At 42.5% G+C, this 144,179-nt stretch overlaps 1 protein-coding gene across 1 annotated transcript; it reads right to left on the bottom strand.

Annotated features, from left to right (window-relative positions):
- Nucleotides 1–83,681: 83,681 nt before the first annotated feature.
- Nucleotides 83,682–143,698, bottom strand: LOC117247244 (heparan sulfate glucosamine 3-O-sulfotransferase 3A1). The gene is made up of 2 exons (XM_033611642.2): nt 142,822–143,698; nt 83,682–87,642 (listed from the first exon to the last, which is right to left on the bottom strand). The coding sequence occupies exons 1-2, from the start codon at nt 143,361–143,363 to the stop codon at nt 87,021–87,023; spliced, it is 1,164 nt and encodes a 387-aa protein (XP_033467533.2). The 5' UTR covers nt 143,364–143,698; the 3' UTR covers nt 83,682–87,020.
- Nucleotides 143,699–144,179: the final 481 nt, after the last annotated feature.

The following is a 144,179-nucleotide window of genomic DNA, read 5'->3' as shown; positions in this document are numbered from 1 at the left end:
GGTGAGCACAATGTCATCAACGTTATGGTCCTAACTATAAAAGCAAGTTCTCATAAACCTGAATTCGGCTTTAAGCTTCATGTTTGGAGTTTATGATGTTGAACTGCGAGGTCATGACTCAGCTTGAGAAATCAGCCTGGACAGGCAGAGGCAGGAAGGATAATGGAGAAAAAGTCAGAGCCCTTTATATCACTTGGAGATCTTCTTTTCGCATACCACTTGCCAGCAAATATTCCAGCCTAATTAAAAGGAATTCTGTGTTCAGGTTTGTGTGGGAATAACGCATGAGAGACCCTGACAGGCTGAGAAAGACACTGAAGAGACAGAGAGATTAGAAATTTCCTGGAAACTTAATCTTCGGTAACTCGCATACATCCGTAAACACATCTGCGGACATCACTTTCCTGCTCTGGACTGAGCTGCATGAAAGAAAATACCACATTTGATGGTGATGCAGAATATGGTCGGGCGGGAGTGGTTTCTAGAGGAAATGGCCTCTGATAGCTTGTCCTCATTGACTCCTTTTGTGACTCAGTCCTTTGCTGAATGAGAGCACATTTTTAGGAGTAGACACATCATTAGCCTAAAGCGGGGATGGCTACACGCCACTGCATAGGATGGTAACACGTCAACGTGTGATGGACCACACATGTTGCCCCTGACCCGCAGTGCACAGCATGTAGAGCAGCAGCAACCCTTTTGTCTTCACGTTTTTGCTTCCCTTCTCATCTCCAAATGCCCTTCCCTAGTGCCCTTTGCAGCAGACAAAAACTAATGGGATTCAGGAGGACAACTGCAGCAGCCGTGATAGACAGAGATTTATATAGAGGGATGAGTGGGGAGAGTGATGGAGTTGTCTACTGCGGATCCAGTCCCCACATCTGTCCGGTTCTACTTGGCAGCACTTCTGAGCAATTCAGCTGGGAGAGAGATATGCAGGTGTTTTATTTTTTTTCCCCGCAAACAGATGCATCAAGCTAAGCCGAGCCAGGCAGCAGACGGACGGCAGTGTCAGATGCATGAAAAGAAAAATGTTTTGTTCAGGCCCAAGCTGTGCATTTGGGAGAGACGTGCTTTCAGCAGAGTGTTTAAACAAAGTGGCTGTTTTGCATTTTTTGGCAAAACAGCCCATCCTCTTTGTTTTGCCTTCACAGTGGGGCTGAGTCACCTGGAGCCCTTGGGAACGGAGGGAAAACTTTTCAAATTTGTTATGTTTTGCATGATTGAAAAACATGAACATACTTGGTGAAAATACACTTCAACATGCATGTTTTCATTCAACAGGTGCACCAAATGAAATGACAAAACAGGTTGTCAATGCCTTATAGAATTATACATGTGACTGTTTCCTGATCTGGTGCTCCTATGACTGGGACAACATCATTTGTAAGTGCCAACATATATGACCCTTAAAAAAAGATTCATACCAGTATTTTTTAAATCTGCCACCTCTATAGATAAAACTATTTTGTTAAGGTTAGGGAACAATTAGAGCTGGGTGATATAACGACTATGTACAATGTATCGATATATTTTCAAGGAAGATATAAATTTAGACTACACCGTTTATATCGATATAGGGTCACCTGTGTTACATGACGCATACCGAGTTCTCCAGCGACGCTTTTTAGAGCCTTAGCCTGACGTGCACCTCTTCAGAAATGTAACTACAAGTCGTGGCAACGCAGACCTCCTGTCTATTTCTGTAAGCTGAAACCATTTCCCTCAGTGGAAACAAAGCTTTTATTTATCTTAATTTCACAGATAAGAAACAATAAACTGTGAAGACAGTAAAGCCTCCACAAAATAACATTTCAAGTCTTGTGTGTGATTTATCCTGGCTTCATATGAGCAGAGGAAATCTCCGCTAGTCGATAGGCTAATTTATACAATGTAAAATGCCATAGACTTGTGCTAATACTGTTAGCATGTTATAATTGTTTGGAAAACATGTTCAGTATAAGACGGTTGTTTTGTCGGTGAACCTCGTGAGCTGTAATGGAGCCGAACTTTGTAACGCTACCTTTGTTAAATGTTGCTGTTGTCCAAGCAGAGGAAAAGTACACTAACCGCTAGGCTAATTTCTACAATGTAAAATGCTATAGGCTCGTGCTAATACTATTAGCATGTTGTATTTGTGGGGAAACTGTGTCCAGATAAAGACAAGTGTTTGTCTGTGAATGCTGCGAGTTATAGTGAAGCTGATTTGTGTACTTATGTTTGCAATTTTCGCTATTAAGCCATGTTTAATGTGTGCTTTGAATCTTTACAGCACTTTATAGAAAACCCACTGCTAACTTGTGTTTTGGAGGTGTAACTGTTGTGCAGGTGCATATTTTCTAACACTCTTTGCATTGGCTAATGTAGGCACCATGGGTCTTATTTATAAACATTGGATATGCACAAAACCACTTACACTGCAAAAATTGTGATCTATAAAAACAGACTTGATGGGAGAAACTTTGAACCTTGCTTACAAACATTTTGGAGATGGAAAATTGGGGACAGAGATGGTGAGGTGGAAGCCCAACAGTAGAATTTGTGGAATATTTTTTGGCGCATGCCATTGTTGACTTTTGCCCATATGTAGATTTTTATTATGAATCTTTATAAATGAGACCCCAAGTTTTGATGAGGAAGAAGAATGTGGAAAATAAAAAAGCAACATCTCTGGTTCAGCTGCACCAATTTTGATAAGTCATACTATTCATTCATACCAAAAAAACTGCAGTGGACCCCAGAAAAACATCCCTATGTAAAACATGTTACTTTGTGAGGCCACTGTAGACACAAAGAGACCTGAAAAGACAGAGTCAGACTAGATTTATCTCCCCCAGCACTTCACACCCTCACTGAGTATGCTCCTTGTAGCACTGTATCTCTAAAAGACAGACTGGCTTTGTTCTTTAACAATGCTTCCTGCCCACTAAATCTGGAGGCCACGACCCAGCGAGATGCTCTCCTCCATCCTCTGTTCTCCAGCTGGGTTACAGTGGGAAGTCATGTAACTGCCTCATACATAGACCAGGCTGTGCCGCGGGAGAGGAAGCAGGAAATGTTTGCCATAGCAGGGCTGCTTTGTACCCTATGGGAGATAATGGGCGCCGTGCAGAGAAGCAGGGATGTTCCCCGGGCCATGTTCCACATCAGCACGTTGCACCCCATCCACACTGTCTGGACAGGAAGCAGCCTTTCCTGTCATCGTCCTCATCACACTGTGACCCTGTCCTGATCCTCATACAAATACAGCCATCTGAATCAGTGCTTTCTGTTTTAAATTCAGAGTGAAAATGTTTCAGTTAAAGTTGTTGTGAGAGACGCTGTGTGTGTGAGGTGAAAAAGAATTGAATAATGTTATGCTAATCAGCGGTAGGTGGACGAGACCATAATGAAGCAATAAAAGAGGTCAGGGTTTCATTATCGCTCACCCGTGTCACGGACAAAAACACAGATGTGTAATGAATCATAAATTCAGTTTGTATTCCGCAGATTACACCTTGACCCGATCCCGTTCTCGCAGAGAGCGCCTCGACAGATTTGTCACACGGAGCTGTGAAACGAGTGTAATCCGTGCACCGATCTCATCAGTGTTACAACAACAACAAACAAATCCAACGAAGAAAACAGCTGCATCCCAGACATCCTGTGCGTGTTGCATTTGCAGCAGCCTGACTATGCTGCAGTCTTCCTCTGGGGACAGATTGCATTTTGTGAAACTCTATTAGTGCAGAGTGTAAACAATCACAGGTGATATCAATTTAAATTTCCATCAGACTACAAGATCTGGATCATTTGAAAGATTAATAATAATAATACTAGTAATAATAATGGCTGTCTCACTGTCTCATCTCTGCGGTGGATGTTTGGCGTACACATGATTATCTCTCTAAATCTTTTTTTTTTTCATTGGGAGTAATTTGATTTTTAAACTGTTGACAGTTTAATTCTTCAATGGCTTTATAAATTTACTGTCAGCAACACGCAGGTCTTGTCTAAACAAGGCTGTTGGGTAATTGCTCATTTACTGCTGCTCCTCTGCTCGCTGTCTTTCATGACCCAGGAGTTGGAGATTGAACAGATTAATAGCACATCCTTTTATCTCAAACGGCAGTAAAGATTCAGCCCGAGGCTCTTAACTACATAACCACCGCAGCTTTTAAATCACTGATGTTGTGAAAACCATTCTTTCACATAAACAGATTCGCTACGACTGCATCTTTGGTTTTGGCTTCATTTGGGCCCTGAGTCACTGAGTTCCCTTGATAATCTCAAAATACACTCAAAGCTTTCTGGATGTGTCTCCGTCTAAGTTCAAGTTCTTTATTCTTATCATATGTGCAACAATTACAGAGAAGCAATCCTTGGCAATAAAAATCTGAGACCTCAAAGTCCCTTCAACGATGTTCTTTGAGTTCAACAACAGCTCTTCTTGTGTTGGTAGAAATGCTGCAAATTTACAGAGCTCCACCCTTCAGGCCTGAGAAATTTGGAAGTTTAGGGACATAGTTCAAAAACACAAACTTCCTAATAACACATGGGTTTGCAAGAATATTTGTCTTCTAGGATAGTCATTGTTAGTCATAGTTAAGCTCTCTCCTTGTGTACACATGCTTTTACTTTGGTCAAAGGAATAAGTTCAGTATATTCTAACACAGTCGTTCATATATTATGTTGTCGATTAAGGCAGGGAACCTCAGGTGTACCTTAACTTGTAAATAAAAAATCAACTTGAAATCGCTTAAATAAGACATTAATAAATTAAAAGAAGAAGTACCAGTCACGTGACAATGTCAACACAAAAATAAACATGACTTTTACTGTAATAACTCCAAAAACTAGTCTACTATTAGGCTGATTAACCGGATATGGACTGTGGCTATAAACCTGCCATTGATCGGCTATTCAGGCTGGCATCCTCCCTCCCTCCCACTCTCTGCTTGTTACCATTTCCAAATCCCCTTTGCTACTGGAAACAACGACAAGCTCTGACTTAACAACCAGCACACAGGAAACAGCAAGCTTTGACGAAGATTTGGATCGGGCAATAAGGCTTGCTCTGTTCTTTCTGTAAATTGTAAAGATTTGCAACGAGTAAAACTTGTGAATGCACCCTTGAAAAGCCCAGACTCCATCTTGCAGGACTCTCATGCCAAATGCTAATCAGTTTTTTGACACGGCTAGTCGGAGTTGATCGGCAAGTCACATTGACATCACCAACGTACCGATCCCTTCCACTTCACTTCATGTGCAAATGTTCCACCAAAAAGCATTGTGTTTAAGCCACTTGTCGCACATCTAAAACAATGAATTTGAGGGTGAACAAAACACGCACCAGTATACCCACTATGAGCATCGTCGCTGTATCCTAGGTTTAGCGCTGCCCAAGAAGACTGTTATTGGTTTAAAGTGATACAAACAACCCAGAACATTTTTATGCCGCTGTGCTGGCAACAGTTTGGCCCCATCCATCCGTCCCATTCTCGTGAATATGATATCTCAAGAACGCCTCCAGGGAATTTCTTCAAATTTGGCACAAACGCTATCTTTGACTCAACAATGAACTGTTTATAATTTGGTCAAGGTCACTGTGACCTCACAAAACATGTTTTTGGCCATTACTCAAGACTTCAAATGCTAATTATTACAACATTCTACACAAATGTCTAATAAAATATAAAATGGAGACATTTTATAGCCAAAAGGTCAAAGGTCAACTTCACTGTGACATCACAATGCTCCGCAAAAAACACCTTTCTGGCCATTACTCAATGTCACAATTCAAGAAAAGAACAGGAGACATATATCTGATGCTGAATTGTTGAAACTAATTTCCAGTGGCCATCTTAAAACTGCCCTGATTGTATAGATCTTCTGTGCTGCCAAGTTTAAGTTGTGTGTGAAGCATCCATGTTTTCACAGACGTTGAGGTAAACTGTAAGGGAAACCTGACTGGTATTCGGTGGCAATCAACTGCAAGGCAGTAATCCTAGTTCTTCCCTATAGCAAAATGATAATGTGTGCTCTGGTGCTGACACAGCACTGTGGAAATAGGTCTGGCTGTGTGAGACTATGGCAGTATGAACCTGATCTGCTGAAAAAAATCACTGTGTTCGTGAGTCCAAGTTCAGCAGATGCAGTCAGGACTTGTCCCTTGATGATTCTCCAATTAACTACTGGTTGTGAGAGAGCATTCTGTCTCAAGCATTAAGAATAAATACCTTCATGGTGGCATCACTCAACAGCCTATCTTTGACACCTTATTTGCACTCTCATAGCACGGTAACAAAAACATCTCCTCAGACTATCTATCAAGTGCTGCTACTAGAGAATTGAAAGCTATTGACAGCATTATGTTGATTAATGGAGAAAACAGTCTCTATGCAAGAAGACAAAGAGAGCAGAGATTGTGGTTTATAGGAAAAAAAGGTTGTTGAAGGAACTCAGTTTTAATTAGCACCCCCGAGTCTCTGAGCTGTAATAAAAACTCCCAGGAAGGTGGAAAATGATATTGTGCCATTTACAGAGATAAGTGCTTTTCCAGTCTTTGGCCGAGAACAAAAATAGGTTGTGTTGGAGCACTGGTTAATGTTTACCTGGCTCACAGCCCCTGCTTTACTATTCTGTGTTGTCTAGACGTCGGCATTTCAACACAGATGTTTACAGCCTTTGACCTGAGCCTGCTCTTTCTTGAGGTTAACCTCTAGAGTATAATGGACACCTTCATTTTAAAGTTGTGGAGGTTTTTTTTTACCGGCTCTGACCTCTTTTTGAGCCCAATCTGTGTTGACATGTTGGAACATTAGAGAGGGCAGTGTTGGTGCATCCTGATGCCAAGACTGAGGGTCCTCAAAATGCAAGGCGGTTGTGTTGAACGTGCCTCGCCACGCCGCGGAGGGACGTCGCCCACCGTTGATGTATTGCCCAAGTGTCGCATTGAAATTCTTCTGCCAGCGTTCTCCTGCCACAGACTGAGGAGGAACGTGATGAATGCCCCTTCATGTCACAGACGTAAGTGCTCCCATAGATTACTGCAACACATCGGACACCGCCTGACACAAATGTGTTTCGATGACGGCTCATCTTTCTTCCCTCTCATGTCTCTCTCTCTCTCTTTTTTTCTTTCCTCAATGTGCCAAGGACCTTTGGACAAACAGGTTAAAAATATCATCCAATCACAGTCTTGTTTGGAGAGAGACAAGATTGAGCTGGCGAGGCGGGAGAAGGGGATGAATTCTTCAGCGGTAGGTTTTGTAATTTTGAGCTCGCTGAAGGACAGCCAGAGAGGAAACATCTAACAGGGTACATGAAACACGCCCACCTCGTATTAACAAAGACGTCCCTGCGGCATCAAACGCGCCGGCCCGGGTCTCCTTGTCGTCGTCTCAACAGGATTAGACGATCACAGCTCTTCCTTGCCACATCAAAACAGAAGATGCATATAGAGGACGTCTGACAGCAGCCGTCTATGTCTTGACTTGTCAGCACAGAATCTCTGAGGAACATTTGTTCACATTCATCAGTTGAAAATAAATAGATACACCCCTTCTGATCATTTGGAGAGGATGTGTGAGAGTGGTATGATAAGTATGTGCTGCCTACGCTTATGTCTCGGCTACTTAAATATGTCACAGCCCGTCTTCACTCCAATCAAACCTCCCTGCTGCAAACCCTTTCCCACCACATGACCTGAAGGTACATCTACCCCCTGCAGCTGGAAACCATTTAACCGACATCAGACTTCTGATGGACTAACAAGGGCAGCACTGGATCGTGACATCCGTTGACCTCAGACTGACCCGCTCAGACCTGACCACGACTTTTTAACCATAACCAACTCAGACACAGAGAACACAGGCTTTCAATCAATGTCAAACTTCAGTAGCAGGTACGAACGTTTTAGACTACAGCCTGCAAACTGAGGTGCAAATATTTTGTACATATAGGAATCAATAACACAAATTCTGTTATATACTGATATGTCCAAGAGAATAAAGGAATACAATGAATAAGGGGTTATAAATTTGAGTTTAGGTTTGGGGGAGCATGGAAATGAACAACACTACAACTGAGGTCTTTTTCAGGCCAAGGTCCCCTTAGCTCAAAGACAAATGGAACTCGGACAGCCGTCTGTATATCCTGTATAAAACTGAGTTGCACTTGAGATAATTCTCCAAATATTTGGTTCTGCATTTCACTAAATCCTTATAGTTTAAAACTGAACTGAAACTTCAACTTCATGTGAGCATATGACTGGATAAATGAGACTTGGATTATACTGCGCGAGTTGTGTGAGTAAATGGATGTTTGATTTAGTTACACTGCTGTTAAAAGTGGTCCCCAGTCAATCAATAAATCAATATGTTGCTGTTTTCAGTTTTCTTCACAAATCCAAGATACTGCAGCATGACTAATATACAAATGAGTTAATTTTTTTTTGAATAGGCCAGTTTATCTTTGCTAATAATATGTTGGATTCATGTTAATGTGTATTTTGAGGGCAAGACAACACTTACAATATTACGTTATCCAAAATCTAGCGCATCTCATATAAGGATGTTGATGCACTGTCTGTCGGAGCTACATCAAATAAATGACTCATAACTGCTATATTATCTGAAGCCTAATTTTAAACAAGAAATCTTCCCACTGGTTTAAATAAACAGTTTTTGTATTTTCCCGATCTTTGCTGAGCAAAAGTTTTGTGTCAAAAGAATCAAAGGCCTGTTCCAACTAAAGGCCCATTGATTTCAGTGATTTGAGCAAATAATAGCCTGGGCTATTAACATATTGCCCAGCCCCAATACAAGGGAATAAAGACTACCAAGTTTGTGTTTGAGGGGGCTGGGGTTGGACAGAGAAATCAACAATACTGTACAGTCAGGACTTTTTAAATTACCTGGTCCATAATTACAAGGTACAGAGAGGGGATCAACAGGCTCAGACTGCGTCTTTTCTCAACAGTTAAGACATAAAAAACTCAAATTTCAGCAACAACATAATTGTACTATATATTAAGAACAATAAGTCCTGAAGATCTGAAAAACCTTTTACCTTGTGATGTCTAGGGCCGGGTGGTTTGTGGGAAATTAAATTTTACGATATTTTTCACCAGATACCAGATGATCATATTGTTGAGTATTGGTGCTTTCACAAATATTTACACAATGAAATTTTTGATACAATTATCAGTAATGTGGATTTAATGACTGAGAGGGTAAAATCAAATAACAGTAGTAAACAGTAGTACAGTAGTTTAACAATAGTAAACAAAACAATGTCATGCATTGACGCATATTATAGCTGCATTACGTTAACAGCTACAGATAATAAATTTGCCATTATGTTACTTAAAGCGGAAAGTTATCCATAAAAGATTAGATTATCGTAAAAAGCTTGTTACACAAAACAAAATTCTATGACTTTTCCGAAGCTTTATAAAGGATTTTACTAATTCCAGGGCTTTTTACAGGCCTGGAAAGTCTTTCCCTGACTGTGTGAACCTTGTTTAAAGCGTGACTTTGATGATTTTCAACCAGGTCTGTGCATCGGCGATAGGGCTGTCAAAAAAAATTCGAAGTTCAAAATATATTCGAATATATATATTTTTTATAAGTTCGAACCTGAATTTGATAATTCGAATATCATTAATAATGAATTAATACTATCAATAATGTTGTATATGACGGCGAATCCCATTCGGGTGGAGATGGCTCGTGCACAAGCCGGGCCAGAGAGGGATGCAGCGACGGAGGAGCCCGCTGCGCCAGCACCACCCACTGCGCTGTCCGCGATGTGTGACCTGTTCGGGGAGACATACAGGAGGAGTGTTGCACCTGCTGCCTCCCTGCCTACCCTTTTTGAAGAAGAGATGAAACGTTACCACAATGAGACACCACTACGAGCTGACCAGGATCCACTCTTGTGGTGGAAAACTACGCACTGAAGTATCCAAACATTGCTCAGAGAGCGAGGCAGAAGTTGGTCATACCTGGCACTTCAGTGAGGTCAGAACGGGTGTTTTCATCCGAGTGTCACATTCATATTGCGCCTGCAATAAGCATCTTAATTTTTTTGCAGGTTTTTTTTGTAAAAAAATAAAATAAATAAATAATAATAATAATAATAATAATTCATTCAAAAATATTTGAACTGCGCCTTTTTCGGGGCAATGGGGGGCGTGAGCAAGTAACAAAATGCGTAGCTCAGCGTGTGACGTAAACAGTGATGTGGGAGGGAAGCCGCGTCTGGTCAGTTCTTCGGCGATTCTCTCATAAGTCGGCCTGTTCTTCACCGTTCCCATCATCTGATGGTTAATGGCCTCTTCAAGGAGAGTGCGCAATTCCTTGTCTCCCCAGTTGCTCATCTTTACAGTGTCTGTCAGGTTTGCGTTTTCCTCTTGCTACTAGCTGCTCGCTAATATCTGCTATCAGCTGTTTCCTGTTTATCCACCGCCAGTGGGTCGCACGTGCAGCGTCATCAACAGCTCCTCCCACAAGTCTTCAACAGCCCCTCCTGTGGCGGAAGGCCACCTTGGTCTGTTTAAACTAAAAGGGTTCCGCCAATATGACTACCGAATGAGGTGGAAAATTGGGCACCTCAGATCAACTCGCCAATCAGGCTCTGTGTGTCTAAATGCTCGCAGCTTGCCGGCACAATGGCCCAACATTTGCAGAAAATCTGGCAGTGTAAAAGGGGCTACAGTGTGTGCAGATGAACAGAATTTGGTTTCCCCCCCATGCCGCCAGCACCAGGAGCTCCCCGCTCATCCAGCAGCAGAAGTCTGCTGGTATGACGCAATTCACGTCATTGATGACGATGGTTGAAAATCTGCCCAAGTTTCCCTTTAATTAAAAAAGTCCCTCTTATGAGCAAAGATGTCACCACCTTATTCCATAACTTTGTCTTCCTCCCCCATGCCTGAATATTCGTCCCAGTAAATATTCATTGATACATGTATATACCGAATATTTAGTGAAATTGGCAGACTTTAATCAATATTATCAAATACTTAAAAGATAGCATATGTTAATATCCAAGATCACTGTTACATCTAACATACATGACAAATCTCTCAGATGTGAAGATACTACAGTATTTATATATTTTAAGTTCACACAGGAGTAAAAAAAAAAAAAGAGTTATTGTGTTAAAATCCAACCATATTTTCACACCACAGCAGCTTGAGATGTGGCCCACCCAGCATCAGCGCCGGCACAGAAACATATCAGCATGACAAAGCAGGCTGGCTGAATTACTGCACACATCCTACTGCTGTTAATTACAGTGGGAGGAGGAGGTCTGTTCTAATTACAAAGAAGGGCTGACAAAGCCAACCCAGCCCAGAGAGAGGAGGGAGAAGGAGGCCTCCCTCCTCCTCACTCTGCGGTTTGGCTTTAATGAAGACCCACTGACTTCTCCCCAACCTGCAGGCGTGCACGGTGGCTGCTGGTGCTACCGTTTTCCAGTAAGCCAGGAACACACTGCCCAATTTAAAGCCTGATTATAACCTCAGTTTAGCCATGGCAGCTGTTTTTCAGGGCTGTGGTTTGAACTGTTGTGTGTAAAATACAGACAGGTCTCAGTGGACAATCAGGATTTTTTTATTTAGGATTACATTGAATATATTTAATTTTTTATTCCTAGAATCTGAAGAAATGTAAATGTGAATAAGTATTTTGTTTGTCTCTCCACCACTGCAATTTGTAAAGTAAATCATTAAATGTAAGTGAGTGGCTGGAGAGTTTACGGGTATATTTCCATCTTGAGTTTATATTAGCATGGCAAGAACTACTCCTACTGGGAATGTTACTTGTGTAGGCTTAAGATAGATTTATACTTTATACCACAACACATCCACCTAATGTTGTGATGATGCTGCCTCATTCAATAGGGTGAATCCAATTGTACATTTTTGAGCATTCTTGAGTTTTGCAGACAGTATTAAACAGAAAAATCTAAGCTCAAAGGTCATCATACCAAGGCTGGGTTTTGCCACCGATTTCACAAATTCATTCTGATTCAATATTAAATGGAATTTGTTTGGTTTGGGGAAAGCCACTTTAAAATGTAGCATGGTTCTGTTCTATTAATGAAGCTTCAGAAGCCATCATTTTCAACAAGGCTTTTTATTTATTTCTTTACTTGCTTATTTGACAAGGACAAATGCAAACCACATTGCTTCATATGTAAAATACAAAGCAGATGCAATGCATACAGGTTTCTAACCATGGCTCATTTGCAATCCCTCTCCCTGGTTAGGCTCTTAGAATTAAAACAGTAAGTTTGCCTGGGTCCATCTGGACATATATCCTTGCAAATGAAAGTTGCGACAGCCTCAGTTATTTTTGGGGCACATGGAGAATTGGATACAAATACCGTCTGCAGTGGGGTTGGTTTTAGATTGGATATTTTTGGAGATTGTGTATCTGGACGAAGTCATGCTAAATGGGTTCAGAGATTTATGGTGTTTTCACCACAGCTGCAATGATTAGTCTATTAATCAATTATCTGGTTTATTATTTGACTGAAAATTCACTGGCAACTACTTTGATAACTGAATAAGTGTTTTATTCATTTTTAAAGTGAAAAAGTGAACATTTTGCTGGTTTCATCCTGATTCTTAAAACCGAGAATCTGATGCTTTTCTTTTTGTAAGTGATGCACCAAAATTCTGGGCCGATACTAATACCAATGTTTAAAATAAGAATTTGGCCGAAAGCTGATTCCAATGTTTTTCAATTCTTATTTATTTTTTTGCTGTTGTTAATTATGTTTTTGGTGTTATTTATTCCCCCTTTTGTGTCGAGGAAAAAATAAATCATCATAAAGAATAAGTGAATTGGTTAAAATTCATTCATTTATGAAACAACCTTAAAAATTACCTTCTTTCACATGAAAACTTTTTTTTAAGTCTTTATACCATATATATCATAATTCCCTCTCGAATATCTATTTTACAATGCTGTGAAAACAACGACAAAAATTCCTCCTTCAAACAACTATTTATGCAAATTCTGGCTAGAAACTACATTTTACAAGATTATGTTTGAACACATCAAGAGAACATAATAAAATAACTTCAAAGAGAGCTGCAACGCATCATTATGTAACTCAAGGCAATCTCCGTCACCAGTTAGTTCTGGCCACCGGCTGCTACAATCAACAAGGCCAATACTGGGTGATACCGATGTTCAGCCAATATGATATTAAACACTAGCTTTAGATTTTGTACTGCTGGTTGGACAAAACATACTGTTTGAAGACGTCATCCTGGGCTCTGTGAAGTTACAAAAGCATGTTTCACTATTTTCTGACTTGTAATTGACAAAACTATTATTCAGTTAATCAAGAAAATAGCTGTTTACTATTATAACATCTGTTAGTTGCAGCCCTGATTTCCACAAAATCTCACCTCGATGTTGCACATCTTACACACGGCTTTACTTTTGTTTAGCTCCTCTCCGTCTACATAGTTTTTAAATCCAAAATGCAGCCAGACATCTGCCTCTAAGACTGGTGGTGATTCATCTGAGATTCACTAGTGGCCACGCCTCTTTAGGTGAAGAACCAAAGGCTGGCGACACACGACTAACTGGGTTTAAGGTCACGCATCCATGGGAACAAAGGCTGGCCATGCGAGACTAACCACGATAAGCTTCAAGCATCCACAGAAAAGATCCATCTCAGGATTTTATGAATCAATATCGGATCTTTCAAACACAGGTCTCAACAGCACAGTACTACAGCGTCTCTCTAAGCTTTCGTCAGCATGTCACGACAGTTATCAGCAAATGGAGCTGGCTCAGGTGTCATCATGTCATTAAAGTTCTACAGTTATGTCACATGATGGCATCTTGCTAACATGTGGTCATTTATTGGTGTATTTTCATTCATTTTGCAGCAAAATACTTTGTGTTAGAGTGGAGAGTATGATGCTCAAACTTTGGTTTAAATTAGATTAGAGGAGCAGTGCAGCAGAACTTTTTTTGTCATTATGGCAGCTCCATTCTTCACCATCGTCTTCCTCCCCCTCTATTACTCTCCCTTGCTCTGTATGCCTCCCTATCTCTTTTTTCTCCACATACAATCCGAGCGTCTCTGTTTTCCCTCTGTTGTTCCACAGCACCTTTTTTCACCAGCCCTTCCCTCTCTCTGTCTTTCTGTCTATCAGTGGGACATCAACACTTTCCATCTTCAGAGTGGGAGCTCTGTGATAGGGGTTAATGGATCGGGCAGGATGAAGCATTGTGTCCCGCTGTCAGAGATTGCCATTTGTTTTGTGTGGGATCAATGAGGAGATCCAGCGCTGGTGCCTGCTGGAGATGATGGACTAATGTCTCACCACAAAACCATTAGAAACTGTCAGTGGGGAAACACATCACATCGCAGCATCGGCTCTGCCTTAATTTGACATTTTCTTGAGCAAAATATTTACATCCTTTGTGCCCAAAGCGGGCCCTTTGGAATTTTATGACACTTTTATGTATATGGCAAATTGAAGTAAAACAACAACAGATGTTAATTTGATTCTTGGTGGATTTGATGATGGCATGAGTGGGATGGAATCCATATTTCTTAATGGTGTTTGCACCCTTGGGGTCTTAATAAAGAATATTTCTCACAAAAACAGTGCCTATAAGCAGACAACATTCATTTATGGTGGATCTGATGCACTCGATAGCTGCAGTCATCCTGAATTTAATACCCTGGCCTGGAGGTTAGACAGCTGTATGACACAAAACACACTAATTAATTGCTTTTGTTCAAATGTTATATCCAGTTGTTAACATTTCCCTTCAGGGTGCTGGTCTGAATGTTTCACCCAGCTTAAGAGACATTTAGCTGTAAAGAGAAATTCTGGTTTTGTCAGCGTGATGTCCTCGAGGGGAACTGTGGTGTTGGGTGATGATTCTCTGTGGATTTTTCTTGTCCCGCTTGCCGGGCGTTTTTCAACTCGGGCTGCCCCCTAATACTCGACCAAGTCAACCAGAAACGTCATTAGTCGGCAAGATTTCATTGGTCGCTTAGTCGCAGAAGAGAAAAAAAAACAAAACAAAACGTGAAACTCTATTAGGAGCTGCGCCTTGTCAAAATAAATCAAAACCTTAATTTCAAAGGACAGACACAGGAAGTGACCACGCTCAGCAGTCAGACAGGAGTCAGGTTAATTTCCAGGGCTGGTACCTGCGGTTATTCCACAGGCTAGTTAATAACATGTCGGGCAGGAAATCCAAAGTGTGGGATCATTTTGAGAAGGTGAAGGACAAACCCAAGGTGATATGTAAACTCATCTTCATTGGTCAACTACAAACATGACGTATCATCTGAAACATGGAAGTAGCTACATGCCCATTAGCCCACAGCGTCATTAACAGGCGGCTCGCTCAGTGTGTGACGTGCACTTGTAGATAAAATATAGGCCTATATTAATGAAGGTTCATTAGTACGGTTTTGTATTTCTCTGTAATGTAGCACAGTGTTAACAATGTTACTGATACTATTCTTTCTCACACCTTCAACTCAAACCATTGTGCTGCCCCACCCAAAATTCATGATTTAATAACTAAATTAATATCATAAACATGCGACTATTGGCCCTAAATAACGACTTCTGGTCAACCAGGAAAATTCTTAGTTGGGGGCAGCCCTATTTTTCAACACATCTGATTCAACCTCTTATTACACACAACAAAATTCCATGACTTTTCCAAAACTTTCAATGTTATTTTTTTTTTTTTAATTAATTTAATGACTTTTTCAGGCCTGGAAAATGTGATTGTGAAATTCCCTGACTTTTCCAGGTTTTCCATGCCTGTGTGAACCCTGAATGGGAAACTAAACAGAAAGTGAAACGTAACCATGCTCCTTTCAAAGCCAGACTCCATTGACAAAAACTGCAATTTTACCTCACTGAACACAGGAGCTGCTGCTCCCCACTGCCTTGATAAGTTAGTTTGTTTGTGTTTCTGTGTGACTACAGTAAATCCAAACTAACCCTTTAAAACACCAAAGTCACACAATAACACAAACTAACTGACTGATTGAGACAGCAGTAAACCAGCAGCTCCTGTGTTCAGCAATGTAAAATTACTGTTTTTGTCAATGGCTTCGAAGAGAGTATAGGTAAGTTTCACTTTCTGTTCAGCTCCCCGTCGGAAAGGGCATCTGTTTGAGAAGTACTGCATACATGAGACTTGGATTATACTGCATGAGCTGTGTGAGAGTTTGTAAACTGATGTTTTCATATATAGTTTTGCTGTTGGTAAATGCAGACTCCAATCAAAAATCGTTTGGATTCTTTGGTCACCAAAAGCATCCAATTCTTCACAAATTCAATGTAACACAGGGTGAGTAACTGATATACAAATGGTTGCTTTAGGAGTGAAGTCCTCCTTTGATATAATATAGAAAAACCAATTAGTGCAGCTTTATAGACAACAGTTTGAAATGTTTGTATTTAATTTAAATGGTAGTAAAAGAGCACGTTTCTCGACAGCAGAGGTGTCGTCATTCCCATAATGTTAAATTGGTTCCATCCATACAGATGCTCCCTTAATCCCAAGTGTAAATTAAACGATTGGCTCCCCAGCTCTCAAATTTGCCCTGTGCTGCCAACATGTGAACGGCTCCTCTCCAGACCTTCCCCACAGATAGCTACTGGATCCAGACCTCTTCCAATGAGGTGGCCTCCTCCCACCTGTTCCCTCCTCTAGATGGCCCAGGCCTGGCCCAGCTGTCTGACAGAGGGTGCAAAGTTATCAGGTCATGCGAGAACCGTGTCATACGGAGCAAAAATCAAAGAAACTGGGCCTGTGCTCTTCACTCCTCCGGGGTCCTCTGTGTGGGATTTGACACACCCTGGGACAGCCGGATTTCCTAAAGCTGCCGTGCAGAATCAGGATCCGCGTGGGGCATTCAAGTGGGGGATCGGAGCTCCTTCACTTTGTTTATTTTATTTAGTCTTGCATCATTATCTCATGGATGGAAGAGGCTCGAGTTTAATTTGACATTCAGTGATGAGTTGCTGCTTGTCTTCCCTCGCACGCAATCAGCTGTCCATACGATATGACACAAAACATCAGATTTGAACGCCTGGGTGCTCATCTCTGCAGAATTTCAACCTCTGCTGTGCTCCTCACCGCCCATTTCCCATCTAGGGCTTATACAATTAGTCACATTTATCAATTTAGAGCACTTCATACTAGTCATGAAGTTGGGCATGCTGCCATCACCTTGTAGAGCTCTGATTGAGTATAACTGTTCTCTCACCTCAGCCTGCCCCTTGTTAGGTAAAGTGAATTTTACTAATGCCTGGCGTGGGCTAATGCCTTCTTTTACAAGCCTAATAAGAATAATGGCTCGACATAAATTCTGAGTCATCCTGATCTTATGAGACAGGCTGTAAATGAGTTATGAATTATATCTCTGCTTCCTGCGCACTTACTGTATGATGATGGGAGCACACTTTGGAAAGAAGTAAGGACGGCTGCAGGGTTTGAATTTCTCAGCAAAACAGTTTTCCTTTTGTTGCTCACAGTAACACTATCTTGGACACAGATGACACTGGGTTTGATTCAGGCTTGGGGACCACAACCTGGTGGCTCCTATATGACTGGTACTAACATGACTGAATCAAAACACAGATTTTGGTGCTTCATTTTGGTGCCAGATTGTGTCTGTTTTTTTGTGCGTGTGTAGTCAGCAGCCCCTCAATGATGAACAACACAAATATTTTTAATGTGATACTGCTTTATTATGTGTTTTACTGGGTTAAATGACTGGATCCATTTGATTTGGAGAGTAAGAGACCTCTGTGAATAATTCAGCCCCCAGTAAAAAACTTCTGAACATTTGGCATTTAAGTTATCAGAGAAAAAAGGTGAGCTAACATTAGCATCAGAGAAACACTGGCTTGTAAAGTGAAACTGGTTCATTTTTACCAATTTAAATCACTTGGTCTTTTTATTTTGGAGGGTAAGAGACCTCTGACAACAATTTGGCTCATTGTAAAAAAAAAAACCCTGAAGGTCTGGATCAGAAATAAGGTCAGGTTATCAGGGAAAATTGGTGAGCACAGATTGGCAGGTGCGGGGCCAACGACCCATCTGCGATGTGTCAAACAGCATTGGAGACTCAATTGTAACATGAAACTGCTTTATTCAGTGTTTTTACCGGTTTAAATCAGCTGGTCAGTTTGTTTTGGAGAGGAAGAAACGTCTGTGGATAATTTGGCTCCTGGTAAAAACCTCCTGAACAATAAACACTGAAGGAATTCTAACCAGGAGTAGCTTCAGCTGGTTGCAATCTACAATCTTCACCACTAGATGCCACTAAATCTCCCTAAACCTTACACACTGTTGCTTTATATTATTGTAGTTTGGTTAGGTTTCCATTATTATGTACATTTTTATGTCAATTGATAGTTTTGTATTTATTATGTATTTTGTAAAGTATAATTTAAATTGTTACTAGTTAATATAATGCTTAATTTCAGCTTTAAGTTGTTATGTGCTTTATTTTTTTAAGGTATTGGTTCAGGCACCAGTACAATTTTAAAAGTATATTCAAGCACCAGTATCAGAAAAATCCCAAACAGTACCCAACCTTAGTTTGAGTGAAACACACTGCCACACACATACACACACATCCTCTACTAACGCTATTTGATGGATAAATTCTGCCAGGCCGAAATGAGAGGAATTGAAGAAAATAAATATTTTTGGGATTGTGAAGGCGTGCTTGCATTCAGCACAGAGAAATGCCAGGGTAACATGAATTGAGTTTGACTGTGGCTTGGTCAGCGGACCAAAGCCAAGTGGATTAAGGGCTCAGAGAGAACAGATGAATTATCTGATTGTACAGAAGTCATTGAACACAACCCAAGGAGGACATCAATTTCTTTTCAATTAGCTGGCTTGTGCTGATCTATACAATGTGACTGAATACGAGGGCTGTTTGTTTATCTGAACGCAGCTTGTTGGGTTAAAGTGAGTATAAATGAGGAGTTGTTACAGTAATTGAGAAGTCATCTGATTTTTAAACCAAAAACCTTGGAATAATTTGTAACTGCACAGGAGAGAAGGCGTTGTTTGACATTTTCAGTAGTGGCAATTGCAGTGTGGCTAATGCTGAGTGTAGTTTTGTTGTTTGACTTGGCTGTCACTGTCTCCACAGAATGGCAATAGTCCTAGACTTGGGATATTAGGGCTCAACACCTACTCTTTTATTCATTGCTTGGGTGGATTGCTATGCCATCTGTGGCTGGCCAGGGGTGGGATTTGTCAGCGTTGCTTAAAAGGTCTTGGTCTCACGGAGGGCACAACAGTCCAATTCAAATATCACAACCAGCCTGGGTTTACCGTTTACTTTATGTCTGTCACCCGCAATTTAACGTTGGCCCGTGAGTTTAAATGTCGGGCATGAAGATTTCACAGCGAGTACAACATCCCAAAATAATTCCACTGTAATTCCTCCTCTCATCCCCCATTTTGCTGAGAAAACAGGTACATGAGTGATATTCGGAAAGAATAGCAGTGTGAAGCTGTGGGCTTGAAGCTAATGGAGAATGTTGTGTTTGGTGGGCAAGAAGACATATTGGCAGAGCAGAGTGCTGATGATCGACCATGGCACCGCACTCTGGGCAACGGGAGGCGATAATGATTTCCTTGACATTCTCCCCATTCTGAGCTCATTTGAGCAAATCCTGCACTACACAGCCTAATCACTGCCAATGTACGCTGAGTCTCCTTAGTGCACTTCAAAGTAGATACAGTCATTAAAGAGGCTGGGCTATCCAAATTACAAAAGATCATATTTTTTTCACTTACAACTAGTGATGTTTCGCCATGCAGATATCATTTTGACTTTTTTTGGCTGTGTTCTGAGATTTCTGCCTGTGAGATTTATGCTGTGTAATGGTGGTGAACAGAGTTGTGTCACTGGTGCTCACAGCAGTCAAAAATTACATTAGAAAAATTCAATTGCAGGATCTCTGCCCAAAGTCACTGATGATCCACATACCAAGATGTCAGCTGTCTGATGTCAGCGGACTACCTTTGTCCAAACAAATACATCAACTTTACAGCATTTTCCATAAGCGACAGCCGTAGATGGACGGACATTAAAATATTACCAGTCGACCAGAGATGCATGATAATTTTGACAGTTTCAGCTTTAAAATGTCTCAAAAATGTCTAGAATTAGCCAACATGCTATGTCTTATGACAGAAGAGACTTGATGATCACTAAAACTAGGTGGGGGAAAAAGGGAATATATCGACACTGGTATAAATTATTCGTTAAATAAGTTGTTAGATATCAGCATATCGGATATCGGCAAAAAATCCAATATCATGCATCCCTACAGTCGACTACGTTCTTACTGTTTCAGGTCATGTCACCGTCACGTTTGCGATCTTAGTCATTTTAACTAGCCTCTATCTTTTAATGCTAACTGTTCTTTTCAGTGTTTTACTAGTTTAAAACACTGGGTCAGTTTGTTCTGGAGAGGAGGAGACCTCTGTGGGTAACTTGGCTCCCGCTAAAAACTCCTCCTGAACGATGAACACTGAAGGACCTAGAAATAAGCTGAGCTAACGTTAGCTCAGCTAGCAGCTCCTCCTGAGTCCTGGCCGCTGATGAGCACTGGAAAAACACTGATTTTGTAGCGTGAAACTGCTTTATTCATGGTTTTACGTGTTTTAATTATCAGCTCAGATTGGAGGAGGAGATCTCTGTGGATAATTCGGCTCCTGAGGTCTGTATTACGAAGCATGACTTGGGGTTAGCGAGGTAACCGAATACATTACTGTGGTAACTTACGCTGAACAGCCAATCTGCTCCAGAGATGGTTAACCTCAGAGCAGCGAATCACAACTTGTCAACACCCTGACCACTGTCGAATCTGATAACTGGAAAAATATGCAGACATGGACAAAAGTCCTGAGTGACACATAAAAAGAGAATATATTTTTATTGGTCGGTAGAATCATCCTATTGTCCAAGGCTTTTTATTTTCACTGTGGTTATTAAACCAAGCTTCTACCAAACAGAGAGATCGTAGCTGTATTTTAACTGTGCAAAGTTTATTTTATCACCACAGTGATAGCTGACAGTGTGGCTGAGACTAACAGCACAGAATAACATGAAAAAAACAGTGTGATAACTGGAAATAATAACGAAATATTGTCTTTTATTAGAAAAATAACTCACACACTGTTAATAGGCACCTGTGATTATACAGGCAACACTTGGGTCAGATAGACCTCATCAACATTAACTACTTTTCCCCTCTTTGGTAGAAGGAGAAGTCTGGCATTAGTGTTTTTCTGTGACATGTTCAGAGTAGTTTCTTCATCATCAAACTAAACCCTAACTAAACACAGATTAACAAGTATAACAGGGAGACAGAAATGCTGCTGTTGATTATTTTTTAAGCACTTTAATTCCATTTCTTCTCTTTAATTGAAAACTATTTTAAAAACACAGCACTTTGGAATATCCCTTGACCAAAAGATGCAGACTTTATCACTGCAAGTGTAAAGTCTTAAGAGGAAAATGCTGGAAAAATATAACTGCAAATAAAGTAAAAATAATAAAGCGGGGGATGCATATTCATTTAAAAGTGAAACCACTTGTGAAAACACATCTCACTGTTGGGCAATAACCAAACCTCAGCCAATTTAATACTTTCCCTATCATAATTTCAACTCAAAATCCCCAAATTAGCATGGCACTCTAATTTTCCATTGCAGATGAAATTCCACTCACCTCAATTGTATTAGAGTGCTGAACATCTCAGAGACATATATCTCAAATCCTGAGTGTGTAAAACCAAACCTTTCTGCATGGTTACACCACTCGAGGTTAGTGAGAAAATATATATTTGTGTAATTTGGGTGTATTGGCCCCTTGACAACTGGTTTTTCCATCTAATCTGATGAAAAGCATATGTTTGTCAGAGCAGCTTTCAGATATGAGTCTGCACAATATCCAACAAATTAATCTGTCTAAAAACAAGTATGGTGCATAGTTCCTTTGCTGTTGGAGGGGAATTCCCACACAGGAAACAACAGGGACAGCGAGACAACAAAGGCCAACTCCTAACAGGCATGTAATGAAATCACGGATCTCCTGGGTCCGTCCAGCTCCAGTGCTACCCGTCCCTGGAGGTCTTGATAAGAGGCTAAGCTACCCTTCCATCCGTCCTCACAGTTCAGAGGGTAAACTAGCAGAGAAATCGGACACTGGCTCGCTGCGAGTTTCCAGTCTGCTACAGGCTCTTGAGAGGAGAACAGGCGAGGGTTAAATTCAGGCCAATCTCCCCTTATGTTGAAGAGTGGCCTTTGATTGCCCCCATCCATGTGCAGTGTGCTACTGAAGGGGAACCTGACACTGACGTTGTTATTGAAGTGCTGCAGGAGGGGCTGATAACTGGTCTCATCGGCACAGATCCAGTGTACGAGCTGCCTCCCAGCCCCTATAAAAGACAGTGGCAGGTGTGTGACAGATCTGGGCGTTAAAGGACGTTTGGGACCCCCCAGAGATGACAGCCTCTTGGCCCGTCTCAAGAACTGATTAGGGGCCTGGCTGTTGGGGATGGCCGACCACGTCTAAGCCTCTGTCTTCCGCCAGTTTTTCCATATGGCACTGGTGCTCCTGTCAACTTGCGGGAAGAGTTTACAGAGGTTTTCCATTTGCACTTTTGGCCACGCCAACTCAAATTATGCCATGTTGATTTGCGTTTTCATTAAGTTTAAACACGGCGAATTGTGCCAAATCACGCCCAAGATGCAACATCTCCAAAGTTGGGTCAAAATGCACCCAACCGCCTCAAAGCAGGTTGCAGTGACATTAGATAGACTTCGACATCACAATTCAGCGATGGTGACTCAGCGCCAACATTCAGTGAATCTCATTCCTTCCTTCTCCTAGATTCATTCTGTCATCCGTCTCCATTTTACAGACAACAGACGGTAGATGCCACGCAAATTGTAGAAACAGCCTTAAAATCTATGACAGTTAAAGACACAGGCTCAAGTGGCCAGCCCTGTTTCACCGAGTCACACAGAATCAAACCAAGACAGCACATGTGTATGGAAAAGGGCTATAAGATCCTCTGATTTCCCATCAATTGGTAAAGGAAAACTAAGATGGGCATGTGGCAAATTAAAACTACGTAAATCAGCTCCATTAGAGTCTGTATGTAGTGTGTGATCCCCAGGCAGAAGTCCTTCATCTGTTCCAGAGAGAAGTCATGTGAACGATCTTAAAACAAAATCCTTAACTTTGGATATCAAATCCTAAATATCACTGATCAGACCAGAGGCGCTTAGAATAATGGACTGCTTTGGGATTGGGATCCTGCTGGTCCCATGGGACCCAACACAATCCTCACAGGAGCAGGTGGTTTTAACTTTGCTGCGGGTGGCAGCAGGCTGTCAAAAATAAACTGCTTGTCCCGTGATTCGTTGGAATACATGTCTCTTTACCTGCCCTCTTTCTGTGCCTGTCATTCGGGATGCACATGGCTCACTGGCAATCACAAACAAGTTAGTTGAACTTGTCCTTACGTCATTGGCTCCGCTGTAGTCTCCTCTGTCATACTGCTGCTAATTTACAGTTGAAAAAAGGTAATAAATCGCAATATATTTTATCACAATACTCGCAATAATATTGTTATCGTGGATCCTCTGGTGATTGCCACCCCCCTAATCATACTGGAGTGTAATTGACTTAAAAACATGACTCAGAATGCGATAAACACTTACATTTGTGCAGGTTAGTGTTGCAATAAATACATATGTTATTACATTAAACAACAGCCAACCGTAACTGACTGTCATATGTTGTACATATGTAATCAGCCCTTACCGAGCACCCCAGGCTGTGGATGTGGGCAGGAGCAGACATACAAACTGCGGGAGTAGATGGTAATGGTCAGAAGCCCAACAGGAGTGGGTTTAATAAAACAGTCCCTCACTGGGCTCTACACATGAGCTTCCCCTCACTGGTGACTAGGGCTGCCCCCGACTAAGAATATTCCTAGTCGACCAATAGTCGTCATTTAGGTCCATTAGTCCTCTAGTCGCCCGCATGTTTACGATATTAATTTAATTATTAAATGATATATTTTGGGCGGGGCAACACAATGATTTGAGTTGAAGGTGTGAGAAAGAATAGTATCAGTAACATTGTTAACACTGTGCTACATTACAGAGAAATACAAAACTGTACTAATGAACCTTCATTAATATAGGCCTATATTTTATCTACAAGTGCACGTCACACACTGAGTAAGCCGCCTGTTAATGACGCTCTCTCCAAAGCAGTAATGATTGTGCTTAAGTGGCAAATAGGTGACTAAGCCACCGATGAAATCTTGCCGACTAATGACCTTCCTGGTCGACTAATGTTTGGTCGACTATTCGGGGGCAGCACTACTGATAACTGAAAGTTCACTGTCGGTTTAGCTGTGATACAAGAGTAAACTACTGGTTTCTTTAGTTAGATTTTCTTTTATCATACTTCATTTTAATCTGCTCCTTTTTAATGTGTTTTATTTGCCTACACATTTCACCACCTGCTGTTATGAGTGTTATGATTGCCTTGTTTGAAGCACTTGGTTTTTGATTATTATTATTACCAGTAATGTCAAGGAGCGCCAAGGGGAGGCTAAAGAGGGACGGCGAAGATTGGAGGGAGGAGGGCGGGGGGTGAAATATGAGGGGAATGGATCCTTAAGTCTCCAACTCGACCACAAGTGGCATCATTGTCATCACCTTGTTCTGATTTCATTTCATCTCTCGGCGCCACCACTGCAGGCAGTATCTGGGTATTGAGTTACAAGAGGCCCACCTCTTTATTATTTTCATGGGAACTCAAGGACAGGCAGTCTTGTGCGGAGACGGGAGGATATTTATATGAATGCATATAATGTTGTGTTCTCAGTACTCAGGGACATTTAGCGCCTATCTCCGAATAGCATCAGAGGCTTTCAGCTCGACAGAGTCATTAATATCAGAAGGGTTTATGTGTTTCATATTGCCTCCATGCCAGCTGGGACCGCATGCCTGATGAGCTGGCTAGTGTTGTGGAGGATGCACCATTCTTTCTCATGGCCTCATTCACAGTGTGAACTCAGCACGTCCAGAGATCACTTTGTCTCCACAGAGGTCGAGTCAGTGGCCAAAAGCAGCCTTGGTTTGATATTGGGACTCAGATGTTGAGCATAATGAGACAGATGCACTTTATTTTTGAGGAAAACAACTCTTGTTTTTTTGCCATTTCATTTTATTCCATCTGAATCTGCATTTCTCTCTGGCAGGGCAAAGTGCCTGAAATGTGTCTGATCGATTTAATAGCACTGTCTTGTGAATTGCCATGTCTAGCCATGGAGGATTAAGACAGGGCTCAGAACAGAGAGGGAACATTGTTGGAGCAAGTAGTGAAAAGCTGGCAGGTTAGCAGGATTTATAAGCAGAAGACGACGCGGCTAATTTCACCAGCCGAGGCAAGAAAACCTCGTAAAACCCAGGAAAGGCGCCGGAAACAAAAAACTGGCAGCCATGACAATTAGATATACTAATCAACCTGCTAAATGTAAACCATCAACCTTATGAACAAATCTGTGTTGACACTCTGCTTCAAACACATCTCTCCGTGTGTAACGCAACACCTTTCCCCATCATTCCCACAAGTCATTTCACCGATTCTTGGGAAAGCGGAGACATGAGATTGTGTTTGATCCAAATGTTTCTTCATCCTGGAGGGTGAGTGATGTGACAAGCTCAGCATCTGTAATCCTTGGGTGTTTTTGTTTGAAAATCCACACGTAGCATGTCCATCACAGAGAAGGGCTGAAATCCCCAAGTTTCAAAGTCAAACTGATATTTGAATTCTCCTCACTTTCTGTGCAAGGGAACATAAACTATAGTGATACTGCAGCTATTGTGTATGGTGTTAAGTTTTTTGACATATTTTTGGAAACTGTGTCTAAACCTGGAGCCTCTGAGCTGTGCGTTTCCCATTACATCGTTTGACTGGAGGACGCACTGTACAGAGATACAAGAAGGTTTTACCTTTCTATAAATGGTCCAAGCAGCGTTAGCAATTAGCCGTTAGCTATCTAAACTGTCCTTGTCTTTACAATATGTAATATTTGGGTGGACCCATCGTGCTCTATAGACCCTTTTAGGGTGGATGTCACAATTGTATTAGCTGGAGGCAAAACCTGCCTCTCCACCACAGGGCTGTAGGCTCCATAGGAGTCTTAAAATGTCGTCTTGTTGTGTTATTGGGAGCCAGAATAGAAGGAGTTGTGGCTCAAAACCAGCCGCCGCTGCCTGTCAACAAAACAAAGACAACTATGGTTAAATGTGATAAGACCAAAGATATGGATGGAGGTGATCATCAGAAACTGGGGAAGTATTAAGAGGAACACTGGATTTCTCTGTAACGCTAACTCTTTAGCGCTTTAGCTATTGTTAGCTTTGATAGCAAAACAAAATGGAGGAAACTGTTCAAGAGTTGTCCTCCTTTGTAAGATTGGCATAGTAATCAACCACAAAGCTTCCTGTGACATCATCAATCCACTGAGCGAGAGCATACGGGTCGCCAGTCTGGTCCCGTTGGTTAATCAAGTAACACTTGTGGTCCCAGAGAGTGAGTGAGCTGACATGGTGCGTTCATAAATTCAGTCGCTCCACACTAAAGTAAGAGCCCTGTTGGTCTAAGAAACGGAGCGTTATATTTCTGTATGAATTTACGAACTGTTAAGTTAATCACACGTTCACTCTGCTCAGCGCTCTGCTGCTCCAAGAGTGCAGTGCTCTGGATAACTGTACAGACAGGGCTCTGACTTTACAAACGGTCCAGTTTGTACACTCCAGCACTCAGAATGAGTATTTCTGAACGCACCACTCACATCATCTTCTTCCACTGTCTAAAACAAGCCAACAGAACTTGCTAGCTAGCACTGGCTAATGTCTGTGAAAAACTGTTTTAGCTCGAACTAAGCCCCACCTACCAAAAAACACCATACTGTTTACTAATAGTAAAAGGGTCTACAGCTGATGTTACTGCGACCTGCTAACATGCTAACAAAGTGGCTAATTGTCACATTATTTTAGGTGCGCTGACTGAAAACTGGTGTTAAAAAAAAAGCACGACGTATTTCCTCATCCCTCATTAACCTTTCTTAAATAATTAGAACATTTTATATTCCAAAGTCTGTAATCATCTAAGAATGAAACATCTGAATGCTCTTTGAAAGGTGTATTTGCATTATAATGCCATTATATTATCATTATATCAGTGGCATAAAATGGTCTCAAAATGACAATAATATCATTTATTGCAATTGTTTCTGGGACAATCTATCTTTGCAATTATCATGGCAGCCATAATTATGAACGATGAGCGATATAAATAAACAGTTCAAAAAAAATCCATGTCCCTTGTAAAGCACCAATAAAGGGGCTGCTATCACCTGAGAACAGGACATAGAATCAAATTTTCCTGTTTGGCAGTTACATTTCTGCCATAAATACACATTAAGACAAAAACTAAGGAGCAAATATGGATTTAACTTTTAGTTTGACTTTAGAGTTTAAATTCTGAGAGATAAATGACACATTTTACCCTTGGACAGTCCTCCATTTGAATACAGATGAAGAATTAAAATGCAGGTGCTGAATAACATCCTACAGGGGTCTGACCAGAACTAATGCCCCATAGGTCGGTTACCACGCAGCGCTGAAGCAGCTGCCAGCGTGCCCTAGCAACTAGTACCGTCAACCCTCCGCCGGCAGGAGAGTGACTCACAGTCCATGTATCCCAGCATGCTTTGCCACTGCGGTGCCCTTCACCCCCTGCCCTACCATAATGGCAGCATGGAGAGATGAAAAGAGCCATGTGACATGAGTGGACACAGCCTCTCCGGCCTCATGCTGCTCGCTGCCTTTTCAAACACAGCTCACATGGAGAGAGCGAAGACACGGGGCAGCTTGGGCAACAAGAGTCAACACAATCGGCCAGAACAGAAGTCGTGTTCTTTTTTCATCTCCACAGAGGGTTTGTGCATGTCGACGACATACCTGCATTTTTTATACAAGCTCTGTAATGTATTAATTTCAATGCCTGTTTTCATTTTCCACTTCAGTGGTGCAGAATATTGCAGCTTTATTTCTGTTTTCAGAAACAACTCATCAAAACAGATTCTTGGAGAAGTTTACTGACCAGAAGGAGAGTAAATGAGAAAAGCAGAAACACCAATCTGTTGTGGCGCACACTTTAACCTTTATTGTCCAACAGTCTCGGCGCAGTTTACCCAGTAACATTTACTGTGTGAAAAAGCACCATCTGTGCTCGGAGCCAGCAAACCGCCGCACCTCAGCCATCATTCCTACAGTCCCTCTGCATTGTGACGGTAATGGGACTTTAAATCAGTGCCTTGCACCCTCAGGGTTCATTACAAGGTGACAGCCCATTGTGGCTGCTCTGTGATGACAACAAGTGGCAGTGGAAGGGGGGCTGGAGAAAGTAAGGCAGATGGTTCGGAGAGATGACAATGGCGCCATTTCACAGCGTATCCTCCACCTGTGGTGTGACGGAGGCGGCTGTCGGGGGCTTTTGATGCCTGCTGAGATGAATGCAATGGATGAACATATCTCTTACTGACAGCCTCCGTATCATTGCTGATTGAGATGTCTAGACACTCACAACAGAGAGCTTTGAAAACAAACTTTGGCAGGCATTGCTCAACTTTGGGTGAAATATAGAAAAAGTTGTGGTAAGAGATAAAATGAATGTGGGCTGGCATTAAAAATTAAAGTTGGGAAAAAAGACTTTCCTAATGTAGGATGATAACTGTAGGCGATATTTCATTCCTGGTTCTTTCCTTACACAAAAATAACTCAACAATTCTCCCTTAAATACACTTAAGAACACTTAGTGATAGCAATTGCTGCAACACTTCCTGTCACTTGCTTCCCAAAGCGACATTCAAATAAAATGCAACTGCCCTAGATTATCTCGTAAGCACAGAATATACGATGGCACATTTCACATGTCGTAACATCAACAAAATGAAATCCTTTAATGTGGAGCTTCAACGTGGGGGAATATGACGGCATGAAGAAAACATCCACAAAATTCCTCTGTGCAACACATGAAACATTTCCCCATGTGAGCATGTGTTTTAGTGGTGAGCAGAAAAATAATAAAAAGCCAGACAAGTTGTTTTAAGAGAGAGCAGGTGGTTCCTAGTTCAAAGAGTGCAGGGATGAGGTTGTGTTTTCTTTTCTCCAGCAGAGCACTTTTTTTCCTCCTCCCTCCGCTCTTTCTTCCCAAAGGGTCTCGAGTCCTCCTCCCCAGTCTGCCAACTTCAGAGTTGCATTATTATCAGCAAAGTGCTTTTAAATCCGCTCCTGCTCAACACCAGGATGTCTTCTGCATGCTAATCCTCGGGGATACGGATCCGTCACTTCTCCGTCGTTCTCTCATGCCTGGCGTGCCTGAGACAGCTGGGAAAACAGTCTCTGCTCGACGATCTGCACATACAATGGGGATCTCAGGCCACCATAGCGCTGCTCAGCCGCAGAGCACTTTACAGTAGTGCGCTGTCTGTGAGCTGCAAAGGAACAACATGGGCTTTTCTGTGAAGGCTAGGGGGACGCATGCTTGTGCAAAGGGAGGCATCATTGGAGTAAATGTTATTGTTTAGACCACAGTGACTGCCTGGAATAAGAAAAGATGTATGCTTAACTTATGTAGCTCAAGTAAAATAACATCAGGGCCTGAATTTCAGTGTGGGATGGTGGGTACTGCATATAATTTCACCAATTTCTGCAAATCTAGCACTTACGATGTGGGAAATTCCTGCACACACTTACAGCAATGTCTAATAATGTTCAACTAGTCAAAACGCTGCATCAGACAGACTCTTAGAATCATATAATTTCAGTGATGTCAACTTGAAGGCCTGCAAACATGGATCACCAGCTATATTGCACATTTATGCTCAGAAAAAGGCACCAGAACCCGAAAGGACTGGTGCAAATGGCAGTGAAGTGATGTCACCGTTAACAACATTAATCCTCAGGGTCCTCAGGCAGGTAACAGTAACACTGCTAAGAATAAGCAGCAGTCCAAAGACACGTTTCAGGCTAACTGGCTCAGAATATAGCTCAAACTTAGCCTTTTACCAGCCAGTGTCACAAAATGTCAACTTTAAGTCCCCACTCAGATGGCAAGAGAAAGAACAGAGCGTGGAGACAAGTGACAAGAGGGAGCAACCAAAATAAAGACTTAGGACCAGTGGTGAAAGATGTGTTTCGATCTTTAGCTAATGTAAAAGTAGAGTTGTACCGATACCGATACCAATATCGGAAATAGCTCCGATACTGCCTAAAATGCGGTATCGGGTATCGGCGAGTACAGCCTATGACCAATCTGATACCACGTAATGCCTCACGTCATTACGCATACGCACGCTACAGGCAAACGAAATGGAAACGGGTTTAAAAAGCATTCTACTGTAGCCTTTAAAATGTCTTTTTTTTACCAAATTGTGTGGCTGCACTTTAACCTGTGTCTTGATCTGTGTCAACACTGGATAATAATAATTAAAAAAAAGTTTTATGGCATTCATTCTACTATTATGTATTTATTTCTTTCTATTTTACATAGAGTTTTAGGAGTTGAGACATACAACAATTCATATCCCATCCATTTTTATTTTACACTGTATCGGATCGGTACTCGGTATCGGCAGATACATGAGGTTCAGGTATCGGAATCGCTATCGGGAAGGAAAAAGAGGTATCGGTAAAGAGGTACAAGTACAACCCCTGCATTTAAAATCTAACTTAAAGGCGCTGCATGTAAGAATGTGGCCAAAACGGTTACTGCACTCAAATTCAAAATACTGCCGCGAGTCGTGTCCACCCCCCCTCCCCTACAGATTCGAGGTTGCTGGCCAGCGGCACGCTGGAGACTGATTTGTTTGCCCACGGGCAGCTGCTGTGGCAGGGCCGTGTCGCCACGTCCTTGATCTTCGGTTTTCCAGCGGACCATTCGAGCAAGTCCGGCTTCTCTGCTGCTAACGCTGCTGACAGAGAAGGGGAGGGGGCTTTGCTGTACCATAAGTATAAATTAACCATTTCTTGGGTGATCTGTGTCTACACAATGACAAATTAATGAAAAATTAAGGTAGAATGAATGTTAAATTTTAAATTAACTTACTTCCAGGATTGCATCTAAGGAATTTTATAGTAATTTGGCCTTTTTAACAGTAAAAGTAACTGTAATGTGGTGAAACATTAGTACTGCTATCAGTGGATTAATGGTTAAATCATCACATTTAAACTGGTTGAATTATAGGAAATCTGAGTGATATTTTGCAACCATAACTTTATGTAACCCATTATTTATTTCATTTATAGTGGTTTCTACTGAAGAGTGAAGACACTATCTTAGTTGGTTTTGCTTTTCATGTGCTTATTGTTAGAACATAATTACAATTTTTTGATGGCCCCCAAACATTTTGAAAATGCCCCCATTTTTTAGACCATGGGGGCCAAAATTGCCCCCAAAATATTTTGTTAATTTCATACCCTGGTCTCTGTGACATATTAGGATGATTTTACGACTGTTTGCTTTATATTTCTTACATATAGCTCCTTTAAAGCACCAAAAATACTCAAAGAACAATAAAAAGTACACATTATGCAAAATAGCATATTTCAGAATATAATATTGGGTATTTCATTGTAATTATTGATGAGTTAATGTGGACATCACTCATTTTGCAGATAGTAAAAGTGGAGTTATTTTTTACTGTATATACTACTGGGTAGCTTGAGAATTTCACCAAGTGAAGTTCTATCTTTCTTCATGTGATACTTCATAATTTATTTGTTGATTACACTTATATTAATAATCTTATTTACAATATATAATAATCTGCAAAGTGACTAGAAACTAACATTGTGTAATAAATGCAGTTGAGTAAAAACTACAATATTGGCTTCCAAAATGAAATGAAGTAGAAGTTAAAATTAGCAAAATACTGAAATATTCAAAGTACAAGTAACTCAAAATTGTATTCAAGTGCAACAACAACTATTAAATTTATCGCCAACCAATTTGTTATTCGATAAATTGTTTGACCCATTTATTTAAGAAAAAAAAAAAAGTCAATTTTTTTTTTATTCCAGCTTCTTAAATGTGAATATATTGTGTGTTTTTCCTTCCTTTGTAACAGTAAACTGAATATATTTGGGTTATGGACAAAACATGATATCTGAAGACGTCATCTTAGGCTTTGGGAAACACTGACCGACATTTTCCACCATTTTCTGTCATTTTACAGACCAAACAACTAACCAGTTAATCGAGAAAATACTCGACAGATACATCGACAATAAAAATAATTGTAAGTTGCAGCCATACTGCTAATTACAGCAATGTTTTTAGAATCCTGAGGTCAGTGACAAAATGCAATCAGAGGTAATAAGTCCCTCCAAAAATATACAGACATCCCAATGTTAAAGCACTTCAGGGGGAATTCGTCCCCATTTTGAAAAATGAACCTCACAGTGTCTGAACAGTAACCTTTGCCCATTGTAAGGAGGACCTGTGCTGAGTTGCTCACCTTAAGAGAGTGTTGATTTCAGTCTGCAGGTACTTCTCTATTGTATTGTCCTTAATTTTTTGGCACCTATCCCACTGAGGTTTTGTGGATGCGTACTGTTCTAGCCTATTAAAAATGAACCATTGCTGTCTAGACAAATGGAGAGAACCCCATGCCATCCTGTTGAGCAGCTTTTTGTTCCAGGCCTGGATTTTTAGTCATTTGAATAATTACTAAATGTCAATGTGATGTTGAATCACACTGAATAAATGGCTCTCTTTAGCAGCTCACACACACAAGTTTCCCCGCTTGCTGAAGCAAAACTTTTCATGTCATCTGATGTACTTTACCTTTAAAAGTGAAGAAAGTTTAAAGCGAAGCCATGCGAGTTCAAAGTGCTAATCTCTTCAGGACTTTTGAGAAGTGAACAGCATCAGTGAGACTGAGGCTTATTTTCCTGAGTACAGAGAGGATGAGAGAGAGGCAGAGGAGCTACAAGCTGCAGAGAGGAAGAGAGTGGGGGGGATAAATATAGAGAACAGTGATAAAGAGGTAATCATCTCCACTCAAAGCATATTTTATCCAGTGGGGTTATTAGGAGGATGGAGATGAGTCAAATCCGCACAGACGTCTCTCCTCTCCCTCTCCCTCTCTCTCTGTATTTACCCACTCTTGATCCTCTCTCCTCCTCATCTCCACGTCCGACCTGCCTTGGCACGGTGCCCGGCTCGCTCGTTCTCAACCATTCACGGCAATTTCAATGTTTCACTGATTCACGCTAATAGCTGATGAATGGCCCAGTGCAGTATGCAATACATACAAAATGAAGCAATGGTTTTTAATTAAAAGTTTCACTTAAGCTTCCTCCTCTCCTCTGTCATCTATCATATTTGTTCTGGAGCATCACAGCTCTTTGAGGCTTGTGCACAGCAGTGACGGAGGTGCTGTATACTTGTCAAAGATAGGGGGCAGTGTTCTCAAAGGTAAGAGTGCCGTCAGAAACAGCTGAAATACATTACAAGTTGATGTGATACTGTGAACTGAAGATGACTGTTGAAATGAAGGCGGCAGGACTGACATTTCTGCGTGCAATATAAATAACAATGACATTACATTTCATTATAAATACTAATGGGCGGATTATGAGACAAAGGGCCCCTGGGCACGGATACACACAGGGCCCCACCATCTCTACTACACTGGAGCAACACACACACTGGGGTGGGGTTGCGTCTTTTATGGTCATTTTGTGTCGCTTTGCAGTCAATTTGTGTCTCACTGTGATTGTTTTGTCTCTCTTTGCAGTCATTTGGGTCTCTCTGAGGTAATTTTGTTTCTTACTGAGGTAGTTTTGTGTCTGAAGGAAATTTCTTTCTTAATGAGGTAATTTTCTTTCTTAATGAGGTAATTTTGTGTCTCTTTAACATAATTTTGTGTCTCTTTGATGCAATTTTGTTTCTTTTATGGGTGTTTTATGGTCACTTTGCAGTCTATTTGTGTCTCCTTGTTGTTGTTTTCCAAGTCTTTGTAGTGTTTTTGTGGTTGTTTCTCCTATTAGTGTAGTTATGTCGTGTCTCTTTGCAGCTCATTTGCATCTCCTTGTGGTTTTTATGTCTTTTTGTAGTCATTTTGTATTGCTTTGCAGTCAATTTGTATCCCCTTGTGTCATTTAGGTCTCTCGGGTAATTTTCTGTCTTTCAAAGGTAATTTTGCATCTCTTTGATGTAATTTTGTATCTTTTGTGGTCATTTTGTTTCACTTTGCAGTCTATTTTGTGTCTCTTTGCAGTTCCTTTGCATTCTTTGTGGTTTTGTGACTTTTTGTGGTCATTTTCTGTCTCTTTCCAGTTGAATTGTGTCTGTTCGGAAATTTGTGTGTTTTTGGTCCTTTTGTGTCACTTTATAGTCATTTTATATCTCTTTGTGGTTATTTTCTGTATTTTTGTAGCCTTTTTTTGTAGTCTTTTGTTTCCCAATTAGGTTTGTGTCTATTTGGGTTATTTTTGGTCATTTTGTTTCCTAGTGGTTGTCCGTGTCTCTTTGTAGTCTTTTTGTGTCTTCTTACTGTGCGTGCCCACCAAAAGATTCATGAGCGTCATAAGCAGCCAGCAGCCATTCATTTTCAATGAATGGCTGCAGTGAGCGACCGTGAGCAGCGCGATGCCAGTGACCAGAGCGTCAAGCTGAAGTTGAGAGAAGCTGAACTTTATGCAAATGAGCAGCGCCGCCACCGAAGCAGCAGCGAGCAGCAGCCAATTGCAGACCATGAATATTCTCAAGGCGGGACAGTGAAAGAAAGAAAGAAAGAATGAGATCTTCTGTAGCGCAGGTTGAAAGCCCCGCCCCTTGGCAGCCTTCTGCAAGCCCTGCCAGAGCTGCCAGGCAGCGCGATGCCAGTGACCTGAGCGACCGCTGGCGATTTTGAATCTTTTGGTGTGAATGCACAGTTATGGTTATATTGTGTATTTTATAGGTAATGTTGTGTCTCCTTTTGGTTGTTTGGGGTCTTTCTGAAGTCGTTTGGGTCTCTTGGGTAATTTTGTGTGTTATCGATGCATTTTTATGGCTCTTCGTAGTTGTTTTGTGCCTCTTGGTGGCTGTTTTGTCCATTGATGTAGTTAATTTGTGTCTCTTTGAGGTCATTTAGTGTTGTTTTTGGTTATTTTGTGTCTCTTTGTAGTCATTTTGGTTCTCCTCGTGGTTGTTTTCTGTCTTTTTGTAAACGTTTGTTTCTCTTTCAGGTAATTCTGAACTCTTTCAGGCTGTTTGTACCTCTTTGTATTCATTTTATATCTCCTTGTGGTAATTTTGTACCTCTTTGTAGTCATTTTGTGTCTTCTTATGGATGTTTTGTTTCTTTTTGAAGTTTTTGGGTCTCTTTCAAGTAATTTTGTGTGTTACTGAGGTAATTTTGTGTCTTTTTGTGTCCCTGAGTCATTTTTAGTCATTTTATGTAGCTTTGAAGTCATTCTTTATCTCCTTATGGTTGTTTTGCCCAATTTTGTAGTTATTTTGAGTCTTTTTGCAGTTCCTTTGCATCCCTTTGTAGTCTTTTCGTGTCTCTTTATGGTTATTTTGTGTCTCTTCCTGGTCAGTACATGTTAATTTAAGAGACATTGTGCTGATAAAGACCAGGGGGGTTCCTGACACGTTAGGCCCCACGGTATAGCCCCCAACAGCCCACACAGTAATTTATTCATGTAAATACTATGGGCTCAGTGTCAAATATTTAAATATTTTCTTTTTAATCTGTGGCTACCTCTCAATCTCCAGTATGATTTGCATTATTTCTGAGACCACATCGATGTCTGATTGTGCTGGTATATTAGCATTTATGGGAACATACTGACTAAAGCAGCACATTTAATCTACATAAAATTCCACTGCCCACTGTGATCTTAATGATCTGCTTGCAAACCTCCTCCGCTAATTCTTATTTCAATTTAGCTATGCCACTTAACACTCATCCACTTTTGTTTTTTCCTTGTTTTCTTCCTGTTTCGTTAGCGGACAGACCAGTGTCTCCCTCCTAATTCAGCGCCATCCTGAAGATGAATCTGTTTGCCTGCTGCATCAAGACAGAAATAGCTCTTAATAATGAAAGATTGATGCGAAGTAAGCTTGTCATTACATGCTGCAGTAGACAATTAGGTGCCTCCCCAACATACAGCCCTCTCTGATTTTCTCCTCTTTCTCTCTCTCCTCTTCCTGCTACCGAGTTTCTCTCTTTTTCTTCTACACTGGCAAAAGTTGCTGAAGTCATTTGCTTAAATTTGTTTTGTTTGAGTCTAAAGGGACAATGCAAGAAGCCCGCGACTCATTCACTGAGCTGATGACAAATAGCTGATGGCCCCTCTGCAGCAGGTTTCAAATTTTCTTTTCTGCAGGGACCAAAGCTCATTAAAATAAATTACATTTCTGGTCATGTGGGGACACACACAGGCGTAAGCCCAGCTCATAGTTTAACAAACACTTTCAAGTAAAACTTTTACAATAGGGATCCTTAGACAAGCAGCTGAAGGAATAGACTGACATTCTGGGAAATACATTTGCCTTCTTATAGAGAGTTAGATGAGAAGTTTGATACCACTGTTACGTCTGTCAGTTAAATATGGAGCCACAGCTAGGACACTGTTAGCTTAGCATAAAGACTAAAAGAAAGGGAAACAGCTAGCCTGGCTTTGTCTAAAGGTATAACATCAACCTACCAGAATGTCTGTATCTTATTTGTTTAATCCAATCTTCCACCACCGACCACCACCACAACAAATTACGAGGAAGGATGCCGGCAGCAATGGTAGGTTTATGGTAACAATCTACAGCCAGTGAGTCAGACTATCGCTAGCCTACCGACGTTATCTTCACATCATCTGTTCAGCTAACTTTAGCAGATTAGATAACAGACACTCATCTGTCCTGCTGTTATTACAGACTAATCAGCCGCACTCACTTACCACGTTCACAGACTCACGGCAGTGCGCACAGCTGCAGTTCATGGCACACGGTGTGCCATTGCATAATGAATAGAGGGAAACACTGGATTGGATATTTGGCTCATTTATGGCATTTAATAAAATTTAGCTGGTCTGATGGGAGTTCCTGTTGTGTCTGCGCACAATTATAGGGGGAACTCTAAAAGCGAATAAGTGCATATCCCAAAATGTCAAACTATTCCTTTTAAATTGAAAGCATAAACATAGTTTCTCTGAAATCCAGAAACTTGCAAGATATGATTCTTAACAGACACCAGCTGTAACATTGTCCCCCTCCATCTCACACACACTGACAAACCTTTCACTGTTTAACCCAGTCCACTCCTCCAGGTGTTCCTATTGAAATCACAGTTACCTCCCCTCACTCTATCAACCCTCGTGCTGCCGAGGCCGTACCCGTGACAGTGCCTGAATGCATTCATAAACACTGGGAGGACTGACATCTCAATGGGCTGCCTATTCCCCCACTATCAGCTTACAGCCTATAATTACGGCCAATCATCTTGGATCAAGCATGTCTGCGTGAGCAGGCCAACGTAACATCTGCTGCCTCGACCGGCAGGCCAAGAAGAACTTTTATACTGAAAGGTGAGCTAATTGTGGCTGAGGACGGGAGAGGGGAGTCTAACGTTAACAGGTACCAAAGGCTATTCAGAAACCTACACACAGGGGAGTTGTTTTTTTTTCTGTGGGAGCAGGTGCCCAAAGGTATTTCTTATCTTCCTTATGCCAGCGCAGAATTCTTATCTGCATTAGGGAATGCTCAAGGGCATGACGATAAATCTCCAAGGAGTTGTATTTAGAGTGCAATAAAGAAAATACTGGAACTGTGCTGTTTTAAAATCCTCATGGAGATGTAAGTTCACCATTAAGATCTCTATAAATAACATTGTAAGTGAGGCTGTTTGGAAGTTGTTAAAGTGAAGGCGCTAATGTCAACAGAGTGTGCTTGAGGGATTTGGTCTTACAAAAGACAAGGATACTTGACGTCTTCTGTAACTGGAGATCATGTTCCCCTCAGCATGGCAGCGGCTGTATGAGAACGTCAACCAGGGTCTGCTGCTAGCCCTGTTTTAATAAGTTTACTTTGGTTTGCAAATGTTTGAGTTTTTTAATTTTATGTTTAGTTACTCACTGGGGCAATTAATCCTCTAAAAGACACAAGAAGACGAGCTGCGTCACACTGACTGGAAAAGTGTGATTGGCAGCTGCGGTGCCTGTTTTGTGGGCTGTGATGCAGACTTCGGTTTATCTCATTTGCAAACCCCAGACCACAAGGGAACGCTCTGTAAAGAAAGCTTCGGTGTCGGCACACAAGCACCTAACAACAAAAGCTGAACGTCGTCGTTAGAGCTTCATGTTTGACCTCATCTCTCCTCTTCATTGTTTACTTAATTTTGCAGATCCGTCATGGGAGCGGTACTTTGAAAATCCTAGATGCTCCCATGGTCAAAGAAATATGATTTTCCTGCTTTCCTTTCCAACATGTGCTCTGTTACTGTCTCCAAAGGGAGGAGTGATGATTGAGATCCGCACTAATAAAGACACTTTCTGTTCATCTTCTCCTCCATCCAAACTCCATGTCTCTACATCCGCCGACACCCATTCCCACTCTCTGTCTGCGTAAACAAGTTAATCAGACTCAGAAGCCTGTGGGCTGTGAAACAAGCCCCGACCCTACGCTGGGTCTTCGCAGGCATCAATCATTTCATTTGGACTTCTGTGGAAAACCAAGCAAACACATACAAAAAAAAAAAAAATCACACCCAATTCTGAGCCACGCTAGCTCGTCTCCCTGCTGAACTCAGCACCACAGAGCTGGCAGCGATACACCCAGCAGCCATAGAGACCAGACGCAAGACATGAATTGACACTATTGGAGACTGAGTTAGACAGCGGCAACCAAATACATGCCTTCCCACCGCAGGCAACAAGACAGCAGGAGCAACATGAGCACTCATGTCTAGAGTTTATACGGATAATTATTGAGCTCCTAATTGTAGGAGGGCTGATCCAGCGTAAGCGCCCCGGTCACCCTGTCCATCACATTTATCATGATACGAAAGGCAGCACAACATCTTAGTTCAGTCGTCCTTAGAATCACTGAGGATTAATAAATGTTGAAGGCTGGCATTTTCCCTACAGCCATCATTTTTTATTTTTGTTTTTTTTGACTGGATTTGGTTACATGGCTATCACTCTGAATTCAGACAGTAAGCACTAAACAGTCTCTGCAGGAATTCATGAATAAACATTAATTCAGTGATCCTCACGATATTGGAGAGATCTTGCATTTTCTTCGTATCGCAGTGACTTGTGTACAAAGAAATGTTCAAGCTAGAACAATGCACGCCGTTCACCGCAGCTTTGCACATAAAAATAATCCAATACAAAAAACACTTTGTGCCAAAAGTCACAATCAAGTCTCAGTCACAAACAATCTCACAAATAAAATGGAAACTTTGGCAGGGGGACCTTTTGGCTACACATTGGTTGAAATTCAGATGCTTTTATTGCTCACTATTATCATCAGATTCATTCCTATACAAATGCTGTATCAAAATGATGCCTTAAGTGTTCATTTTGGGCCTTTATAAACATGACAACATATGGACAAACATTTTATAAATGAACCATTGCGTTAGTTCATGCAGGAGACAGAAGTCATACACCCCAGCTGAGATCAGCTGACAGCCCGCTGATTGAATCGTTGTTTCTAATCAGTCACACACCAATCACAGCTCATTTTCACAACAAGACGTCCATTTAAATATGACTTCCTAATCACTGATCCCTGCACACCGATGCTGCTGCACTCACTGCTGCTGCTGGCAAAGCTTGTGTCTCACCAACCAAGCCTCCACCTTTCTAATTAAGAGTCCTAACATGGCTCAAAGTTAATGCTCGCTGTTTTGGCTTTGCATGTTGCTTGTCTAATCTAGGGAGCATCTTGAGAGCAGAGCCATCAGCATAACTGTATTTCCATCTGTTGCAATAAATGGATAAATCTATGACAAGTGTGTCCCTGACTGAACTACAGCAATTCTATTTTTTTTTCCACCTAACTCCTTACTCCCATGATGCTTTATTTCGCAGTTACTCATCTGCTTCCAGCTGGCTACCTGAGGTTGGTGCTCTGTGCACATTGAAATCATGACAGGAAAAAGAAAGTAATTTTCTCTCGCTTAAACACACAGTTGCGTCAAAGCTTATGACGAACTGCCAAAAACGAGCCAATGAGATGCAGCAGTGAAACTTGGTGTTCCTCAGGCGACCATACACAGTCGACTCCAACAACAGAAAACAGTCATGGCTGCTGGTGATGGAGACAGAGAACAAATGTGCGCAGGGAGAGCACTTGTTGCTCCTCATTACTTCATATTCAGAAGTCATATTCATTCAACAAATATACAAATGTCAACTAGATGGTTAACTGCATGAGAAATACAGAAAAAGTGTTATAATAGTCATCTGCTTAAAGTGATAAATTTAACCTCTACGGATGTGATCGTAATAAGCAACATGGTCTCACTTTCAATTCGTCAAATACCGACACAAAGTCAGTGGCCCGCTGGTGTCAGACACTGACTAACCAACACATTCTCACTCTGACCTCGTCACATATCCACATTTGTTCCCAGACTTTCCACGTCCTCATACAACGTGAAAGGTACCCTGGGTGCGTTGTTTGTTGACGTTCTGGGATACCGTTGTGTCCCAAGTTCTGCCTGTTACATACATTGTCTTCTTTCAAAATACACTTCTGTTTCCACGGGAAATTCACCCTTTACAAAAAGTCTTTTCCAAAATAAACGTACTGTGTTGTTACAACACTGCAAATTGACATTTTCTTTCCTACAACAAAAGTACATGGTTAGGTTTAGGAAAAAAGAACAGGGTTTGGTTTTAGAATCTTATGGGACGTGAACACTGCTCTCCTGGGTGAAAATCCGTGTTTGTTGGACCCATCCACCACCCTGCCCGCCCACCCTAGTTTCGCCGCCACGTTTCCCCCTGATGCTGCTGGCAACTGGCCACATATCATGCCGATGGCTTTTTTGTCCCTGTGTGACGCCAGAAGTCACTGCCCAAGCACCAGATTTCAACAACTTTGGAATGAGACTGGGTTGGACTAACAGAGGCAGCCTTAAGCTGTGTCATTGTGATGCCCCAGGTGGCGGCATTTATTGAAACTAGGCAACTACTGTAGTGAAAAGAGCAATAAAGTCTGCATAAGGCCGGTGGGAGGGGAGTTGGATGTGTCAAACAATCTCATGACTTTCCCCTGGAAGCCCGCTGTTCATGTCTCGCATGAAACCAAAAGTCAATCGAGTTGTTTTAACAACGAAGTAGTGCGCTAGTATATGTAGCATGCTATGCTAATAACATATGTCATGTGACACTACACTACCTTAGTAACAGACATTTATTTTAAGCCATACCTTGATGTTTTTTTCTCGGCTCAGCACTTGCTTTTTGTTGCCTAAACTTAATGACGTTAACCTAAAACTGAAGTTTTTAAGTTTATTTTAAAAAAAGACTGCATGAATTTAACAAGTGGAGAGTGTCCATTTTCTTGTAAAAATGGAAGTTCATGTTGAGAAGAGACAATGCATGTAACAAGCGTAAATGGACACACTGTCCCTGAGCGTCCAAAACTGATGCAGGACGGGTACCCAGCACGTGATATTTTGACGGGCTGACCGAGTGTCAGTATTTTGACAAGTTGGAAGTGAGAATGTGTTGCAATGAAAGGTTTCCACTGTACAAAAAGAAAGTCTGTGACAGACTAACATTAACACATTGAAGTTATCTTTTCTTTGTCTCAGAACTGAATGTAATTTGCAAGAATATCAGGCTTGTGCTGCTTTTTTTCTGCAGAGAAACTCATCATGTTCAACAGCAGTTACCTGGAGTGGCGGCTGGTAACAGTGAGTGTAAGTGGTACCAAATATGGGTGTTTAGTCTCTTTAGCGCTCGTGTTATTCATTCTTTTACAGAGCTGTAAGTGAAACAGCTTTGGAAGCCTTACAGACAGGGAGAAGCTGTTTATTGTTGAAGGAGGAGGGGAAGGGAGTGTTTCATTTACACAAAAATTCAAATATAGAATTCAAATGTGACCAGTTCAGATACCATATTACTTTAAAAGGAGACATTTATTTAATTTCTCTGCAGCGTGGCAGAATTTGATATCAAGCTAATTTCATTAGAGGCGCAGAGGCGTAAAGACGGGGACTATGAATCAGATCCCTTGTCGCCTCTCCTGCTTTTTGTCCAGGCAACACCCTGTTTGACCTCATGTTTAGTCTTAGAAGGGGGTCATTAAGGGCTTAAGCTGCAATGTAATGAAAATGTTGTGACAACAGCAAAGGGATGAAGTAAAAACAGGCTTTAGGAGACAGCTGAGCCTCCACTCTGGGGAGCAGCAGGAGGGTTTAGAGGGAGGAAAATGATGGTTATCTGCACACCCTTGAGACATTGATATTAGCCTTGAGACTGGTGGATGGACTTGATGATAACCCTGAGCACTGCTGAAAGCCTGTCATAGTCCTGGGTGTTGGCTCTGTCACAGGGAGGAGGTCAAGAAAAGAAGCTGCCTCAAAAGGTCAGCATTCTTAACAGTGGCTTATTAAATATTTGTGTAAAAGTGTAAAATCAAGCATGACGTGCTATCAAAATTGATACTGTCTCACAGACATAAACATGGTAAGAGCAGTGCGAGGAAATCTCAGAGGAAATTTGATTAATTTGGCAGCAGCGGTAATTTAATCTAATACGAGATGCTCCGCTCCCTCGAATGAAACTAAATTTAAGGATCGTATGCATGCAGCTTGTTACGTGTTAGCAGCCGCTTTCCCCTTTTGACTGCATTCATCATAATTCTGCGGCTGGTTGTTTTTCCACCGTATGGTTGCTGGCAAGTTGGATGTGACAAAAATGAAGAGTAATGTGCTTTGTCCCGGCTCCTTTATCCCGTGTGCAGAGGCTGCTTTTGCCACCGTTGGTTTCATTTTCTTTTTTACTGCGAGATCTCCTCCAAGCCAAAAGCACTTCCACATGCTGTACTAGAAATCCAAAGCTTGGTGCCAGAGTGAGAGTTAGCCTCAGTGTTGGACTCCAGCCTGCTCTAACCTCTCTGTTTTGGAGCAGCTGCACCACCCTGTACTTTTCAGTGAGAAGAAACACCACAGGTATGCTGTACGCTGGCCACTCTGCAGCACTACACACACCCAGAGCAAACTTGCATCAGTGCTAAAGAACATGACTGAAACTTAACTGCTGGAGGGAAACTTACTTAAGTCACCTTGAATAGGTTACAGTTGTATTTAAGTCTTTAATGACGAATTGATTGTATGCTATTAAATTACAATATAAAGATGATGCATGGGGATAAGTGGTGCCTTTGGTGGTGACACACCAACTTGTCTAACTTGTGATCCCCGGGCACAGACTACAACATAGTGATGTCAATGGTTAACCATTAATCGGTTAAGTGCTCAGAATATTTTTGGCTGGTTACAGATATCAGTCTATAATTTTGCTGCTCTTCAGTTTACTGCACTTTGCACCACCCATGTTGGGTGAGAGCTACGTAGTAGTGCCCTAAGCCAGCGACTAGCGCCAGGAAAATCGTCCCAACCCAATAGCGTTGCTGTGGAAACTTCATGCCCGCCCTCCGGTTTCCCCCCCAGGTTGCTGCGATGAGTAAGCAGTTCAAGATGAGCCACAAACCACCTGTGTTATTGTGCAGTATAGCATAGTTAAAGAAGGTTAGGGATAGAATGTGGTTTTGGCGCTAACATAGTTTACCTTGATAAAGGGAGTTTTGCGGCTCAAAGTTAAGACTTTTATTTAGCAGGGCTACCTGGGGGATGACCAGAAGGGTGGCCACCATGTTTCCACAGCAAAGTCACGCTCCCGGGACGGTGTTACCTGCGCTAACAGCGAACAAGCAGCACCGCTAGCCAGCTTCCTCCCAACCCCCATTGTGCAGTGCAGAGCGGCCAAGCCTTACCACTGGAGACTGGAGGTTGGACAGTGGGCACTATGATTCTTCATGTTAACACTGCTAGCCAGCTGTCTGTCAGCAAAGCCAACAGAAAATAAAATAAAAGGCAAAGACACCCTTAGCAGTGTCACCACAGCTAGTATGGTTAACATAGGGGTGGCCAGGATGTTTCTGCAACAACACTAGCCATGTCTCAATTCAGGGCCTGCAGTCTTCAAAGGCTGAATTTGTAGACCAATTGTGTCACATTGGCGCAAACTCCTTCAAATGCCGCCAAGGAATGTGGCCTTCTTTCCCAGATTTTGGAGGATGCAACTAATGAATCCCTCAAGGCCGAGCCTATCCCAAAGATGCATTGTGCACCGTTACCATTATATATCAAGTTAAGTGAACTAACAGTTAGTAGTTCCCACCTGATCCAGGTGGTGCACACTGCAGAGCAACCGAGGCTAATGTTAGCTAACCAGTGGAGACTGAAGGGTGGGCAGTGAGGATTATGTTCCTATGTGTGCTAGCCAGCTTTCTGTCAGCAAAGAGAATAAAAAAATAAAAGGCAAGACATTTGCGTCACAAAAAAATTTAATTTCTACATTGAAATGTGGCGTGGTTTTTTAATTAACCAGTTAGTTACAGCTTAATGGCTGTTGGGCTGTCAAAAGCAAAATTCACCCAAATTGACATTCCTATTACAAAGTGGAAAACAAGTTGCTAAATGTGTTCAGAACTTTTCTTGAACCTGTTTGTTTAATACAGAATCAACTCTGTGGGCATTGTTGCTAATTTTGCCCCCATAATTTCTGTTTACAGTCTGTTTTCATCAAATGTCTGTCTAATTATCCCAGCAATGTTCCATCAAGTCATCCCGGTGCATTTTTCCCACACTGAATTACATTAAATCAATATCCCCTAGCCTTATTTATTATCTTAACTACTGAGGTGCAACCACAAGGACGTGAGACTGACAGGCCGAGACGGGAGCCGTGATGAGACAGACATGTTGGTTCATAATTACTACATCCTAACGTAACCTAGACCACTAAGTTGGCAACCGCAGACGCACACATGCATGCACATGAGCAACATACAGGTTGATACAACTTCGACTAGCAACACCACAAAACAAGGCATGAAATACTGCCTCCCAGCTGCCAGCACATGAATCATGGCGGTATGACATTGTTCAGTGCCCGAGGCCAGATTCTCAGCACCCTCTCTCCAATCTTTTCATCCATCCCTCCACCTCGTCAGTCCCCCCCTTCCCACTTTCCTCCTGTCTCATAAATGGGCCAGCCTGCTTTACCAGAAGCAGACAGGGAGCCTGGAGGAGGGACAAAACTATTATCTCTCTCGCAGCAGCAGCTCATGCAGGAGCTCCAACACCAGATAGGATTCTCAAACAAGCTGCTGTCCTCGCTCAGATTGCTACCCAGCCTGTCCTTGCTTCGCCACTCTCTAACATGTCACACTACGGTGGTAGCTTTCAGACTTTTCCCTCCAGGGCACTAGCATACCCAAACTGATTTTCAAGGCTCCTGTGTGAGCATGTCTGACAAAATATATCCTGTTTCAGGCAAACACAGTGTTTGTTTTCTCCAGAATGCAAAATAGTCATTTAATTTATAACAGATCTGCTCATGTGTTTCAGCATGACGCCTTCATACACATTTATGGACTGGAGGAACTTCTTCATACTTCCTAGAACATAGCTCTGAGAACCCCACAAGAAATAGAAATGATTTTAGTTTGTAGAACACCGTTTTGAGTGACTTTATTTAGCTCCTATTTCACGGTAGGTATATTCAAAACACAAGATGAACCTTGAGAGATGTAAGCGTTTGTGTAAGTGCACATTAATTGATTAAACACATAGGCTAATGCAGCACCGGCAACTGGCATCTTATAAAAAGCAGACACAACACGAACAGCTTGTTACATAAAAAAGTGGAAGAACACACAGATAAGTCCAGTTTTACTTAGCTTATATGCAACGAGGAAAATACAACATGATTTTGACTCATCAAAATGAAAGTGACATTGCAAACCAACAGCTGGATTACGTCACTTGAGCATTCTTATTGGTGATGCGAATCAAACAAAAAAAGGGCTGCCCCCTAATAGTCAACCAAACGTGACCAGAAAGGTCATTAGTCTGTAAAATTTCATTGGTCACTTAGTTGCAGGAAAAAAAAAAAACTTAAAATACAAATGTGAAACTCTATTAGGAGCTGCATCTTGTCAATATAAATCTAAATCTATATGACTGGACCATGTGTGAATTTAATTTGAAAGGACAGACACAGGAAGGGGCCACGCTCAGCAGTCAGACAGGAGTCAGGTTAATTTCCAGGGCTGGTACCTGCGGTTATTCCACAGGCTAGTTAATAACATGTCGGGCAGGAAATCCAAAGTGTGGGATCATTTTGAGAAGGTGAAGGACGAACCCAAGGTGATATGTAAACTCATCTTCATTGGTCGACTACAAACATGACGTATCATCTGAAACATGGAATAAGCTACATGCCCATTAGCCCACAGCATCATTAACAGGCTTGTAGATAAAATATAGGCCTATATCAATGAAGGTTCATTAGTACGGTTTTGTATTTCTCTGTAATGTAGCACAGTGTTAACAATGTTACTGATACTATTCTTTCTCACACCTTCAACTCAAACCAACAAAATATATCATTTAATAATTATATTAATATCGTAAACATGCGGGCGACTAGTTGACTAATGGCCCTAAATGACGACTATTGGTCAACTAGGAAAATTCTTAGTCGGGGGGGCAGCCCTACCTCAGGGGTAGTAGAAGTGCCTACATTATCCACAATGCAACCTGACCACCATCAGTAACAGCACTTGACGCAATTTATCAGATTTCACGCAGCTCATTCTGGAACCACAAAGACTTCATAAAACATTTTTCACATAAGCAGTAGTACCGCTAAGACCTGTAAACAGGCTCTGACATGTGAAATCACTATTTGAATATAAACAGGTAGCACTTATATGTGATAAGATATGTAAACCATCACTCCCAGCAGCAGCAGCAGTTTGTACTGTACTGTTGGCACTGGGCAGAATGGCCTCAAGGATTCATTCTGTTTATGCCAACTTGTGACCCTGCCATCAGCAAACTGCAACACAAACTGTGATGTGCTCAGTCTTTTTCCTTCTCTCCAGCCATCCCGTTTTGGTGCTCATACTGTAGCTTCATCCTCTTACTGTTCTCTGACAGATGGTATGGATTCCTGCTGCAGTCGCTTGTCTGCTTCAAGATTTGATGAGTTGTGTGTTCGGAGAAGCACACCTACACATCAGTTTTGCGCTGAATTGTATTTTGCATGGACTATATTTAGCCAGCCAAATTTAATTCAATGTCACTTATTCATACGGTCTTTTAGCTCTGAGGACTGGAGGAGTTTAATCCAGAGTTTAACTACTGTAGTGGCTGAAATCTTACTACACTACTATCAGGCGTATGCTTTCTTTGTGTGATTCACTTGCTGTGGTTACATGGACAATATTTCTTTAATCTGACTGATGGTATTCTGATTAGAGATTCCAAATCAATTGTTTATGAATGCTAAATAAAGTGATCTGATAATATGTGCCTTTATTTGCCCAAAACATTTAATCAAAATATAACTTTTTTAACTTGCAAAATGTGGCCTGCCCTCTGTGAAACGTCTAATCTGCCTGAGATATAACAAAAAAGATTTTTTTTCCCAGTTTAACTGAAAAAAATTCTTTTCATTCAATACATAAAGTATAGAAGGAAAATTGCTTCCACCTGGTAGTAACATAAAGGAGTAACTAACGTAACAAGGTTATCTGCTGTGGTTACAAACTACAGATGTTCCCTAAACACCTCAGATGCAGACTATTAGTAGACATTCTGGGTGGGGACTGAAACAGATGTTTAAGATAATAATCTGGCCGATACAGGTGTTTTCATGTAGTTGTTTATTTTGTTGATATTTATTCCCCCTTTTGTTCGAGAGAAACAAAGAAATCAACATTATAAAAACATAACTGAACTGTTTTAAAGTAATGACACCCTTCAGTACACTACCTTTTAATCTATGAATCAATCATAAACACGCATAAAACAGCCTTTAATATGAAAAACTTTCTTTAAACTGCTTCAAAAGCCTTTTTTACTTTATAAAATATATCAGAATCCCCTCTGTAATATGTTTTATACTGCTGTGAAAACATATCTCCTTCTACAACTGCATTTATTCATGCTTTTAATTATACATCTACACCTTAGCATGTTTATCACCCTGTATTTCTACATTTAGCAATCATTTGTTGCTGTTGTTGTTTGTTGTTTTGTATGATTTCATTTCTGTTTTAACTGATGATGCATGATGGTTCTTCGTTTGCTTATGTCTATGCTCATGCTCGGCATCACTGAAAAGGAGGGCCTCCTTAAATTGACTTCCCGAGTCTTAAAGAAAGGTTTGAATGACTGAATGAATGAAAAAGTTTCTCACCAAAAACTTCATGATTTACCTTCGCCTAATACTCATTTTTACTGAACAGAGCTTGAACGCATCATAATGTAACTCAATGCAATCTCTGTGAGCTGTTAGTTGCTGCCACTGGGTGCTAACAGCTAACATTAACCAGCTCTCCTCCTGCTGATTTTTACACAGATATGTTGTTCACAATGTCGTATTATCAGGTAAACAATAGGGTTCATCCTTTGACACGATAGTAAGTTTACTGCGTCCCAAGGAAGATCACTGGTCCCAAACATGTTTTTCCCTGGACGCCTGCTGCTAGTAGCCAGACACTCGTCAGATATCAGCGAGATCGCAGAGGCCGTTTGCCAGTTACTGTATTCTTCTTGTACCTGCACATTAATTTCATTTAATCTAAGTTTGTGATTGAGCCCTGCTTTTAAGCCTGCACAAAACTGATGTGACACAACAGAAAAACATTGGCCACTGCCATGAATGTGCATGTTATCTTACATACTGATAGGCCAATGACAGATATGACCGATACCCATGTTCAGCCAATAAATTGGTGCATCCCTTATGTGAACACACTTACTGTCTGGAGGAGTAATCTGTATATAAGTAGTCTGCTGATGGCTTCACCTGTCTCTATGGATCAGCAACAGACCGTTCAGAGTCTCCTATAACGACAAGCTTTTGAGTGTGGCCATTGCGACAGGTATTAACACATTTGCATGTGGACGTGATTGGATGCAGCTGCACTGATGTGTTGTGATTGCGTCTGCAGCCACCCTGTTGTTACTTCTACCTGACAGACTCTCAGTTTCTGCCTCATTACCCCCCATTAATGGCCTACAGCCAGCCGAGATGGGGGAGTCAGGGCATGAGGTTGATTCAGGCTTGCTGGGGTCCTCTACAGGGTGTGAGGATTAAACTGGATCAACAACAGCAAACTACAGAAGGAAAAGTGCTACAGAAGTTAATTTAGTCTGTTTTGTCTTTTTTAATGGATGAGGTTTTAATATGAAACAGATCAACACTGTCTCATTTGTAGAAGCACAGGTGGCGAATGTGCAACACATCCATCATCTTTCCGCTCTCAAGCCACACATATCTCCAAAAGAAAAAAAAAGTTCTCCGCAAGGCGCTATCACATAAATAGGATGGCTTTTCCGGCAAGCTCCTAAGAATTGTAAACTAGATGTCTGGATTGTAATTTTCTTTTCACCGGAGAATCAATAGATTCTGCAGCGCTCCTGACTGAACCTGCTGAAGCGTGCCTCTCAGCCTAATGGACCCACAAGTTCCCATCTGTTAGTGAAAGAGATCTCAGCGGGTCCTCTCCCCTTGCCGTGTCCAAACACAGGATAGCGAGCACAGACAAAAATGCGATGACTTTTATTTGAATTCCAAGAGTCGGCTGGAAAACAAGTGCAGGACAAGCGCATGGCCGTTAACCTTCGGCAGTGAGGAGCAGAAAAACAGTTTCACGAGCAAAATGTTACAAGATGTTCTGTCGCTATGTTGGTTTGTTTTCTCTGTCGTGACCTTGCTGTGTCCAATTCAAATACCACGCCTGTCATCACAACAGTTTGAGCATTAGGGTGCCGTCCCTTTCCTCTGTCACATCTTTCTCTTTCGCTGGCAACAAGACACCAGGCCCTTTATCAAGACGCAAGACCAGTGGGTAAGCTGGCCACAGTCGGGCATGACTCAGGTTTCCCAGGACTGAGTCACAGGCTCACTTTTAACCCTGATAGATCAGGGTAACTGTGCTGCACAGCTGACCTGGTCCAAAGCAAATAAGATCACATCAATCAAAGCCTACCAGCTGACCAATCAGATCACAGGAGTCATCACACCTACAGAATCCTGACATGGACTAAAGTATCTCAAGGGCAATTGAGACATCACTTTTCTGACCTTGATAATTACGTCAGAGATAGAAGAAACGTTTTTACTTCAGGTTTGAAGCAGGACTTCTGATACACAGAGCTAGTTTACCACACTGACAGTGGGGCCAAAGAGACCGACTAAGTTGAACTAGCATTGTGATACAGCCTTGTTTGTTTGTGTATTTGTTCTGACATCTTTTTAGGCTCCATCAAACATTTAGGGGAATTACCCCGGAGAAACCTGGGTAATAGAGCACTGCTGTGACAGTATAATTCGACCTATTACAACCTGTGATGCAACTGTGACATAATTCAGTCCTGTCACATTCACAGAGTCCCTGTCAAGGTTTGATTATTTACACAGGAGGCGCAAAACTGAACCTGTCCATCAGCAGAGAGGAGCTGCTTTACTTCAGGTGGGTCTCCTTCATACAATCCATAAATTATTATGGTAACTCTGGCTGCCAGCGGTTTAGTAGAAATTCTTTGATGGTCTGCAGCGTTTATTTCCCCTTCACCTTTGTTCATCATGGCCCGCCCAACACGTAAACCATTCCCGATACATTTTCCTCTGAGCTGCATTAAAACATCCCACGATGGCGCATTATGAAACACTCCTCTCAAGGAGATGGAATATCCCTCTGTGATCAGGCTAATGTGTTGTTGTCTGCAGCTCCCTCTCTCCTCTCCGTCTCCTCCCAAGCCTCTTCTCTCTGTAAATTATGAATGCCTCCCTTCTCCCGGAGAGCAACGGCTTTAACCAGAGTACGGGTATTTAACTGAACATTTAAAACATTAGCCAGATACTTGGAGCGTTATGCCATCAGTGACAGAGGAGGATAGACTGAAGAAGGGAAACAGGAAAAAGGAGGCAGAGATGAGAGACATGGGAAATACGTTGCGGTCGCTCATAAAATGGTGAAAGCAGGAAAGAAAACATGCTCCCCCTGACCGCACAAGGCTTTGATGGCACTTGATGAACTCTTGTGTGTGGGCGTGGGATGGAGACAGAAACAGGGAGGGAGAGAGAGGTAGGCACCACAAGGACATTGGCGAAAATTCATCACCCACATGGTTGAATTCAGTGTGTTGTTTGGCAGCAGCTTTCATTCATCAGTCTGCTCATAGCTGTGCTGACTAACACCACCCATCAACAGCAGTAGTCAGCGGGGAAATAATCTCTGCACTAATTAGTTGAAATTTTCTTTTCACTCTTTTTCAGATTTCATTAGCGACCATTCACTGTCAGAGCTGTCTTACAGTATTTGTGCTCATTTATTGCAATATATTTAACGGTGAAATGGCAGTTAAAGCTTCCCTAACATGGCATATTTTGATCAAAAGTGATAACACATCAAGCATCGAGTCCCTGGAGAGCCAAAGTGATGTGGAGCCATAGAGGGCCCACATCTCTCACCTGTATTATTAGATGAGGAGATGGAGGACAAACCAGAAATGAGCATATTAGCCCAAAACTGATCATCATAATATAATTAATGGGAATCCTGTAGTGTATAATCACCCAAACTTAAGAATCATGTTCTGGTTACCTTAAAATGACCAGTATTTATCTACACAGGGAGCAAGTCCTCATCGACAGAGATCGCCATGTTGCACCGCCACGTTTCTACAGTAGCCAGGAACATTCAGACTAAACATTGGCTCTAGACAGGGCCATTTCTGAGAGTAGTTAGCAGCCTGTCTTTGGCGAGAGCATTGGAAAAATGCAGATTTTTTAATATGAAACTGCTTTATTCTGTGTTTTTGCCAGTTGAAATAACCAGGTCAGTTGTTAAGGAGAGAAAGAGAGCTCTGCAGATAATTCCTCTCCCAGTAAAAACCTGAACATCTGAATCTTTAGATATCAGAGAAAAAAAGGTGAGAACACATTAGCAGGTGCTACGCCAGCAGCCTGTCTCCGACATGCCAAACACTGATTTGTAACATAAAACTGCTTTTATTTAGTGTTTATACCAGATTATATCACCGGATCTGTTTGTTTTGGAGAGGAAGAGACCTCTGCAGATAATTTGGCTCCTGAAGTCCCTTATAAAAATATACTTTTATCAGAGAGCCTTTTCTGATTTTACTTGAGTTTTAAGTTCATTTAGACTGTCTTTTATTTTCTGTTTTATATAGGCCACTAAAGTGTTTTTATCAGTTCTTTTAAAAGTTGTTTTCATATCTTGTCTGTTTTAATCACTGACAACACTTTGTAACTGTTTTGAAAAGTGCTTTATAAATAAAGATTATTATTATTATTATTATTATTATAAAATAGCATGGTTCCAATTAGCAGGTGATAAGCTAGCAGCTCATCTCTGACATGTCAAACAGCATTGGAGAAACACTGATTTGTAATGTGCAATGCCTTTATTCAATGTCTTTACCTGTTTTAATCACCTGGTCTGTTTGTTTTGGAGAGGAAAAGATCTCTGTGGATAATTCAGCTCCCAGTACAAACCTCCTTAACAATTAACACTGAAGGAATTCTAACTGGGAGAAGCTTCAGCTGGTTGCAATCTGCAATCCTCACCGCTAGATGCCACTAAATCCCCCCGAGCCATACACGATGGATGAAAAAATGGATAGGCCTAGGTTTTGTTTTTCAAAATCTACAAATCTACATAAATAAACTTAAATATATCTCTTCTATTTAGCATTATTACTACTAGATTATGAGTACAGGCTTGACTTGCCTTGACATAGTAGTCTAATCAAACGTGCACTTGACAACTGTGATAAGCCCACAGGAAAACAGCTGAAAGGTAAGGTCCTGAACAACAAAGCCAAAGAAACCAGACCTAAACAAACTATACACAAAAAATGTCCTTGTACAACCAGAAAATTATTAACTTAACCGCTCTCAATGCAAAACCAACACTGATATCTCAAGTCCCCTGTGCACCATAAGTGACCGCTAGCATTCATTCATGGTATAACTTACAGTCTTTTAAAAGCCACAGCGGGCACTAACGTAGCATATTAGCTTACCGTTGGTGGTTGTTCACCTCTAGGTGCAGGCTTCGTGTTGAACATGGAGATGATGTCATCATAATCCAAAACAGTTACTTCATCTTCTGTCGTTGACGTGCTGGCGGTAAATCAGAGTTTGAGTGACTTGTTGTGGGCGGTAGCAGTCAAATCGGCTGCTAGCTTAATTTAAGCTAACATTAGCTAGTTAGCCAAATACTCACTTGTTCCCTGTTCTTCCTCCTCCAGCCGTGGTTTCTTTAAATATCTTGCTAGAGGTATTTGTTTTGACATGTTAATTATAAAACTAAGTAGCTGCCACTTTTTATGTCACCGCAAAGTCGAAATATTTTCTAACCGTTGCTAACTGGGGTTCTTGAAGCAGTTGACAACAGCAAGTGCAGAGTGCAAAGAAACTAACGCAACTGTCAAAGTTAGCCCCGCCCACACTCCCATTCCAGACTCTTGATTGGTCAGAATATTTGAATGACATCTCCTGAAACAAATTAACAACCATTACATTTACAGGGAAGGTTTGGACCAATCAGAGGTGAGAGAGAAATAAAAGGGACCATTTTTATTAATTCAACATATTTATATTGACTCTAATGATATATGCAGAGATGGGGACTCGAGTCATTGTGACTTGGACTCGAATCGACTCGAGTCGTTGTTTTGATGACTTGTGACTTGACTTGACAAAAAATAAAAGACTTGAGACTTGACTCGGACTTGGAAGTTAAAGACTCAGGACTTGACTTGACTTGAGACACGATGACTTGAATAACTTGAGTGTTATTCACATCATGTTTTCGGTTAGAATATAAAATTAATAAATCAATTTTAAAAATAATGTCGATTACCCGGTAGGAGCGCAGGCGAGAATGGCGTTGTCATGACTGGATCACTACCCTGTCAATCAGTCATGCCCTCTCTACGTACCTTATGTGTTTATTGGAGAAACAGGCCCTCTTATATCAGATAGGCATCAACATGTCAGCGGGAGGGGTACCGAGAGTCATCGTCTTCGTCTTTTGGAATTACCATTATTACGGCAAAAGACGAACAGCACAGTGCAAGACATGTGGCATAAACATCTCGGACAGCCAGGCGACAACTTCAAACTTTGTTCGTCATTTGAAGAGTCATTCTGCCCATTAAGTGCTTGTCAATTAGCTAATATTATCTGGTTAGTCGGTAGTTAGCTAACGTTAGCTTGATACGATACGGTGGTGGGGTGGGGAGGTGGGTCGGTTTGGTGGAACTTGTTTGAACGAGCAACACAGTGTTAAATGAGCTAAATGGGTGATTTTGGCCGCTGCCTTGGTTAGTGTGTGTGTGTGTGTGTGTGTGTGTGTGTGTGAGTGTGTGTGTGCGCGCGTGCACGCATGGGGGTCGTCCCTGCAAAGTAACATTGCAGCGATGAAGTCAATGTTTACTGACAGTTACTTATATCTTGTCTTTTCATTTTATTAAGATCAGATTCTGCAGGTAAAATTACAATATTATGGTGACTTGACTTGGACTTGACTTGACCTATTACAGGACTTGATTTGACTTGACATAACCTGTGACTTGACTTGACTTGCCCAAGAAAAAATGACTAGGAACTTACTTGAGACTTGAAGGTTAAGACTTGAGACTTTCTTGAGACTTGCACATGTGTGACTTGGTCCCATCTCTGGATATATGATGATATATATATACATATATATTAAGTTGTTTTTTTTGCCACATCTGTACCCACCTATCTGACAACATTTTCTGATAAAAAACATGCGTGTTTTGCAGTTGTTTTTATATTTAAGAGTACACTGATGAAAAACTATTTTGGTGAAAACTGTAATTGTGGTTTTAGCAGCCTAATTTAGGAGGAAGACAGTTGACCATCAAATCTGGCAGACTAGCAGATAACTGCGAGATTAAGGATGACCCATGAGGTCAGGGGTTAAAGGTGCAGCACAAATAATTATGGGAGCTATCCTAGCATTTTCAATCAGTAATGTAAGGCTGTTGATCAAGTGGCTTAATGTAAAAGGAAATCAACTGATGTCCCAAGCGAGGGAGTTCAAGTATGTCGAGGTCTTGTTCAGGGTAGAATGGATGGATTGGACGTTTGGCGCAGTGTCTGCAGTGATGCGTGCCCTGTGCCGGACCATCATGGTGAAGAGAGAACTGAGCTCGAAGGCAACGCTTTCAATTTACTGGTCCATCTACGTCCCAACCCTCACCTATGGTCATGAGCTCTGGCTAATGAGGGAAAGAATGAGGTCGCGGACACAAGCGGCCGAAATTAGTTTTCTAAGAAGGGTGGCTGGGCTCAGCCTTAGAGATAGGGTAAGGAGCTCAGGCATCTGGAGGGAGCTCTGAGTAGAGCTGCTGCTCCTTCTTGCCATGTCAATTGAGGTGGTTCGGGCATCTGATCAGGATCCTCCTGGGCGCCTGCTGTTAGAGGTGTTCCAGGCACATCCCACTAGTAGGAGGCCCCGGGGCAGACCCAGAACACGCTGCGGGATTACATATCTCGTCTGGCCTGGGAACGCCTCAGGGTTTCCTAGGAGGAGCTGGAAAGCGTTGCTAAGGAGAGGGACGTCTGGAATGCTTTGCTCAGTCTGCTGCCCCCATGACCTGACTTCAGTTAAGCGGTTGAAAATGGATGGATGGATGAAAAAATAAAGATATGTCCACCTTAGAGTCAGAAGAAAGACAAGTTGTACGAGGACGGAACGTAAACACAATAAAAGTCCAAGCTAGCATTAGCCCTGGCACTGTCATAAGTTCATGGACTACACCTTTAGACTCCAGATGATCTTGGAAAAGAGAAAAAAAATCTCACTCAGTATTGAGAAATGTCATCATTGACTACCATCAGTGCACGGCCCTATCAAGAGCCAATGTTTGGTTCGTCCATTCAGGATAACTGTAGAAACTTGGCGGTGCAACGTCGCGATCTGTGTTGAAGAAGACCTGCTTCCAATGTAGATATAAACATAACACTTCTTATTTTCAGGTGATTATACACAAAAAATGTAATTATTATATTTAATTTCTACCAAATTAACTCTTACTGGGCCTTTAAAACTTGGACATATATTTTTTAGGTCACTGTATCTTTTTGGCCACATGGGGGCAGCACAGCGAGCTGTGAACACAGAACTGTCATATTATCACCATATGAGTTGATATGGAGAATGTGTTAGCAAACAGTTGCCTTTTTACAAATCCAGCAGACACAGAGCACCATAGGCATTTATCTGGAGATGTCTCTGTCCACCTGAATCTTAAGTACTATAATCACTCTCCTTTAGGCTTTAGTTTGATCTGTACTAACTGTGTATTGGTCAGTGCAGCTTTAAAAGAAGACACTTAAACATAATTACTTGACTTTGTGTGCTGCTTCCACTCGAGGCCTCGGGCACGACAGACCCCTCACCTCTGCTCTGTGTTGTAATGAGACACAAACCCCCAGTTTATTTGAACAAAGCTCTGCAAACAGGAAGAGCTATGAATCAGCAAATAAGATAACTTGTCACAGATGTGCTGGTGGGCAGGTTTGATGGTCAATTAATTAGAGGACATAAAAAGCCACTTCCTGCAGGTTTCAGGGAGGAGGGGGGGGGCGTCATTGTTGTAATGGGATCAACCTCTCCATAGAGTTGGTTGAATTACTTGAATTTGGCTCGTTAATCTGATTTGGGTGTGTCTGGCTGTAGCATGAGTCTCCCAGACAACCTCCGCACTTATCACAACTACTGTAAAGAGCCTGCATAACTTTTCATTTGCTCTGAATCTCCTGTATCTACAGTAGGTAACTGATATTCTATTATTCCTCCTTGACCTTTAAATTTGGGACTGCTCCTCAAGTAAACACAGTAATCAGGTTTCCCAGCCCTCAGCTGAGCCTAATTGAAGATACTCGACTGAGAACTCAATTGTGTAAGTGTGATTTAGTTAGTGCCTGGCCTAATTAAAGTCCTGGAAATGACCTCCAAAGTTCTGCGTGGTATTAATCAGCTAAGACACCTCATCAGCCACCAGAGGAAGGTCTGCAAGAGCCTGCACCCACATGGCATTAAGTCGCTGTGTGTGTGTGTGTGTGTGTGTGTGTGTGTGTGTGTGTGTGTGTGTGTGTGCTGTGAGACTGATTTCCTGGTCTTTAACCTCCAGCACAGCTCTGACAGGATCAGCCACACTGTGCTCTATTGACAGCCCTAATCCTACCTCCGTGTTCAAACCTCCATCGCCTGCCACCATTCTGATACTGCACACGTTCCTCATTTCCCCCCGACATGTGGTCCACGCACAGGGACCCCAAGTTGTTTTTAGAGTCACACCCCCATCGTCCGCCTCGCTCCAGAGGCCAAACTGGCTTTGCGCTCACCTCCTGCCCACCCTCTGCAAACGTTTGCCTGGATCTGCTGAGGTAATGCATGCAAGTTTTGATTAAAGCGCTCCCTTATGTTTTTTGGCTCAGAGCTGCTCAACCATTAACGCCTGTGCCATGAACAAATGGATTGTGCGGCGCTGCCAGGGCCTGCCTCTCAGCCTGCTCCGACTCTCCTCCGTCCAGACACACATTCAAAACTGCACCTTTTTAATGCCTCTTAATGTTCTTCTTGCCTTCGCCTGACCTCTGCGTCCATATGTTCACTTGGACAACTTTTGAGATGTTTAGCAGTTCTTCGGCCATTAGCTGATATTCTGAGATAAGTTCAGGAAGAGTCTCACTCTGAAATGAGTCCTCCATTTGAAAAAGTTCCAGCACAAATGGATTCAGATGCCTTTTTAAGGATATTGGTGGAAAGCTGGTTGACTAAGAGTACAACATTTCTAAGAGACCATCCTCACACGAAGAATAACAGCATGGACAAACAATGTACTCTGTTGTTTAATTAGGTGGACATGTTGTTTCTGGAACAGATCTGGAGTGCTCAGGAGGAGGGTTATGTTTTATTTCTTCTTACTGAAGGGATTTATAATTTAATTTAATTTTCCATGCCCCAGATCAGCTCAGTCACCAGAAGAAAATGTTGACAATCTACGTTTCTGCATACTACAAATACGTTGCATTTTCATACGTATTATACCAACATTCCTAAAGTGACGTAGTATATGAGCTAATTTTGTCATCAGGAGGTGGAGGGGATGGCAGATGGCATGTCACCAAGGCGGGACACCCGCTAAGCTACAGACCACCGTTCAAGACGAACAAACAACAAAACAGGTTGTGATATAGCGAGTCACTGCTGTGTTTCCAGCGGCTCTTTAGGCATCCAATGTGATGGTTTTTGGTGACCTGTCACTGTTTTTTCCAGCAGCTTTTGTTGCCGAGACTTTGAGGCATTTCCTGCTGGGACAGTGTCACAAAAAGCAGTTGTTTTTACAGAGATATCGCTGCTTTACCTGCCATGATAGTGGCACAAAAAGCAGTTCAGCCAGGACCACTTTAGTCAAAGAAAACTTAATTTCCATTTGCAGTATTATATTTGGCAGTATGGCTCTGTTCTGGGGCCCCTCTACCTTTCCTGGGCCTACTCAAAAGCCTCTTCCATGTGCCTATGTGGAAAGCCTTAAGTCAGAGAGAGCACACCTCTGCCCTTCCACGTGCAAACAAGGAAAGCCCAAGGCAGAAAGGACACACATCTCTGCCCTTCCATGCGTCTATGTGGAAAGCCTTAAGTCAGAGAGAGCACACCTCTGCCCTTCCACGTGCAAACAAGGAAAGCCCGAGGCAGAAAGGACACACATCTCTGCCCTTCCATGCGCCTATGTGAAAAACCTAAAGCAGGGAGAGCAGCAGCAAAGACCCCCCAGGAACAGAGCAGAGCAGCATCATTGGCAAACAGAAATGCCACCGATAAGTCAGATACAGCATGAAAAGGAGGAGCTGGGTTTGGAGGCAGGTTGCATGCAGCTGGGATAGGCTCCAGCACCCCGCAACCCCGGACAGGATAAGCAGTTACGGAAATGAATGAATTAAATGCTGCTTTTCCTTCCTGTATCTAAACCTAACACACACATTAACCGCAGTGCTGTTGAAACGTAAGCTTTAACATATATGCTACATAATAACTTGCAAGTGTATCGTATCTGTGGTTTGCAGAAATGTTGACAAAAGTTTTTCTTGCAGGATTTATTGTAAAAGCATGACACAATAGAAGCATCAAAATAGTTTTGTCAAAACTATGCCATGCCTCGTGTGTACCATGAATCATAAAGGTCAGGGACAACATCTTGTCTCTGTACAAAGGCTTTATGTTCTGGGAGTATGAAGGATGCAAGTTTTGAGAAACGTGGATCTTTATAGTTCGTAGGGATTGTACATTGTGTTAAAAAAAGTTCACTTTTTGTTACAGACATAAACATATAGCATTTTTTAAATTAAACAATTCAATAACATGTTGTACTTTGTATTTCTGTCCAATTTAGTTCCTGACACACCTCACAGACTCCATCTGTCAAGAGTTAAACCCACAGAGGTCTCTCTTTCTACCTTCCTTTGTGCCCCGGTGCTTAGCACAGTCGTTTTGTCTTATCACATTTTCACACAGTCCCCTCTGCAGCTTTGACAATTTCGAAATGCTGCTTTTGTTCGTTGTACTTGAAAAGAGAGAATGAGAGGAACGAGGCCTCAGAGAATCGCAGTACCATCAGCGTTAATGCAGGCGCTCTCCATCTGCTGCAGAGAGCATGTGACGCATGCCAAGGAGGCACTGGGCACCGCACAAGTAACCCACTACACAGAAAGTTACATGTGTTTATGTGTGTGTGCACATGCATGTAGGTGGTCTGTACTTGATGAGAGCTTACACCGCTGCTCCGCTCAGTGGAGTCATGTCCAAAAACAAATCAAATCAGAGGCGGGAAGTCGTCAGCTTAAACCGCCAGTTGACACTTTATGGTTTGAAGCACCGTTTCCATCCAACTGAGTATGATCTGCTGTGAGGTACGAATGATGGTGCTGGTTTTCCTCCACGTTATCTCCTGTTTACGTGTTCGACCTGTCATTGAGCTTTCCAGCTGCTGCATGACTGATGCTCTGCTCCTCTGGTGTTCAGGAAAAGTGAGAGGAGCTAGATTGACAGGTCTGTTTTGTGATTTTATTGGCAGTGTTTCTGATAGCGAGAGACTACTGGGAGGAAGACGGTGAAAGAAAGTGGGGATCTGGGAGGAGAGAAGAGAGTACAGGAACGGAGATGATGAAGAGAGGGCGAGGAAAAGGAACATTAAATCATCAACGGCCTTCTCGCACTACCTTCACAGGACTTCTTGGATTTCTTTTTCTTGCTTTCATGCATGACACGGATTCATAAAGAGAGTGCTGCTAATATGTTATGTCATAGGAGACATGGAAAAACTGCGGAGCAAAGTGTTTCCACAGCTGGCTTCATGCTGGGGCTCCACTAGGTGGACTGTGGCCACACCACAGGATCCACCATCAGTCATTAACTACACGTGCCAATCATACACTTAGCTTCCTCCTCTGTGCCAATCACAGAGTTGATCTCCTGCCCTTGGTCCTATCTTTGCCTTTGACACATAAAGCTACAAGCAGCCCATATGTCTCATAGGTCTACTTGGCAGTATTTTTTTCTTTAAACCAATGGTACCCACCCAACGGCTTGCAAGATAAACCTTAGGGGTTTGTTTCTGTCACTTTATTATAACACCCCCTATTTAAGGTAGCATTTATAATCAGTATACAGATACTTAATTTATTCTTTATAACAGCCATTCTCTGCAGAGTTTGCACGTTCTCCCCGTGTCAGCGTGGGTTTTCTCTGGGTACTCCAGCTTCCTCCCACAGTCATGCAGGTTAATTGGTGACTCCAAACTGTCTGTAGGTGTGAATGTGAGTGTGAATGGTTGTCTGTCTCTATAGCCCCTTTTACACTGCCAGATTTTTGGCGAATGTTGGGCCGTTTTGCCGATAAGCTGCGAGCGTTTAGACACACAGAACCGGACTGGCGAGTCGATCCGAGGTGCCCAGTTTTCTGCCTCATAGGGTAGACATATTGGCGGAACTTTTTTTGTTTAAAAAGAATGAGACGGCCTTCCGCAACGGGAGGGGCTGTTGATGACTTGTGGGAGGAGCTGTTGATGACACCGCACGTGCAACCCACTGGTGGTTGATAAACAGCTGATAGCAGGGATTAGTGAGCAACTAGTAGCAAGAGGGAAATGCAAACCTGACAGACACTGTAAAGATGAGCAACTGGGGAGACAAGGAATTGCGCGCCCTCCTTGCCCTCCCAAACGAAGACGCCGTTAACCGTCAGACGACGGGGACGGTGAAGAACAGGCCGACTTAGGAGAGAATCACTGAAGGACTGACCAGCCGCGACTTCCCTCCCACATCACTGTTTACGTCACACACTGAGCTACACAATTTGTTATCTGCTCACGCCCCCATTGCCCCGAAAAAGGCACATTCTGTATAAACAAAAGAAGGTAGGCGGCATTTTGCTGCACTCCCCGAAGACTGATTGGGCTTTCCTGCATTCCAGCAGTTTTTGGGTTGACGTCACTTGTTACACAGATTTGGTGTCTAAATTAAGCATGTTTTGCCACACAAGAATTGATAAGAATTCAGTCAAAAATCCCTCCAAAATACCACAATCAGCCTCCAAGACTTCAAAGAACACCACAGAAAAATCCACGCTGTGATTTGATATCAACAGCGTTTGACTTTGGCGATGATAGCACTTCTTCTCTGGAAACTACTGAGACACCCACTTGTTTTTAACATACCTATGACAGCCATACATTTTCTGAATGCTCCAGGTCTTAAGTTTATGGTTGCAAAGTTTCACGAGGCTGTGATTATCCTAGAGGTCACAATAGGTCAATCTATACAGTGACGTCTGTTTCCAAAATGGACTCACTACACTGAAATGGCAGCTGGGGGGGCTGACATCATCACACATGAATAAAATTGCGCTCACTGAATCCACAACAGTCTCAGCTTTCCAGTCATATCCAATTTATGCATCACCAAGAATCTTTAGGGACCTCAGTATGCAGAAATATTCAAATCAACACATTCTCACTCTGACCTCGCCACATATTGGCATGTTACATGCATTGTCATTATTTATTGCCCAGGCTACTTTTAAATAATCTAGGGAGGCGGTACAAACTAAACACGAATGTGCCGAAATTCTGCATCAGTGAGACGTGGAGTCAAAGAGTGATTTGCGACCAAAGGTGCCAGGAGAGAGCCAGAATGCCACCCAAACTGTTTCCTAACCATAGACCACCTTACAGTGTGTTTTAAAACTTTTATTAACTGTCTATATGTGCACATAATTACACACTTATGAAGTGTGATCGTGGGTTTAAAAATGTGTTCAGACGTCATCAGCAGATGGAGTTTGCTCAGTTGTCATGGAGAGTTCAGTATTTATGGATATATAGATACTTTATTAATAAATATAAAGATAAATATGATTAATTTAAGGATTAAATAGTTCATAGTCATATAAAAGATGGAGACAAGCTGTGATGAAAGTCTCATATGACGCACAGTGAAATATGTCCTATCCATCACTTTACTTTGAGCCAGATGTATGAAAATCCCTATAGGCACAAACTGTTCACCAGTGTGCATCTGCTTATTATCTGCTTTATGAAAATGGTACGACTTCTGCGATAGTAGAGAACATTTCAGTCGGAGATACTACCAATATCATCCACATTGTAAACACAATTCAGGGCTTGAATTGCAGTGGTAAAGAGGAAGTATGCGAATGAAAGTGCTGAGTGTAGCACAAGCTTAATGTTAAACACCACATTAGCTTTTGGGACCAAACGTCTGAAACAGAGGCATTAATATTTATGAGTCAGCACTATAAAGGCTCGGCTCTTCATCTCTAAGTATTCACTAAGTTCTGTTATTGATTGTGAGCAGAGTGCTGCCTGCAGAGGTCACAGTGACTGGCTCAGACCTGAGGGGTCACTGCTGACAAATGAGTCTGTTGATGGGTCAGTGAGAGGGGTCGAGAGCCCGCAGGAGGAGGTCAGGGGTCAAGTTTGTGCAAACAAAAAGTCACCGTGTTGCAGCTACTGTCAGAGGCTGTGGACGCTTCAGTCATCTTACAGAGTGGTGGATAAAGAGACAGATAGAGTATGAGAATTAGGCAGGTTTTCAGAGGTGTTGCAGCCTTTTAATTTTTTGAGCATTTGACAACAGCGTGGCTATAGCAACACTTTCCAATACTTGATTTTATTTTTTCATGTTTTTATATTTCCATTTGTCCAATACTTGTACCACTGGTTTATGACTAAATACTAACGTCAGACCAAATACTGCTGACATTCCCATCTAACATTAATCTAAGGTGGTGAACATGGCACCCCAGACATCCATCTTCCCAGCAACGCTTTCCAGCTCCTCCTGGGGGACCCCAAGGTGTTCCCAGGCCAGATGAGATATGTAATCCCTCCAGCATGTTCTGGGTCTGCTCCGGGCCTCCTACCAGTGGGTCGTGCCCAGAACACCTCCAATGGGAGGCACCTCAGATGCCCGAACCACCTCAACTGACCCCTTTCGACACAAGGGGCAGCGGCTCTACTCCGAGCTCCCTCTGGATGTCCGAGCTCCTCACCCTATCTCTAAGGCTAAATCCAGTGACCCCACAAAGGAAACTCATTTTGACTGCTTGTGTCCACAATCTCATTCTTTCGGTCACTACCCAGAGTTGATGACCATAGGTGAGGGATGGGACGTAGATGGACCAGTAAATCTAAAGCGTCGCCTTCCAGCTCAGCTCCTTCTTCACCACGATGGTCCAGCGTAGCGCTCACATCACTGCAGATGCCACACCAAACCGCCGATCCATACCATTTTGTTATATAATCCATATGCATTTCCTTTGCTCTTCATCACTAAACATCATCATTTAACTCCACTTTCTTATTCCTGAATAAAAAAGTGTTGTAAGTCTTTGCTTGTCTTATTCTTTGAGGTTGTAGTACAGTGTGTAAATTGGGTTGTGCAAAAAGAGAAAGCTGCTTAAATCTGCCGTGCGGCTGGCAGTGTACAGATATTTTCTATCGCTCCATTACCTCCGTATTGATTGAAGGGCTGGATTTGATGTGTTAATCCGCTCTCCCTGGTGAAAGATTCCTGTCTATAGAGACACTAAACACACACACACACACACACACTCCTGCACTGACTGAAAAAAGTAATCAACTGAGAATTCTACAAGGCTCCTCATTCACCTCGCAGTCTTCTGAAAGCCTTTGATCAAGAAGTGCTTAGGTTTCACATAAACGGTTGGATACCTTTCAGAGACCATGCTAAGCACACAGCTACTTGGGGGATTTAGCCTACTTTAATGCCTGTTTTCAGAGCTTCTCTGTGGTATTTGAGCCAACACGTTAGCTGAGGTGCATGGCGAGTTATGAACTGCCACACAAGGCGATATCGCAGAGGCCAACGAATGTTGTCGTGAAATATTGGCCAAACCTAAAATGCTCCTCTTTGTTGTCCGCCAACAAAGCAGCACACCTTCAAGCGCCTTTTGTCAGCTCTTCTTGATGTTGTGGCTCGTCACATTAAACCGTGCAGAGAGGTGAGTTGTGGAACTAAATGTGTTGAAGCTGAGCATCACAAATGACACCAGTACATTCTGTAAAATGCCCTGTTTTTTATAGTTTAAACTGAAATCAAGCAGCTTGCAGGTATCATACATTTTACTCAGTGTTGCTGCGTCCACATCCAAAAAAGACAGGAAAAAAATCAGTAGATATTAGTTAATAGTTATCACCACATTCTATTCAGCTTCTGATCCTTCTGCCTTTTTATTCTATTGTGAAGTTTAAACACATGATGAACTGAATATCAACAAATCCTTTGAGTGTCCTAAAATGGATGGATTATTTAACAGGCCTACTGGGCATAAGTCCAGGGGCCCAAACTATCAGGGCCCCCCTGGCCTTCACCTGCAAAATGTTATCCAAATTAACATGTAGCAACCAGAAAGACACTCAAAAAGACTACAAGGAGATGCATAGAAATTGCAAAGACGCTACAAATGACTACAAAAGGGGTGATGCAGCCAAAAAAGAGACACAAAATGACTACAGACACACAAAACCACCAAAAGAGACATAAAAATGACAAGAAAGACATAAAAAAAACTACAAAAGGGGGAAAACATCCAAATAAGAGACACAAAATAACCAAAATGACACCAAAGAGACACCAAAAAAACCCCAAAAAAGATACAAAATGACCTCAAAGAGACACACAATACTTACAAAAGGAGCATAACAACCAAAAAGAGAAAAATAGCAACCATTAAAGAATAGAAAATGATCTCAAAAAATACAAAATAACTACAAAAAGGAAAAAACATCCAAAAAGAGACACAAAATAACCAAAAAAGGACACAAAATGACCAAAATAGACACAAAATAACCCCGAAGAGACACAAAGTAATGCAAAAAGGGGAAAAACGTCCAAAAAGAGACACAAAATAACTACAAAAGGGGGAAAACATCTAAAAAGAGAAAATAAATGATGAAAAAAGACACAGACTGACTATAGACTACAAACACACAAAACCACCAAAAGAGACATAAAAATGACAAGAAGGACATAAAAAAAACTACAAAAGGGGGAAAACATCCAAATAAGAGACACAAAATAACCAAAATGACGCCAAAGAGACACCAAAAAAAACCCCAAAAAGATTCAAAATGACCTCAAAGAGACACACAATACATACAAAAGGAGCATAACAACCAAAAACAGACATAAAAATGACAAGAAAGACATACAAAAATCTACAAAAAGGAAAAAACATCCAAAAAGAGACACAAAATGACCAAAAAAGACACAAAATAACCCCAGAGACATAAAATAATGCAAAAAGGGGAAAAACGTCCAAAAAGAGACACAAAATAACAACAAAGGGGGGAAAACATCTAAAAAGAGACAATAAATGACCAAAAAAGATGCAAAGTTTCCTTACAATTACCTCAAAGAGACACAAAAACAACCAAAAGGTATGATCTAAACAACACAAAATAACTACAAAACGGGAAAAACATCCAAAAAAAGACACACAATGACCCCCCAAAAATACAAAGTGATATCAAAGAGACAAAAATTAACAACAAAGGGGAGAAAACAAACACAAAGAGACACAAAAATGATCCAAAGAGACATAAAATTACTACAAAAGGGGCAAGACAGCAAAAAAAAGACACAAAATGATTACAGACACACCTAACAACCAAAAACAACACAATATGATCTCAAAGAAACACAAAATAACTACAAAAATGGGATCCAAAAAAAAATGACCTCAGAGACACAAAAAATTACCAAAAAGGACATATAATAAGCCCAGAGACACACAAAATAACTACAAAAGGGGCAACACAGCAGAAAAAAAGACACACAGTAACTACACACACACACACAAAACATCCAAAAAGAGACAAAACTGACACAAAAGATGCAAAATTTCCTTTCAAAAATAACTACAGACACACAAAATGACCAATGACAACACAGTATGACCTCAGAGAAACACAAAATAACTACAAAATAGTGGCAAAACAACTTCAAAGTGACACAAAATGACCCAAAAACATAAAGAAGACTAGACATGAGTGGGGTCTGCCATGTGTCTGTGCCCGGGGGCCCACTGTCTCTTAATCTGCCCATGTGTCCTGTGACAAATATGCTTCATTGCCAGTGAGCGTGTCCCACTTCTGTGGCGTCTTACTGACTGACGAGACATCTTTGTTTGGAAACAAGTCCTAAGATGCTGTGAGTGAAATGAGCCATTTTGAAATCTTATCAAATAAACATGTTTGTGAGTTCGTCTGCATGTTGTGTGTGTGTGTGTCTTTGTCTTATAAATGTAAGAGACGTTACTAAATCCCTCTCCGACGTCTGACTGAAACTCATTGTCTCCCGGCCAGTCGTTTACTCACAGGTTCATGAATATGTGTCTCTATAATGTGTTGACACTTCTGTGATTAAAACAAATGCAATTTTTAGTGCACACATTGTTGAGCAAAGTTGTGTGTAGCGTTGATTAATTTATTCCCTCCGAGCGTCCCGTCCCCTTTGTTTATTTGAAGCCACAGTAGTGCAAAGCTTCGCCTCCTGTTTCGGTTGTTGACGTACAGCAGACTTAATTTTTTCATTTACTGAACTCCCTGATTCATTGTTCCTCCCTCTTCTCTGGACAGAGGGAATCCCTGCACTCACAGGACGAAGGTGTCAGACTTACCTCTTGGCCAAAATGCACCGGTTTTCTAGTGGCCGGCACAGTATTGACAAAAAAAAAAAGCAACACTCAACATGAGAGCGCCACCGCCCCCATGAATCAAAGCGCAGAGCAGCGAAAGGTTAAAAGCTCCTGGGGCCTGCAGACACATTTTTCAGGGGGGCGGGTAATAGGATCAGGGCTTCCATAACTCCCCAGAACAGCCAATCCTCCCTCGTTTCTGCCCGTTTAGCCTTCAAAGAGAAAGTTTGTGTGTCTGTGACGGCTGGTCAGGGGGTTAAGAGGAAAGTGCATTTTTTTGGTCACAAACTCAATTTCCTTGGTGAGCTGAAGAGGCCATGCTTTAAAACCCAGAGCATAAAGCCTGTTTAATTTGTCCCACATACAGTATCCTCCTGAACTTCTCACTGCGCCACAGAGTCCTGATCGCACCAGCAGAGGAACGTCTATCCGGCTATTTCTCTCCGAGTCCTGACCCTGTGTAACTATAATAATAACACACTCTGTATTCTTTCATGCTTCTGTGTCATCCTGTCGGGATGTTGTTATCTTAATGTGGAAAAATTTGTCAGCAAAGGAAATGAGGCCAAACAAATTAACCCTGTTTCTCATTATTAGCAGCTACAGCATGTTTTTTTTTACATGACAGCGTTTAACAGTTCCCATACATGCTGCGTTTTATGGTACATGCCCGAATCTGTAATATTAATGGAGCCTAGAAAACACACAGATAATTTATACGCTGACGGACTTACACCAACAGCCGAGTCATACTAACATTTATAAAAGCGACATTTCCAAGCAAAGTCAGTTCATTTTAATCAAATCGTTGAAACTACTGGAGTTTCTCAAGCAGTTGAAGGAATCTGTACAGTGTAAGGGTGCTTTCACACCTTCCCTGTTTGGTTCAGTTCAATCAAACTCAAGTTTGTTTGCCCCCTAAGTGTGCTTCATTTGAGCAGGTGTGAACACAACAATTGCACCCCAAACAACCGGACCGAGACCTTCTTGAAGAGGTGGTCTCGGTCTGGTTACAAACAAACAAACTCTGGTGCGGTTCGTTTGTGGTGAGAACGTGTTCCGACCTGGATGTGAACCAACTGCAGTCACATGACACATTGTTTGGGTTAAACATGAGCATGTTACAGTCCTGGAGGATTATTAATGTGCACCTCCTCCTGTACTGCCTTAATATGCACATTCAGCACATCCACTGCATCAAAACATTGTTTTCTAGTTGGAGCCGCGCCTCGTTTTCAAACTGTATGGTTTGACTAAAATGAACAATGACAGCAATATAGTCCACGATGAGCAGCGCTAAAATCAGCCTGCGTAGTTGTCCCTCCATTGTGACATTAGAAAGTGTCACATTTATCTTGCAAGTGTACTCTTCTTCAACGTTTGCTTTACGCAGCTTTCTCACACAAGGCATTTGATCTGGTCCGCTTGTATTTCCACTGCATGATACCCATGGCTCAACTCTAATGCCCCTTTTTGGTTTTACACCAGCAAAAGTTGTGGATTAGCCACAGCAGGAATGTAAATCAGTCAGCAAAAGAAAACTAGTGCTATTTGAAATGCATTTATTGACCAACCAGGCTTTAATTGTACTATTAAACCATACATTTAAAGTTAACATATGAAACGTAAGCAAACTTTCTATCATTGCTGTTAAATAATGTAAATCAGATGCAGCACTGAAGGACCAGAGTCCAGAGTTGCTCTCCTCCTGCATGGTTGGCACAAGCTAACACCGCAGCAGTGGCTAACATCCAGCACTGAGCTGTCACACAATCTCAACAAACTCGACACCAAAACAGCTTGACTCTGTTTTTAAATCGTTAACAACCTTTAGGTAACAGTTAGCCCTGTCACTGCGTGTGCAGGCGGACTCTAACCAACTGTCCCCAGTGTGGAGCTCACACACCCACACAACCTTGTCTCACTCCAGAATCTCTGAAAGTGGCGCTTGGTCAGTGACAACATGAAGTCCCTGTTTGGCTGCAGATGAAAGAATTCAGCGAGTGTCGCGATGAAAATGATGTCCCATTAGTTTCACATGCTGTTGTTATAGCAATCAGCAAAGAATCTCACCTACATTGAGGGGGTACTAACCACAGTGGAAAATGAGATAAAAAGGTTGTGGTACCAAAAGTGAGTTGAGTAGAGCTGAACCGAGAGACGGAAATGAGGCGATAGTTTTACCATCTACTTTAATTTAAATTTGTATAAAATGTTGATGGTACAAAACATCTCTTGAATAAACTATATTCATGTTTTTTTCTGGTTAGCGATTTAGCTCGCTGGCTATCGAGCAAGCAAGGTGGGTCACGGTTGCTAGCTAGTGCTCTTTGGCCCCGTTAGTAAACCTTATATGTATTAAGAGTGTGTTGGACTGGAGAGAAGTACAAACACTCTTCCACTGTTGAATTACACTTCTGACATTGGTCATTCTGACTCTGTAGTACAGACAAGAGAAGGTGGTTAGGTAAACACAGACCACAGCAGATCCCAGGGGATGTGTGTTGTGTGTAGCGATCAATTACTTGGATTTTTGAGGACCTCTCTGTCTTTTACAACCTGCCTTTGTCTTTTTTTGTTCAGTGTTTCTCCATTAAAAATCCACTTTAAAACACTGAAACAGTCTAAGGAATAGTTTTAGGAAATACACTCGTCTGCTGTCTTCTCGGAGCTGGAGTTGAAACGTATGCAGCCAAAGTAGATCTACCTCCCGGCACCTCTAATTGACATGTGTCTCATTTGTTTCTGGGTCTCTGTTCCCATCTGCGGATGTGTTTCATCTGTAGTTATTTTAAATATGCCCACTGCATGAGGCTGTGACACTGTGGTAATCTGGGCTAAAAGTAACACTCCTCACCGTGGCCTTTGTATCGCGTACACGCCTCTACAATGTGATCAATTATCACCGTGCCTCCGAGGCTGCACGCCTGAGTGCCTGAACTGCTCGTCTCATGACGGGGGCAAATACATTTTAGCCGTCATCACTTGAGCGAGGACACTGTTCCCGATAATTAAAAGAGCTCCATTGTCATGCGGCAGAGCTGCTGTTCCAATGCATGCGGAGCCCAGATCAGATGACGATGACAGGCCGAGTGTGGAGCTGAGCCCAGGAGTGGGTGACGAGGGGGCAGGGTCCCTGAGGGTGACCTCGGCCAGGCTTCGCTCGCCAGCTGCTGCCTGAAACGGGACACCCGAGCCCCTCTGCTGCCATCCACCTGGATCACTTACCTGACACACACATATGTACACCACGCTGCACACACACACAGATACAGATGCAAAGGCCAGCAGTATCCCTTTCTTACTCTGACTGTAGTCATGCACGCATTGCTCTCTGTCAGGGAACATACATTACTGTGAACAGTCTCATCTAGGGGCCGATGGTCTGAAGTTCTAGACTCAGCGTTTAGGTTGTCTTTTGTCCAGGGTATCACCTTCTTTAACTGTAATTTCTACCAATTTGAAATGTTTCTATCCAGCGCACTCCTTCCCACAGCTAACTGTACTGTTGGCCAGGGGACGGCTACATGTGCCATGTGACACATGCTGTTGGCAGCCGCTTCTTTGCACCTGCCATGATGAGCTTCACCAGGAAGTCAGAAGGCATGGAGGTTCGGAGGTTCATGCTGCCTGGCAATGCTGATGTTCTGTACTTGAATTGGCAGCACCTTTTGAGGGTCAAGATAAGATTAGTCCATTCTCTAATCTTTCTAATCTTAAGCCCAGTTCAGATCAAAGATTCACAACGAGACAAATCCGTTTCTAGAACGTTGCAGAGAAAAGTTGCAGCAGTGTGAACTGGCCGTCTGAGCTCGACTCAAGCCGGCTGATGGTGTCACCTGCAACTCCGCTGGTCAAATCGCCAGCAGCTGGTTTTAGAACGTAAAGCAGTCAGCTTGTAGTGAAGTCAAAATGACCGCAGACGGTGTGTTCGCTTGCTGCAGCAGGTGCTCCATCCCTGCCTAGCCCTCTGTTTCCGTCCTCTTGGTGTGCCGGTGTTGGATGGTGGGTTGCTGCTGCTGCTTGCTGTATGTGCTTATGGCCACAGACAAAAGCAGAGTTGTAGCCCTGTACACAGGAGGTCCTACTGGAAACAAAACTTACCGGCGCAGGCTCAAAGACTGGGCCTGCTGCGATGAGTCAACCTTCAGTGAGCAGGTTAGATAGCCGTGATTTCCTCCTAGTTGGTGGTGTTAATACCAGACAGCGGTGATATTACCTACTGTCCCTGTTGGCTAGTTAGCTCCAATGCTAAAAACAAGCCAGGGAATGCTAGCAGCAGCTTCTTTACACCTTGAATATAACTTACGGAAGGACGGAAATGAATTAAATGTTGAGATATAGCTGCACTGTACATTTTTTAAGAATGTTTTCTTACACCCCTTAAAATCAAGAATGCCTCCCGACCCCCTGTGAAACTCTGACGACCCTCTACGAGGACTGCCCCCCCAGGTTGGGAACCAGTGTGTACACAAACCATTTTACTTTTGCAATTTCACATGATTTGTACGACCTACTTGTGATATGTATATTTCATGTCTTTGTCTGTAACTGTTGCTGCACAGCCAGGATACACTTGAAAAAGCCATTTTTTAATCTCACTGGGGTTTCCTTTGTTAAAGGTTGAAAGTCGTGTACCAGCATGAGCACGCAGCACGCTGAGAAAAGAGCACCATGTTAAAGAAACGTCAACAAAGTTTATGACTGTTTCTTAAAGGCCAGGCGGCATTGTGGGCAGCAATGCATCACCCTCAAACAAACCTTACAGCAGGTCAGTGTGTGGCGAAATACTCAACCACACGTGTAAATGATCCTCCGAACAACCTTGCTGATTACTGTGGCATCCCCTGAAACAGATCCATCACCTGATTACACCCAAACCTCTGTGGCAACACAAACTGCCATACCTGTCATAGCATCGCACATACTTCACACAATGACCCCCACCACACTCTCATTTGTCAGAGCAGGACAAACTTTAACTGAAGCAGGGAGTGGAGAACCCCCCAAGCCGGGCGGAGTGACAGAATGGGGAGTGACGCTACATAAACACACACAGTGTTATATGTCATAGTGCGCTTGGTGGTAACAACCTCGCTCCCAGAGCAGGTTGAAAGGCAAAAAATCAGTCGACCAAAAGGGACAAAAATCACCGAGCTCAGATTTCCCGCTATCTTTACATCAACCCCGAGTGCGCCATGACCTGCTCCACCTGAACACAGTCTGAGAGGTAATATTGAATCAGTTTGTAGCACCTCATAAAGACTCTCCTCCAGGCGACTTCATCATGCCGGCTCCCTCCAGCAACACTTTGCCTCCGTAGCCTTGGGTGATAAATAATTACTCGCCTCAGCCTCGACTTTTCTTCTGTGGTGTTTGCATGCTGTCCCTTCACTCAGCACCGTGGCACTCTGACAGCATCAATTATTTACGAGCTGCTTTTTGCTTCGGTGTGTGTGCTCCCTCTCTGTGTTTGGATTCTTGTGTTGTTTCTGTGCGGATAATACAGCCAGAGGTTGCACGTGTGAATGTGGGTTGACAGATGATTACACTCAAATCACTTCCTGTTTGTTATTTGTATGAAGCCTGTGTGTGTGTGAGTGTCAGCTGGTGTTTCTGAAGGAGAAGGAAGAGGCTCAAAGTGAGTCAAAGTGTAAAGAGGTGGGTGAGTTTTCCAGCAGTATGTGTGTGTGTGTGTGTGTGTGTGTGTGTGTTTGTGTGTGTGTGAGGACCTCTGAGCATGATGGGCCAATGTCTGTAATGAGTGGGAGGTAAACAGGGCGAGCACTCATTTATTCATAAGGCAAACAGAGACAGTGTGCAGTGAATGGGAATAAGTGTGTGATGATTTATTCAGAGCTATTTGTTTCAGGCCACACAGGCTAATTTCCCCCACAACAACTAGTGCTCTTTATACAACTCTGTCCTCCTCTGTCTCTGGTTGTACTCCTCCTTTGTACCATTGCAAAATAATAAACAGAGCTGCTTGTACCGTCTCACCCCAGCTGCCATGTTTTAATGCTAATGCAAACACTGCCGACAAAATAACTGTTGGAAAATGACCCAGGAAATCAGTTAATGCGACAACAGAGTAACACACATGAAGAGGAGTGTTTGCATGTGGTGTCCCAATTATGAACCTTATAATTATATCAGGATATGTTTACTTGGGAAATAGAGTTAACATGACTCTAACACTGCTCAGGTTTCTCATCTGCTGCATTTTGTATGCAACTTTTTAACATCAAACTTTAGGGTGTGTTACAAATCACACACTTTTTCTTTTTACTTTTAGCAGGTACTGCAAAACTAGGCATCGTAAAAAACTTCAATAGGGAATGGGCACAGTGACGTCACCATGGACGTCGCTGCCATGTTGATGGCTACGGGCAGCAGTAAACAAACGCAGTAGTTGAGTCGCATCGAGTGGAGAAAGCGAGGGAGAAGATGTTAAGATGCCAGAAAGGAAAGGGAATTTACCAGGATACATTGAACCACGAATCCAGGGACCGGTATATGGAGAAAATGAACGCTATAAATGGTTTGGACCTAGTTCATTGCATGAACGTCTTGAAAACGAACCCAGTTTTTCGTTTGGGGGTTCCCGGTCTAGACCGATTCACGTCTCCATAAACGTTCAAATCAAACATGTAATGCACTCACCTCATAGGCACCGATGTTAGGAAGGTGTACGGGGGGTTGCCGTGTGTTTGTATATCCGTTATTGTTCAATAAACATGTATTTTTATCTCGGATGTCTGAAATTTTCTTCACCCCTTCTTCGTCCCGCAATGAATGAGTGCACTGGCTTTCTACTGCGCCACAGCGCCACTATAGTGGTTGGGAGGTGTATTGCACATTGGTAGTAAGAGGCAATTAACGTCTTAGTCCAAGGGTAGAGCCTCTTACTACCAATGTGCAATACACCTCCCAACCACTATAGTGGCGCTGTGGAGCAGTAGAAAGCCGGTGCACTCAGACATGAATCAGTCTAGACTGGGAACCCCCAAACGAAAAACTGGGTTCGTTTTCAAGACGTTCATGCAATGAACTAGGTCCAGATCATTTATAGCGTTCATTTTCTCCATATACCGGTCCCTGGATTCGTGGTTCAATGTATCCTGGTAAATTCCCTTTCCTTTCTGGTATCTTAACATCTTTTCCCTCGCTTTCTCCACTCGATGCGACTCAACTACTGCGTTTGTTTACTGCTGCCCGTAGCCATCAACATGGCGGCGACGTCCATGGTGATGTCACTGTGCCCATTCCCTATTAGTAGCCCAGGCTATTATTTGCTTAAATCACTGAAATTAACAGGCCTATATCTGTGACAGGCGTCTATATGAGAGGCCTTTAATTCCTGTCAAACAAAACTAATCTACTACGTCTTTACCACCCTCCTGGAATAGATGACATCACAATGGGGTCTAACTTGTAAATACATATTCTTTTCTCTCAGAGCAAGTCTCTCCCGATTGAATACAATACGGTAGTATGGGTATTGAAACACATATTGTGTCACCTCAGCAGTTCAGGACCTCCTCTGGTGTCTGGCTGTAGAAACACTGCTGCATTCATCACTCTCTGCTGGTTTGGTTTAATCTGATTACCAATATGTTATACTTTTTCATGACAGTGCATAAAGTTATGTGCTGTTTCTTGACCAACAACAGTTTATCCAGCAGCCCAAATATGTCTTTGCAGAGTCTCCGCTGGTTTCTTGGCAAACTCACAGTGACAAGACTCACTGGGACTGGCTATTGTTTGCTCAGAAATAGTTACAGCACATAACTCTCTGTAAAACCACAAACATGCATTTTTTTTTTACTTTTTTGCGTGTGTGCGTGCAGATTAACGAAACTAACAACATGCATCATATTTATTAGTGAACTTTTTAGAACTTTGACAAAGCTAGGCTAACTGTTTCCCCTTATTTCCACTCTTTATGCTAAGCTAAGCTAACTGCCTCCTGGCTCTGGCCTCAAACTTAAAGAAACAGTTCACAACAAAATCAAAAATACATATTTTTCCTCTCACCTGTAGTGCTATTTATCAGTCTAGATTGTTTTGGTGTGAGTTGCCAAGTGCTGGAGATATCAGCCATAGAGATGTCTGCCCTCTCTCGAATATAGGAACTAGATGGCACTCAGCTTGTGGTGCTCAAAGTGCCAAAAAAATACATTTGAAAAACTCAACAGTAATGTCTCTTTCCAGGAATCATGACTCGGTTACTCAAGCTAATCCACAGACCTTTGTGTGAGCAGAAGTGTGCATCTACTGATAGCTCACCCAGCACCACTGAGCCAGCTAATGTTCGGGCTCAGCCGAGGAGGACGACATTAACGTTCACGTTGCGCTGTCACAAGCACAAGTCTCTTGTTCATGAATAGATGCCATGGATACAGCATTGGCAGTGGGGCCCTGTTCATTCCTGTGAAAGATGCTCAGTGGTACATGAAGCTAAAAATGTTCAGCTGCCAGGTGTAAAATTACCTGGATGACCGGTGCTGCTTCCACATTACTGGGCCCATAAAGCAAGCAAATTGGAGACATCCACCATCCAAGCCGCTTTTAGTTTAGCGCTCCATTAACATAAATGGGGATAAAATAATTTGTTAATAATTCTTCTAGACTTTCCAAGTGTTATCGGACCAAATGGATCAAATCCTGAAACTAAAACGAGCCATTTCGCAGACGCTCAAAAAAAATGTATCCATTGCTTTAAAGATGTCTTTCAATGGGGAAAAAAGTCCTTTTGGGCCCAATGGCATCACATGACAGGCTCAGAAGTTGCAATTCCACTGTTTGGCCACTAAAAAAAATTAGCTACACTTCCTGGGTGTCTGGTAGATGCACGCTTTCTTCTGCGCAGTGACGATTGACGATTGATAAGACGATTGCAGTGATAGAATTGTAATTCAGTGGAGAGAAAATTGTTCCGACTGCTCACATTCGGGTCTGTGGCTTATCTTGAGTAGTCGGGTCATGATTTTTAGCACCACAAGCTGAGTGCTATCTAGTCCCGATATCTCCAACACTCACACCAAAACAATCTAGACTTAGAAACAGCACTACAGGTAAGAGAAAGAATACAGTTTTTGATTTTGGGGTGAACTGTCCCTTTAACACGGACATATATGAGAGGCCAGTTAACAAATGCTAATTGTGCCAGAGTATTTAAGTGAATTTAGAAGTGACCCATGCAGTATCTGGGTTCTGAAAACCAGAATAACGGTTGTCTACACGTGCAAACACATTAACATGACTCTCCAGCAAACCCAGATCTGGTATCCGTGCATGACCGTGTGACTAAAAGGTTCCAGTGCTGAGTGGCAGGGCTGACAGAGCCTTCCACTAACAGGGCAAACTTCTCCTCCCTCGAGGACGCTCGGGCTCTACCCTTCAGACGATCTGGCCGTCTTGTTTAGAGTTCTGTCACCCTGCTTTTCATCCAGGAGGAGGAAAATTTGAGCTTAACATGAACACATCTTTAATCATGTGTCAGGATCAATTATCGCCCTTTTGAAAAGCAGCAGCTCTTTTGAAGAAGGTCCTCTTAGGGAGAGATGCGTGAAAGCTTCGAAGTCAAAACACACATGTCTGGAAAGAGTCCTGCTCCCAGACAATCTTAATTGCTAATTTTGTGTGTTGTCTGCTGTACTCCGGGCACAGAAGTGACAGTTCAAAGAGCGGTCCCTCGCTTTATTACTAGCATGCAAACCATTGGTGAAATGCCTTTTCATCACGAACAAACAATTGGTCATTTTCATGAGAATGTCTTTAAACTCAAAACCAACAATTTTGCTGCAGCGTGGCTAAACATTTCTCTCTGTATGTACATTTTTTTGCAGGCCACAATCCATCTCTTCTGTCACAACGAGGAAAATCTGCAGTGTGGCTCAAAAATAAAATATAGAAATGAAAACTCTGCCGCAGGAAACAAATTCCCTCTTTCCCCATCTGAATCAGTATAACGAATCAAACTGCTGATGCGTGCTACGCTCGCTGTGTGTGTTTAATGTAAATACATACATGTTTACAGGCCAGGAGACGGAGTATAAAACACAGGTTTCCTGGTAATATCTGGCCACAGTGCACCAGATAACACTCCAAATTCTCCTTTGAAGTTCCAAGATCTCTCTTTAAGATACAGAGTCCATGATAGATAAAGCAAACTTGAAATTGAAAGTGCGACTCGGTCACCCCCTCGGCAGTTTTGATTAAGGCTGTGTGTGGAGCGTGCCTGCCGGAGATATTTGCTCAGACTTGGCCGGGGATTAAGGGCTTCTCTTCTGGGATCCAGAGAAAACAGAGGTCTGATCCCCTCCATGTCCCTCCTCGGGGCACATGTGGGTGGCGACTGTGCTCATGTGTGCAAGCAATTTCATATGACACAGTGTGAAGCCCCGTCTGCATGTATGTATATGAGTGAGTGCACTTAACGGTTCTGTATGTCACTTTTTACCAGTATTAATCTTTTTTTATTGCCAATGGATGAACAGGTTGTGACGTAAACTAAAAATAGAGACGATCTTCTATCAGACTGATTTTTGTGAGAAGGACTCAGGGTTAAATTTTCAACGTTAGCGAAGAAATGGAGTCCACTGACGTCAACAAATGACCAGCACCCACCACAACACAGAGTCCACACAGGCTGCTTCCACTGTGTAGACATTTTGTAGTGACGCTTTCCACTAGCTAAGAGTAATGCAGTAGTGGCCAGTCAGCTAACTGTAACCTGAGCTAATGTTAGCCAGCTAGCTGTAACTTAGCTATTCTACATGGTTGTTCGTAAAGTCAGCTCATTGTATATTCCCCAGATAGCACACATACATCTGGTCGATGTTGGCCCGATGTATCAAGTTTAAATGTTAAGACGTAGCAGGGAGAGCGTTTGCTCATTGCCAATACGTCGCCAAGACATCCGCCTTTAATTGAAAAGGTCGAAAAGTGTTAAATAATGAGATCCGTTTGTTTTGGAGAGGAGGAAATGTGTGGATTATCCAGCTGTCTACAAAAACAGTAGCCATGTTTCCATCAGCCTGTTTAGATGCACATCTAGAAGTATCGCATCGGAAAATTACGATAGAAACGCCAAAATTCAAATTAAAATCCCCTGATTCACACAAACTAAAATATACTCGCTTTAGCCGGGTTTTGGTTGATTCAAAAAAATGTTGATTCACAAAACGGGGGATGGAAACAGTTACGTTTGAATTAAGTCTGACGTAGCGAACCTCTCTCCATGGTGATAGCCACACTCCGGGTCGGGAAGGCGGTAATGCATTTACAAGCTGGTTGCCAACCGCCAGAAAACGTAGAAGAAGAAGAAGAATGCGAGACTTGTTTTGTTTCCGGTTCTGCGGAAAACACACACGAGTTAGTAGTTTTCACCAAAGTCCGTACATTTAATGGAAACACACAGGATTCGTATTTCTTTTAATGCGCATTTCCCAATGATTTGAATCACTTTTGGATGGAAACATAGCTAATGAATATTGGTCTCAAAGATCAGAAACAAACTGAGCTGATGTTAACTGTTAACAGCAGCTCAACAATCAGTCCTTCATCTCGGAAAAACAGTGGTTTCAAAATTGCGCTGAGACCTCGACTGATAAATTGCCCATAAAATCACATTAACAACATACCGAAGGCATCCTTAAACTTCACTGTGAGTGGATCCCAAGTCTCAAGCCCTGCCCGAGACCACGGGTGGCAGCTCCGGGCACTTCCACTTTTAACCCAAAACGAATGCTCATGATAACCAGATAAGCAGATAACGTCAACTAGGGAAAATAAAATGAAAACACCACAGTTGTAGCATGTTAGCTAACACAAGCTAAACTAGCTAACGAAAGATAACATTAGCTGGTGGGGACCTGTGCTAAGCTATATACACCCAGTCGTGCCTCGCCACTCACCAGGAACCTCTATTAACGGTCACAGAATAAACAACATAGCTATTTTCTGCCAATTTATTCCAATTAGCTTACCTGAAACCAACTGCGATGAGATGCTGTGACCTGCGAGCTCAGTTCCAAACAAAGACCATGGCTTCCATGGCAACTTCTATATGTGGGCAGGTATGGGCTGACCCAAAGCTGACGTAACAGAGACATTTGAAGAGCTGGGACAAAAGAGTATTAAATTTGAAGATATCCGCCCATGTGGCCGACACTTGTCAGACGTTATAAATTAAGGGCCGATGTGTCGTCTTTAGGCCGACGTCGGCCAGATGTGTGTGTGCTATCTGGGTCAGTGTTAAGGTGTTCAGTGTTACAGGTTTAAGTTAAAGATTTTTTAGCCACTAAAAATATATATTTCTCTATTAATAAATAAAATAAATAAATGCTGTTTAATGTTGATTCGCCACACCTGTCAGGTGGATGGATTGTCTTGGAAAAGGAGAAGTGCTCACTAACACTCATTTTTAGAAATTTGTGACCAAAGTTTAAGAGAAGAATATCGAATGAGTGCATTAAAAAAGTCTTACATCTTTAAATATAGGAGCACTATAGATAGTGACGTTATTTTAAATATGATTTAAATTTTCCAGCCTTCTGTCAATATGATAATGATCAGTCACGGCCTCGTGTTTGTCACTGTTTTGGCTGATGCCCAGGTGTTGTTCATGACAACAGGATGCTGACTTTAATTCATTTCACCTCCTCAGAGAGAGGTCTCTCTAATAAGGATTTTCTTGAAGTTACATACAGAACCTTCCAGGAAAAGACGCACAAATGATCCTACGTGCACACAAATGTTCCTGCCGCTGCCGTCCTCTTCAAAGCAGCCTCTCTAATCCCCTTATTTCATCACTTTACATGGCCTATATGATGCTCGTAGTGCTTCACATGCGAGCACACACACATGCTCTGAACCGTGTTTTTCTACAGCGCTGGCGGTTTGTTATTGTACAGCCCTCCCATCTTTTGCCACACTCCTGTACCATCTGTGTGTGCGAAAACAGGCTCAGAGTTGCGTGTAAGGAGACGGGGGTCTGGATGAGTGGAGGTTTTGGTGGCTTAGTTAGAGTTAAAGGAGGGGTGCGAGCTAATTGTGCACAGGTGACCCCACACAGGTGCTGCTGCGTCCATACGCATGTGTGTTTGTGAGGGTGATAGTGATGGAGTGAGTAGGAGAAGCATGAAAGGGGAAATATAAGAAGAAAGAAAGCGCGGATCAAAGAGATTTGCGAGGCTACCAGAAATGCCTGTCTTTCTGCAGCAGCTCGCCCCACCCTCCGAAAACCCACCACATGCGGTCAGCTGTTTTTCAATAGACAGACTTCAAGCTCTCTCCAGGTCTGTGCCATTGATACTGAGCTGAATGCGCTCTGACAGGGGTGGTCTGCACGCCGTCCCGCAGCAGATGTGGCCGCTCCATTTTCTCTTTCATACTTAGCTGCCCTTCAGAGGATTGAGCGGCAGGATGAAAACTGTCTCTGTTTATTACTGTGAGGAACCCATCGCTGAAGAGGCCCCGCTGACCCACTCAAGAAGGAATAACAAGCAAATTGAACAAGTCAACAAATGGACATCAGGCCCCCACCCTCCACACTCCCTCGACTCTGCTAAAGTCACATCATCTAAGCTCGCTGACGATCAGCATGAATAAGCCTCAGATATTTGCTGACTTTCAACAGGTTCCCTCCTCTCATCCTGGCTCGTCTGCTAAGTGCCTGTCAGTGCAATTTCTCAAACCAGTCAGAAGGCTGCGGGAGGGAGAGCGCCCGAGAGATTCTTTCAGCGAGGAAAAACACACAGGTGCAGCGGAGGAGGGAAGAAAAGATGGAGACGGGGGAGAAGAGTACAAGTGTGTTTAGGGAGTAGAGACATCTCTGCAGGAAAATACATAAAGAGAGAGACTGTCCCTTCAGGCGTGAGCTGTGATTGATATACTGTATATACACTGTTATATTAAGACTACAGTTAGGCATGTTTGCTGTTTCAGGCTGTCAGCTGTTCTATAAACCCTCATCAGGAGGAGGTGGAAGTCATATAGAAGGAGTGTGCTTGCTAACTGCGTCAGATTAATCATCAACATATACATTCAGCGCTTACGTATCAGCACTTCAATTCATCTGGAAAAAAAAGAGTAGTTGTATTTAAGAAGGGTTTATATCTATTAATGGCGAAATTGTCTTTAAAGCTGAGCAGATTAAGCATGATTTAAACCTCAGACTGATCAAACCTGACTAATTTTGGATCTGGGATGTTTCTTTCAGGTTGACTGCCGTTGGTTCAGATTGGAGTGGGTGTCAAGGCCTGAATATCCCCCCCAAAAAGTCAACAATCAGGCAATCTGATGAACTTCTGGTACATCAGAACTTTGAGCGTTTCATGTCTACATAGGGAGTGGGTTGTCTTCCTGGAGCTCAGCCATATACCGCCATGTTTGTAGAGTACCCCAGAACCTGGGGTACTCTACAAACATGCCAGGGTCTCACAGGAGTACCCTCTCCTGTGGCTAACAATGTGGTAGGCCTAAAGAAATCCTTGTGTTCTCCAATTGTGAAAACATGAAGACCGACACCTTTTCCTTGAAATTTTGCCAAACCTTGACAGCAGGGTGGACCCCGGGGCGTTCCCAGGCCAGATGAGATATATAATCCCTCCAGCATGTTCTGGGTCTCCCTCGGGGCCTCCTACCAGTTGGACATGCCTGAAACACCTCAACTGACCCCTTTCGATGCCAAGAAGCAGTGACTCTACTCTGAGCTCCCTCCGGATGTCCGAGCTCCTTACCCTATTGAGGAAACTTGTTTCGGACACTTGTATCTGCAACCTCATTCTTTCGGTCGCTACCCAGAGCTCATGACCATAGGTGAGGGTTGGGTGAATCGAAAGCTTTGCCCTCTGGTTCAGCTCCCTCTTCACCACGATGGTCCGGCATAGCGCCCGCATCACCATCCATCTCGGGCTTCATTTTACCCTCACTCGTGAACATGACCCTGAGATACTTGAAGTATCAAATAATCATAAATAGTGCCCTGCACAGTAGCAACTTTGTAGTATAACACACCAATGAATGCTCATTTAGGCTATTATTATGGGCTAATTTAGACTTAATAGGCTATAATACCTTTGTAACGAGGCTCAAATATGTTTCACAGCTTTTTTTATTTTATTATTTTTGGGTCAAAAATTGCTCTATTGATAGTAAAGGTTGCCGACCCTTGACCAGAACACACAAACCCAACACGGGCTCCAGACATAACATTCTGCATTTTATGTTACCTGAAGGCCACCATAAGTCGTCCAACACACTTGGAAAGGGAGGGTTGAGCTGAGGGGTATTCAGTAGGTTGCAGTTTGCAACAAATCCTACGCATTCCACCTTTAAACATTAGAATATATAAATATTTGCTTCCTTTATTTCAGTATTGTTACCTTCTTTCATATGGTACATATTAGCTCAGAGTTCCTGCATTTCAAAGCCGAGACATCCAGGAGTGGCACTCCAACTTTTCTTGACATTTTACGCCCAAATGCTCCGAGTCCTCAAGCTGCCAGGAGATCTAAAATACTGTACAGCTTCCAAATTGCAAGCATCTTTCAAACCCCCTGAGTGCCTCCTGTGACACTGTGCCCTGGAGGCTGGACAGAGATAAGCAGAGACAATGTGTGAAGGTGTAACAGTGGAGATAGGAGAGCAGCGAGGGAGTGCTCTTATGATTCTGCAGGAGGCTGAGCTTGTTAGATGCGTGAGCAGCATTGTGGATACGGTGTCCTATTACACCGCATGCATGCATCTCTGAGGCGGGATAGGAAAAATATATCAAGGCCAGCGTGAATCAAATATTTACATATAACATCTTTTATTCAAGGAGTGCCTTAAAAATCCCAACAACTTTAAGAAAACAGTCAGAACAGCACAATTAGAACGGTAATATAATCCTGCCCCCCCCCCCCCCCCCCCCCCCCCCCCCCCCCCCCCCAAAAATCTATATTAGGTTCGTTTCTGATGCTCACACCAAAAAACATTTTGTGTCTTTTGAGGCACATCTGCTTTCAGAAAGTGGCTCACAATACAAGTAGACTGAAATTAGGAACACAACTCAGCCATTGTTCTCATGCTCCCTGGGTTTAAAAAAGACTTCCACACACACACACACACACACGCACACACACACACAGATCGCCTCGAGGCAAGGAAGGCCAGTGACATCAAGTGTATTCAATTCACAAGGAGGCATGTTGAGGAAATTTGAGTCACAGTTTGGGCAGGAGGTCTTTCTCCTCCACCAGAGTCGCTGTTGCTTGAATAACAGTGAGAGCTATCTTTGCCTGTAACTTCATTAACTGAAGGTGGAGAAACCACCGCCGAAATAACAAACTCACAGCTCTGGCACTGAAAGCTACGTGGAGACAAGCGTTCCCACACTGTGTAGTAAATATTAGAGCGGATGACCTGAAATTAAAATGAGGATAACATGTATTTTAGTATAAAACAAACTCTAAAGGCATGGGGCGCATAATAATAACAATTATAATAATAACAATAATAATGAGAGCAAATAATCACTGAGGAGTTATTCAAAATACATACATACTGCTCGTGTACTTCTTGAATAAATACATTTCAAAAATACATATATTTTTTATCTTTTCATATCCTTTTGCTAGAAAAATGTTAAATTTTGAAAGCAGCTATGTATGTTTTAAAATATGGCATTAAATCACTCAGCTTTTATCAAAAGCTCCCGGACACGATGTGATTTCACCCATCTTCTTAAAGAAGCACTGCATACAATATTTCTGTATCACAGCCGACGACTTCAAACTCAAAGGAAGAAAAAAACTTCAGATAGTGCAGGGAGATACGGCGCAAATCCTTCTACAACTTAATGTGTTTTTAGAGGACAATATCTCCATGATTGAGGATTAGAGGCAGCTCTGATGATGAAAAATGTAACAGTGAAATATTGCATATCTGGGGAGCCACTGAGGGAGACTGGGCTTCTTCTTTCTCTGCTGGAACAGCCACGTATTGCTTAGGTTAGTGCTGAGGATGGAGTAACAGGAACACTGTCAGGGGAAATACAAGATTTACAGAATAAAGTCAAAATATTTTAAGAAAAAAAGTTGTAATATTTCAAGAATAAAATCACAATATTACGAGAAAAGATTTAAGTTTTGATATTTTTTGATAAATCCAACACTTTTACTTTAACATTTAAGATGTTATATTCCTTAAATTAGGGATGCACTGATTTATCGACTGAACATAGGGATCGGACGATATTCGCCTTGTTGACTGCCATCGACCTATCAGCAAATGTCACATAAATTTCCTGCAGATAAAAAGCATGGCTCCAGACTAACGGTGCTTTGTTGTCCTGGAGACGTTAGAAAACGTGTTTAGGACAAACGGAGATCTTCCACAGGATACCTTCAAGACGAAAGGATACAATAAACTCACTATTGACGAATCAGATGACGTACCCGATTTCACATTTAGAGTACGGTCACGCATGAGCAAAATTAACACTGGCGAATATTTGCCTTGTGTTCACTTGCGAGGAGAGAGTTAAACTTTAGAACTTTGACAGGCAAAGTCACAGCCTCAACCAAAAGCACAGGAGTACGGTGCGGAGGAGACACTGACTGTTGCAGTGTCCAACAAGCACAGTCTCACTCTAGAGTCGTCAAACTCCGGAGCTTGGGTAGTGACTTGCTTCGTCAGAAACCAACAAAAAAAGAAGTCCTTTAACATCAGCATGATACGCGGCTGGTTGCCGTTACAGTTTAATGGCAACCGGTGGCGGGACAAAGATGAAAATTAAGGCAGCGAAAGTCCAAGTTTAGTGGGGGAGAGGGGTGGTGGATGGGTCCAACAAACACCAACTTTCACCCAAGAGAGCAGTGTTCATGTCTCGTAAAATTATAAAGCCAAACCCTTTTCTTTTTTCCTCAACAAAAACCACGTGTTTTTTGTTAAAGGAAAAAAAAAAAAGTCAATTTGCGGTGCTGAACAGACGTAGGACATTTATTTTGAAAGAGACTGTATTTAAATGTTAAATCTCCTGTGAAAACGGAAGTGTATTTTAAAAGATGAGAACTTGACACGGTGTCCCAGAATGTCAACAACCAACGCACCCAGGGTACCTTACATGTTGTATGTGGACGTGGAAAGTCCATGACCAAACACCAGTATGTGACGAGATAGGAGTGAGAATATGTTGGTCTAACCAGCTGCTGCTGTATGACCATCATGAGGGATTTGAATTCAAAGAGGTACATTAATGTTTAGCGGCATTTATTAGCAAACTAGCTAATGTTAGCTAGGAAGCTAGCTTTCCATGTCTGTCACGTTAGACTGCCTGAATTCAGCCCGAATATCGCTCCAGCAGGCAACAGTTACTTGCATGGATTCACTTTCTGACCGTGCCCTTATGTTACACAATTAGCTAACGTTAGCTGTTAGCTAAGTGTTAGTGCATTATAACGTTATCATGATGTGTTCAAATGTAAATTTGTAAAATTTAGCTTTTGGAATTAAAATTGAAAAAATACAGTTGTTGGAAGGAGAAATTTGTTAAGAAATAGATATTAGAGAGGGAATAATAATAATAATTATAATAATTATAATAATAATATCTATATATTTTTTAATTAAAATTTCTTCTTTTCTGGCATAAAAAGGAGAATACACAACAAAAGAACCCCAAAATGAACAAAAAAACGTCACTATCGGCCAAATTGTTATTTTAAACATTGGTATCTGTATCTACCCAGAACTTGACAATCGGTGCATCCCTGTCTCAAATATATTATATTTATTTAATATATGTATTTATATATTATATATTAGAGCTATGGTGTAAAGTTAAAACAAAAACAAAAAACAAAATAAATTATATGTAATAATTTGACCAGAATAAAATCTAAATGTTACAAAAAAATTAAAAGTATGAAGTATTTTTGAGAATAAATTATGATGTTATGAGATTAGTTAGTTTTTTTCTATGTGGTTATGTTTCTATATAACAATTACACTTTTCTATTACATAGGCTAGATTACATCAGATTAGATGTACATGTTTTATTGCCCGACTCTTAAATACTCTAAATATTTTTGCTTTCCTTTAGTTTTGCTAAGTTATTCACAGAATATTTTTTGTAAATGTTTTGCATTCATTCCTTTAGACTTTTCTTGTGACATTATGATTCTTGAAATATTACGACTTCATTCTCATTTTCCCCCAATCAGTGGTCTTAATACTCCGCTGCAGTATTTCTGACAGTCCTCAGAGAAAAACACATTCAGTCATCCCAGCCAAAGAACCTCCCTGTCATCTGGTAGAACTTCATGTTGAAGGGCCTGTAGAAGTCCCGTAGCCTCTGCACCACCTCAGGGTCAATGTTTGGATGGGTCCGCCCTTTGGTTTTACCCAGGCAGTGGGGCTTGCTGCTGCCCTCTGCCTTCTTGAGGCACGGGAAACCCTTGGTCTGGTTGAAGTAAAAGTGTTTGTCCGTGATGATCCTCTTGAGTCCCAGGAAGTCCTGCACGCGGCCCAGCTCTCCGGCCGGGTCGCTGATCAGACGCTCGCCGCTCACAAACAGGATCTGCTCCATGGGGAAGTACTGCAGCCAGTTGTCCAGGTGCTTGGCGTAGATGCCGATCTGGATGGCGCTCCACGAGGTGTCGATGAGTCCCGTAGTCCTGTTTTTGAAGGTGAGGCTCTCGAAAGAGGGAATGTCGGGCTTCTTGGACAGCGTCTGCGTGTAGTCCGAGATAGCCCTGGTAACGGGGTCCCTCACCACCACGATCAGCTTGGTGTCCCGGGACATGGCTGATATCCTGGCTGGAGCCTCTCGGGTCACAAAGTAGCTGGGGGTTTTCTCCATGGTGATCTGGCCCTCCAGGGTTTTGGGCATCAGCTCCCTGCAGAAAAAGCAGACACAAAGAGGAAGTGAGATATTTATTTGACCTGCACTTCTGACTGAATCACACTGAGCGACTGTCACAGTTGTAGCGTCAATTGTTTCAATAAACAGGCTGAAAAACTGTGAATCCAATCAATGAAGAATAACACTGGAAACCGTTTGTTTGCAGTCATTTATTTATTTGATCTCTATCAGGTGTGTTTCTCCGAGCTCAATTAGCTGCCGAGAGGTGTGACCAAATGTTGATTTGCAGTGTTGGCTCAGTGCCTCTGGATGTAAGAGACATTCTTGAGGTGATAGTACGCAGATGCTGCCTCAGTGCTCCTTAATGTAGCCCGAGGGCTTATGAAATCAAGAAGGCGACCCCTGGGTCCATTTGAAAGGGGGTATTCTTCACTGTCATATGGCGCTAACAGAAAAATGTCAATCCTGTACCCATACTATGATAGTGCTGCTTATAAAATATTGATATGTGAGGCGAAAGGCCCTCCCAGCATAATTGATCAGCTTCCTGTCTTTCACTTTCTGGAAATGGTAGACAAACACTGTAAGTTCCTTTCTCTGCTGGATAGAAATGTTCTTAAGCACTGAATCTATTTGGAACATGATTTAGGGAATTGAGTTTGAACAGAACAGTTAGAAGCCCCTTTGCAATAAGAGCATTGGAGAAACAGATTTTTTAAAAATGTGAAACAGCTTTATTAAGTGGTTTCATCAGGTCTATTTGTTTTAAGACCAAAACACACAAGTGGCAAATGCCAAGCGTCACAAAAAATGCCCCCATTATTGTCAATGTACAACTCCACACTGGCGGTGGCTAGATACGTGTTGGCGCTTCTGGATGCGCCGTCCCACTGCCCTTTATGCCACTGTCCTATTTCCACTCTCGCCGTCCCTGGAATTAAATGTATTTTTCCCCCACTCACTCTCAGCTTGTACATAACAGCTCCCGTAGCAGCTCGTCTTCTCTGCTCCTGTGGCAGCTCATGTACAAAGAGAACTCTCTTGTGTGTGACAAAGAATTGAAGAGGAGAGACACGTTGTTGAGGTCGTGCTAAACAATCCACGATCCCGTCATTATAAAGACAACGGCCAAAAAGATATTACTTGGCAAGTCGTAGCTCTGGAGATCAGCTCTTAAGGTGAGAAATCAAGTTTAATTAGGAACTCTTGACACATGATTTTAAGCTAACGCAGGGGTGTTAGAGGAACAGATCTTTCAGTAAAAGCAGTAATTACTTTGTGTGGTCGTCTGTTAAGGAGCTACAGTGTGACGCGTCCGGTGTGTGCTAGGGGCAGCACATGATGTGTTTTAGAGAGGATGAGGATGAAACCTCTGTGAAAGATTTGGCTCCTGGTTAAAAAAAAAAAAAAAAAAAAAAAAAAACCCCTGATCTTCTGGATGTTAAGTTATCAGATGAAAAAGGTGAGCACACATTAACAAGTGCTGGGCGAGTGGCTTATTCGCAATGTGCCAAACAGTGTCAAAGAAACAGTGTTTTTTTTAAACGTGAAACTGGTTTATTCAGAGTTTTTTTTTTTACTGGTTTAAATCAGCGAGTTCATTTGTTTTAGAGAGGAAGAGACCTCTGGGGATAATTCTGCTCCCGGTAAAAACTTCCTGAATGTCTGGATCAAAACAAAAAAAGGTGAGCACAAATCAGCAGGTGCTGGGCTAGTGGCCGGTCTGCGATATGCAGAACATCGTTGCAACATAAAACTACTTTATTCAGTGTTTTTCCAGTTTTAATCACCTGGTCAGTTTGTTTTAGAGAGGAGGAGACCTTTTTGGATAATTCAGCCCTGGTACAAACCCCCCGAACAATGAACACTAAAGGAAATCTAACTGGGAGAAGTTTCAGCTGGTTGCAATTTGCAGTCCTCACCACTAGATGCCACTAAATCCCCCTAAATCTTACACACTGTTCCTTAAATCTTTTCACCTCCTAGTGATGAAAGTAAACTCATAAGTCCCACCTCAAATATTCATACCAGTAAAGTTCACAGACATAACCGGAGGTTCTAACATTTATTTGGCATCATTTCCTCATGTGTGTCTGAGCTGAGCCCTTTCCGCCACAGACTCACAAAAGGGATGGGAAACCAGCTAATCCACTCGGCCACGCCGCCCGTCTTCTCCCACTCCTCTTTCTCTGCGTTCCTTCTGCCCAGCTGCCTTCAGGACAGTGACCTTAAGCAAAGCGGGTAAAAGCAGCCCATGAATGATTAACGCGCCCTCCCTCTGCCATTTAGAGCCTCTGCAGAATACAGCTTTAAAATTCACCAAAGTACAGAATGCAGGCGTTAATTATTCATCTGCTTGGCTGCTGCTGCTTAAAGCGAGGACTGGCGCTGACAAAGTGGCCCAGGCTGCTCCCAGGGTAGACGCCGTTTGCCACCCGTGACAGAACTACTGAGACCCTGAAGGAGGGAGGTCCTCGGAAATTTTGAAAGAGTGCTCAACACTTGAGTCTGTAGTTGTTCAGGACCATGCGGTGGCAAGCACGAACATGTGTGATCCAAGTACAGCTCCTTCCTGTCGCTGAGTGTCTTTTTCTGATGTGATGGGCGCCGTTTTTTTTTAAACCAGAAATAAGCTGGTAAACAATCATGCTCCGTTTAACACACACAGGGTGAAATGAGACAGAGGGCACTGAAATCTTTGCCGAGGAGCATTACACAAACACAGCACATTTCTGACAGGAGGAATGTGACGGCTGGTTTCACTAACGGCTTCTCTGTCCTCCAAATTAAACAACACAATACACAGTTTTTAATTATCCTCCAGAATGAGACATATAAGCGTTTCTGATGTGATGCCGCTGTGTTTTGTTGGGTACAAAAGTGACTTGTTAAATGTTTTGGAACAATTGTTGTGTCATGATCTGTCCTTCCGCTCATGAGGTCATGTTTTTCCTTTGTTTGACTCATTTAACATTCATTCTTGGTGTTTCCTCTTTTATTTTGTCTCTCTCGTCTCATTTCAGACCACTTCACTTTCTGCCCTTGTGTGTTTTCTCGCCTGTTTTGATTGTCTGCCCCTCCCCGATTAGTTTCACCTGTCTCTCATCAGCCCTGCAGCCACCTTCCCGCCTGCTCACCTGTTCTCACTCCCCCAATTAGTAATCCCCTGCTCATCCCTGCCAAGTTTCTTTTGTTCTTTGTTAGTTTGTCTTCATCTTTTGTTTGGACTTCTGTTGCATGTTTCCTGATATTGGGACTGTAGCCTGTGAGCCTTTTTAAAAATAAATATTTGAATTCCTGTCCCGCTGCCTACTCATCTGTTATCGGCATTTGGGTCCAATCCTGCTTTTCTCCAAAATGTCTTGGTAAAAATAAATCAGCATCGACTGTAGAGAATGGAAGACGATTGGTTGCCTCCCCTTATCAAAATCCAACTTTTGTTGACTCATCCAACCACCTGGACTTCCACCTTCTGCAGACTTTATAACTCAATATCACAGTATTTCTTCCTCCAAAACTCCAAGATAACTTCTACAGCCACTTAAGCATTGACTTGTAGTTTTTGAGTGTTTTCCTCAGTAAACACTACAAAAGTACATATTTTTACTCTTAAGCCCTTTTCACACTGCATGAGTATTACCTTGGGGCGTATATTAATTTGTAATATTTAATCATTTGTGATGCGAATGTCCGTAATTTTTCAAGTATTATTCCACCGTAAATTACCTACTACATTTCCCTAAACACAGAGTTCACGTGATAATGTTCATCATACCTTCACACAATGGGACGTATGGGACTAACGAATTAGCGCCCTTACCTGTTAGATTAGGTTTACGAAAAGAATCATGGTTGGCCTTCGTCATGCCATGTGATTAATGTAAAATTACATAGGTTAGGTTTCGAAAAGTAAAATAACCTAGGTTAGGATTAGGAAAAAAAAAAAATCAGAATTTGCTGACATCATGGCAGTTATCATCATCACATAACATTACGAACTTACCGTAAAATTACAAAGCTTAGGTTTCAGAAAGTAAAGTTATGTGGTTTAGGATGAGAAAAGTAAATTAGGGAAGTAAAATTGCTAGGGTTAGGTTTCGGAAAGTAAAATAATCTAGGTTAGGATTAGGAAAAAATCATGGTTGGGTGTCATCACATTTCACAAATATACGTGTGTTATGTATCTTACGTTTTGGAAAGTAAAGTTACGTAGGGTTAGGATTAAGAAAAAAAAATCATGGTTGGGCGTCTTCACGTGACATAAAATTACTTATTAATTATAAAATGATGTATCATAGGTTTAGGAAAGTAAAATTGCGTAGGTTAGGTTTCGGAAAGTAAAATTATCTAGGTTAGGATTAGGAAAAAAATCATGGTTGGGTGTCATCACATTACATAAATATATGTACTTAACGTAAAATCATGTAGCTTAGGTTTTGGAAAGTAAAGTTGCGTAGGGTTAGGATTAAGAAAAAAAAAAATCAGGGTTGGGCGTCATCACATTACAGAAATTATGTACTTATTGTAGAATTATATAGCTAAGATTTTGGAAATTAAAGTTACGTAGGTTAGGATTAGTGGGAAAAAAATCATGGTTGGGCACTTTCACATGACATAAGGTTACGTACTTAAGTTAAAGTTACGTACTCAATGTAACGTGACAATGCACATTAAAATAACCCAGAGTTCAGTCGGTTTTGCTTGGGACAAGAACACCGGTGTCCTTAGGAAACATTGTGTTTGTTTGACCCATCCTGCACCCCAACCTGCCTCCTTACCCAGAGTTTAAATCTCAACACGACTTATTTTTTTTACTCCTGTCAGTGCATTGGTGGTCACATGATCACAGCTTTTGTGATTGTGTTTGTTACATATGAATTCTGGTGCACTACTTTACAGACAGCGCATGAGAACAGTCTCTAATATTCTGTGAGAATCGGCATCTCAGCACCTCCACTCTGCCTCTTTCCCAGTTGAGAACTATGGAGGCTGTGTTGACAATTATAAATGAGAGTTTCGACAGCATTTTGGGTGCTGGAAGAACATCTCTCTACACAGCATTAAGACACATTTGCAAAAAAGCAAGCTTAAACCCATCAGAAGAGTGAAATCGTTAGTGAAGGATGATGATTTGAATAACGTGACAATGTGTGGCAGAATCGTTCCATCTGTTGAACCCACATTTAAAAGAAGGAAAAGCAGGTTGACATTGTGCATCACTGCTCGTACTGTTGTGTAGTATTTCTGTTGTTTACAATGGAGTTACAAATGACTGTGTGCATCATATCTGGGAGATAATTTCAGTAAACTGCTTATCCTGTGCAAATGCGCCACAGGGAACACAGACGTAGGGGGTTAATTTTTAGGATGAAACGGCAAAATAGGTTGTTTGAAAGAAGAGCTGCATGATTAAAAAAATAAATGTTTGACGAGACTGTTTTTAAGACACACATGGAAGGAAGTCACAGATCATTCCAAAATATGTTTGACAATAAAACTTAAACCATTTCAGAGGAAAAATCCCAAGCTGCTGAGGAGTCACAATTACCTAGGTGACATTTAGAGTGTATCTTTGCCAGGTTTCCTTGTGGCTGCTCCGGGCTTTAAAGCAGCTGCCAGTTGAGATCAGCGCATGAAGTGAAACAGATCTAAAAGCCATAAGTCAATACCTCCAGGCCAATGTCAAAACACATCCGTGCTACGTGTCTGAGTGGGTCAGCACATCGGGGACACGCAGGAAGCGGTCGATAAGAGCAAGAGCGGCAACACAGGTGCACCGATGTCTCGACATCCGCCTGCAACACTGACCGTCACCTGACCTCCAGAGTCCTCTCAGTGTCTACGACCTCTCCTACAGCTGTGTAAAGAGCAACATGGACAAGGTTCCTTTCCTCTCACATTAGCACTGCCCCATCGCACCCAGAGTCCAGAGTGAGGCTGGATGATGGTGCTTTAAAACAAACCCAATGCCACCTGGGACTGCGATGGCTGCTGAGCTGACACGTCAAGAACAGAGACTCATTATCGATAAACGGGGGACCCCAGACGCTAACATGCTGGTAGCCTTCCTGAGCCTCTTCCTGCTGATATTGGCAACATGCTGATTTGGGAAGCACCAGACTTCCGTAACACTCCTTATAGTACCGGAACTTTATGATGCAAAAGCGAACATTATTGTTTTATGAAAAAGAAATGAGCCTGTACTAAAGGAAGCATCCATATTTGATGGCATGCGTCAGGCTTGTTCTGTGGTCGATGCACTCACAGCGCTGGTGCGAGGGCACTCTGGGGGGGATTTTCAGGGTCAGTGAGGTATGTGGTACAGTGTGCAACATGAAGATAGACATGCCGGGAAGTCCAAGTACAGTTGTAAGCCATAAAGCACTCACGTATTCAGGTTGATGTAAATTTTATGGTTATTGGGAGAAGGGTTTCAGGTTCATCTGTGGAGTTCAGTCCTGTGAAACAGACACTGGTTATCGGCCATTTTGTTTTGTTTCTTATGTAAATTTAAACATGCGTACTAGACCTACAGCTAAGCGCTCATGATTTTGATTATTTTTAATCGTCAAATAATTGTTGAAGTATGCCACCAATTTAGCAATTTACTTCTAAACATTATTGGGCTCATGATGAAAAAAAAAAGTAGCAGAACCAGAGATATCATCTGTTTTATTCCACACATGATTCTCTTTCTTTAGAAATTTGGTTGTGTCACATTAGTAGCAAGTGTCAACCTCTGGGGAAGAAGTTGAAGCCAATGTGGAAGTACCGGAAACTGCAGTTCCTCTAATGGCCACTAGAGGCTGGCTCCAAAAGTGAGTCAATCCTCATAGACCCCCATTTGAAAATGTCCAACTTTACAGCAGAAATAAACATGTTTACAGCCTGGTACAAGAATTGTTTTAGTTTCTATAGCTAATTTCAACATTCATGACAACTGTACATGGGGTGAATTTTCTATAACTCACACGTTCACATTTTATTAAGGCTTAAAGTCAGATCCACCCCTCACTCCTCCTTTACTGTAATTGAAAATGGCTCTGCTCTCCATTCACAAAATGTTTTTATTGTCTGTACTGAGGGTACATAAAGAGTTTGGCGACAATGTTGGTTAGGTAACGTAACCATGGTATAACCCCAAATTCAGAGTATAGGTGTGGCCATAGCTGTCGTTATTTCAGTGTGTTTTCAGTTCAGTTTTCAGTATCTATGACCTGACCTGGGCCCAGGGTATATACACTGCCTGGCCAAAAAAAAAGTTGCCACCTGGATTTAACTAAGCAAATAGGTACGAGCCTCCTGTGGGATAATTACTGCATGGGCGATTATCTTTCAGCTGGCAACAAGTTATTTAACCCCAACTGGTGCAATGAGTTGCTTCTCATTTCCTAAACAACCATGTCGAAAGACACATCCCCTGGTCGTGGAAAAGATGTTAGTCTGTTTGAGAAGGGTCAAATCATTGGCATGCATCAAGCAGAGAAAACATCTAAGGAGATTGCAGAAACTACTAAAATTGGGTTAAGAACTGTCCAACGCATTATTAAAAACTGGAAGGATAGTGGGGACCCATCGTCTTCGAGGAAGAAATGTGGCCGGAAAAAAATCCTCAATGATCGTGATTGGCGATCACTTAAACGTTTGGTGAGATCAAATCGAAGAAAAACAACAGTAGAACTCAGGGCTATGTTTAATAGTGAAAGTAAGAGCATTTCCACACACACAATGCGAAGGGAACTCAAGGGATTGGGACTGAACAGCTGTGTAGCCTTAAGAAAACCACTAATCAGTGAGGCTAACCGGAAAAAAAGGCTTCAGTTTGCTAGGGAGCATAAAGATTGGATTCTGGAGCAATGGAAGAAGGTCATGTGGTCTGATGAGTCCAGATTTACCCTGTTCCAGAGTGATGGGCGCATCAGGGTAAGAAGAGAGGCAGATGAAGTGATGCACCCATCATGCCTAGTGCCTACTGTACAAGCCTGTGGGGGCAGTGTTATGATCTGGGGTTGCTGCAGTTGGTCAGGTCTAGGTTCAGCAACAGTATGTGCTCAAAGAATGAGGTCAGCTGACTACCTGAATATACTGAATGACCAGGTTATTCCATCAATGGATTTTTTCTTCCCTGATGGCACGGGCATATTCCAAGATGACAATGCCAGGATTCATCGGGCTCAAATTGTGAAAGACTGGTTCAGGGAGCATGAGACATCATTTTCACACATGGATTGGCCACCAGACCTTAACCCCATTGAGAATCTTTGGGATGTGCTGGAGAAGGCTTTGCGCAGCGGTCAGACTCTACCATCATCAATGCAAGATCTTGGTGAAAAATTAATGCAACACTGGATGGAAATAAATCTTGTGACATTGCAGAAGATTATCGAAACAATGCCACAGCGAATGCGTGCCATAATCAAAGCTAAAGGCGGTCCAACGAAATATTAGAGTGTATGACCTTTTTTTTTTGGTGGTGACTTTTTTTTTGGCCAGGCAGTGTATGTTAGCTGGCGTATGCCGGCTTTTAGCCAGTATGATATGTAGTTGTCCAGCAGATGAAAATATCAATGGCAAAAAAGTCCATTGGGAAATATGCCAAAAGAATAAAGTAATTAACAGCATATTAATATGCCTTATATTGTATGTCCTATAAGATATGTTTAAAAGATTTAAGATAGCAATTATGGACAGATTTCTTTATCCACCGAAGCTGTACAGTAGTTGACAGCATCATGGATCACGTTCTCCAGCGTATCTTCAACACACCGCAGGTCTCCTTGTAGATCTGTCCAGAGATCCGCATCACTCCACTATGGCGATCCAGACGGCGGATAGCTGGCCTGGTGATTCCCTGGATCATATCATGGAGGGCTACAGCGATGCTTGGTGCCTCCTTTACACAGTCCTTTTCCTTCTTTGCCTCCACTCATTCTCTGACCAGTCACGCTGTTCAGTAGACTGCTTCTTCATTCAGGCTCTTATTTTCAAGTTATATAATTTGACGCGCTTGGAACACAAAGAGGATCATATGGTTTGTATTTTATGTTTTAATATGTTCTTTATGGCTGGAATTCTGGAATATTAACGGCCATTTTGTTAGTCAACAAAGAGTCTAACATAAACTCTGCCTGGGTCCCGAGTCTCTCTAGTCAGGTAGTGTGTGGCATGTTCAGGTGTACCACGTTATGGTTTAGGTGTAATTATCTTTGGGTCTCTTTCACATGAGGTCTTATTATTCATATTATTAATTCATGCATGCATGTTGCACTTGGGTCAGTTTTTACAAAGAGCAAAGAGAAATTTTGGACTTTTTGGAAACCCTCTAGAGCAGATCGTGGCATTTTTGCCAGACAAAATTATATTGATTAATTTTCTGTCCATCAACTGATTAAATGACTAAAGCACACGAGTTAACTTTCAAGTTTCAGCTGGGCAAAAGAGCAAGGAACACATTTCACAGTTAACAGTACAGTAAGAGAACGACACTGGGGTATTTCTTTCCATTCTGCAGCAGCAGCATGCAGCGCTCTCTAATGAAACTTTATTGGCAGGGTAGGTGATGTAACAGATGACAAACTGTCCAAGTGCTTGATATTTACTGCAGTTCCAGATCCCGCTTTGATGTCTTCATCGTGCTGCTAAAATACGACTCCCCCAGCACACTGATGCATGAAACACAGGCAGCGGGATCTACTCATGAAACAAGACGCAGACCTAAACCGAAATAAGAAACACGGCACATGAACCCCGGCCTCCCTTTAAATCAAATTCACTGCTTTGGCGTGCATTTGAGAACTGGAGAGAAACAAGAAAAACTATTTAGGATGACTTAAGAAGTTTAGAACATAACAAACAGCTTGTGTACATGACAGAACATAACACATGTTGTAATTGTACGTCATTCCTCTCATATGGAACTAACTAGCTGGAGAAGGATGCCAGGACTCAGCCAGGCAGCTCGATTCCCTATTAAAAACACCAAATCCAATGTACACAGTAACGTGCAGTACATCACTCAATGCGTCCTTTGTAGGCTCGTCTATAAAGTAACCACTTTGGAATAAAGGGCCTGACGCATCACTGCTTTCGTTTCCCCACTGAATGAATTTTACTCGCAAACTAACTCTGCCCTCATATACTTGCGGTGACTCATGTCTGCCTGTTGTATTGATGCCAAAAAAAGCCATAAGGTCTTATTTACTGTAAACCAGGTGCACGCATTATATGACAACATGACATATGAATTAGGAGAAGCAAAAACCAACAGGCGATCACCTCTGAATGGGCCGTTTCCTGGCGTTATCCTGCCTTCGATCTGAGCCAATGTCTGTCAATTGACAGGAGCTGTAAAGACACAGAGGCAAGTGGGCATGAGTGCTGTCCACTTCTCCCCCGCAAGCCTTTGATTCATTTTTCCTCTTCCAGCAGGGAGCCCTGGCAGGCATAACTACACTCCCACAGTGTTCCCCTGCCACTACCACCAGATAATAATCTTGTAATTGGCTCAATATTTCTGCTGTTTGCAGGCGAAGCAAAGGCCAGCGCCTCTCGCGGTGGCTCCGACTCACCAGATATTTTCCAGGTCAGTGGATGCTAGCGGAGGTCAGAGAGGAAAGAGGAGGGGGAGGAGGAAGGAGGGGGGTGATTTAGAGTAATAGCTGCTGTGCGGTGAGGTGAAAGCCCACTCCGCTGAGCTCGGAGCTTTGCTGCTCCGCCAGCCTAGTGCTCCGACACAGGCCTTAACCTGCCCTGTGGGCTGCAATCGCCGACAGCGCTGCTGAACGTGAAGGCATACGCAAGAAAACATACAGTATGACGTGATTCAACACTAATGAATGACAAAATGACGTTTGTAATAACTCACCTCCCTTTGTGTTAATCACATTTTCAAGGTTGCGTAGTGCAATAGTACAGTGGTTCCCAACTGGTCCAGCCATGAGGTCCAGATTTCTCCTTAGTCATTAGTTCCAGGTCCACACAGATTAATATATCCATATATCCGGCATCATACTTGTGTTTGGTCATGCCATCAAGTTAGTTTGCTGTCTCTGTCAAGTAGCTGTCCGTTAGTCTGTCACTCTACAGCAGGAAACGGCACTTCAAAATAAAAACTCTTTACCTGAAATTAACTGTACTTAAAAATAAAATGTGTTTTTTACAAACTCTACATATTAACGAGTCACTTGGGGTCCATCCAGAATGGACCCATGACGCACCAGTTGGGAACCACTGCAATAGTGTCGTCCAAAATATTGATTTATCGATCATATCTTCTCTGATATTTGAAACTAGAGATGTCAGTTTTGGTTAATTTTGCTTTTGATAGCCTGACACCCATCAACTGATGACAAACTGGTTAATTCGAGGGGGAAAAAAAAAAAGACTTTAAATACAAGAGGCCTTTCCTTTTGGTCTGGGGCCCCATTAAGTAACTGAGCTTTAGTGCCACGTTTCAAAGTGCTACCCATGACGTAGTGAAATGTTGTTGTCATGATGACATGATGGCATGATGTAAATGCCTTTTATTTTCTTTTATGTCATCTTTGCCAACTTTGGACTGTATACAGAAGTGAAGCTAAAATATCCCAGATATAGCTGCTGCCATCTTGCTCTAGTGATGTCATTCGGTGACAGAGTCTGCACAGAGCGATCACCACGGTGTCAAGTTTCTTGCCCATACACCTGTCCGACCAATCTCAGACAGAGCCTGCTAGCAACGGTCTCCACTGGTTAGCTAACGTTAGCCTTGGCTGATCTGCACTGCACACCACCCAGGTTGGGTAGGACCCTGTGGCACTACTCATTCAGAAATTAGTGCCTCTAACAATGCCCAACATTACTGCGGAAACACAACAGCCACCCTCTAGTCTTCCCCCTGGTGGCCCAATTGAGCAAGCAGCTTCTTTTTGAGCTGCAAAACCCTGTTAGCTTTGTTAGCTAACAATCTTAGCCCTACCCTACTAGCCGTGTTGACACTGCTAACAGTGCTAACGGAGCTAAAAACAATGCTAAAGGGGGTTTTGTGACTCAAAATTGACCTGCTTGCTCACTGTGGCGAACACGGGGGAGACTGGAGGGTGGGCGCAATGTTTCTACAGAAACGCTGTTGGGTCTGGATGGCGTTACTAGCAATAATCACCAAATGAGAGACGCCACTAGCTAATAAGCACCCACCAGCTGTGGTTAATGGACAGCGTGGTAAACTGAAGAGTGGCAAAATTAACCTACAGACCATCACGTGTACCTGGTCAAAAATATACTGGTCAGCTGTGTTTTCCCCCTCTCTCTTATTGTTATCAAAAACAGGATTGACTAAGGACATTTTTCAGGGTACTGTATCTGTGTTAGAAATTCCAGTAACAACACTAAAGTGCGGTGTGGCCTTCATCATCATCAGCTGAGGCTGGATGTTGAGAGATCAGGTGGGGGGGATTACAGGTGTGAGCATCCCAGCAGCAGTTAGTCTCGGCCGGGATAATCGTCCGTTTTACGACCCTGACAGTCTCGGTCCTCCAGGATCAGCCAACCTGTGTCACCTTTGCCTGCACACCTGCACTTTACAGCTCTAAATCCTCCCCCCTCCTGGACAGTTAAGTACTCCTCCACAGCGGCTACACAGGATTACTGCTGTCTGGATCACACAGCTGCCATAACACAGTATCTGGGGTTTACTATTGTTAGAATGTTTAAAATCAAATCAGGGACAAACAGTTTGCAGGATTTAATCCCCACCAAAGGATAAATCTTGTGATTTTTCCTCCCTGGTTGACGGTGTGTCTATCATTGTAAAATGCCAAGTGGATAAAGCGTGTTCCAATATTAAAGTTACTTTCACTTTGGAGATGGCCTATTTTCTGTTGGACAGGTAGGTATTGGCAGTTAGCTTAGTTAGCTTAACTTTCCATTACAACAAATGTTAAGTTCCTACAATAGTACAGTAGCTTGTACTGTATGAACAAGCAACCCGGTGTCACTCTCAACTTGTTACATACCCATGCTTCGTCAGTAACCCTTGGCATCAGATGCTGATACACCAAAGCACCCCAAGCGGCGGCATGAGACACACCAGGTGATGGCATTTTTGGATGCAAGAAGCATAGTATAAAGAACAAGAAAGTCCACATAAAACAGGTGGGAGAGGAGGAGGACGGATCGCACAAACTCAGGACTTTCACCCGGGAGAACGCTTTTCGTGCCCCATATGAAAGCAAATCATTAGAGTCATTTTAACAACAAAATAGTGTAATAGTATGTGTAGCATGCTAGTGGTGTCGTCATGTGACGTATGTGACATATTTTAAGCCAGACCAGTATGTTTTTTTCTAAACCTAACCACGTGCTTTTGCTGACCTAACCCGAGGAGGTAAACCTAAAAAGTTTTTTACCTCTGGTCTAAGTCAGTGGTTCCCAACGAGTGGGTCGCAGTCCAAAAGTAAGTCGCAGGTCCATCCTGAATGGACTGCAAGTGACTTGTGAACATGTCAAGTTTGTCAAAAACACACTTTATTATTAGGTACGGTGAATTTCCAGCACAGAGCTTTTATTTTGAAGTGCTGTTTCCTGCTGCAGAGTGAGTGACTAACGGACAGCTACTTGACAGAGACAGCAAACTAGCTCAATGACATGGCCAAACGCAAGTATGACGCTGAATATATTAAACTGAGTGGACCTTGAATTAATGACTAAGGAGAAATCTGGACCCCATGGCTGGACCAGTTGGGAACCACTGCTCTAAGTTTATTTTGAAAAAACAGATTGCGTGCAGAAACCAAACATTTCCTGGGAAAACTGAAGTTTGTTTTGAAAAGACACCATACACGTAACAAGCATACATTCACACCCCTGAACATCCAAAACTGATGATGAAGGGGTACCTAGCGTGTCAGATTTTGATGTGCAGGTGTCGGAGTTGAGAGTTGAGAGGTGAGAAAGAATGTGTTAATACAAGTAGTGTAGGGAGGAAGTGAATATTGTGATTACAAACAGTAACCGATAATTTTAAACTACATAGGTATTACACAGCTCGGTTCATATGTGGTCCAAAAAGTCAAATTATTAATGCTTATTTTGTATTTTGAAAAACATCTTGTTTGCAATTGTTTCAGGTTTTCTTACCATAATTTACTCCAAGTCATAAGTAGCTCTAAAGTGGAGCAACTGACAAGATTTTATATGATCATGATGGGGATACTAGATGGAAAAATAGCAGCAGTCATGCTCTGTTAAGAATACAGAACCTAGATATTTTTATTGATGGAACAAAAGTAAATTCTCCAGCAAAATGCACTTTGAGTTGAGGAGAATTTATCCGAGGTGGGCTCTTGGTATAAGAGGTGAAATCAGAGCAGTACATGGGAACTGTAGGAGGTCGGAAGCAATTTTGAGAGACACACAATTACCAGATAAGAGTCGTCTATTCTTGGAAAACAAAATGGGAGGACAGGGTCTACTGTTGTCCTCTGGGAAAACGACATGGGTTTGATAAAGAGTCAGGAGGAAAGGAAAGAAACCCTGCACGACACTGAGGACACGTAAGATCACAATGTCACTGCGGGTGAAAAACTCTGAAAATGTCGGCTTTAAAATAACAGGAAATTCACTGTCAGATGGATGATTGGGCGTGTTTCAAATTAGGATGTGAATGGGTCTCAGAAGCTTGTGGTGGCTCTGTCTGGCAGGCAAGCAGGAAATTAGACTGAAAATGGAAAAACTTGTTTAAACCTCAGCGTCATTAATAAAACAACTTTGTTAAAAACTTCCCAGTGATTTTAAAAGACAGAGACAAGTGGGGAACTTAGTGGAGGATAAAGCGTGCTGTCCTCCCTAGATGGAGGGAGAAACAATAAAGCAAAGTTAATCTACAGCATAGGAGTAGACTGGGGAAAAGAAACACTGGAAATGCTACAAAGCCCACATGGTCCATTCTCATTTGTCTTTACATTCACATTGGCTGTTAGCTGATGAAAGCATTCAAACACGCTTGAAAAACAGCGCTGGCCTGACGCCATTTTTAATTTATCCCGGCTGGCTACACTTGGAAAATTTCTGTTTTTTTCATATACACTGGAATATTAGAGAGCTCATAAATAACGTTGAGAAAGAAAAAATAATCAGACCTGTGTGATTTGTCACTGGACGAACTTGATTATAAATGGAGAACAAGAATAATATTATATCATACACTGTAGTAAAAACATTTTTTTCATGAAGTCTTGTATAAATAAATCTCCCGCTGGACACTCACCACAGAGCATCGAGTTTCCCCCCCTTTTTTCTTTCCATACAACCACTATGCGATTTAGTGAAAAATTTATAGAGTTAGCTTTGCAGTATGTTCTTATAAATTTATCAGCAGTGTTTTTAACAGAATACTTCTTTCTTACTTGGTGCTGAGCGTAAGTCCCCGGTTTATTGCATAAGGGGGGAAAATAAGCTTTATCTTTACGGCAACTTGCTCGTGAATTATTCACTCTGTCTAACTGTGGTGGAAGAGTCAGTGAAGGAGTGAGGGAGGGAGGGAGGGAGGGGGAGAGGCTGCAGGATGCATTCAGGCCTTTTAGATAGAAACTAGCCGAGGATGCTCACTTCCAGGTCCAGACTGCATATCAGCAGAGAGGACAGGGGGAGAGGTGTGGAGTGGGTGAGATGGGTGAGAGTGATGAGGGGCAGAAACAGAGAGACTTAAAATATAAAGAAGAAGAAAAACTGACACAGACAGAAATATCCCATTTACAACTGGCATTTTATACGAATAGATACATTTTTCCCCTAAAATAGCTTTTAAAGCTTAAGTCTAATAGACCCTTTTAAGTCTGATGTCACAATGACGTCATTTCATTAGCTGGAGGCAAAACCTGCCTCTCCACCACAGGGCTGTAGGCTACACAGGAGTAGGGCTGTCAAAATTGCTCAAAAATGACGTTCGAATATTCCTTCTAAAAATAACTCATAGGTTCGAACCATTCGAATATTTTTTTTCCCGCATTATGTCCACAAGAGGGCAAACTAATACAAGGAAACATACTTGTATATGTATTAATACAAGGAAACATAACTACTTGTAGGTATTTTTATTTCCACATAAACGTCTTTGAAAACATTTACATACCTACACATTAAAACACATAAACAATTATCTATAACATTACGTTATAAACGACCACGGACCTCTCGCTCACCCCCCTCTCTGACCCGTGACCACACCGCCCGTGGAAGCGCTGCAAATAGCCTTGAAGCGCTGGCCCGTGACCGGCTCGCGCCCTGCAGCGATCGTTTCGCCGTCTGGTCTATTTTCTGCGCGAGCCGCGAGCGAATGTGTCAAGCCGGGTGACGGAGACAACAGCTGGGAGCAGAACCGCTTGTCGACCAGGCTGGAGAAATGCGCGTCTGATGCCAACGCCCACTCGCAAAGAGGACAGCTGCGGTGGTGTTTTTTTTTTTCCTCCACAATCGAATATCAATTTTCACATTCAAAGGTCCATTTTTTTTTCAAATTCGAATTTAAATTCGAATTTAGAATATTCGTTGACAGCCCTACACATGAGTCTAAAAATGTCGTCTTGTTGTGTTATTGGGAGCCAGAATAGAAGGAGTCATGGCTCAAAATTCAAATCACATACCAGCTGCCACTGCCCGTCAACAAAAACAAAGACAGCTATGGTTAAATGTGATAAGACAAAGGACTGGACGGAGGTGATCATCAAAAATGCTCACGTTATATCAGGTTAGGGAAAAAGTATTTCCTGTTGTAGGGATGAATTACGTTATGTGTATTAAGGGTTATCATGTCCACCTCATCAGAAACTGGGGAGGTATTAAGAGGAATATTGGATTTCTCTGGAACGCTAACTTTTTAGCAAATTAGCTAACGTTAGCTTCCATAGCAAAACAAACTGGAGGAAAGCGTTCAAGTGTCGTCCTCCTTTGTAAGATTGGCTTCCTGTGACATCATCCATCCACTGAGTGGGAGCATACGGGTCGGCCAGTCTGGTCCCGTTGGTCAATGTTTACTTCTTCAAGTAACACTCGCGGTACCGGAGAGTGAGTGACCTGACATGGTGTGTTCATAAATTCAGTCTGATGCTCTACACTAAAATGAGAGCCCTGTTGATCAAAGAAACAGAGTGTTATATTTCTATATGAATTAACGAACAGTTGCGTTAATCGCACATTCACGCCTGACAGGGCAGCGTGTGCACCTACAAGAGTTCTAGTCCGCTGTGAAATATCAAAGGAAGAAGCAGAACAACTACCAGCACAGAAAAACGACATGTGGAGGACGGCAACAAGTGCTGCTGCAGCAACACCTCCGCCTCAACCCACTGAAAAAGAAAAGCGTTTTTGCCTGAGGCCTGCTTTTTAAAAATTTTGTTGCAATGGGAGCCTTGCGTATTTAAGCTATAGCACAAACACCAGCAGCGTGATGAAGCACTGAGCGTCTATTCTGCGCTGAATGCTGCACAACTGATCTATTTGTTCTGGTTGCTGACTTGGTAAAACGCTACATTCACCACTGTCACTTTTTACTCAGCCGTCCAATCACAGTGAATAAGGGGTGGGACAAATAGCCTACCACAAAGACCAACTGTCACGTCTTACATGTGCAAGTCCTGAGCAACGACAATGCATATAGTAATATATGTTTTCTGGCCGAATTGAAACAATCAAAATGAAACTGCTACCCCGAACTTTATGTCTTTTCTGGACTCTCTCTCTCTCTTTCTCCAAAACTCTTTTTTTTCTTCTTTTTTTTTTTTTTTAAATCACTCAATGCCACTTTATCTAGGCTGGTAAACCCTCTAGGATTCAAAAAGCAACTCTCCAGACGCCCAGACAGGATGGGGGCTTTGCCTTACCCAGCATAGTGCTGTATGATTGGGCCACCAACCTCCAGAAGCTTTTCTGCCAACAAAATCTCATGAAGACTAGTACTAGACTAGTAGTAGACAAGTACTTTGCGTTTAAAGCACATCATCAAGGATTAATAATGCAATATAAATTACATTTAAATGTTTGTAATAAGGGAGCGTATGTTCAAGCACATGGGATTTATTGTTTAGTTTTTTGTACCGTGGAGTTAAATTGGGCATCGAGAATCAGGGAATTTCACTGGTACAGGCATTGACAACTACATTTCTGGCATCGTTACAAGCTTACGTCTGATACCAAAATCTTGTCCCATTCATCAGTCATCAATTTATCCTCAGAACTTAAATGCCTCTACAAAAATTCAGCAATCCATCCAATAGTTGTTGAAACATTTCACTCAAAACCACAAATGTCACCCTGCTGGCACTAGAGGAAGTCAGGGTATCACCAGAGTAGTAAGCTTCATCTTCTGGAGACCATGAATATGGGTACAAAATGTCATGGCAGTCCATCCAATGGTTGTTGAGATATTTCAGTCTTAAGCAGAACATAAGCAACCAACTTTGCCATCACTACAGTGTAAAAACGTAGGTTGCACTGCCAACAAAATCTGCCACATTTAATTATCATGTATAGAAGGCAATGCTTCCCATGTAAGAATAATTTCAAACCGTTTTTTTAATCTATGAGCTGATTCAAACATTGTACATTCTCACTGATTCTTCATTCATTCTCTGGTTCTGACTCTATGTAGGTCTTCTGTAGCCCTAGGCTGATTATTTCCTCTGAATTCTGCTCGGATCGAGTAAAACCAAGCTCTAATTATCTGTAACATTACTGGTGATACAGTGATTTGAGTGAGTTATAAAAATACATATGAAACGGCTCTATTTCACACCTCCCCAGGTGGTTTGAGCAATTGAATTTTAATCTGTCCACAATGCTGCTGTGGTGCTTCTACACCTGGATTTCCACGTGGATAGGTGCAATTACCCTGACATGTGATCACTGGAGATGCATTTCAGCAGCAGGTGTTAAAACGTGGCGAGCATAAGTCAAGTAAAAGCCTGTGTCCGAATTAGCTGAGACGCGGAACCGATTGTGATTATTGCCTGGAGAGTCTGAGAAACCCACACAAACTGAAAGCGAGCCAGCAGAGACGAAGCTATATTTTGCATTTAGTGATTCATGTGCCATTAAACCATATTACTACAACCACTAAATATAACCCAAACTGTAGCTCTGTATTGTATTTTAATGTCATCACATGGTGTGTGTGTGTGTGTGTATGTCTCTGAGTGCATTCAGCGCACACATTACTTTTTCATATTTCTCTGACCCACTTGTTCGGAGTTACATCGAGTTGGAGACAGAGCATGTAGAGATGACACTTCAGTGGGATCGGCTTTGGCAGCAGCTCAATGATATTTCTCTTTCTGCCAAGTCAGTTTTTTAGGGTCTCAGCTTGTGGGAGATAAGACACCTTAACTTGGGTTTAATACCAAAGCTCATTTTCAAGGTATTGTGTTCCTTGAATGTTCACTTATATACTTCATTAGGAAATTTCGAGTGGTCTTTCTGTCGCTGTCCTTATCCTTCCTCTATAGTTTCTAGCACTGAAATAATCTGAGGGGGAGAAAGAACCGCTCGCCTCAAACGGAAACCATTTCAATGGGTATTTAAATTCTACTTTAAGCCTGATTTGAATACAAAAAATAAAAAAAAGGCCTTGTGTCAAATGCATGAGAGCAAAATTAAATGTGAATTTGTTCAGAGCCAAATGGAAGGCTTTGAGGGGACTGCTCTGCGATAATTACCCATGACAAAAGGCTAGGGCTTTTGTCTTTGGGACCATTACCATGGTGATTTTCAAGCTGCTGAAACATTCAATATAAACATTTCAGTCTGCTGAATATGCCACATAGACTGCCGCTAAAATGATATCTGTTATGAGCCACATTTCTGCTGGCACGGATCCCGCCTGCGTGCCTCCACTGCTGCTCGTGTTGTTGGAGAGAAGCTGCAAATATTAGAGCCCAGAAAAAAAAGACATAAAAGCTTGTGATTGAAAAAAATCTAAAGGCTAAAGTCCGATAACTAAAGCCCAGTTTCAGATCCTCCTGCAAACACAAAATGATGGGCTGGCAAAAAGACAATCCCTCCCCCCCCTTCTCTCTCTCTGCAGACTGGCACCAGCATTCCTTAACATTTCTCCTCAGCTCCGTGTGGTGATATTGATTTCACCAGCAAACACTTAAACCACTTGACATTTTCTCTTTTTATTGGGGTGATAACTCCCAAATGTTCAGCCTGTTGTGTACGCTGGTGTGCTTTCATTTTTCTCCTTAAAGATTTTTTGGGATCTTCAATCAAGGAGCAACCCTACGAGGACATGGTGGTGTTTTTCTGTTCCTGTGTGTTGTTTCTGCCGCGCTGTATCTCTCAGCTCTTCCTCTGTGATCTAATACGTATTCAGAATGGCGGCTTATTAAACACAGTCTTGTTAAATCAGAGATGAAGGTTTCATTACAGTTATCAGTGCGAGGGAACGTGAGCAGATTCAAGACGACGTCTCGTTCACACAAAAGCATTTGGTCACTGAACTCTAGGGAATGCTCTTAAATGAAGTAGTGTGTTCAAAATAGGGATGTCAGTTTTGGTTAATTTTGCTTTCGATAGCGCAACACTCACTAAGCGGTTACATTTTTAGAAGAAAAACAAACAAACCCAACAACAAAAAAACGCAAAATAACGTGAAATACAGCCCGACGATTGACTGACTCAGTGAACTTTAGCGCCACATTTCAAAGTGCTATCCATTTAGAGGTGGTGAAATTTCAATGTTTTGTGATGTTAATGTCTTGTCTTTTATTTTATAACATGGGAAACACAGGACCCATTGCCAATGTACAGTGTATGGTCTCCACTTGTTAGCTAACGTTAGCCTTGGCCGTTCAGTACTGTAGAGCGCCCAAGTCGGTGGGAGCTAGGTTAGCTAGCAGCACTGCTGTGGCGGGAAGATGTGTTGGTGTAGAAACACAGTAGCCACCTTCCGGTCTCCTCCTAGATATCCCCAGTGAGTAAGCTTCACTTTGAGCCACTGTACCCCTTTAGCGTTGTGCATTATGTAGCACCACTAGCAGTGCTGACACTGCTAATGGTGCTAACAGATCTAACAGTGATGCTGAAGGGGGTTAGCAGCTCAAAACTAAGCTACTAACTCACCGGGGCAGCATCGGGGGAGACCGGAGGGTGGGCACAAAGTTTCCACAGCAACACTGTTGGGTCAGGATGGCGTTACTAGCGGTATTTGCCAAATGAGCTGCATCACTAGCTAGCTTCCACCCAAACCGACTGGTACGCAGTGCAGAGACTGGTACGCAGTGCAGAGCGGCCAAGGCTAATGCTATCTAAGCAGTGGAGACCGGAAGGTGGGCAGTGGGCACTTTCTTTAATCTGTATATGTTAACGCATCTAGCAGACTGTCTCCCACCAGACCTGTCTAGTGTGCAGGGCGGTAAACGGAAAGGTAGCAAAATAAACGTAAAGCTCGAAATGCGTAACTGGTCAAAAACATGCCTGTCGATTAAGTGATAAACCGTTAACCGTTGATATCCCTCCTTCCAAAGAAAAGCCAAAGAAAACGGATCAAAACTTTTATTTTGCTGTAGTTCAGTAGAAGTTTTACTTCTGTCATGTGGCCATTGGCCTCAATGAAGTGCTGAATTTCATTTGTTTTTGCAGTGTCTGATTACTGCACATAGTTTATTTTGGGCCAAATTTTAAGTGACGTAGAATTAAAATGATCACTTTTTCAAAGATTATTTTTGTTGGTATTTTCTACTTCATTTTGATAGAGACAGGAAAGGAGGCAGAGAGGAGAGCGGATGACATGCAGCAAAATGGTCCCAAAGGGGCTTGGGCTGGACTTGAATTTGGCCGCTGTGGTAATATATAGCACTATTTACAGCTTTGTCATGTGATGCGTTCAACACCACCAGAAATCTGAAAATCCCATAATAATTTCTGTTTTTAAAGTTTCTGGCTATAATAAATGGTGTCATTTTTGCAAATTATAAAACAAAACAAAACAAACATGCTGTTCAGGGTGCAACCGACATATGGCCCCATTACTGCATGTCATCTCCCTTCTCTTCCCCCTTCCATATCTATCTGCTGTCTGTTCTATTGAATAGAGCCAAAAAAAAAACTAATCTTTAAAAACAAAAACAGAAAACATGCCTTTAAAACCCGCTGGCTGGTTGTGGAAGTCAGAGGCAGTTAGGCAAAGTACTGAAGAGCGATTCTTCAGGTTTTATATTTTTGTTTATATGTAAACAGAAGTGGTCAGCAGTCCGGTCTGGCTTGATTGGCGGGGTGGAGTTGACCCGCGGGCCGGCAGTTAAATACGCCTGCAATTCAGTATTAATCATGCATGTCTGTTATCATCTTACCTTAAAATCTGAATCATTCTTCATGCCAGTGTGGTGTATGTCCTTATCAAGCGTTGCTCCATTAACCTATCCTGCTATAAACACCCTGAGACAGTGGGGGCTGTGATAAATGACATCTTATTTCAGATTCAGAGCCACTTTTAATCCTCACTGGTTTCCGCCTGCATCTGTTTTCCATTACACTGTGAGAGGCATAGCGGTGGACCTGCTACAGCTTGTGTTTCACCAGAGCGGTCGACGAGCATCCAGCGGGGAGCTCCTGTAAAAATGTCAGTATCACGGTTACCTAACGGAGGGAGCGTTTAAGTAGTTTTCCCTGTTGTGTATCGTTTACAGTACGGCTGCAAATATTTTCTTTTGTCAGCAAAGCCCATGAAAAAAACATGTTAGTCCATCCGTCAATACTTTCTGACGTCTCCATCCTGACGGTTGTACTCAGTGGTTTCTGTCTGAGACAAACTGGGAAAAACAGTGTATTTTTTGGGGACTATTTTTAGCTGTGGATTAATACCCAATTGGTGCTCTGGTAAGTGTTTCAGGCAGCAGGACTGTCTGTGTAGGATTGATTCCATATAAACTACAGTCCCCATGTTGATCACAAAATAACATGTCACCCAGTGTAATTGTGGGGCCCAAAGATGTGTGTTGAACAACAGCAGACCTTCATCACTGCAGATATTTTAAACCTATCAGTATAACCAGCACAGGTGTTACTAATAGCACTAATGATGGCTCAGCTCTAACTATCTGGATCAAGGAACACTTGACCCCAAAGTCCAGTTTGTTTGATTGGTGTGAACCCTGTACATCGTACCCAGGCACGGTTTGTCGATTCGCGCCCACTTGAAGAGGTGGTGTCCAGTACGATTTATGAGTACTTCTACTTCTATTTAGCACGAGTAGCTGCTGGCAAGTAATGTTGTAAAGGCGTTTCTCAGCGCTGCAGGTCTCCGAAATCCCTGTATGCATGTAGCAAGCGCTGATGTCATCAGATAAGGTGAGAATGTTGTTCTTGATGTTGTCTCCAATATATATATATATACAGTACAGGCCAAAAGTTTGGACACACCTTCTCATTCAATGCGTTTTCTTTATTTTCATGACTATTTACATTGTAGATTCTCACTGAAGGCATCAAAACTATGAATGAACACATGTGGAGTTATGTACTTAACAAAAAAAGGTGAAATAACTGAAAACATGTTTTATATTCTAGTTTCTTCAAAATAGCCACCCTTTGCTCTGATTACTGCTTTGCACACTCTTGGCATTCTCTCCATGAGCTTCAAGAGGTAGTCACCTGAAATGGTTTTCCAACAGTCTTGAAGGAGTTCCCAGAGGTGTTTAGCACTTGTTGGCCCCTTTGCCTTCACTCTGCGGTCCAGCTCACCCCAAACCATCTCGATTGGGTTCAGGTCCGGTGACTGTGGAGGCCAGGTCATCTGCCGCAGCGCTCCATCACTCTCCTTCTTGGTCAAATAGCCCTTACACAGCCTGGAGGTGTGTTTGGGGTCATTGTCCTGTTGAAAAATAAATGATCGTCCAACTAAACGCAAACCGGATGGGATGGCATGTCGCTGCAGGATGCTGTGGTAGCCATGCTGGTTCAGTGTGCCTTCAATTTTGAATAAATCCCCAACAGTGTCACCAGCAAAACACCCCCACACCATCACACCTCCTCCTCCATGCTTCACAGTGGGAACCAGGCATGTGGAATCCATCCGTTCACCTTTTCTGCGTCTCACAAAGACACGGCGGTTGGAACCAAAGATCTCAAATTTGGACTCATCAGACCAAAGCACAGATTTCCACTGGTCTAATGTCCATTCCTTGTGTTTCTTGGCCCAAACAAATCTCTTCTGCTTGTTGCCTCTCCTTAGCAGTGGTTTCCTAGCAGCTATTTGACCATGAAGGCCAGATTCGCGCAGTCTCCTCTTAACAGTTGTTCTAGAGATGGGTCTGCTGCTAGAACTCTGTGTGGCATTCATCTGGTCTCTGATCTGAGCTGCTGTTAACTTGCGATTTCTGAGGCTGGTGACTCGGATGAACTTATCCTCAGAAGCAGAGGTGACTCTTGGTCTTCCTTTCCTGGGTCGGTCCTCATGTGTGCCAGTTTCGTTGTAGCGCTTGATGGGTTTTTGCGACTCCATTTGGGGACACATTTAAAGTTTTTGCAATTTTCCGGACTGACTGACCTTCATTTCTTAAAGTAATGATGGCCACTCGTTTTTCTTTAGTTAGCTGATTGGTTCTTGCCATAATATGAATTTTAACAGTTGTCCAATAGGGCTGTCGGCTGTGTATTAACCTGACTTCCGCACAACACAACTGATGGTCCCAACCCCATTGATAAAGCAAGAAATTCCACTAATTAACCATGATAAGGCACACCTGTGAAGTGGAAACCATTTCAGGTGACTACCTCTTGAAGCTCATGGAGAGAATGCCAAGAGTGTGCAAAGCAGTAATCAGAGCAAAGGGTGGCTATTTTGAAGAAACTAGAATATAAAACATGTTTTCAGTTATTTCACCTTTTTTTGTTAAGTACATAACTCCACATGTGTTCATTCATAGTTTTGATGCCTTCAGTGAGAATCTACAATGTAAATAGTCATGAAAATAAAGAAAACGCATTGAATGAGAAGGTGTGTCCAAACTTTTGGCCTGTAATGTATATATATATATATATATATATATATATATATATATATATATAACAGAAGCCATAATGATAAGGCCGACTCCATTATATGGACTCTGATCTTGCTATTGGCGCACTTTTCTAGACTGTAGCAACTTGAGGGGTCGACCAATCCATTGGTTTGGCTGATTAATCTGCACTGATCAGACTTTATATAAACTATTGTTAATGGCAAAACGGGGCTCCAATAGTGGCGATGGCTGTAACCTACGCTTGTGTCCCAGGGAACAGTTGATTTTACCGCAGGTGTTATCGGCTATGGGCTTTTTCCTGCTCCAATCTATCATGATTATATCGGCCATTAAAAATCCACTATCGGTTGCAACAACATAAACAGATGTCACGTAGACGATGATGCAAGTGTACTCAAGTATGGAGCAACTTTACGAATTTAAACGCTGAGCAGTGAGGGAGTGGAGAGGAGGGGCACTTGCAATCGTAATATGAAAGCGCCCTAATAGGTTATTTACACCTGGTATGAACATGTGTGTCAGTGATCCAAACACAAGTGGACAGCGGACACATCGCTATTCACACCTGTTGTCTATTGTGCGTCTCCTACTGACGACTTGTGTTCAGTTTTGTTACTGCCTACATCACTTACTCCAGACGGTCAAAGGGTCTAATGCACTTATTACGTCCACACTCTTGCTAGCTGCTGTTGTGCTGGTACAGCCTGAGATATCTCTGTCAGCAGACGTGTCAAGTTTGTAAAAAAACCCAGTTTATTTTGATGCACAGTGATTTTTTGGCGCAGAGTTTTTATTCTGAAGTGCTGACTAACGGACAGATACTTGACAGAGACGGCAAACTAGCTCGATGACACAAACAAATGCAAGTATGACGCTGAATATATTCAACTGCGTGGACCTTGAACTAATGACTGAGAAGAAATCTGGACCCCGCGGCTGGACCAGTTGGGAACCACTGTCCTAGGCCACCTCGGGAAGTGGTTTAAGTGATCAGATTGCGATGTGTCTTGGTTTTAGCGCTGTCCACTTGTGATTGGATCATCCAGGATGCATGTTAATACCTGGTGTATTAGGCCTTGGCTGCACAGATGATCAATTCACTGTTGGTGCATCTTTTTAATGGATTTTGTTAACAATAAGAAAAAATACATATTGCCGGCCTTGTTTTTAATCAAAGAAGAAGACAGAGGTTAATTAAAAACAAAACAAAGAGATATTTGGGGATTCAATCAAGGGGAGTGAGAAAAGGAAGGACAAAGAAAGAGCTGGATGTGGCGGCATGACTTTACAGTGTGTGTGTGTGTGTGTGTGTGTGTGTGTGTGTGTGTGTGTGGTTGCTTCTACATTATAAATTACACATGTGCACATTACCACAAGATGAAAAGCTCGTGGACGTGTCATGTGCATCCTCAATGCCCAAATCCTCAGTATGTCTGCTTTAGTCTTCAACCATATTTCCATTTCAGACCCACAGCACAGGTAGGCATATCAACGTACTGATTTAATACAGTGGACTCAAATCATACTGTACCACACGCACAATTAAAGAAAGAACTTGACAGGTTGAAAGCCTGAGTCTGAGTCTTGTTGGCGTGCTTCTGAGAGCTCTGACTGTAAACCGCCTGGGATTTTCTAAAATAGAACGACTTCTGAAAGGGAGTCATTGTCCTATTCAAACATAAGCATATATAGAGAAGCCAAAATTAGTCAGGTAGTATCTTAGCCAACAGACGGGCTGGCAGATCTCCTCGCTGTGAACTCAGAACATCATTTGTGTTTCACTCTCAGACGCTGTGGACTACCTCACAGCAGAGAGCCGGTGTCAGTTTCAGCTGCCATCATGCTGAATTGAATTAGTTTCTTTTTTTAAACTTCCTTACAGTACTTTGTCTCAGGACCTATAAGCAGCAGAGGGCAAGAGGCAGTAAAACATCATTTCCATATGAAATTCGATAGCTGTGACATAATGGAAGCCAAATATTTGACAGTTAATTTTAAACAGTTTTAGGAGCACATGAAGCTAAAGTTGACATGATAGCAAAACAGTGCTGCGCATATTACACAGTAGGGATGTCAGTTTCAGTTAACTTTGCTTTTGATAGCCGAACACCCATTAACCTGTAACTAACCGGTTTTAACTGGCAAAAGCAAAATTATGTTTAATATTTGAGGCCTTTCCTTTTAGTCCAGCGGCAGCGACTCTGAGCTTTAGCGCCGCATTTCAAATGTCAGACCATAGACTGTATATAAAGATGGTGGACACGTCTCCACTCACCCCCACTGTACAGAAATGAAGCTAAAATATCCCAGATATGGCTGCTGCCATCTTGCTCTGGTGACGACATTTGGAGCCAGAGCCAGATTTCCCGGCCAAACACCCGACCAATCGCAGTGCCACTGAATGCAGTTAAAGATGCTAAAGGCGTTTTGCGGCTCAAAATGTAGCCACTCACTCATTTTGGCTACCTGGGAGTACACCAGAAGGTAGCCACCATGTTTCCACTGAATGCGAGCCCACCGATTGGCTCACACAGTTGTCAATCATGTTGTAAAAATCCCTGTTTTTACAGCATTAAATAACTAATTAAAACCAAACTTATCAGAGAAACAAACACTTGAACAAACAGCAGCCTGACAAAACTACCTCATATGACAGAAACCATCTTTGGGAAACTTATTTGATGTGCACTTTGACTTTTTAGTTTAGCCCATCAGCTAACATGGAGAGGGCGGGCTTAATGACCTGTACTGCAGCCGGCCACCAGGAGGCGATCCAGATGTTTCGGCTTCATTTTTTGGAGGCTGTTATGTCGTCCATCTTTATAAACAGTGTACGCTGCTTATGAACAGCAGCTAGCTGCGTCACCATACGTATATATATAAATATAGTGCCCACTGCCCACCCTCCGCTCTCCACTTGTTAGCTAAAGTTAGCCTTGGTCGCCCTGCACTGCACACCATGTGGGTCTGGTGGGAGCTAGCTAGCGGCGTTGCTCATTCACAAATACCACTGGTAGCACCATCCTGTCAGTGGGGGGATGCTGTAGAAACATGGTGGCCATCCTCCAGTGTAGCCCCATGTAGCCAAAGTGAGTGAGTGGCTACATTTTGAGCCGCAAAATGCCTTTAGCATCTTTAACCATGTTAGCACTACTACCTGTGCTGACACTGCTAACAGATCTAACATACTGGCTAACGCTGGTGCACAGTGCAGTAAACTGAAGAGTAACAAAATTAACCCACAGACCAACATGGATAACCGGTTAAAAGAATTTTTGGTGGTTAACCGATTAACGTTAACCGTTGACATCCCAAACACAAAACCTGAGCGCTCCAGTTTCTGCTTACGCTGAGTAAAAAGGGAAACGCAGATAGACAGTGTGAGATATTAGCAGAGGGGGATGCAGAGAAGGCTGGGGATAAGAGTCAAGCATCAGGCGGACAGCAGTATCTGGGAGTGTAAAAGTGATTACACTGTCTCCATGCTCTCTTCCTCTCTGTCTACTGCCTTTTCCCCATTTCATTTTCTCCCTCCTCCCTCCTCCTTGCTCCCTCCATCCTTCCACTCCCAGGCTCAGAATACAAAGCGCCTGGCACCATCACATCGCTCCCCTCATCTTCGTGCCAAGCCACAGCAGAGCACACCAGCGAGCTCGCACCCTCCGCTCCGTCCTGCCACCACAGGAGAAGCAGAAAGGGGGCAGAGATTAGCATGTATGAATGCTCCCTCTTATCGCATCTTTTGACATAAACTCATTACAAACAGGCTCGCTCAATCTTTTGCTTTTTTTTTTTCTTTCCTCGACTGTAGTGCCAGAGAGACGCAGATGAAGATTATGTTCCTTTACTCACATCTAGGAGCTTTAAATATTTGATAGGATTTTTGCTTCTCTTTAAAGATACTGGGGAATTAATAATGAGCTTGGTAATAACAAGTTACCAAAAATGATTTATGCTCACCGGGGACGAGAATGAATGCAGTTTGGGAAGGCAGGCAGGGAGGAGTCGGGGTTAAAGACATGGTCGAATGCGTGATTTCCATTTTGCGTCCCTTGCATTATCCATTAAATAAATAGCCCGGGGAAAATGGAACTCGGTGCAGCTCGTTTCTGTTGAGGCAGCAGCGCCGTGCATAACGAACAGGTGATGTCGAGGTGTGTGTGAGGTCGCCGCGCTATCAGCACCAGTTGCACAAGCTCACAGATTGATTGCGAGCAGTGCCAGTGAGATGGGGCGCGATGGAGAGCAGGTTGTCGCTGAAAGAAAAGGTGAAAAATTACCCACAATGTCACAGGGGCTAAAACGACACAGAATGGCTAGAGCGGAGCCAGCGGTTGCCTGGGGCTGGGCTGTGACCCAGAATTCAACAGACCCCCAGTGAGAAACCCGGAGGCCCCGTGACGGCTGAGCTAAACTGGCCCGCGCAACAGGAAAACACCTCCTCTTCCTCCCCAGACTGCAGAGAGGTAACCCCATCTGGGAAGCTGGACTGAGGGAGCAAGATAATATGAAGTGTAACGGAGAACTGTGGCGTCTGAGGAGCCGCTGACAACGTGCTAATGTTTTAGCCTGTCAGCTCTCTGTGAGCAAAGACGGATGGTTTTAGAAATAGAATGTAATTACAGGGCAGAGCCTCATTGTCGGGGTTAGGACAATGCGAATAGTGTAGTGGAGGTTGCTTTTTTCTCGCTGCTAAAAAAAGGCGCTCTGCTGAAGCTGGAGAGTGAGTTTGAGCACGGAGACAAAAGAAACCCAACGCCAACACCGATGCAAATCATGTGTCTGTTTCAAATAATATGAAACATCAGATGTGGTTATGAGAGGGTTCTGAATCCTCACTGGCTTCCCACCTGTGAACTCCTGCTTCTATTGCCTTTAATTTGATATTATGGGATGTTTAACACTGCAACAATTTAATATATTTTTTGTCAACCTTCTAGAGCTGCAGCTGATGGTGATTTTTAATATCCAATTATTATTATGCACCAGTGCAGCAAAGTCACCTCTGACACCACAACTCTGATATCCTGCAACTTACACAGCCTTCCCTGGTAGCGATAGGCTCAACCAGCACTGTGTGAACTTGTCTGGCGAGAGCTTGAATCTAACGGATGTTTATTTTTATGTAAAAGTCCCGCACTCCAGCTTTAATCAATTATGAATTAATTGTTGCAAATTCATGTCTGATTGATCGTTTCAGCTCTGTAACTTTCACATCGTGGCAGGATTATATTAGTTCACCATGTTTCTGGTCGACAAATTTGTCTTGCCAAAATTAATGGCAGCAAGCTGTGATTAAAAACAAACCTTTGCCTTTTATTTTTGTGGAGAGACAGTGTAGAGACAGGCAGGAAAAACATGGAGACAGAGGTGCTGATGACATGTGGCAAAGATTCTTAGGCAGAATTGAACTGGAAACAATTACGTGGCACGCTTCTGGTCTTCAACCACTGAAAGTCCCTCCCAACTCAAAAATTTGTATTTCTTCTGTTTATATCCCCTAAAATGTCTGACCTTCACTATACTGACTTGTATCTGTGCAAAGTTCCCCCTCTGCTGAGGGGGGCGATGTCTGTGGATTTGCCTACACTCTTGTAAGTAGGTCACTAATACGAAAGCTGATCGCTCTCTAATGAAAGAAACACACCGGCAAAGAAAGCTGGTAACTCCAGCGCAGAGTGGACTCATCATAGAGCGAGAGTTAGCATTGGCATAGTGAAGGTTTAGACAGCAAACATGGCAGAGCACTCCGGTCCAAAGTCCTGCCCCGGGACCAACTGCGGCGCGCAGACTGATTTTAAATGGCCCTTGGCTTCTCTTTCAAAATATCTTACTATATAATGATGAAAACTCTGCTCTACGTTCTACGGGAGGATGTGAATGAAGCAATATTACATCAATTGGCCAAAGGGGGGCGCGATAGCAACCGATTGAAATTGCAAACTTTGAATGGGCATATCTCATGCCCCATATGTCGTAGAGACATGAAACTTTGCACAGAAATGCCTCTCCTCATGAGGAACACATTTGTCTCAAGAACCCATAACTTCCGGTTATATGGATTTTCCGCCATTTTGAATTTTTTGAAAAATACTTAAAATCGATCTCTTCCTAGGAAGTTTGAGCGATCTGCATGAAACTGGGTGAACATAATCTAGGGACCAATATCTAAAGTTCCCTCTTGGCAAAAGTTGGAAAACTTAGTAAAACTGAGCTTCTATAAGGCAATGAATATTGCGGAGGGCGTGGCTCATCACATAAAGGTGTATAACATCTCAAGGGTTTCACCCATCACCACGCAACTTTGTAGGCATATGACCACACATAATCTGAGGGGACCTCTCCATTATTGACCCCATCAAACAAAATGGGGGCGCTAGAGAGCTCATTTCTTATCTAGGCCTAACCGCCATATGGATTTTTACTAAACTTGGTAGATATGTAGAACAGGACGCCTCAAGGTGACTGGAGAAATTTAACTCTAATTGGCAACTGGGTGGCGCTATAACAACAGAAAAATGCTTAAAAATGGCTAAAATGCGACCGATCGCTGTGGCTCCCCCTATGGACCAATGTTGTTGTTTTTCTAATTTTTGGTATGACTAAGTCATGGTATGGTATGCTGTACATAATCACGGAAACTGTCAGTGTGTCATTCTGTCAGTCAGTCATTCTGTCTGTCCCACGTTTTTCTACTCACTGACGTGGTCAATCTATGTGAAACTGCACATAGGCATTGAGGACTGGCATAGGTAGAAGGTGACAAACCTACTAGTGGGTATGGACTACTACTATATGATTAACACAATATTGGAAATCAAGCAAGTATCATACCCTTCTTACCAGAAACCCTGAGTACAGAGCACGCACTGCTGCATTCCAAAAGTGGAACTCTATTTAATTATAATGGGCGCTCTGGAACGCATACGCGCCACAAAGGTGTCCCTCTGATGTTTGAGTGCACCTGCCCTACGTCTACATTGACAACAATGAATTTAAGGGCGCAGAAAACACGGCTAACATGCTAACGGTAGCAATCTTGATGCACACTGCTCTTCCGGTCAGCCTGTCACCGGTTTAGCCCTGGTGGCGCTGTGCACAAGCAGCGGTGGTGGGCGAGGTGGAGGCTATAGTTGTTTTTTTTTCCCCAATTTTTTTATGTTGGAAAAACATGCTAGACGACATGCTAGTATTTTTGTAGACTGGAGGGAACTTTATCTTTATTTTAAAGTTTTAAACACATGAGGAGTTTGGTCTTGTGCACAGGAGATCAGTTTAATTCTTCTGTGTGTAATTTTGCAGACATGATCAATATCTTGTTACATACTGAGATCAGAAAATACCTTTATTAATATCGTGACAATGACTTTAACCATATCATTCAGTCATAAGTGTGACTGACAAGGAAGAGGAGAGAGAAACCGTGACACACATAAGCCAGATTTTTCACCCACTGCCATGATATCCTGATGAATTTTGCAGTTTCAGTTTAATACTCCACCTCCAGTGTTAACATGCTAAAGCCTCTGAGCTCAGCTAGAGGACTGACTAAAGGCTCTTCCACTCCAACAGCTATAGATTAACAGTTATCTCCATGAGGGATGTTGCACTTCATTCTTTTATGAGCAGGTCTGCGGTGAATTTATGTACGGCGTTACAGAGGCATCGCCCATGCAGCTGTTTGCTCGTATCGCTCCAATAACGGATGTTCTAATTCTCGCCAAAGCCCGTCTGATTACTGAGCCGGCACCATAACCCGATCACATGCGAGCATTTGATGGCATGTAGGCAGTTCCCCAGCATGTTGCCACAGAGATGGTAAATGAGGTGTTCAAGGGGGAGGGGACACGGGCTTGATGATTCATGTTATCAATCAGAAGGTTATTTTTCTGTATTTCACACTGATGTAATCGTCCTAAAAACACATTAACATTGAGGGAGTACTCCGCAGAGAGATAATGGCTGGATATTTGTGCTGTTATTGAGTCAAACTCTGCCAGGCTTGAATGACGGATGTGCCTCACATGCAGATGGAGGCTGTGGCGTGGATAAATGCGGTCCGTCCAAATCACAATTAGAAAATAAATAAATAGAGTGTAAAGACAATGATGAGGAGGGGATGGGAGCGCGCGATCATTCAGGAGAACACATTTGCGGAGAAAAGAAGCAAACCAAAACGAAATGCATATTAGTGCCATTCATATTCATGACAGTTGAATGGAGGCCATTATGAACCACTTTCAATCACATTTGCATTTACATTACGGGCCTGTGATGCAACTGTAAACCTATGGAGCAAATGGTGCTGAGGCAAAAGTGGTGCAAACAACTAACACGGGTACTTCCTGCTCCGGTGAACACCTGTACATGCGTGTAGGTAAAAAAATGTGTCATATAGAAATACAATAGGGCTGTACGAAACAGTTTGAAGCTTCAAAGCTTCATTCATGACACTGACATTCAAATTCTAATTGAAGTTCGCATGCTGTGCAGCTTTTAACTTGTTTTGCATGTCGGTTCATTTTGTTGAAACCTGGAGTGAAATCGTTTTTTTTATGTCTCTTTCAGACGCCTTTCACAAGTATTTAAACCTTTGAACTCTGAGCAAATTGGTGCAATTTCTTTCAAGAACATGGGGAAAAAAGGCAATGAGCAACTTAAATAAATAAATAAACAAAAATAATTGAAAATTGAAAATGATTTAAAATCTTTATTTTTATCTTTATTTTGCGATTTTAAAAGTATGTTCTTATAATTTTTCAGCAGTATTTCCAGATCATTTCCTTTTGTTTTTTTACACCAATTTTCTTGATTTTAATTTTCTCTTTTTTTTTTTACTTATTTCTTGCTAATTTTTCAGGTCGCTTATTGCCTCCTTCCCTTGTTAAAAAAATAAATAAATAAAGCCAATTTGCTCAGATTTTAAAGGGTTTAACCCAGTATTTCTGCATCATTTCAGGATCAGCCTACACTAATATAATATGTATTAAAAGGCCTACTATCTGTACAGTTAGAGTCCAGTGGTGGCTGTTAAAACCATAAGTTGTGTAATAAAGATGGACGACATGCCAGCTTCCCAAAAGTGAAGCCAAAACATCTCGATGGTGGCTGGCTGCAATATAGGCCCGCCCCCTTCATGTTGGTGGATGGGACATGGACACAACTAAAAACTCAAAGTAGACGTCAAACTTTCTTGTAGACTTCCCAAAGATGGTTTCTATCATTTTAGGTAGTTTCTATCACCCTGATGTTCAGGTGTTCATTCTTCTTTTAAGTCTGGTTATGGGAACTAACGCCATGATTGACAGCTGTGTGTGCCAATCAGTATGCTTGCAAACTGCACAGACTCTGGCTCCAACTGACGTCACTAGCACAAGACATACTTGCAGACCTTTCAGTTTTTCCCAGGACATCACATTTTGTCTCACTGCCTTCTCCCGGTTTGCTCCCGGGGTCACAATTGTTCATTATTTCTCCTGATTTATGACAAACTTTCACATTGTTTTTTCCTTTTCGTTATCACAACCTGCATTTGGCATTTGGCACTGTACAGCGTGTATAAGCCCTGTATTGTTTTCTAACCTTCATGCCCCCCTGTCCCGCTGTCTCCAACCCTTCAGGGCTGGAGAGGAGTGCCTGTCTGACCTGCAAGTGGACATCTTGTCTCACCTCTGACAGCATTCGTGCGTGTAAATCTGACAGGATGCTCTCGCAGGGGTTTGAAGGGTGCCTCAGGGGTGAGGGGGAACCTGGCTTGCCCTCATCCACCGCGGCGGGGTACCCAGCTGCCTTCCAGAGACCGTGAGCCTCCTGTTCTGCCTCGCTTAGGCATCTAGGACCCAGGGGTGTGTGGGCCAAGGAGGACAGCTGGCTGTGGGTCCCTGGCACAGGCCAAATCTACAGCCTGGCCTCCCTCCGGAAACAAAGTCCCTGAAACTGAATTTTATCTGGTGGACGACCCCCAAAACCGTCCGCTTTCATTTCAAAATCCTCTCTGTTTTTGAGGTCTTAAGGTCGGCGAGTATGGAGCGAGATGGCAGCAGCCCTATCCAAGATATTTGGGGTTCATTTTTTGACAGTGGTGGAAGTGGAGATGTGTCATCCATCTTTACATACAGTCACTGAATCCAACTGATGTGATCCAAACATTTCCAATAACTTCAGAGTGTTGTTACGTCCAAAACAAAATTTATTATAAAAAGATAGATGTAGTTACTTCACGCAATATTCTGCCTCAGTCGTCGGCACAAACCTTTATTAACATGGCGGTCGAGCAATGATCTTAGAGCACCATAAATTATATTTATTCATTAAAGAAAGTTGATTTAATAAAGAAAAAACGTACTCATTTTATCCGATGATTCACTTTATTCAAATTGAGGATTTTGTTTTATATTTCTTAGGGTGATGACATCATAAAATATGACAACAGACATCCGAGGCTTCGTCTGAAAACCTCAGTAGAAGCTTCAAATGTAAAGACATTTGATACAGCCCTAATTTACAGTGCGTGCTTGTCTGCCAACGTGTCTTATATGTTTGTGATGGTATTTCGTCTCGAGTGTGCCCGTCTGCATGTGCGTGTTCGTACATTCACCTAGAGACTCAAAAGAGCTCTTCTACGGGGCTGTATTTTGCTATAATGTGCATCCAAGAGTTCATCGGAGAGAGCTACAGACGCGCACTGGCACTCAATTGCCAGAAGTAAAAGCTTTGTGGGTGAGGGGGGGAAATCCCTCCTGCTGGATTTACGCCTCGCCACAGCCGACCCTGTTTAAAAGCCAGTTGGATACAAGAAAGAGGGAAGAAACATAAGAGCAAAAACAGGGCGGTGAAAGGGAATATTCACCGCCGCCGCCGCTGCTGCTGCTGCTGGCCTGAGCGGAAAATAATATGATGTAATAAATGGTATGTCAGAAACAGACCTGCCCACGACAGCCCCTGAGTCTGTGTGTGCGTGTGTGTGCATTCCTGTGCATGTGTGTGTTAAGGCCTCTCCATTAGCGCTCACACAACATCAGAGCAAACAAAGCCCAGAATCATCAATGAGGACGAGTACAGCTGAGGCGATGGCGGGGTGAACCCTTGACAATATGAGCCTAATTACACACAGTTGTCTCCACAGAGCCATAAATCAATGCTTGTAGTGAATCCTAAACAGCAAAATCAATACAGTTGCGTCTCAATGGCCATAATGAGAATCTGGTTGAAGGCAAGGATTTTAAATCAGCCACATATTGGCTCCTTCCAGCGCTCTAAAGCTCAGCAAGGTGTGAAACGCATGTTAAATTACAGTAGGATGATTAAAACACAACAGGCATTCTGACATTACGAATGTGTAATTCTAACGAGAGACGGTTTTACAATCAAAGTCAAATAACACAACAACATTTCGCTGTGATTAATAGAGTAATAATTAAAATCTTTCTCTTGCTACTGTTTGTAGTGATAGGGAGCGGTTATTAATGGCACAGAGGACAGAGAGTCACTGTGAAGAAGAGTGTGACTCTGTGTGTGCAGGAACAACATGTAAACCGCCGGGGTTCCTGAACTCTCATTTGTGTTCATCAAACTTCTCTAAATTGTTTGTGTAATGAAATTATGGCCGTCAGGGAGGCCCGGGGGACATCAATTAAGCAGATAAGCAAATGAAAATAAATCACTTTTTATCAAATGTGTGGCCGCCCGCCTGTGTGTCCAGTAAACACGGGGGAAAACAGGATGTGATTCTGTTCAGAGATTTAAGGCTCCATAAATCGCGGTGACAAGCGATCGGGATCAGCGCTCTGTTGGCAGAGCTGTGGGAAACAGAGGGAGGACAGAGAAAACATGACTTCCTCTTCATAGCTAAACACAGAGGACATAACATGTTTTTGATTTTCAGAATGCTGCAGTGTCAATTGTGGCACCTGCTTTTGTCTTTTGACGAAAATGAATATTAGCTTTAGTCAAATTTGAGTTATTTCACTCTTAGAAATGTCTGACTGCTGACGATGGATGTTCACTCTTCTAGTTGTCCAATCAAACTTTGCAACCATCTCTCTCAGTCACTCAGGATGCTACTGCAAAATTTTAAATCTGCTCTCTCCTCTGCTGCTGTCAACTGTCATTTTAGGCAGAACTGTTGTGTCCCCCTCCACCACGTTCACATCCAGCCACCATATCCAGAGTCCAGGACAAGCTCATCAAAGGCTCATTCCTCTGCTCATCCAGATCATCAGCACTTCTCCATCTTCTTCTCATCTCCACCACCTCTACCACCATCAGCGTCTAGATCTCGGGGCGGTTCCCTATTTGACTATGGCTTCATCACCCTCCTTAAGTCATACCATCTTAATGGGGTCTAACTGCAAAAGACGTTCCACATTTTTCATTCTTATGTGCACATGTTAAGAAATATTCTTTTTACTATAAAAACGAGTCTCTCCTGATTAAAACATATTTAATATCAAAATGATGGAGCAGTGTACTTATTATTCATTATTTTTATTCTTTAAAAGTCACCAGTATGCAGGACACAAAGTCCCTGAAACTCAGTTTTATACGACAGGTATGGTGTCATAATGCTGTTCAGTGTGCATGACAAAAGCAGACTGTTGAAAACGTTGTGCGTAAAGATGACATAAAGTCTGTGCTGGTTTAGATCGTAAATTTTTGACCATGTTATGCAGTGTTTAAGTGAGAATATATAGAAATAGGACATTGAGTCGGTAGTGAACTGTACGAGATGTCATTTTGATGTAAATATGGATTTTCTTGGCCTGCTGTTTTGTTTTTCTTTTTTGTATTCTCAATAAACCTTGTTTATTAAACATTTTCCCTGGCTCATGTGAGCACTGTGGATCTTCAGAAAAGGAACAGAAACACGAGTCAAAACCGAGACACCTCACAGACTTTAGCCTGGTTTCCACCAAACACTTTCAGTATGGTACCTTTGGAACCAACAGTAACCCTTCAGACATGGTACCTAGACCCTAGCGTTCCCACCGCAAACAGTCCTCTTAAATGTGGGCGGGGTTGTTGTCACTCACTGCTCCGTCCAGCACTCACTGTATTTCCTCCATTATCAGTCTGCCCCTCGTTTATCGTCCACAGAACGAGGCTGCACGCCATTTCCAGAACAAAACAGAACAGGCTGCAGTGAGAGTCTCTCTCCATGGGATATTTAAAAATAGCAGGTTTGTGCATTTAGTCCTTCTCAGGCAAGCTCAGGGGTTTAGTGTTGCTGGAGCCCACAGGAACTACGCTCCACGACGCTTTTTTTTTTCTTCAAGTGAGAATTCGATCAATGCAGTTTCATTTTATAGTTACAGTTTACTAATAAAACTCTCCACAGTATGAACAGTGGTTACATGAGCCTCAAAACCAGCCACAACTCAGCCCTGAGCAGAGTGACCGTCCTCTATTGACCAATCAGACTGCAGTGTTCACAGCTCCACCTTTTAGTACCAGATCTGTGTGCCAGGTACCCCAACAGAGGGGGGACCAAACATGGGGACAGTACAGAACGGTTCCATTGGTACCATCCACAACTTTTCACAGTGGAAACGGTAAAAGCTCACCAAACTGTACCATACTGCTCAGTGGAAACGGGGCTTTTGTGGCCTAGGAACTTTGGTATGTTGAAACAGCCATTGATTATGACTGTGTGTGTCACTGTCGTTGTTAACCTCCTACAGTGCCGAAAAGCGATTTTACTTTTTCCAAATCTGCATAGCAACAAGTCGTGAAGGCCATGGTTACTGCAGAAGGTTTATCTCGAACAAAAGGGCGGGGCATTCAACTGTTGGAGCAACCACCAGCAGAAACATAAATCTATCTAACCTATGATGTCGGGAACACTCAGTATGTGCAGCAGCTGAAAAAGTAAAAACGTTCATGAAGCAGTACCCTACATGAATGTGCTGGAAACATGAGGTGGTGGTCAGATGTACAGTGGGTATAGGGGACTATGGGCTGTGTGAGTGCCGCATGGGAGAGCCACAATGAGGCGAGGCTGTGCTGTTAATGGATGTGATCACAGCTTCCTGGTGAATAATGCAGCCCTGCTAATTGGCTGGATTAATAATTGATGGGGGCGTGTTTGAGGGGGCGGAGGTGGGAGCTGCAGTGGATAAAGAGCATGCAACCGCCTTGTTAGAGAAGACTTTGACTGCTACATGTTGTACATCTGTCTGTGCTTCCTCCTCCTATTGATGATACGACTGTAGGAGGAGGATGTGACCGTGTGAAACGAAGATGTCAGAATAAACAATCGCTCTGACAACATAATGATATAATGAGCCCCAGCCCCGCCACATGTTTGACGGTTAAAATGACTTGGGCTCATGTCAAGTCCCACAGGCTCCACAATGTTGTTACACCCTTAGTCCAAACTGACCGTGGCTGACCCACAACTAGCCAGCTGCGTAAATAAAAATGACTGCAATAATGCCGAAATGAGACATAAGGTATTGATATAACACGGTCAGTTGTTACACATGCCTGGCATTGGATGTGGTGATCCGGCTCAAACTGACAGGAACTGATGTTGTTTAGAGTGGGGCGAGACGCCAGCTGATGAGAAGAAATAGGTGTGGCAAAAGAATGGGACATAGGAGGGTAAGAAAAATAGATTTTACTGTAAACTTGATTTATCTGCTGTTCACGAGGTGTCCAGTTTCCAGAGGATGCATAAACCCTGCCCATAAAGGAGTCTTGTCTCTTCGGGTTAACACCTTCAAACCGCTGTTGTGGTCTTACAGGAAACAATAGGATCAATATCTCAGGGTGTGTTCAAAGGATTTCTGACAACCCCAAAATCATTTGTTCCAGAGTTCAATGGGCGCCACACACAAAAGAACAGAAAAACAATGACCTGGTCTGATCACTGAGGCCAGTAAAGACTACACCTGTGTTTGTCTGCAGTGCAGAGAGAGGCAACGAGAAGAAGAGTATCTGGAAATGTGGCTTTTGTTTCTGGTTTGTGCATCAGAGCACCAAACATGTACCTTCACAGAAGCAAGTTTTAGTCTTGAAGGAACAGTTCTGCACTTTTCCAGAAGTTAGATGAGAGGATCGATACCATTGATGTCTGTCCACTAAGTATGAAGCTACAACAAGGAGACAGTTAGCTTAGCTTAGCATAAAGAATGGAAATAGGGGGAACAGCTAGCCTACCAGCATCTCTAAAGAGCATCTCAATTTCTGCTTCTTCAATCCTACAAAAACCAATGAAGAAGAAAGAAATATTTGAGTGCATAAACCCCTGTAAAACCACAAATTGTAATTTTTATATTTGAGCAGATTAAACACAATATAAAATGTGTAATCAGTGAGTTTCAGAGGTGCTGGTCAGCAGCTTTTGTTACCTTTGCACAGATCCAGGCTAACTGTTTCCCCATGTTTACAGTCTTTAAGCTAAGCTAAGGCTACATCCACACTAATTCAGTTTTTTTAGTTTTAAAACAGTGTTTGAAAATTAAAACAATCTCCACATACACAAGTGTTTCAGCACCATTTCAGAAATAATCTCTGTCCATACTAACTAGCAACAGATCATGAAACCTGGTACTAAATGAGCCCCTGGACTAAATTACCAAAGACCGTAGCATAGATAAGCTCCGGTGTTATCGATTCTTTTATCAGTACTTTTACACATTTTAGTTTCATTCATTATCATCCTCCAGCCTCTCACCTACGCTCTGTATCAGGGCTGAACTCCTTCAGATACACATACACACGACACGGAGTAATGTCGGTGAACAGTAGAGAAACCACGGTGGAAACAAAGTGAAGTTAACTCGAAATTTACTCAAGTTGACAGCAACTACGCTTGTTACTGTGAGTGCAATTAAACCTTAGCGAGTAAAAGGCCAATACTTAGACAGTGATATTCAATATGCTCTGTCCACAGTCTCTCATCTACCGACACTAACGTTATGTTTTACACAAGGACAGCACGCTAGTTCAGCTGATAGCGAATTGTTACTAATAAGCTGAAAAGACAGCTGTCTGTATGTAGACTAACTTAGTTTGACACTTATCTTAAAATACTTTTAAACTTAGCTGCTGCAGCCCCAGCTCTCTACACCAGCGCTAATGTTACCTGCACACAGTGAGTCACATCAGCAGAGAGGGAGCAGGACAGATGGACAGAGGACAACAGGACTGACTTACAGTAGCTATGTTTCCATCAGCCTGTTTAGATGCGCATCTAGAAGTATCGCATCGGAAAATTATGATGGAAACGCCAAAATTCGAATTAAAACCCCCTGATTCGCACAAACTAAAATACGCTCACTTTAGCCGGGTTTTGGTTGATTCGAAAAAATGTTGATTCGCAAAAAGGGGGATGGAAACAGTTATGTTCGAATTAAGTCTGACGTAGCGCACCTCTCTCCATGGTGATAGCCACACTCCGGGTCGGGAAGGCGGTAATGCTTTTACAAGCTGATTTCCAACCGCCAGAAAATGTAGAAGAAGAAGAATGTGAGACTTGTTTTGTTTCCGGTTCTGCGGAAAACTCGCACAAGTTCATAGTTTTAACCAAAGTCTGTACATTTAATGGAAACACACAGGATTCATATTTCTTTTAATGCACATTTCCCAATGATTCGAATCACTTTTGGATGGAAACATAGCTAGTGACTGATAAATACTAATCTTCACTCAGTATTGTCATGTCAGGAATATTATTTATATAGTGATGTTGCTGTTGTAGAAATTACTGCTGCTGCTCTAGTTGCCACACTAATTTTTACATGTTCAAAAATCCTGTTCTGAATTTATTCTTTTTCAATTCATTTATTTTCTACAAAGCAAATATTCAGAAATGAAAAAGAAAAGTGTGTCGATAAAGTACCAAATCGTTGTATTTCCACCATCTCATATAGGCTCAGTAAATCCTGGAGTTCACTGTTGATCTATTTGTCCATATTTCTTCCTTTTTGTTTTGTTACAGGCAGTTGTTTATGTTTTGTGTTGTTTGTTGTTTTAAAAAATGGTGGCTGCCAATGCTGCATTGGCTGTGTTCGACAAGCTAACGTACACTCACGTCACTCGTGGTTCCTCCTGTGCTCTGAGAGTACCTACTCGAACCTAGGAGCTAAAAAAAGTTCCTTCAAAACGACTCTCTAAGAACAATTGTTGGGTGCAGACACAACAAAACAGGGAGTTCTTATGTTGTGTTCACACTGAGTGTGAATAAAACAATTCTCGTGAGTAAATTACATCTAAGGTCAATGAAAAAACGTGATTAGATGGGAATTCCCGCCGGGCAGCGCGATGGATGCAACATGAAATACGTGAATCAAACGAGTAGCGCAATTTCACATCATGCACGAAAGTTGAAACAGCTCAACTTCAGCGACCAATTTCCACCACAATAACCTTTTAGCATTGAGATCCTTCAGGGACGTATGATGCCGAGGATGTACCGGCAAAAATGCATTCACTGATTCAGCGATTTCTCGTGTGTGATGGGAGTTATTCACATGTATGAAGCCAGTCAACACAAAACGTTCTAGTGTTCAAACTTCTGTGAGTAACTCGAGTGTTTGGTGTGAATACAACATTAGAACTATGAAAAAGTTCCTCTGCCTATTATCTCTGTTTCCGGCCATCCAGACTAACTGAAACTGGGTCATTACTGTCTTCAAAGGTCTTTGTTTTAGGGGGTCAGAAACATGGGAGTCGTGAGGATACTCAGCTAAAGCTGCGAGTTTTAAAACAAAAACAAATTAGTGTGAATGTAGCTCAAGATAACCGAATGTTGGCTGTAGCTTCAAATTTACCGGACAGATATGAGAGTGGTATTCATCCTCTCATCTTATTCTTGGCAGGAAAAGGAATAAGCATATTCCTACAAATTGACATTTCCTTCACAGATGATTACATAACTTTATTGCCAGAATGTGTCTTCTTAACGGCGGCGAAAAGCTTCTCCAAGATTTTGCATCCGTAATTTCCCTGCCATGATTCATCTCTCACTTCTTTCTTTACCGAGGAAATCTGTTCCCCTGCTCCTCACATTAACATGCAAATCCTCATCTTTAGGAGAATAGTGGAAAGAAGAAAAAAACAGAAGACGCCCTTTTGTGTGTTCCATCCTGCTTCTATTAGCTGGACATGTTCCTTTGACAGCGATCTCCCTCCTGTCTAATGTACAGTCGGACCTGGTTACAGTCGCAATTACTAGTGTTCAGGTTATGATTAATTGAATTACTGGGTGGCTTCCCTGCACTCCTCTGTGGGCGTATCAATCATGGCCTGTGCGCTACACAGACCCTTTATCACCCTCCTCCATCTTTATGTAAAAAGACGCAGGCTGTGCTGTTGCACTCCATCTATCAATAAATGGGTCCGGGGTGGCAAACTCATTTTCTAACACATTCCTCTCTTTAATCAAGCAGCCTGGCATTCGGAAGCAGTGAGTAAAAGCTGTCCGCCATCGTTTCTCCAAACGAATAAAATGTTAGGGAAAATTAAAAATAGAGCAGCTGGGATTGTAATGACCCTCGTGACAAATAGACTTTGACTTCATAGAATATTTGTGATACATTTTAATTGATGATTTGTAAAGAGAAATCCCGCTATAGAGCGCCGTGAAAGGCTCTTTTGTGCCGCGCGACCTTTTAAATGTAAAATACAATAGCCTGTATGTAAAGTGTTTGAACAGCTGGATTTCTACTTGAGGAACCAGGTAGCTTTTTCAAAACCGCACATGCAATGAATCCGCCGTGCTTCTGTTTGAATAAAACAGCTCTCAAGGCAGATTAAATGCCACTCTGTCATTCTCTCTCCATTCACCACCTCCATTATTAGCTATTCTAAAAAATTGTGCAGGATTTCTGGTCACGGTCTATAGTGCTGCCAAACCCTAATCTTCAGCATGTTTTATTTCCCTCATCACTACCATGCGACTCTTTGTTCGTCATCGAGCAGGAATATACAGAACACGCTGGATGTGGAAGTGCTGAAAGCCCGAAAATAACATCTGAAGGAAATAATGTGTTGGCCTCTTTGTCGGCCGTGCCAAAAAAATGCCAATCCCTCATTTCAGATGGACTCCAACAGCCACACACACTTGCGCCTCGAGCTTAGCTACAGTATAATTCTGTGTTTTGCATGGAGACAGAGGTTGGGCAGTCACATAGAGGTTGTGCCTGAGGCCGTCTGGCGTAGCCTCTGCCCATGTCTGCGAGGCGGACGCTGCCAAGGCGACTGGCACTGGCCATGCCCCCGTGGAACAGGAGAAAAAGGATGTTTGGTGCCATCCTATCACCACACAGGCAGCTGCAGATAGCACACATGGCAAGTGTGTCAGAGTCCATGCCTTTAAGCGCAGAGGCAGAGAGGGAAACAGTCCAATGTTTGGCCAGTAAGCCTAAAAAAGACCCTTGAATTAAGTGAAAGACTTTCCCGCTGAGTGAACGGAAGTAAAAGGCTGGAAAGATGAACTTCCTTGAGTAGTAAACACTTATATATTTTTTTAAATTTTACAGGGAATTGAAATACAGGACGGAGATGTGTGCCAGAAAAAAAATGAATATGTGGCAGAAGTATTTTAAAGAAAAACACTACAGTTGGAACGGAAAATGGTGGACCCAAGAGAAGAGGGCTTCCTTCTTTTTATTGGTTCCCAGGCTTTCCACAGCTCTGGTTCTCTCTCTCTCCCTGTCTGTCTCTGTCTTTTTGTCTCTGGTGGAAAATATGGAGGGCTCCCCGTCCTGTGATAAAGCTGTTGCCTGTGAGATGGGAAAGAGAGATCCATCACGTTGAGGCGTTGGTTTACCCTGCCAATCCGCACCACTGAGGGCTGTTACGCGTACATGCTCCATCCATGCATCATTTACCGAGCCCTTCTGTGCCCAAATAACATGGGTTTGGCTGCACGTTTGTGAAATCCTAAAGCACTCTGGCAAATCCTCTGAAAGTCTCGATATGCATGAATTCTGGAGGTTGTTTTGCGGTTTGTTTAGTTCGCTTCTTCGAAGAAGAGAGAGCTGAAACAGTCTCGTCTAAAGCCCCCTTGACTCTCCGGTGCCAAATGATAGGGTTACAGTCTCTCTTTGTTTGTGGAAGGATAACACTTAACTTCCATCAACCTTGGACTGCCAAGAAGAGAGAGGGAAAAAAAACCCATCGAGGAACAGAAATACAGTACAGGAGGAAAATTGCAAACATGATTCTTTCTTTTTTCATTACAGTTGTACAGCTTGTAAAGTGCCTGAAGGCAGAGCTACTGTGATGTTAGAAAACATTACCTGGAAGGTTTCCACTGAGTTCAAGGAAAATAAACATCCCTGACATTCATGGGCATTGCTTGAAAAGCACTAAACTAGTAAAGGGCTTCAGGTATATCACAAGAAAACAGAGCTGCAGACGTAAGGTCTCGGAAAAGTCAAACATTTTAACTTCAGAAACGATAAGACGATAGACACGATTGCTGTGTGCGTACACTGAACAGAAAGATAAACACAACACTTGCTTTTTGTTCAAAGTTTTTACAGGTTTGAGTTAAATTGTGGTCACAAATTTGTTAAAATCCCTGTTAGTAAGCCCTTCTCCTTTTCCAAGATAATCCATCCACCTGACAGATGTGGCATATGAAGATGCTGATTAAACAACATCATTACTACACAGGTGTGTCCTGGGATGGTCACAATAAAAGGACCACTCTAAAATGCCCAGTTTAATCACACAATCAAGAAGCAACCTCCAAGACTATGGGTGCTTTCAGACCTAGAGTTGTCTTGCTTTGGTCTGAATCAGGGACTAATTTTGTTCCAAAGTTGTATAATTGCCTAGAGTTGGTTCGTGTTCTCACGGCAGCATTTACAAGTGGACCAGGTAAAATGCCTTGTGTGAGAAAGCTGCTCTTGATTGGTCAGAATTTCCATGTGGGAAAAATCTAGGAAGTAAACCAAACGTTGAAGAAGAGTACACTTGCAAGATAAATGTGACACTTTCTAATGTCACAATGGAGGGACAACTACGCAGGTTGATTTTAGCGCTGCTCATCGTGGAGACCACCTGAGTGTGATTGCTGTGTTCACACCTGCCCAAACGAACTGCACTTAGGGGGCTAACAACTTTAAGTCCGATTGAAACAAACCAAACAAGGCCTGAAAATTTAAGCCAATGCCGAAGTGCCGCAGTTCATTGAATGGCTACTTGAGGCTGGCTCCACAACAGAGTAAATCCCCACAAGCTCCACCCTCTCATCCAAAAATGGTCATATTTGGCTCCAAAAAAACAAGATGGTCAAAGCCCGAATTCCGAACTTGAGGCTACACAACGGCTGTTCGCAAAACAATGGGTGACGTCACGGTAGTTACGTCTTAAAGTCTATGCACACAACACAACACCACAGATGTCACAATTTTGAGGGAACACGCCATTGGCATGCTGACTGTAGAACTGTCCACCAGAACTGTTGCTCATGTACTCAATGTTAATTTCACTACTATAAGCCGCAGTCCACATGTAACCAAACCAGCTCAGGACCTTCACAACCAGCGTCTTCACCTACAGATCATCTGAGACCAGCCAACTGAACAATTGATGCAACAGTAGGTTTGCACAATCAAAGAATTTCTGAACAAACTGTCAGAAACCGTCTCAGAGAAGTTGATCTAACATGCTCATCATCCTCAGCAGAGTCTTAACCTGACAGCAATTCATCACTCTAATTCTAATTTCTAACTTGTGCTGTTGTGAGGCCGGTTGGATGTACAGAAACGACATTGAAGACATCTTATTGTGGTGACATGAGTTTCAGTTTACAGGCAACAGCTCTGGGGGACATTCCTGCAGTCAGCATGCCAATGGCACACGCCTTCAAAACTTGGGACATCTGTGTCACTGTGTTGTGTGATCAAACTGCACATTTTAGAGTGGCCTTTTATTCGGACCATTTGTAGGCACACCTGTGTATTAATGATGCTGTTTAACCAGTCACGCCATGCCATGCTACACCCGTCAGGTGGATGGATTATCTTGGAAAAGGAGAAGTGCTCACAAAAAAATTGAGAGAAATAAGTCTTTTGTGTGCAAAGAAAAGTTTCAGATCTTTAACTTACACCTGTGAAAAATGGGAGCAAAAACAAAAGTGTTGTTTAAACTTTTTGTTCAGTGTATTTTTGCTCAGCCAAGGACAATAAAAAATGACCTCCGTTTGAAATATGAATCCCAGAATAAATGCTTTGTAATGTATGGGCTAATACCTCATAAAAACACAGACAGCTGCTGAGCCAAACGAGCCCGAGATACGACGAGGTCAAACAGGTTGCTGACGAGTGTACACAGGAAACCCAAAAGTGAATAAACAACAGAATCCTAGAAACAATGTAACCCGATCTTAATGTTACAGTACCATCTGCTGGCATTGTGAACTCTGAGGGTGGCACATTCTGTGGGTGACCCTCCTGACCGTGATCAATCACACTCCCTTTCTGCACATGTTCATCAAAGCTCCTGGAGTTCCTGATCCCAGAGGCCTGGAATATTTGCATGAATGTAGCCAGTTACTTCATCTTGGTTAGAAGTCAACAAACAGCTCTTATTTTAAGTGTGTCAGGTGAATGCATCAGGTGTGAGCGTCTGGTGTAGATCCAGGTGGTGTCTGCAGAGCGCCCTGCACCTGCTGCCTGTCCTCACTCACCCATTGGGGGGCAGATTCCCAAGATGCCAGAGGGCAGCTGCTGACAGGCACTACTTTGGATAGTCCCCTTGCTTCTATCTGCCTCCCCTGCATGGGGCCTCCTGGGGTCAGCTGCTAAGGGCATTCAAAGATGTCGGTGGGGGTGGCGGAGGTCAAGGAGTTGGCAAGGAAGGGGGGACTACAGTCATGGGTGGGTTGCATGCCTTCAGCAGGAGGTGAGCGTCCCGGTTTTACAATTATACTCCCCGATAATCACTTTCACAATCCGAAGGCAGCTCTGAGCTCATGCTCAGGAGGTCTCTGGTGATCACGTTACCTCCGCTGTGTGTGCCCTCTACAACCCCGACCCTGACCCTTCCACCCACCTCGGCCAGACCTCTCTACTCCACCTGCCATCCAAAAACCTGACCCTATGTTAGCGGATGTAGTGGAAAACAGAGCCAGTCAATACCTAAATCTGAAAACGCAATGTTTAATATTTATACCGTCTCTTGTGAAGCATTGACCATTTTTAGCCAAGTACACACTTAATGAGTTCACAGATTTAACCCAGCCAAAGGTGGTTTATTTTGGACATAACTTTATTTAAAGCTTGAAGGTAGACCTGCAGGTTTCATACACTGGTTAATATATAAAACCTCTCCCTTCCGCAATAAGCCCCACTCCCTCATCCTGTTTCATGACGAAGCATGTCTAACTACATTAAAAAATTACCATCCAAAGCTGTTTCCCAAGACCTTAAAGAATATTTCATTTCTGCTTTGTAAGTATTTTCCAGTATGGAGTCAGGCTAAATTAATCGAGCGGTCAATCAATGGGTTAAAAAATGGGTTTTAAAAGTCTTAATTGTGCCACAGAGAAATGCTAAATCCTCGCAAAGCCTCACTAAAGAGTCCTCAGAGATACATTTTTTAAATGTTTGCACACACAGACACATAACACCAGCAAGAAAAACCCTGATGTTCCTCTTATTTTTGGCTGATATAATTATATAAATCCAGACAGCCGAGTGAGGTATTTTAGCGTTGGTATACAGTGTGGTGCGAAGGGAGCGGGGTGGTGAAGACCAAAGTATTTACAACTCTATCACTGTATTTAAAACTCTGAGGAACATGTCATTCCTGTATTCCGGGCCGGGTTACATCCAAGGGCAGCAGCCAGCGAGCGCCAAAAGTACACTGGAGGTGCTTACAGTGTGCATGCTCACATAAATATGGACACACACACATATACACACACGGTTAGATCTGGCCTCTTGTTCCAGCTGGTGCAGCTACACAATAAATAATGTACACATGCATGGTACAGTTTGTTTTGTATGTTATACTGTTTTCAGTGTGGTGTTTGTAAAATTGTAAAACTAGGGTTTAGAGGTTTATAAACTGCTTTAGAGCAACTTCTACAGCAGCTTTACTGTCATAAAACATAGGTGCAGATTTCAGGAGGAGGACGCAGGGGTCATTTCCCCCTTAATATTTAGTACATGTACATTTATCCCGCTTAATAAAAACATGAAAATGGCAGATGACTTTAATTTTGACCAAATTGAAGACATTTACATCATAAATTGATGCTAGAAAGGCACAAAGTGGCGCATAAAAATACACTAAATTAAGTGTTTGATCTATGGATGTCAATAAATAACTGCCAAGAATATTTCTGAGCGATTATTCATATCGGTCTATAGCTTAATTTTGCTGTTCTTCAGTTTACTGCACTGCACACCTACCAGGTCTGGTGGAGGCTAGCTAGCAGCGTCATTCCTTTTGGCGATTTCCCTACCCAACAACATTGCTGTGGAAACACTGTAGATAACCTTTCGGTCTCCTCCCACGTCACCCTGGTTAATAAGCGGCTTTCTTTAGAGTTGCAATCTTCCTTTAGTATCGGTAACACTGTTAGCTCCGTTAGCACAGTTAGCAGTCAGTACATTTACATTCACAGATAAGTCAAGCTAGGGTTATAGCTCGACTGGGCCATTCAATTGGACTACTGTTTTTGTACCAGGGTACAAGTACGCGAGGGGAATCGATTTATTGACCGAAGTATGTCCGACTCTGCTACAATAGGTGGTAATATGCCCCCTTTCAGCTTGTCATTATTGGACCTTTTTCCGATAGACTTATTACGTCACAGACCAAACAATCAACAAACGAGTTAGCTACGGTAGGCTAGCGGCAAACTGGTTCCATGGTGGACTGCTTTGCAGCTCTGTACATTTTGTCCGACCAAAAAGTCACAGCTCTAGATGTAGATTTTGCCATGTTTCGCCACTGTGAAGCATGCGGCAAGCACCTCGGCTGGTTTAGGTCCGATTGACTGCGTACATGCAGGCAGAATTCGACCCCCAATCGCATTATCTGGGTGTGTTAGTCTGACTGAGAAATTTGATTTAGTATGATTTCAGTCAGACTAACACGTTCACAAGTATTTGAAAAATCTGGTTTTAGTTGGACTAACACGATTAATCGATTTTCTCTAATGTCATGTAAATGCACTGACTGTTAGCATGAGTAGTGGTGCTAACATAATTAGCAGTGCTAAAGGGGTTATGAAGCTCAAAACTAAGCCACAGACTCACAGGGGCTACCTGGTGGCCACCATGTTTCGGCAGCAACACTGTCCCACCGTTGGGTGGGTGGTACTAGCAGTAACCGCTACTTGCCAATTGAGCAGCACAGCTAGCTTTCACCCAACCCAGGTGATGCACAGTGCAGTGCAGCCAAGGTTAACATTAGCTAACAAGTGGAGACCGGAGCATGGGCAGTAGGAACTATGTTTCTGTATGTTAGTGCAGCAAAGCCAACAGAAAATAACATAAAAGGCAAAACATTTACATCACAAAACATTAAAATTTCACCACCTCTGAAGGAAAGTGTTTTGAAATGTGGTGCTAAAGCTCACTGAGGAAAGGCCTCTTGTATTTTATGTGATTTTGCATTTTTTCTTTAAAATGACATCCCAAGTGTGATGCTCAAAATTTTATGTGTCCCCCCTGCTGCTGAAACAAAATCTCCACCCTCGCTCCTAACAGACATACAACCGAAGAGATCCACAGTCATTTCTTCACTATTAACATCCAGCCTCTCCCATTTGGAGTTATGTCATGCTTTCCACCGCTCCTCCAAACCTCCCCACACTCAGAATGACAAGTGAAATGTCAGGCTGCAGCGAACAAGGCCAGAGTTTAAACTCTGCCACCCAATTAATTGACACACACTCTAAACACAGCCAACGTACAGTATGAGAAACTTGGAGGTCGGCCTCGTTTCAGACGCTGGGAATCCAACAGCTTTTCACCGTCAGCACATGACAAATGTGAATTTATTTTCTTTAAGTTTTTCTTTTTCTTAATGGTCTGGTTGGGTCAACAAATCCAACTGGGTAGCGCTAATGTAGGAAAAAAATGCTAATCACTAATGAAGAAAAAAAAAAAAGAGGCATTCATGGAATTTAAACACAGCATGTATTATTATTCCATACATTTACATCTGGTTCCTGACTCTTAGTAAGAGAGAGAAAGTCGAGCTGCCACACAGGCCGCTGTAATGACACAGAAATACAGATCAGGAAATCCAGATCCTATCGACACCGCCGCTTTCTAACACAAATCCCCACTGGGTCACTGCTTTTATGATCAAGAGCCATTTTTTATTACCATTACAGAATGTCCTTTCAAATAAGGCCAGTTTTATGAAGAGGGAAACCCCTAATTTAATGTGATTCTTCAGTTTTTCTAGCCGAGCACACTCTTTTCATTTGCTTTCTCGTGGTTTTAAGTGTCGCATACATGAAGGAAAACATATAAGGAGAAGCCACTGACTCAACTTTACAAAAGATTTTATGATTTATAATCTGCCGTACACCTTTTAATTTCCTGGACCTCAAAGTTGTGGTGTGTTTTAGCCACACGGAAAGCCTAGTTGTGTGTGTGTGCATTTATTCCTACACTGACTACGGCTGTGTTTGTTTGTGTCTTGATAAATATGCGTGTGGCGGAGTTGGCGGCAGATTGCCCTTGTGTTTAACGGGTCACACATGTTTTTATGAAGGATAATTAACCCATTAAGGGATCTGGTGGAGGCTAATCCGACCGGTCTGCAGACATCAAACAGGGACTGCGGCTGGGTCTAGACAGGTGAAAGCCGGGCGTTCGGTAACCCAAGTAGGCCCAAAACATAATACTGACTCCTCTGTAGCATGGACCTCTGCTTTAGTTCACAGTGTTTGTGCTTGACCCCCTTGTTCACTCCGAGTGTCCATTTCCACAACAAAAGCCTAACAGGTTGTATGTGATTATACGGATACACCGCTGAGAAATGTGCAGTGAAATGTAACACTGACTGACGGGGCGATTGGGCCGGGTGTTGGTTTCCTGTTCAACAAAAGGTCCGAGTTTACCGAGAGTCTCCGGCGAGAAAAAGTAAATGTGACATTTTATTAAGGGAGCTAAAGCTGTGTTTTTAGTTCAAAGTGCAACACCCCAGAAAAAAAAGACAAAGTTGTTACCAAGATTTGAATAAATGCAGATGGTGAGACAGAATTTCGCCCAACTTTTTCGAGGTCTTAGGACACATAAAAGTGGAGTTTAAAGCTACCAATGTTTCATGCTCTGACAGCCGCGGTGCTGTCAAAACGGGAAATTTTATCCCTCTCAATAAATCACAGATTTTTGCATCATAGCTTTGGGTGTGATGGAAATTCCCACAACAAGCCAGAGGAGTATAATTCTGAGAGAGAGCTGGAAAAAAAACGAAGGGGATGTTGCCACGTCACATTAGGAGTTTAGAGGTGTTACAGTACACATTCCCATCGGGACACAGAGACGGGTGATTCATGCCGAGGACACATTTCAGCCCTGACAATAAACAAAGAGTCTCCTGAGACGGAAGCTTTTGCGTTTTAAGTATTCACTGCTGCTAATGAATGGAATCGCATAATTCAAGCAAATTGGACACGGTGATTAGTCACAGAAAATCTGTCCTTGTTTTGCACAAACACCAACAGATTGTTTTTTATTTTAAAGGACGGCATTACTAAGTATTCAACATGTACTGGGAAGCACGGAGCTGCTTCTTAGCATTCTGGAATTTGTTCTTGACAAATTATGATGTGTCAGATGAGTTTTAAACGTTTGTGCAACCTTGAAATCTTTATTGGTACAGTAACTCTGGCACCGAGGCACTAACGCTGCGGCCATCTTTGATGAGGGGTCGGTTCAGCCTTATTTCCTGGTTTCGACAAGCACTTCTGAAGTGCACAAAAACACGTCCTCGAGCCAGCAACTTCAAATGAACGCGACTCAATCAAAAGCTTCCACAAAAACACAAAAGCCATCAACAGGAAGACTCTCAGACGTTGACGAGATGAACTCCTGCAGAGCGGGCCGCGCTGTTGTAACAGTTATTTATTCCTCTTTTCATTTCAAGGGTGCTTCTGTTTTAAAATGGACAGCATTAAGGGGAACCGGCACTAAGGTCCGTCCTTGGAGGCACGGTCCAAATTCCAGAGAATCTTGGCAACTCCTCGGGATAAATGGGACCCTCATGGATATAAAACCCCACAATGGATGAATAGGTAAACAGAAGGGTGTGAAAGAGTGATGGCGAAAAGAGAATGTTCACTCTCAGAGAGGCACAAAGAGGGAGGTGTGTGAGCGGGAGATGGGAGAGAGCCAGAGTGTTTGGGGGTGGAGGGGAGAGGGGGCGAGGAGCAAGGAGAGTCTGGAGGGAGTTGTCAGTTAGGGAGAGTAAAAGTTTTGTCTCCAGGCTTTTAGAGGGTGCTGTGTGTAGTGTTAACTCAATCAAAAGGTGAATTATACCTCCTGAGACACTCAGGTAACCTTTCATTATGGCCCTAATCCTTCTTAATAACAGAGCTGCAATGTCGGCAATGCCCCATTAGACAGAGAACCACTGAGAGGGAGAGCCATTATTCCCCACAGGCCCTGTGGAAATGTGAACACACAGCGCTCACTCACACACACTCGCTGTGACAGATGAAATCAATCACAAATTCAAGTTGAGCGAGGAAAAACGCAGCCCTCCACACGCAGACAGAGACAGCGGAGGAGAGTCAGTGTGTGTTTATGTGGGAGCAGAGTTTCCCTAAAGTTTCACTTTTGTCAGGCGAAGCTATAAAAGCAAAGTCAGACTGAAACTAACTCTCTGGAATAAAGGATCGACAAGACTGTAAACTTGTGTGTTTAACCTTCAAAGTTTGGTAAAAAAAAAAAGTCATACTATAAAAAGTTTTAAGTAGTAAATTATGACACCATAAAACATTGTTGAAAATCAATCCTGTTGTATTTTTTCTGCAGTAAAATATATTATTTCAGCTTCTTAAATTAAAGTTTTGCACTATGTTAACCCCTCTTATCGGACAGTACTACACACTCAAATACACATATAAATTAATTATTTTGCTTCAGCTCATTGACACATTTCCTATCTTTAGGATCTCTGGTATAATTCAAAATAAAATCCTGTTGATTTTAAGAGCATTTAGCTGCACAGCACTACTTTAAATGGCTGTCACGCCTGTGTGGGAGTGGGTTTAAACAGGTTAATCGTCAGCACATCTTAAGTTTAACTTTTTGGAGAAGCTGTTTTGCTTTTTAGCCACAAATTAAGACTTTCTGTGTTTTATTTATGAAACAGGGTGAGTGTTTCTGGAGCAACTTCACGTACTTCCAAAGTGCACAGAGAAGGGAGATAAATCAAAGGTGTCCAAACTCCTGCAAAACTATTTTGAACAACTTTATTGTACATGCAATAAAGTTGTTCTAAATACTACAAGTGGACGCCTGTGATTAAATTATTCATTTGTAGGAGCAAGTGTGATTAAAGTCTGGGTTTAATGGAAAAACTGAGTTAAAGAGAGGGCAATAAATCTTATTAAAAAGCTATGTACAAAGTGAAAATGTGTGTTTACTGAGCAAATACTTATCACAGAAATTATACTGTTCTTTGGCAAGCTGCTAAAGGTCAAATAAACAAAGTTGCATTTAAAAATATTAAGAAAAAATTGTGAGAAACTTATAAAGGCGTTATTTCTTCGACTAACAATAATGTAAACTGCAACTTAAAATTTTAAACACTGAATACTCGTCCTTATCTTATTTCCCAGCCTAATCCAGCTCCAGACCATGATTCCACTATGGCCCTGACCAACTTTAAAGGCAGCCAACCCTAAAATGTGCAACAAAATGAGCAGCCTGATAACATCTAATGAAAACAGGCCTAATGTGGCGCAATAAATCAACAGGCTGTCCAAAGTGCTTCATCCAGCAGCAACAACTAGGCTGCCTCTACCAAAGCTGAGATGTTAAATAAAGATTTGTGGGTCGTGCAGACTAATCTTTATCAGTGATGAAGTAGGAGGCTGAATAAAAAAGCTGGATAAACACAATCTATCATCATGGCAATTTAATGAGTAATAACAATAAACAGGAATTGAGTTGAGGGGGCTTTAATTAATTTATTTTAATATCTCTAGAAAAGTTATTTTCTATGCTTAATAATTACGTTGTGTTTAAGTTTAAATTCTGTAGGTTATTAATACTTTAATTTACCTGTACCACTCCAGCCCGTTCTCATAGTTGCGGTCGAAGAAGTGCGGCTCCGCTCCCACGGCTCTGATGTCCGGATGCACCCGGAGAAACTCCAGCAGAGCCCGGGTGCCTCCTTTCTTCACCCCGATGATGAGCGCCTGGGGCAGCTTCTTGCTCCCCTCCCCGAGCGGACTCACTTTACCTGCGAACCTCGGCGACACTTTCCTGGACGCGACTAGATCCGGAGGCGGCAAGATGAAAGCCTCCTCCAAGACGTGCCCCGCGCGCTCATCCGCGAGGACCCGCGAGGAGCGCCTGGCGGCCCCGTAGCCCATCAGCTCCGAGCCGGCGGTCCATTCGTACGCCAGCCGCTTCGTCCGCAGCGACCTCAGGTCCTCGAGGAGCCGGCCGGAGGTCGCTTTGACCGGCGAGGAGGTGCTGCAGCGGTCGGAGAGGCAGTGCAGGAGCAGGACAGAGGTGAGGAGGGAGCACAGCATGACCGCCGCTTTCCTGAAGATGCCTCGGGACGGGGGGTCCAGTTTGCGGATGCGGCTAAAAGCCATACCGGTCCCTGGGTGGTCGGTGCAGGAGCCGCAGCCATGCTAAGCACACATCACCGAGTCTTTCTGCCATGAAGAAACCGAGGAGGGAGTCTTCATCCACAGTGTGCTGCTGTGGATAACACCTGTCTCCTCCCCGGATAAAACACCAAATGATACCTGCTGCACACAGGTGAGCCAGATGACACCCAAACTGACCACAAACTGCCAGAATAAAACCACGCAGGTGCTTTTACACAGCGTGGAAACGGTCCACACAGTCAGGTGATAAAGTCTCTTCTTCCCTTGCTCTGTGCTGGATGTCACCACGAGCCCTGATATACCACCCGCACGTGTATAGAGTTGTAAACTTGTCTCGCATGTCAGGCTGCTTGACAGGCACCTCCCTGGCCAATGGGAGGAGGAGAGAAGCAGGCAGGAGCCAATGATATTATAGGTGGGCGGGGACTGTGACAGAACAGCTCGGCTAAATCAGAGGGAATTTTCATGTATAAAATAAAGTTGTGACGTGAGGAAAACACACACGTAAAGACGTATTTCACCGCTGGGAAGAAAACTACAATGTCTATGCAGTAAAAAGATCTAGATACTTTCGAAATTGGTGCGACATGACACGAGAAAACACAGAAAAAGAGCTGTTAGCTCAAGAGGTAGAAAACCTACAACTACCAGAATGCAATGTGCCGCTCCAACGGCTCTCGCTGTTGGGTGACGTAATGGAATGCGAGCTTGGCTTTGGTTTAAACAGGAAACAAAATGGCGGCTGCCTGGTAACAAAAGATCTGGAATTACAGTGAAATGGTAAGGAAAAATATGTTT

Source organism: Epinephelus lanceolatus, chromosome 21 (assembly GCF_041903045.1).
Source record: "Epinephelus lanceolatus isolate andai-2023 chromosome 21, ASM4190304v1, whole genome shotgun sequence".
NCBI lineage: Eukaryota > Metazoa > Chordata > Actinopteri > Perciformes > Serranidae > Epinephelus > Epinephelus lanceolatus.
Note: the sequence above shows the minus strand (reverse complement) of the source record. Positions and strands in the feature narration are given on the sequence as shown.

Bases quoted from the DNA above. Each gene is read 5' to 3' on its own strand.
- LOC117247244 (XM_033611642.2), bottom strand. From the start codon at position 143,363: ATGGCTTTTAGCCGCATCCGCAAACTGGACCCCCCGTCCCGAGGCATC. The intron at 87,643-142,821 runs GTAAATTAAAGT...CTTTTTCTGCAG, and splicing joins AACGGGCTGGAGTGGTACAG to GGAGCTGATGCCCAAAACCC.